At 46.5% G+C, this 139339-nt stretch overlaps 2 protein-coding genes across 4 annotated transcripts; both read right to left on the bottom strand.

Moving 5' to 3' along the window:
- Positions 1-11462: 11462 nt before the first annotated feature.
- On the bottom strand, positions 11463-94974 carry LOC129820684 (uncharacterized protein KIAA2012 homolog). Of its 3 annotated transcripts, none has more exons than XM_055877529.1 (24): positions 94025-94974; positions 93525-93815; positions 63241-63400; positions 62862-63044; positions 60610-60683; positions 55414-55463; positions 47303-47715; positions 47035-47171; positions 46682-46955; positions 43060-43305; positions 36314-36490; positions 35787-35936; positions 33921-33992; positions 31307-31458; positions 28497-28572; positions 28118-28409; positions 27296-27461; positions 20095-20395; positions 19361-19547; positions 18099-18279; positions 17546-17751; positions 13286-13458; positions 12209-12428; positions 11463-11792 (listed from the first exon to the last, which is right to left on the bottom strand). In XM_055877529.1, exons 1-24 carry the CDS (start codon positions 94127-94129, stop codon positions 11609-11611), a joined length of 4470 nt encoding a protein of 1489 aa, XP_055733504.1. In that variant the 5' UTR covers positions 94130-94974; the 3' UTR covers positions 11463-11608. The 3 variants fall into 3 exon arrangements, with proteins under 3 accessions (XP_055733504.1, XP_055733503.1, XP_055733505.1); XM_055877528.1 differs by having other exon boundaries at positions 27296-27464; XM_055877530.1 differs by lacking the exons at positions 17546-17751; positions 18099-18279 and having other exon boundaries at positions 27296-27464.
- A 33796-nt stretch (positions 94975-128770) lies between these two features.
- Positions 128771-129701, bottom strand: LOC129821508 (complement C1q-like protein 2). Its single transcript, XM_055879180.1, has one exon. It carries the CDS (start codon positions 129595-129597, stop codon positions 128929-128931), a length of 669 nt encoding a protein of 222 aa, XP_055735155.1. The 5' UTR covers positions 129598-129701; the 3' UTR covers positions 128771-128928.
- Between the last annotated feature and the right edge of the window lie 9638 nt (positions 129702-139339).

Genomic DNA, 139339 nt, shown 5'->3' on the forward strand with positions numbered 1-139339 from the left:
GGGCTTTTTACTTCCTGCATTTCAGCTGGGGCTTTTTACTTCCTGCATTTCAGCTAGGGCTTTTTACTTCCTGCATTTCAGCTGGGGCATTTGGCTTCCTCCATTTCAGCTGGGGCTTTTGGCTTCCTCCATTTCTGCTGGGGCTTTTGGCTTCCTCCATTTCAGCTGGAGCTTTTGGCTTCCTCCATTTCAGCTGGGTCTTTTTGCTTCCTCCATTTCAGCTGGAGCTTTTGGCTTCCTCCATTTCAGCTGGAGCTTTTTACTTCCTGCATTTCAGCTGGGGCTTTTTACTTCCTCCATTTCAGCTGGGGCTTTTGGCTTCCTCCATTTCAGCTGGGGCTTTTGGCTTCCTCCATTTCAGCTGGGGCTGTTTACTTCCTCCATTTCAGCTGGGGCTTTTTGCTTCCTCCATTTCAGCTGGGGCTTTTTGCTTCCTCCATTTCAGCTGGGGCTTTTTGCTTCCTCCATTTCAGCTGGAGCTTTTTACTTCCTGCATTTCAGCTGGGGCATTTGGCTTCCTCCATTTCAGCTGGGGCTTTTGGCTTCCTCCATTTCTGCTGGGGCTTTTGGCTTCCTCCATTTCAGCTGGAGCTTTTGGCTTCCTCCATTTCAGCTGGGTCTTTTTGCTTCCTCCATTTCAGCTGGAGCTTTTGGCTTCCTCCATTTCAGCTGGAGCTTTTTACTTCCTGCATTTCAGCTGGGGCTTTTTACTTCCTCCATTTCAGCTGGGGCTTTTGGCTTCCTCCATTTCAGCTGGGGCTTTTGGCTTCCTCCATTTCAGCTGGGGCTTTTTACTTCCTCCATTTCAGCTGGGGCTTTTTACTTCCTCCATTTCAGCTGGGGCTTTTTACTTCCTCCATTTCAGCTGGGGCTTTTTGCTTCCTCCATTTCAGCTGGGGCTTTTTACTTCCTCCATTTCAGCTGGGGCTTTTTGCTTCCTCCATTTCAGCTGGGGCTTTTTACTTCCTCCATTTCAGCTGGGGCTTTTTACTTCCTGCATTTCAGCTGGGGCTTTTTACTTCCTGCATTTCAGCTAGGGCTTTTTACTTCCTGCATTTCAGCTGGGGCATTTGGCTTCCTCCATTTCAGCTGGGGCTTTTGGCTTCCTCCATTTCTGCTGGGGCTTTTGGCTTCCTCCATTTCAGCTGGAGCTTTTGGCTTCCTCCATTTCAGCTGGGTCTTTTTGCTTCCTCCATTTCAGCTGGAGCTTTTGGCTTCCTCCATTTCAGCTGGAGCTTTTTACTTCCTGCATTTCAGCTGGGGCTTTTTACTTCCTCCATTTCAGCTGGGGCTTTTGGCTTCCTCCATTTCAGCTGGGGCTTTTGGCTTCCTCCATTTCAGCTGGGGCTTTTTACTTCCTCCATTTCAACTGGGGCTTTTGGCTTCCTCCATTTCAGCTGGGGCTTTTTACTTCCTGCATTTCAGCTGGGGCTTTTGGCTTCCTCCATTTCAGCTGGGGCTTTTTACTTCCTGCATTTCGGCTGGGGCTTTTTACTTCCTGCATTTCAGCTGGGGCTTTTGGCTTCCTCCATTTCAGCTGGGGCTTTTTATTTCCTGCATTTCAGCTGGGGCTTTTGGCTTCCTCCATTTCAGCTGGGGCTTTTGGCTTCCTCCATTTCAGCTGGAGCTTTTGGCTTCCTCCATTTCAGCTGGGGCTTTTGGCTTCCTGCAGTTCAGCTTCTGGTTCCTAAGAGAGTGATAGCACAAGACTTTAAAAGCAAAAAGAAACACATAACATAACAGTATTAATAATCTGTTAAAGTATGCATAACTATTTATGCAAAGCAAAACCAAAGTTGGATAACATGACAATTCCCATTCTCTCTTCGCCTGAATCTATGCCTTCGGGATACTTTTCTGCTGGGTTCCACAAAAATGAAGGCCCTAAAAAACCTCATCTTCCCCCATCCGGCCACAGGTTCCAAAAGGTGTTTCCAAGCCATGTCATTTTCACTTTGTTCCCGTTCTCCTTCCTCCTCCATTGCCACCTGATATACATGTGCGGTGGCCTTAATCAACATTACCTCATCTTGAGGTTACTCAGCACTGTATATACGTTTCAACATCAATGTCCTCAGAAAATGTGCGTACGGCCAAGTACATTACTAAGCTGCCTGCCATCCAGGACCTCTACACCAGGCGGTGTCAGAGGAAGGCCCTAAAAATTGTCAAAGACCCCAGCCACCCCAGTCATAGACTGTTCTCTCTACTACCGCATGGCAAACGGTACCGGAGTGCCAAGTCTAGGACAAAAAGGCTTCTCAACAGTTTTTACCCCCAAGCCATGATCTGTGAGCTGCTCTGACAGCTGGTGCTTAAAGTTAGTGAGGGAGATAAGAGTCTCCAGCTTCAGCCATTTTTGCAGTTCGTTCCAGTCATTGGCAGTAGAGAACTGGAAGGAAAGGCGGCCGAAGGAGGAATTGGCTTTGGGGATGACCAGTGAGAAATACCTGCTGGAGCGTGTGCTATGGGTAGGTGCTGCTATGGTGACCAGTGAGCTGAGATAAGGCAGAGCTTTACCTAGCAAAGACGTAAAGATGACCTGGAGCCAGTGGGTTTGGTGAAGAATATGAAGCGAGGGCCAGCCAACGAGAGCATACAGGTCGCAGTGGTGGGTAGTATATGGAGCTTTGGTGGCAAAACAGATGGCACTGTGATAGACTGCATCCAATTGATTGAGTAGAGTATTGGAGGCTATTTTGTAAATGACATCGCCGAAGTCAAGGATCGGTAGGATGGTCAGTTTTATGAGGGTATATTTGGCAGCATGAGTGAAGGATGCTTTGTTGCGAAATAGAAAGCCAATTCTAGATTTAATTTGGATTGGAGATGCTTAATGTGGGTCTGGAAGGAGAGTTTACAGTCTAACCAGATACCTAGGTATTTGTAGTTGTCCACATATTCTAAGTCAGAACCGTCCAGAGTAGTGATGCTGGTCGGGCGGGAGGGTGCGGGCGGTTGAAGAATTATTTTTCAGGTAGTGATATCCACTTCTTGAGAGTAGTTATGGTGCCTAATAATTTGGTCTTGTATTACCTTGTATTAGATACAAAACTAAAGTGTCTGCAAATATATTACTGGAGAATACGGGTGACCTAATGTCTTATACCGGTGTTACGCCTCACATGTCCCTGTTGTTGATAACACACGGTACTAATATGATTCACAGTTGTCTTCTTATTTCCACATAGTCACGGTTCCCCACCCCAATAGGGCATCAACCAACCTCTTTCCTTACTGCCAATACACACAAACCATGTTCACACAACCCTCCTAGGTATGCAGTGCTCGCAGCACCTAGTCCTACCGGTGGTATTTACAGGTGGCCTACTAAATAAACTCAGGCTTTTCTAGGTCTGTATCCTATCCAATTGTTCAGCCTACGATTATCATCTCTCCAAGATGTCAGAATGTGACGTGTGTAGGAACTGTACCTTGTTTCTGGTGCTGGCTCCTGTTTCACTGATTCGGACTCCGTAGTTCGACTGTAAATCGGGGTGAATTCTGCTCGCAGCGCCAAATGTAAAAAAAAACTCACGGACGATTATTAAAGCTCAAAAGAAGTTTATTCACCCAATGGGCAGATGAACAGACCAAAGACATGTTTCCACCAGAACAAGTATATATACCCCCATGTAGGTGAAGTTGCCTCGTTCCCTGTAAACATCTTTATGGCAGGAAGTTATTAAGTGACCTGACCTCCGCCCCCATTCCTCACTAATCCCCAGCTCTCAACCCTTATCAGTGACCTGACCTCCGCCCCCATTCCTCACTAATCCCCAGCTCTCAACCCTTATCAGTGACCACAACCATGTGATGGCCTTTCCTTTACATTCCAGGCCCCTGGCTCATATCCAACCTAACCCTAACCCTAACCCTGGCTCATATCCAACCTAACCCTAACCCTGGCTCATATCCAACCTAACCCTAACCCTAACCCTGGCTCATATCCAACCTAACCCTAACCCTAACCCTGGCTCATATCCAACCTAACCCTAACCCTAACCCTGGCTCATATCCAACCTAACCCTAACCCTGGCTCATATCCAACCTAACCCTAACCCTAACCCTGGCTCATATCCAACCTAACCCTAACCCTAACCCTGGCTCATATCCAACCTAACCCTAACCCTGGCTCATATCCAACCTAACCCTAACCCTAACCCTGGCTCATATCCAACCTAACCCTAACCCTGGCTCATATCCAACCTAACCCTAACCCTAACCCTGGCTCATATCCAACCTAACCCTAACCCTAACCCTGGCTCATATCCAACCTAACCCTAACCCTGGCTCATATCCAACCTAACCCTAACCCTGGCTCATATCCAACCTAACCCTAACCCTAACCCTGGCTCATATCCAACCTAACCCTAACCCTAACCCTGGCTCATATCCAACCTAACCCTAACCCTAACCCTGGCTCATATCCAACCTAACCCTAACCCTAACCCTGGCTCATATCCAACCTAACCCTAACCCTAACCCTGGCTCATATCCAACCATGTGATGGCCTTTCCTTTACATTCCAGGCCCCTGGCTCATATCCAACCTAACCCTAACCCTAACCCTGGCTCATATCCAACCTAACCCTAACCCTAACCCTGGCTCATATCCAACCTAACCCTAACCCTGGCTCATATCCAACCTAACCCTAACCCTAACCCTGGCTCATATCCAACCTAACCCTAACCCTAACCCTGGCTCATATCCAACCTAACCCTAACCCTAACCCTGGCTCATATCCAACCTAACCCTAACCCTAACCCTGGCTCATATCCAACCTAACCCTAACCCTAACCCTGGCTCATATCCAACCTAACCCTAACCCTAACCCTGGCTCATATCCAACCATGTGATGGCCTTTCCTTTACATTCCAGGCCCCTGGCTCATATCCAACCTAACCCTAACCCTAACCCTGGCTCATATCCAACCTAACCCTAACCCTAACCCTGGCTCATATCCAACCTAACCCTAACCCTAACCCTGGCTCATATCCAACCTAACCCTAACCCTAACCCTGGCTCATATCCAACCATGTGATGGCCTTTCCTTTACATTCCAGGCCCCTGGCTCATATCCAACCTAACCCTAACCCTAACCCTGGCTCATATCCAACCATGTGACTGCCTTTCCTTTACATTCCAGGCCCCTGGCTCATATCCAACCTAACCCTAACCCTAACCCTGGCTCATATCCAACCTAACCCTAACCCTAACCCTGGCTCATATCCAACCTAACCCTAACCCTAACCCTGGCTCATATCCAACCTAACCCTAACCCTAACCCTGGCTCATATCCAACCTAACCCTAACCCTAACCCTGGCTCATATCCAACCTAACCCTAACCCTAACCCTGGCTCATATCCAACCTAACCCTAACCCTAACCCTAACCCTAACCCTAACCCTAACCCTAACCCTAACCCTAACCCTGGCTCATATCCAACCTAACCCTAACCCTAACCCTGGCTCATATCCAACCTAACCCTAACCCTGGCTCATATCCAACCTAACCATAACCCTGGCTCATATCCAACCTAACCCTAACCCTGGCTCATATCCAACCTAACCCTAACCCTAACCCTGGCTCATATCCAACCTAACTCTAACCCTAACCCTGGCTCATATCCAACCTAACCCTAACCCTGGCTCATATCCAACCTAACCCTAACCCTAACCCTGGCTCATATCCAACCTAACCCTAACCCTAACCCTGGCTCATATCCAACCTAACCCTAACCCTGGCTCATATCCAACCTAACCCTAACCCTAACCCTGGCTCATATCCAACCTAACCCTAACCCTGGCTCATATCCAACCTAACCCTAACCCTAACCCTGGCTCATATCCAACCTAACCCTAACCCTGGCTCATATCCAACCTTACCCTAACCCTAACCCTGGCTCATATCCAACCTAACCCTAACCCTGGCTCATATCCAACCTAACCCTAACCCTGGCTCATATCCAACCTAACCCTAACCCTAACCCTGGCTCATATCCAACCTTACCCCACGATATACATTCCTCCTACAGATACCCATTAACTTCTGGTGTAGAAACCAGACTGTGGCCCTTCTCATTTCGATGGGATAATTAACACTATTTCAAGTTTTTAGATGTTAGAACCCATCAGCCTTGATGACAGCTTTGCACACTCTTGGCATTCTCTAAACCAGCTTCACGAGGTAGTCACCTGGAATGCTTTAAGGAGTTCCCACATATGCTGAGCACTTGTTGGCTGCTTTTCCTTCACTATGCGGTCCAACTTATCCCAAACCATCTCAATTGGGTTGAGGTCGGGTAATTGTGGAGGCCAGGTTATCTGATGCAGAACTTCATCACTCTCCTTCTTGGTCAAACAGCCCTTACACAGCCTGGAGGTGTGTTGGGTCATTGTCCTGTTGAAAAACAAATGATAGTCCCACTAAGCATAAACCAGATGGGATGGCGTATCGCTGCAGAATGCTGTGGTAGCCATGCTGGTTAAGTGTGCCTTGAATTCTAAATAAATCACTGACAGTGTCACCAGCAAAGCTCCCCCACACCATCACACCTCCTCCTCCATGCTTCACGGTTCACGGATTCACGGCTTCACGGATTCACGCACTCTCCTCTGAACAGTTGATGTTGAGATGTGTCTGTTACTTGAACTCTGTGAAGCATTTATTTGGGCTGCAATTTCCGAGGCTGGTAACTAATGACCTTATCCTCTGCAGCAGAGATAACTCTGGGTCTTCCTTTCCTGTGGCGGTCCTCATGAGAACCAGTTTCATCATATCCTCTGCAATAGAGGTAACTCTGGGTCTTCCTTTCCTGTGTCGGTCCTCATGAGAGCCAGTTTCATCATATCCTCTGCAATAGAGGTAACTCTGGGTCTTCCTTTCCTGTGGCGGTCCTCATGAGAGCTCAGGTGGAACACATTTAACCTTTCACATTTTTTCAATGTTGATTTGAATGTCACTGAGAAAACAGAAGGGTGTCAAATAATTTTTCCACAAAAAAAACGTTAAAAATTGAAAGGTAATCATGTTTTTTTTTACCCTTTAAACTCTTGGGAATTGGCCTATATGGAAAGGGCTAAATATAAATGTTTCTTACTGAAGAAATATGAAATAATATGCATAACCAGGGTTGGGCAGTAGCGGATTAGACAAAAAAGAAGTGTAATCTGTTAAATTACCAGCATTGTAATCAGATGAGATGATTACTTATATATATATATATACAGTGGGGCAAAAAAGTATTTAGTCAGCCACCAATTGTGCAAGTTCTCCCACTTAAAAAGATGAGAGAGGCCTGTAATTTTCATCATAGGTACACTTCAACTATGACAGACAAAATGAGAAAGAAAATCACATTGTAGGATTTTTAATGAATTTATTTGCAAATTATGGTAGAAAATAAGTATTTGGTCACCTACAAACAAGCAAGATTTCTGGCTCTCACAGACCTGTAACTTCTTCTTTAAGAGGCTCCTCTGTACTCCACTCGTTACCTGTATTAATGGCACCTGTTTGAACTTGTTATCAGTATAAAAGACACCTGTCCACAACCTCAAACAGTCACACTCCAAACTCCACTATGGCCAAGAACCGTGTGGTTCTTGGCTTGCTTGTATGACATTAGAGCAGGATTTATTATAATCCTCAATGTCTCATCTTTGAGAACACATTGAGTCCTCATTTATTTACAGTATTTCCCTCACGCAGACAACTGATGTGCAGAAGTTGCCCCATTAGGCAGGGATGGGGGCAGGGAGGATGGGGGCAGGGAGGATGGGGGCAGGGGGCAGGGAGGATGGGGGCAGGGAGGATGGGGGCAGGGGGCAGGGAGGATGGGGGCAGGGAGGATGGGGGCAGGGGGCAGGGAGGATGGGGGCAGGGGGCAGGGAGGATGGGGGCAGGGGGCAGGGAGGATGGGGGCAGGGGGCAGGGAGGATGGGGGCAGGGAGGATGGGGGCAGGGGGCAGGGAGGATGGGGGCAGGGGGCAGGGAGGATGGGGGCAGGGGGCAGGGAGGATGGGGGCAGGGGGCAGGGAGGATGGGGGCAGGGAGGATGGGGGCAGGGGGCAGGGAGGATGGGGGCAGGGAGGATGGGGGCAGGGAGGATGGGGGCAGGGAGGATGGGGGCAGGGGGCAGGGAGGATGGGGGCAGGGGGCAGGGAGGATGGGGGCAGGGGGCAGGGATGATGGGGGCAGGGGGCAGGGAGGATGGGGGCAGGGGGGATGGGGGCAGGGGGCAGGGAGGATGGGGGCAGGGAGGATGGGGGCAGGGAGGATGGGGGCAGGGGGCAGGGAGGATGGGGGCAGGGGGCAGGGAGGATGGGGGCAGGGGGCAGGGAGGATGGGGGCAGGGGGCAGGGAGGATGGGGGCAGGGAGGATGGGGGCAGGGGGCAGGGAGGATGGGGGCAGGGGGCAGGGAGGATGGGGGCAGGGGGCAGGGAGGATGGGGGCAGGGAGGATGGGGGCAGGGGGCAGGGAGGATGGGGGCAGGGAGGATGGGGGCAGGGGGCAGGGAGGATGGGGGCAGGGGGCAGGGAGGATGGGGGCAGGGAGGATGGGGGCAGGGGGCAGGGAGGATGGGGGCAGGGGGCAGGGAGGATGGGGGCAGGGAGGATGGGGGCAGGGAGGATGGGGGCAGGGAGGATGGGGGCAGGGAGGATGGGGGCAGGGGGCAGGGAGGATGGGGGCAGGGAGGATGGGGGCAGGGAGGATGGGGGCAGGGAGGAGGGGGGCATCTTCTTGTCACGCGTGGTGCTCAAGTTCAGAACGGCTGTCAGTCAAAACCCAAACTGTGAAGAACAGAACCAGACCTCTGGTGTCGTGTAGAGCGTGTTACTGTACAGCCAGACCTCTGGTGTCGTGTAGAGCGTGTTACTGTACAGCCAGACCTCTGATGTCGTGTAGAGCGTGTTACTGTACAGCCAGACCTCTGGTGTCGTGTAGAGCGTGTTACTGTACAGCCAGACCTCTGGTGTCGTGTAGAGCGTGTTACTGTACAGCCAGACCTCTGGTGTCGTGTAGAGCGTGTTACTGTACAGCCAGACCTCTGATGTCGTGTAGAGCGTGTTACTGTACAGCCAGACCTCTGGTGTCGTGTAGAGCGTGTTACTGTACAGCCAGACCTCTGGTGTCGTGTAGAGCGTGTTACTGTACAGCCAGACCTCTGGTGTCGTGTAGAGCGTGTTACTGTACAGCCAGACCTCTGGTGTCGTGTAGAGCGTGTTACTGTACAGCCAGACCTCTGGTGTCGTGTAGAGCGTGTTACTGTACAGCCAGACCTCTGGTGTCGTGTAGAGCGTGTTACTGTACAGCCAGACCTCTGGTGTCGTGTAGAGCGTGTTACTGTACAGCCAGACCTCTGGTGTCGTGTAGAGCGTGTTACTGTACAGCCAGACCTCTGGTGTCGTGTAGAGCGTGTTACTGTACAGCCAGACCTCTGGTGTCGTGTAGAGCGTGTTACTGTACAGCCAGACCTCTGGTGTCGTGTAGAGCGTGTTACTGTACAGCCAGACCTCTGGTGTCGTGTAGAGCGTGTTACTGTACAGCCAGACCTCTGGTGTCGTGTAGAGCGTGTTACTGTACAGCCAGACCTCTGGTGTCGTGTAGAGCGTGTTACTGTACAGCCAGACCTCTGGTGTCGTGTAGAGCGTGTTACTGTACAGCCAGACCTCTGGTGTCGTGTAGAGCGTGTTACTGTACAGCCACTACGTTCCAATTTTCTAAAACATTGTTGTAACATTTTTTTTTTTAAACAGATAAGTCAATTAAGAACACATTCTTATTTACAATGATGCCCTTTAGGTGCTTATTAGTGTGCAAATGTGCCATTTGTAACCTGTGTATGAGTGTGAAGAGTTATTTTACTGTGATATTATAACATGTATTAATAGTACATAGAGGAATGGTGATGTTCAGAGACTGAAGGACGTGACTGAAGGACGTGACTGAAGGGACGTGACTGAAGGGACGTGACTGAAGGGACGTGACTGAAGGACGTGACTGAAGGACGTGACTGAAGGACGTGACTGAAGGGACGTGACTGAAGGGACGTGACTGAAGGGACGTGACTGAAGGGACGTGACTGAAGGACGTGACTGAAGGGACGTGACTGAAGGGACGTGACTGAAGGGACGTGACTGAAGGACGTGACTGAAGGACGTGACTGAAGGACGTGACTGAAGGACGTGACTGAAGGACGTGACTGAAGGGACGTGACTGAAGGACGTGACTGAAGGGACGTGACTGAAGGACGTGACTGAAGGACGTGACTGAAGGGACGTGACTGAAGGACGTGACTGAAGGACGTGACTGAAGGACGTGACTGAAGGGACGTGACTGAAGGACGTGACTGAAGGGACGTGACTGAAGGACGTGACTGAAGGACGTGACTGAAGGGACGTGACTGAAGGACGTGACTGAAGGACGTGACTGAAGGGACGTGACTGAAGGACGTGACTGAAGGGACGTGACTGAAGGGACGTGACTGAAGGGACGTGACTGAAGGGACGTGACTGAAGGGACGTGACTGAAGGACGTGACTGAAGGGACGTGACTGAAGGGACGTGACTGAAGGGACGTGACTGAAGGACGTGACTGAAGGGACGTGACTGAAGGGACGTGACTGAAGGACGTGACTGAAGGACGTGACTGAAGGACGTGACTGAAGGGACGTGACTGAAGGACGTGACTGAAGGACGTGACTGAAGGGACGTGACTGAAGGGACGTGACTGAAGGGACGTGACTGAAGGGACGTGACTGAAGGACGTGACTGAAGGGACGTGACTGAAGGACGTGACTGAAGGACGTGACTGAAGGACGTGACTGAAGGGACGTGACTGAAGGACGTGACTGAAGGACGTGACTGAAGGACGTGACTGAAGGGACGTGACTGAAGGGACGTGACTGAAGAACGTGACTGAAGGGACGTGACTGAAGGACGTGACTGAAGGGACGTGACTGAAGGGACGTGACTGAAGGGACGTGACTGAAGGGACGTGACTGAAGGACGTGACTGAAGGACGTGACTGAAGGGACGTGACTGAAGGACGTGACTGAAGGGACGTGACTGAAGGGACGTGACTGAAGGGACGTGACTGAAGGACGTGACTGAAGTACGTGACTGAAGTACGTGACTGAAGGGACGTGACTGAAGGACGTGACTGAAGGGACGTGACTAAAGGGACGTGACTAAAGGACGTGACTGAAGGGATGTGACTGTGACTGAAGGGACGTGACTGAAGGGACGTGACTGAAGGACGTGACGTGACTGAAGGACGTGACGTGACATGAAGGGACGTGACGTGACATGAAGGGACGTGACTGAAGGACGTGACTGAAGGACGTGACTGAAGGGATGTGACTGATGGGACGTGACTGAAGGGACGTGACTGAAGGGACGTGACTGAAGGGACGTGACTGAGGGGACGTGGAAACTGAGAGGACGTGGACACTGAAGGGACGTGACTCAAGGACGCGACTGACTAGCATCCCATTTACAGCCCGACCTAAACTTACCCTTACCTTAACCTTAACCATAACCAGTTTGAAAATTCAACATTGGTTTGCTGGTCAGCCACATCCCCTAGTTTTCCCCTTAAAATCTAGGACATGTCTTTGGGTGAGTCTTCCTGTGCTGTGGGGTCCTCAGCCAGCCCCAGTAGTTGTATGAGCTGGAAGTAAGAGTAGACCCAAGCTCGAGAGATGTCCTGAGTCTGTCCCAGAGCCCCGGCCTCCGTCAGCAGGCCTCGTCGGAACTGCAGCTGCTGCTCTAGCATAGCCCTCTGCCTGTGGACGGGACAGAGGGAGGAAGAGATGGTAACACAAAAATATATACTTTTCTGCCTTGATTCATCACATCCTCTCGCCTCCTTCTCAAATCCCATTTTGGATGAGAAGGTCAGAGGTCCCGCCCCTGACCTTATTTTATGTTAGCCAGGCCTAGCACCCTGTTAGCCAGGCCTAGCACCCTGTTAGCCAGGCCTAGCACCCTGTTAGCCAGGCCTAGCACCCTGTTAGCCAGGCCTAGCACCCTGTTAGCCAGGCCTACCACCCTGTTAGCCAGGCCTAGCACCCTGTTAGCCAGGCCTAGCACCCTGTTAGCCAGGGTGCATGGGTCCTTTTTCAGGGAACTACTGGCATGCAAACGTCCCTTCTGCTGTAAAGGATTGGACATGGCAGCAACAATGAAGAGATTGAGATACCTGGCAAACAGTTCAGCTTGTAGTCGTGCCTCTTCTTCTGCCCACTGCGTTGCCGCCTCCTCTCTGCGTTTTCTCTCCTCCACTGCCTTCTTCCTCTCCTCTTCCTCCTCCTCCTGTTTCTGCAGGTACTCTCTCTTCTCATGGTCCTCCATCGCTGCCAGCCTCCTCCTCTCCTCTTCTTTACTCACCGCCTCCTCTAGTCGCTGCAGCTCCAGCTCAGCTGTAGTAGAGTGGAGGGGGCACACTTGTTATATTCAGGTCTGTGTGTGTGTTTGCAGGGCTGGCCCTAGCCTTTTGGGGGCCCTAAGCGAGATTTGGTTGGGGGGCCCCCTACCTCGTGGCAAAATGTTTTAGTGGCCCCCCTCTTGATGGCGGAGAGAACAATTATAGTTTTTAAGTTAATTTCCTGTAACTCGACATTATGCCATGGGGCAGATATCATTTTGCCATGGGGCAGAGATCATTTTGCCATGGGGCAGAGATCATTTTGCCATGGGGCAGAGATCATTTTGCCATGGGGCAGAGATCATTTTGCCATGGGGCAGAGATCATTTTGCCATGGGGCAGAGATCATTTTGCCATGGGGCAGATATCATTTTGCTATGGGGCAGATATCATTTTGCCATGGGGCAGATATCATTTTTTTAAAAGGTTTACAGCCAAATACCTGCAATTCTACACATTTTGCCAAGACTTATGCTGTGTTAATATGATATCTGAGTTAATGACTAAGAAAATCAATGGGGGCCCCCTGGTGGTAAGAGCCCCAGGGCACGTGCCCGGTCGGTATTCGACCATGATTATTACAAGTTTAGATAGCTGGCTAGACTAACTGTCAATCTAAAAATTGTTATCTGACATGGCTAAATTGAGTGAGTGTCAGTGAGTGACATAACAAGAAAAAAACTGCAGATGCACAACCAAATTTCGCCACAGCACCTGTTGTATTCTGCTGTTCTTACTATCAATAGTAAGTTGAGACCCCAACTGAGTTCCTAAGAAAAAGCCTAGCAGCCGGGGGCCCTAAGCAACCGCTCTTATACCTGGGACAGGCCTGGTGTGTGTGGAGTCATTCACCTGCCCTGCGTTCCTCCTCCTCCTGTCTGATCTTCTGAATCATCTCCAACTGTCGTCTCTTCTCCTCCTTCTTCCTCCACTCCCTCTCTTTCTCCGCCTGCTCCCTTCTTATCCTCTCAGTCTCTTTCTCCTCTAACCTTTGTCTCTCTTCCTCCTCAGCCAGCCTCCTCAGCCTGCAGGAAGAGATCATTACTATAAAAAAACATTTTACATTTATAGTCATCCAGAGCGACTTACAGGATCAAATAGGGTAAAGTGCCTTGCTCAAAGGCACATTGACAAATTTGTCAACAAGTCGGCTCGGGGATTCAAATCAGCAAACTTTCGGTTAGTGATCCAGTGCTCTTAACAGCTAGGCTACCTGCCCAGGCCCGGCGCCACGAGGGTGCAAAAAGGGGGCATTGCCCCTTAGTTGGAATATTGTCCTCCATCAGTTTTGTATCCCTATTCTGTCCGACAATCTACCTACTCCGTCATGCCCAGCCGATTTGTTGTGTATGCTTCATTCATGCAACTCCCTCGCACGCATCATATGTACATCATACACAATTTACCAGTTGAAAAAAAAAAGTGGGTTAATTTTCAAAGTTACGTTACTACCGGGAAAAAAGTTTCACTGTGCAGCTGGATGTAATTTAGTTCATGTTAACAGTTAGGTAGCTGGTGGATATTATAAAGTGGCTTCGCCAGGACACCACGCCAGGACGCAACGCCAGGACGCAACGCCAGGACACAACACCAGGACACAACAGCAGCGTCAGATTAACGCGGCGGGGAGAAGTCTGCCACAGAGGCCAAGGCCGCCGATGCTAATCACCTAGGCTGTCGAGCCCAGCAACAAAGGCACCAGCACAACCGTCTTGCAGTCTGGTGACATAGAAGGTAACCAACCCGAGGAGGGGCCTGCAGCCACCAAGATACCCAACCCGCCTGTACTGTGGGAGAAAACTGGCATTTTGTAGCGTGTGGTTTAAAGGCAGAAAGTGGCTGGAATATTCCTGCAAGGAAATACATGCACACGGACACCCCCGCTCCCGCACGGACACCCCCACACGGACACCCCCACACGGACACCCCCACACGGACACCCCCACACGGACACCCCCACACGGACACCCCCGCTCCCGCACGGACACCCCCACACGGACACCCCCGCTCCCGCACGGACACCCCCACACGGACACCCCCACACGGACACCCCCACACGGACACCCCCGCACGGACACCCCCACACGGACACCCCCGCTCCAAGCAAACGGCAAAGAGTAGTGAGTCGTAATCTGAAGGAATATGTGGTGAAACAACAATGGGCCAGGAAGAAGAGGATCATGAGAGGAAGTGCAAATGACTGTTTTTCAGCACTCTGGATGCTGTACTGGGAGAAAGGTCAGCACGATTTAACCAACCAAACAGCCAACTTGTTGAGGCCCTGTGTGCCTTGCACCTACAAAATGAAACCTTTATGGATATGGAAAAGGTGAAACCACTGTGGGACTTTGTGGAAGCTGAGTTTACTGTCGCACGCCAGTTTGTACAGACTGAAATCGCCCCGATCTGGAGAAGAAAAATGGACTAACGTTATGCAGAGCATTTTGGATAAATACTCCAAGCCTCTAACAGTTATGCCTGCTGTGATGATGGCAATTGACGCTGGGATTAACATTTTGGATAAATACTCCAGGCCTCTAACAGCTATGCCTGCTGTGATGATGGCAATTGACGCTGGGATTAACATTTGGAGCATCCACGGCAATTTTCAACATTGAAAAAAAATGTATTCAGTAAAAACTCAGACGGAGCCTGTTGCACAGGAGGAAAGCACAGCAGATTCAACTGGCATTTGGAGAGGGATCTTATAAGCAAGTTCCTTGGGGAACGAGAGACTGCTGAGGAGGTCCAACACAGCATCAAGGAGGCTTTGAATCTGGGTACGAACAGGCAGCCTGGCTGGGCTTGTATTATTTTGTTATTTTGCTTTTGGAAATTCGTGGCAAATGTCAGAAATAGTCGTAGACGTGATTTTTTAGTTTACTGCTTGACTTCTGTGATTGGATTGGACATGTTTAGTTTATAATTTAAATCGGATTGTTTTTAATGTCGTTTTATACGGTAGAAGAGGTGCTTTGCATTACGTGGATGAGGGTGGGCAGACCTTGGCCAATGGTTGAGTAACGACGCAGCTATAGTGTTGCCATAAAAAACTCGTTGATATGGAAAACTAATTTCTCCGTTGACATACGCAGCGTAGTACGGCACTCTTGTAGGAAGACAGCTTGGTAGCTGCATTGATAAGTCGTGGTAATGCATTGTACATGATTGTTTGCGTTCCGCGATTGGAAATGCATTCTATGGGCATGGGGAAGTGTTATTACAGTAATTAGCATCTGTTTTGCATTGACAGGTACTTGTGCATGTAGCTGTGTGGCGTTGTCATAACTTGTAATTTCTCGAGACGGTTATGAATCGTCCATGTTTGTAAAGCGGTGCAGTAGCCTGTATTCTTGCTGCAAGACAGCCGTGCAGTAGCTTGTATTCTTGCTGCAAGACAGCCGTGCAGTAGCCTGTATTCTTGCTGCAAGACAGCCGTGCAGTAGCCTGTATTCTTGCTGCAAGACAGCCGTGCAGTAGCCTGTATTCTTGCTGCAAGACAGCCGTGCAGTAGCCTGTATTCTTGCTGCAAGACAGCCGTGCAGTAGCCTGTATTCTTGCTGCAAGACAGCCGTGCAGTAGCCTGTATTCTTGCTGCAAGACAGCCGTGCAGTAGCCTGTATTCTTGCTGCAAGACAGCCGTGCAGTAGCCTGTATTCTTGCTGCAAGACAGCCGTGCAGTAGCCTGTATTCTTGCTGCAAGACAGCCGTGCAGTAGCTTGTATTCTTGCTGCAAGACAGCCGTGCAGTAGCTTGTATTCTTGCTGCAAGACAGCCGTGCAGTAGCTTGTATTCTTGCTGCAAGACAGCCGTCCAGTAGCCTGTATTCTTGCTGCAAGACAGCCGTGCAGTAGCTTGTATTCTTGCTGCAAGACAGCCGTGCAGTAGCTTGTATTCTTGCTGCAAGACAGCCGTCCAGTAGCCTGTATTCTTGCTGCAAGACAGCCGTGCAGTAGCTTGTATTCTTGCTGCAAGACAGCCGTGCAGTAGCTTGTATTCTTGCTGCAAGACAGCCGTGCAGTAGCCTGTATTCTTGCTGCAAGACAGCCGTGCAGTAGCTTGTATTCTTGCTGCAAGACAGCCGTGCAGTAGCTTGTATTCTTGCTGCAAGACAGCCGTGCAGTAGCTTGTATTCTTGCTGCAAGACAGCCGTCCAGTAGCCTGTATTCTTGCTGCAAGACAGCCGTGCAGTAGCTTGTATTCTTGCTGCAAGACAGCCGTGCAGTAGCTTGTATTCTTGCTGCAAGACAGCCGTCCAGTAGCCTGTATTCTTGCTGCAAGACAGCCGTGCAGTAGCTTGTATTCTTGCTGCAAGACAGCCGTGCAGTAGCTTGTATTCTTGCTGCAAGACAGCCGTGCAGTAGCCTGTATTCTTGCTGCAAGACAGCCGTGCAGTAGCTTGTATTCTTGCTGCAAGACAGCCATGCGTGGCTGCAAATACATTGTGTGTAATTGTACTATAGAGTATTAACAATCCTGTATTATCAGCAAGCGAATATAGTTGTGCCCCTTTAGTCATTTCTAATGCCCCCTTGCCAAGTTAATCCTGCCGCCGGGCCTGTTCCTGCCGCCTAGGTAGTCATTTTATTTTGGTCGGTACAGCCTTGATTCTCTTTTTCTGCGTCTCATTAATAGTGCCAGAAGTTTTCCCCGACCAAGTGACCAGGAAAAACTCTGGGTCCTCGACCAAGTGACCAGGAAAAGTTCTGGGTCCTCGACCAAGTGACCAGGATAAGTTCTGGGTCCTCGACCAAGTGACCAGGAAAAACTCTGGGTCATTCAAGTTGTTCCATATTTGAGGTAATTCATATCATATCCACTAGAGGGCGGTGCTGAGGCCCCATCACATATTTCAGAGGTAATTCATATCATATCCACTAGAGGGCGGTGCTGAGGCCCCATCACATATTTCAGAGGTAATTCATATCATATCCACTAGAGGGCGGTGCTGAGGCCCCATCACATATTTCAGAGGTAATTCATATCATATCCACTAGAGGGCGGTGCTGAGGCCCCATCACATATTTCAGAGGTAATTCATATCATATCCACTAGAGGGCGGTGCTGAGGCCCCATCACAGCCCATATTAGGGAGTTAGCTAGACAGTCTACCTGAGTTCCTCAGCTCTCTGATTCTGCTCCTCTTCCAGCTCCAGCCTCATGCACTCCTCTCTCTCCTCCCGCTCCTGCTGCCTCCTCCTCTCCTCCTCTCTCTCCTTCCTCTTCCTCTCCACCTCTAGTCGGCGACGCTCTGCCTTCTCAGCCAACACGTTCTTCTGTTGCTCCATATGGGCTGCAGCCTCTCCTCTGTTCTTGTCCTTATTACCCACAGATCATGGATAATGGAGTGAATTCAAGGGTAGCACCGACCAGGACTCAAACCCGGGTCCCTGCACCCATCAGTCCAACAACTTAACCGTTACGCCCAGAGGTCTGAACCTCTGGACGAAGTCGCTAGGTGTTGTACTGAGGTCACTAGTATATCAAAATAACATCGGGTCAAAACAATGGTGAGAATGTGTTTGTCCGAAGTGACGTCATATTCACTACATAGTGCACTACTTCTAACTAGAGCCCTTTGACCCTAGGGGCCCTAGTCAATAGTAGTGCACTATATAGTGAATAAGGGGCCATCTCCCATGCAGGCTATGTCCTCCATACTCACAGTACTGATGCTGTCTTCAGATATGACCAGGTTTAACGGTTGGGTTTCTGCTGTCATGACAACCGAGCAGGATGACAGTTGGTCATGAGAGGACCGTCGTTGTCCGCACGGTAAAACCTCGTCCTCACAGGAGTTAGATCTGTGTGAACTCTGACCTGACTGCCCATTGGATGAGGAGCTCCTGAAGACAAAAAGGGAATTCAGCAACTCTTGGAAGACGGTGGAAGTGTTTACAGAGCTGTGATTGGATAAAACCAACCCACCTGTTTACAAAGCTGTGATTGGATAAAACCAACCCACCTGTTTACAGAGCTGTGATTGGATAAAACCAACCCACCTGTTTACAGAGCTGTGATGGGATAAAACCAACCCACCTGTTTACAGAGCTGTGATTGGATAAAACCAACCCACCTGTTTACAGAGCTGTGATGGGATAAAACCAACCCACCTGTTTACAGAGCTGTGATTGGATAAAACCAACCCACCTGTTTACAGAGCTGTGAGGGGATAAAACCAACCCACCTGTTTACAGAGCTGTGATTGGATAAAACCAACCCACCTGTTTACAGAGCTGTGAGGGGATAAAACCAACCCACCTGTTTACAGAGCTGTGAGGGGATAAAACCAACCCACCTGTTTACAGAGCTGTGATTGGATAAAACCAACCCACCTGTTTACAGAGCTGTGATGGGATAAAACCAACCCACCTGTTTACAGAGCTGTGATTGGATAAAACCAACCCACCTGTTTACAGAGCTGTGAGGGGATAAAACCAACCCACCTGTTTACAGAGCTGTGAGGGGATAAAACCAACCCACCTGTTTACAGAGCTGTGATTGGATAAAACCAACCCACCTGTTTACAGAGCTGTGAGGGGATAAAACCAACCCACCTGTTTACAGAGCTGTGAGGGGATAAAACCAACCCACCTGTTTACAGAGCTGTGAGGGGATAAAACCAACCCACCTGTTTACAGAGCTGTGATTGGATAAAACCAACCCACCTGTTTACAGAGCTGTGAGGGGATAAAACCAACCCACCTGTTTACAGAGCTGTGAGGGGATAAAACCAACCCACCTGTTTACAGAGCTGTGATTGGATAAAACCAACCCACCTGTTTACAGAGCTGTGAGGGGATAAAACCAACCCACCTGTTTACAGAGCTGTGATTGGATAAAACCAACCCACCTGTTTACAGAGCTGTGAGGGGATAAAACCAACCCACCTGTTTACAGAGCTGTGAGGGGATAAAACCAACCCACCTGTTTACAGAGCTGTGAGGGGATTGGACGAGGTCCTCGTCATGTGTGTTGAGTGCAGCACTATCGTCCTCAGTGTCCTTGACGTCTCCATCAGAAGCAGACGGAGACGTCTCAGATAAGCCTTTGGTCTCTTTGGTCTTGTTCGTCCTCTCCACGATCTCCACGGCCACATGGCCTTTAGGTTTTCCTACAAGACAGGGAGGGAATCAGTGGAGATGGGTCTCGGACACCATGGGTACATCCCAAATGGAACCCTATTCCCTATGTAGTGCACTACTTTAGACCAGAGCCCTATGGCACCCTATTCCCTATATAGTGCACTACTTTAGACCAGAGACCTATGGAACCCTATTCCCTATATAGTGCACTACTTTACCCAGAGCCCTATAGAACCCTATTCCCTATATAGTGCACTACTTTAGACCAGAGCCCTATAGAACCCTATTCCCTATATAGTGCACTACTATAGACCAGAGACCTATGGAACCCTATTCCCTAAATAGTGCACTACTATAGACCAGAGCCTTATTCCCTATATAGTGCACTACTTTAGACTAGAGCCCTATGGAACCCTATTCCCTATATAGTGCACTACTTTAGACCAGAGCCATATTCCCTATATAGTGCACTACCTTTAACCAGGGCATATAGGGAATAGGGTGCTATTGGGGAGGTAAATCATATCAGATATCAGCTCCATTCAACAGGTCATCCTGACAGAGACAGAAACTCACCGACAACAAACTCAGCTTGACTTTTGACCCGGTCCTTTTTTCTCTTCCTCAAGACCTTCCCCGACTCCTTGGAGAGGACTTTCTGCTTCTGCTCCTCCTTGGAGAGGACTTCCTGCTTCTGCTCCTCCTTGGAGAGGACTTTCTGCTTCTGCTCCTCCTTGGAGAGGACTTCCTGCTTCTGCTCCTCCTTGGAGAGGACTTCCTGCTTCTGCTCCTCCTTGGAGAGGACTTCCTGCTTCTGCTCCTCCTTGGAGAGGACTTCCTGCTTCTGCTCCTGTCCTTCATTCACTTTTCTCTTTGTCTGGAAAACAGGCAACAATGAAGTTATTAAACTACAGTATTATGTGTTGGATACAGGCCAGGGGGGGGGGTATTAAACTACAGTATTATGTGTTGGATACAGGCCAGGGGGGGGGGGTATTAAACTACAGTATTATGTGTTGGATACAGGCCAGGGGGGGGGGGGGTATTAAACAACAGTATTATGTGTTGGATACAGGCCAGGGGGGGGGGGGGGGGGGGGTATTAAACTACAGTATTATGTGTTGGATACAGGCCAGGGGGGGGGGGGGGGGTATTAAACTACAGTATTATGTGTTGGATACAGGCCAGGGGGGGGGGGGGGGGGGGGTATTAAACTACAGTATTATGTGCTGGATACAGGCCAGGGGGGGGGGGGGGGGGTATTAAACTACAGTATTATGTGTTGGATACAGGCCAGGGGGGGGGGGGGGGGGTATTAAACTACAGTATTATGTGTTGGATACAGGCCAGGGAGGGGGGGGGGGGTATTAAACTACAGTATTATGTGTTGGATACAGGCCAGGGGGGGGGGGTTATTAAACTACAGTATTATGTGTTGGATACAGGCCAGGGAGGGGGGGGGGGGGTATTAAACTACAGTATTATGTGTTGGATACAGGCCAGGGGGGGGGGGGGTATTAAACTACAGTATTATGTGTTGGATACAGGCCAGGGGTGGGGGGGGTATTAAACTACAGTATTATGTGTTGGATACAGGCCAGGGGGGGTATTAAACTACAGTATTATGTGTTGGATACAGGCCAGGGGGGGGGGGGGGGTATTAAACTACAGTATTATGTGTTGGATACAGGCCAGGGGGGGGGGGGGGGTATTAAACTACAGTATTATGTGTTGGATACAGGCCAGGGGGGGGGGGGTATTAAACTACAGTATTATGTGTTGGATACAGGCCAGGGGGGGGGGGGAGTATTAAACTACAGTATTATGTGTTGGATACAGGCCAGGGGGGGGGGGGGGTATTAAACTACAGTATTATGTGTTGGATACGGGCCGGGGGGGGGGGGGGGGTATTAAACTACAGTATTATGTGTTGGATACAGGCCAGGGGGGGGGGGGGGGGGGTATTAAACTACAGTATTATGTGTTGGATACAGGCCAGGGGGGGGGGGGGGGGTATTAAACTACAGTATTATGTGTTGGATACAGGCCAGGGGGGGGGGGGGGGGGGTATTAAACTACAGTATTATGTGTTGGATACAGGCCAGGGGGGGGGGGGGGGGGTATTAAACTACAGTATTATGTGTTGGATACAGGCCGGGGGGGGGGGGGGGGGGGTATTAAACTACAGTATTATGTGTTGGATACAGGCCAGGGGGGGGGGGTATTAAACTACAGTATTATGTGTTGGATACAGGCCGGGGGGGGGGGGGTATTAAACTACAGTATTATGTGTTGGATACAGGCCGGGGGGGGGGGGGGGGGTATTAAACTACAGTATTATGGGTTCGGATACAGGCCAGGGGGGGGGGGGGGGGTATTAAACTACAGTATTATGTGTTGGGTACAGGCCAGGGGGGGGGGTATTAAACTACAGTATTATGTGTTGGATACAGGCCAGGGGGGGGGGGGGGAGTATTAAACTACAGTATTATGTGTTGGATACAGGCCAGGGGGGGGGGGGGGGGGGTATTAAACTACAGTATTATGTGTTGGATACAGGCCGGGGGGGGGGTATTAAACTACAGTATTATGTGTTGGATACAGGCCGGGGGGGGGGGGGGGTATTAAACTACAGTATTATGTGTTGGATACAGGCCGGGGGGGGGGGGGGGGGGGGTATTAAACTACAGTATTATGTGCTGGATACAGGCCAGGGGGGGGGGGGGGTATTAAACTACAGTATTATGTGTTGGATACAGGCCGGGGGGGGGGGGGGGGGGTATTAAACTACAGTATTATGTGTTGGATACAGGCCAGGGGGGGGGGGGGGGTATTAAACTACAGTATTATGTTTTGGATACAGGCCGGGGGGGGGGGGTGGGTATTAAACTACAGTATTATGTGTTGGATACAGGCCAGGGGGGGGGGGGGGCTATTAAACTACAGTATTATGTGTTGGATACAGGCCGGGGGGGGTATTAAACTACAGTATTATGTGTTGGATACAGGCCAGGGGGGGGGGGGGGGGTATTAAACTACAGTATTATGTGTTGGATACAGGCCAGGGGGGGGGGGGTATTAAACTACAGTATTATGTGTTGGATACAGGCCGGGGGGGGGGGGGGGGGTATTAAACTACAGTATTATGTGTTGGATACAGGCCAGGGGGGGGGGGGGTATTAAACTACAGTATTATGTGTTGGATACAGGCCGGGGGGGGGGGGGGGGTATTAAACTACAGTATTATGGGTTCGGATACAGGCCAGGGGGGGGGGGGGGTATTAAACTACAGTATTATGTGTTGGATACAGGCCAGGGGGGGGGGTATTAAACTATAGTATTATGTGTTGGATACAGGCCAGGGGGGGGGGGGGGTATTAAAATACAGTATTATGTGTTGGATACAGGCCAGGGGGGGGGTATTAAACTACAGTATTATGTGTTGGATACAGGCCAGGGGGGGGGGTATTAAACTACAGTATTATGTGTTGGATACAGGCCGGGGGGGGGGGGGGGTATTAAACTACAGTATTATGTGTTGGATACAGGCCAGGGGGGGGGGGGGGTATTAAACTACAGTATTATGTGTTGGATACAGGCCAGGGGGGGGGGGGTATTAAACTACAGTATTATGTGTTGGATACAGGCCAGGGGGGGGGGGTATTAAACTACAGTATTATGTGTTGGATACAGGCCAGGGGGGGGGGGGGTATTAAACTACAGTATTATGTGTTGGATACAGGCCAGGGGGGGGGGGGGGTTATTAAACTACAGTATTATGTGTTGGATACAGGCCAGGGGGGGGGGGGTATTAAACTACAGTATTATGTGTTGGATACAGGCCAGGGGGGGGGGGGGTTATTAAACTACAGTATTATGTGTTGGATACAGGCCAGGGGGGGGGGGGGGTATTAAACTACAGTATTATGTGTTGGATACAGGCCAGGGGGGGGGGGGGGTATTAAACTACAGTATTATGTGTTGGATACAGGCCAGGGGGGGGGGGGGGGGTATTAAACTACAGTATTATGTGTTGGATACAGGCCAGGGGGGGGGGGGGTATTAAACTACAGTATTATGTGTTGGATACAGGCCAGGGGGGGGGGGGGGGTATTAAACTACAGTATTATGTGTTGGATACAGGCCAGGGGGGGGGGGGGGGGGTATTAAACTACAGTATTATGTGTTGGATACAGGCCAGGGGGGGGGGGGGGTATTAAACTACAGTATTATGTTTTGGATACAGGCCGGGGGGGGGGGGGGGTATTAAACTACAGTATTATGTGTTGGATACAGGCCAGGGGGGGGGGGGGGGGTATTAAACTACAGTACTATGTGTTGGATACAGGCCAGGGGGGGGGGGGTATTAAACTACAGTATTATGTGTTGGATACAGGCCGGGGGGGGGGGGGGGGGGTATTAAACTACAGTATTGTGGGTTAGGATACAGGCCAGGGGGGGGGGGGGTATTAAACTACAGTATTATGTGTTGGATACAGGCCAGGGGGGGGGGGGGGGTATTAAACTACAGTATTATGTGTTGGATACAGGCCAGGGGGGGGGGGGGGGTATTAAACTACAGTATTATGTGTTGGATACAGGCCAGGGGGGGGGGGTATTAAACTATAGTATTATGTGTTGGATACAGGCCGGGGGGGGGGGGGGGGGGGGTATTAAACTACAGTATTATGGGTTCGGATACAGGCCAGGGGGGGGGGGGGGGTATTAAACTACAGTATTATGTGTTGGATACAGGCCAGGGGGGGGGGGGGGGGTATTAAACTACAGTATTATGTGTTGGATACAGGCCAGGGGGGGGGGGGGGGGTATTAAACTACAGTATTATGTGTTGGATACAGGCCAGGGGGGGGGGGTATTAAACTATAGTATTATGTGTTGGATACAGGCCAGGGGGGGGGGGGGGGGTATTAAACTACAGTACTATGTGTTGGATACAGGCCAGGGGGGGGGGGGGTATTAAACTACAGTATTATGTGTTGGATACAGGCCGGGGGGGGGGGGGGGGGGGGTATTAAACTACAGTATTATGGGTTCGGATACAGGCCAGGGGGGGGGGGGGGGGTATTAAACTACAGTATTATGTGTTGGATACAGGCCAGGGGGGGGGGGGGGGGGTATTAAACTACAGTATTATGTGTTGGATACAGGCCAGGGGGGGGGGGGGGGTATTAAACTACAGTATTATGTGTTGGATACAGGCCAGGGGGGGGGTATTAAACTACAGTATTATGTGTTGGATACAGGCCAGGGGGGGGGGTATTAAACAACAGTATTATGTGTTGGATACAGGCCAGGGGGGGGGGGGGTATTAAACTACAGTATTATGTGTTGGATACAGGCCAGGGGGGGGGGGTTATTAAAATACAGTATTATGTGTTGGATACAGGCCAGGGGGGGGGGGGGGGTATTAAACTACAGTATTATGTGTTGGATACAGGCCAGGGGGGGGGGGGGTTATTAAACTACAGTATTATGTGTTGGATACAGGCCAGGGGGGGGGGGGGGGTATTAAACTACAGTATTATGTGTTGGATACAGGCCAGGGGGGGGGGGGGGGGGTATTAAACTACAGTATTATGTGTTGGATACAGGCCAGGGGGGGGGGGGGGTTATTAAACTACAGTATTATGTGTTGGATACAGGCCAGGGGGGGGGGGGGGTTATTAAAATACAGTATTATGTGTTGGATACAGGCCAGGGGGGGTATTAAACTACAGCATTATGTGTTGGATACAGGCCAGGGGGGGGGGGGGGGGTATTAAACTACAGTATTATGTGTTGGGTACAGGCCAAGGGGGGGGGGGGGGGGTTATTAAACTACAGTATTATGTGTTGTGGCACCCTATTGGAATACCACTATATAGGGAATAGGGCTCTGGTCTATAGTAGTGCACTATATAGGGAATAGGGTTCTATAGGGCTCTGGTCTAAAGTAGTGCACTATATAGGGAATAGGGTTCTATAGGGCTCTGGTCTAAAGTAGTGCACTATATAGGGAATAGGGTTCTATAGGGCTCTGGTCTAAAGTAGTGCACTATATAGGGAATAGGGTTCTATAGGGCTCTGGTCTAAAGTAGTGCACTATATAGGGAATAGGGTTCTATAGGGCTCTGGTCTAAAGTAGTGCACTATATAGGGAATAGGGTTCTATAGGGCTCTGGTCTAAAGTAGTGCACTATATAGGGAATAGGGTTCTATAGGGCTCTGGTCTAAAGTAGTGCACTATATAGGGAATAGGGTTCTATAGGGCTCTGGTCTAAAGTAGTGCACTATATAGGGAATAGGGTTCTATAGGGCTCTGGTCTAAAGTAGTGCACTATATAGGGAATAGGGTTCTATAGGGCTCTGGTCTAAAGTAGTGCACTATATAGGGAATAGGGTGCCATAGGGCTCTGGTCTAAAGTAGTGCACTATGTAGGGAATAGGGTTCTATAGGGCTCTGGTCAATAGTAGTGCACTATATAGGGAATAGGGCCCTGGTCTAAAGTAGTGCACTATATAGGGAATAGGGCTCTGGTCAATAGTAGTGCACTATGTAGGGAATAGGGCCCATAGGGCTCTGGTCTAAAGTAGTGCACTATATAGGGAATAGGGCTCTGGTCTAAAGTAGTGCACTATTAGGGAATAGGGCTCTGGTCTAAAGTAGTGCACTATGTAGGGAATAGGGTTCCACTTGGGACAACACTGGGGCTCCACAAGGGTGCGTTCTCAGCCCTCTCCTGTACTCCCTGTTCACCAATGACTGCGTGGCCATGCACACCTCCAACTCAATCATCACGTTTGCAGACGTAGGCTTGATTACCAACAACGACGAGACGGCCTACAGGGAGGAGGTGAGGGCACTCGGAGTGTGGTGTCAGGAAAACCACCTCTCACTCAACGTCAACAAAACAAAGGAGATGATCGTGGACAAACTGAAATGGTCCACCCACACAGACAGTGTTATGAAAAAGGTGCAACAGAGCCTTTACAACCTCAGGAGGCTGAAGACATTTGACTTGTCACCTAAAACCCTCACAAACTTTTACAGATGCACAATCGAGAGCATCCTGTCGGGCTGTATCACCGCCTGGGTCGGCAACTGCACCACCCGCAACAGCAAGGCTCTCCAGAGGGTGGTGCGGTCTGCACAACGCATCACCGGGGGCAGGACACCTGCAGCACCCGATGTCACAGGAAGGCCAACAAGATCATCAAGGACAACAATCACCCGAGCCACTGCCTGTTCACCCCGCTATCATCCAGAAGGAGAGGTCAGTACAGGTGCATCAAACAGTTTCTATCTCAAGGCCATCAGACTGTTAAACAGCCACCACTAACTCAGAGAGGCTCCTGCCAACATACAGACTTGAAATAATTGGCCACTTTAATAAATGGATCACTAGTCACTTTAAATAATACCACCTTAATAATGTCTACATATCTTGCATTACTCATCTCATATGTATATACGGTATTCCCATACCATCTATTGCCTCTTAGTCTACACCGCTCTGACATTGCTCATCCATATATTAATATGTATATTCTTATTCCATCCGTTACTTAGATGTGTGTGTATTGGTTATATGTTGTGTAATTGTTAGATATTACTTGTTAGATATTACTGCACTGTTGGAGCTAGAAACACAAGCATTTCACTACACTCGCGATAACATCTGCTAACCATGTTTATCTAGGCAAGTCAGTTAAAAATAACAAATCCTTATTTACGTGTATGTGACCAATAACATTTGATTTGAACACCATAACGTACCGTTTTCTGTACAGTAGGAGAGTCCTGGGAATCCACCTCTTTATTCAATGTGTCCTCCAGCTTCTCTCTGCTGGTTTGTTCACCTGTTTCCTGTGTCTGTCCCTCCACCTGCTGTGGGTTCTGTTCATCTACTGTCACGTTGGTTTTCTTAAAATGGCCTCCTTTCCTGCTAAAAAGAGAGAAGAAGCAGGATAAAAGGTAACGATCGATAAAGATGGAGATACTAGAGGCAGGCACTGAAGAGAGGGGAGAGGAGGGTGAGATGGGGTGAACATGGGAGGGAAGGAGAGAGCAGGAGAAATGGGGTGGACGGGAGGGAGACTGAGGGAGGGAGAGACTGAGGGAGGGAGAGAGAAGGAGAGATGGGGTGGACGGGAGGGAGACTGAGGGAGGGAGAGACTGAGGGAGGGAGAGAGAAGGAGAGATGGGGTGGACGGGAGGGAGACTGAGGGAGGGAGAGAGAAGGAGAGATGGGGTGGACAGGGGAGGGAGAGAGCAGGGGAGACTGAGGGGGAGACAGTGGGAGAGGAAGGGGGTATGAGGGAGGGAGACTGATGGAAAGCTGAGATATATCAGAGAAGGAATGCAAACAGCAATTAGACAGGATATGAATGAGGACTAGAACCCTGTGGAGCTTTACACTGTGACCTCTGACCTATAACTGCTACGCAGGACCCTGTCAACCTGCAGCCCAGATAGTAGATCTGAAAGGACTCGATTACGGTCTGTCTGAGTCCCAAATGGGTCCTATGACTCCTGGTCAACAGCAGTGCACTATGTAGGGCGTAGGATCCCATTTGGGATACGGCCTCTTTCACTCACCCACTGGGTGTGAGGGGTCCCTCTGAGTGTTTGGGAGTTCTCTTCTGAGAGAGGTCCCGTGCTGTAGAGTGGCCTGTGGGGAGGGGCTGTGAAGATTTGTGGGGGCTGATGTTTTGGGTCTCTTCTTCTTCTGTGGTAGGTAAGGAGGATACCCCGCTCATCTGTGTACCTGGCTGATCCCGATTCTGGCTCCTCTTCCTTCTTGTAGACTTCTCCTCAGCTTCCTCCCTCCTCACCTCCTTTCCTTCCCGTGCCGCCTTCCCTTCCTCCTGTCTTGGAATCTCCACTGGTGCTACAAGCAGAGTGTGTACAGGTGAGGTCCTTGCAGATCCAGATACCGGCCTATCAGAAGGCTAACAGCCGCTGGGGTTTTCTTTACCTGTCCCACTGCGGAGGCTGTAGCTCACAGCCGTGTCTTTATGTCTTCCTCCTGGTCTCTGAGTGTCTGGGTGCAGCTGGCCAGGGGAGGGACACACCACAGGGTTAGACCAGACTACAACAGGCAGTAGACCAGACTCAGTGTATTAGATCAGTGTATTAGACCAGACTCAGTGTATTAGATCAGACTAAGTGTATTAGATCAGACTCAGTGTAGTAGATCAGTGTATTAGACCAGACTCAGTGTATTAGACCAGACTCAGTGTATTAGATCAGTGTATTAGACCAGACTAAGTGTATTAGATCAGTGTATTAGACCAGACTCAGTGTATTAGATCAGTGTATTAGACCAGACTCAGTGTATTAGACCAGACTCAGTGTATTAGATCAGACTCAGTGTATTAGACCAGACTCAGTGTATTATACCAGACTCAGTGTATTAGACCAGTGTATTAGACCAGACTAAGTGTAATAGATCAGTGTATTAGACCAGACTAAGTGTATTAGATCAGTGTATTAGATCAGACTAAGTGTATTAGACCAGACTAAGTGTATTCGATCAGTGTATTAGATCAGTGTATTAGATCAGTGTATTAGATCAGTGTATTAGACTAGACTAAGTGTATTAGACCAGACTAAGTGTATTCGATCAGTGTATTAGATCAGTGTATTAGATCAGTGTATTAGACCAGACTAAGTGTATTAGACCAGACTAAGTGTATTAGACCAGACTAAGTGTATTAGACCAGACTAAGTGTATTCGATCAGTGTATTAGATCAGACTCAGTGTATTAGACCAGTGTATTAGATCAGACTAAGTGTATTAGATCAGTGTATTAGATCAGACTCAGTGTATTAGATCAGTGTATTAGATCAGTGTATTAGATCAGTGTATTAGATCAGTGTATTAGATCAGTGTATTAGATCAGACTAAGTGTATTAGATCAGACTCAGTGTATTAGACCAGTGTATTAGACCAGTGTATTAGACCAGACTCAGTGTATTAGACCAGTGTATTAGACCAGTGTATTAGACCAGACTCAGTGTATTAGATCAGTGTATTAGACCAGTGTATTAGACCAGACTCAGTGTATTAGATCAGTGTATTAGACCAGTGTATTAGACCAGACTCAGTGTATTAGACCAGACTCAGTGTATTAGACTAGACTCAGTGTATTAGATCAGTGCATTAGACCAGACTCAGTGTATTAGATCAGTGTATTAGACCAGACTCAGTGTATTAGATCAGTGTATTAGACCAGACTCAGTGTATTAGACCAGACTCAGTGTATTAGACCAGACTCAGTGTATTAGACCAGACTCAGTGTATTAGACCAGACTAAGTGTATTAGACCAGACTAAGTGTATTCGATCAGTGTATTAGATCAGACTCAGTGTATTAGATCAGTGTATCAGACCAGTGTATTAGACCAGACTCAGTGTAGTAGACCAGACTCAGTGTATTAGACCAGACTCAGTGTATTAGACCAGACTCAGTGTATTAGACCAGACTCAGTGTATTAGACCAGACTCAGTGTATTAGATCAGTGTATTAGATCAGTGTATTAGACCAGACTCAGTGTATTAGACCAGACTCAGTGTATTAGACCAGACTCAGTGTAGTAGACCAGACTCAGTGTAGTAGACCAGACTCAGTGTATTAGATCAGTGTATTAGATCAGTGTATTAGACCAGACTCAGTGCATTAGACCAGACTCAATGTATTAGACCAGACTCAGTGTAGTAGATCAGTGTATTAGACCAGACTCCGTGTATTAGACCAGACTCAGTGTATTAGATCAGTGTATTAGACCAGTGTATTAGACCAGTGTATTAGACCAGACTCAGTGTAGTAGACCAGACTCAGTGTAGTAGACCAGACTCAGTGTATTAGATCAGTGTATTAGACCAGTGTATTAGACCAGTGTATTAGACCAGACTCAGTGTATTAGACCAGACTCAGTGTATTAGACCAGACTCAGCGTATTAGATCAGTGTATTAGATCAGTGTATTAGACCAGACTCAGTGTATTAGACCAGACTCAGTGTATTAGACCAGACTCAGTGTAGTAGACCAGACTCAGTGTAGTAGACCAGACTCAGTGTATTAGATCAGTGTATTAGATCAGTGTATTAGACCAGACTCAGTGCATTAGACCAGACTCAGTGTATTAGACCAGACTCAGTGTAGTAGATCAGTGTATTAGACCAGACTCCGTGTATTAGACCAGACTCAGTGTATTAGATCAGTGTATTAGACCAGTGTATTAGACCAGTGTATTAGACCAGACTCAGTGTAGTAGACCAGACTCAGTGTAGTAGACCAGACTCAGTGTATTAGATCAGTGTATTAGACCAGTGTATTAGACCAGTGTATTAGACCAGACTCAGTGTATTAGACTAGACTCAGTGTATTAGATCAGTGTATTAGATCAGTGTATTAGACCAGTGCGTTAGACCAGACTCAGTGTATTAGATCAGTGTATTAGATCAGTGTATTAGACCAGTGTATTAGACCAGACTCAGTGTATTAGATCAGTGTATTAGACCAGACTCAGTGTATTAGACCAGTGTATTAGACCAGACTCAGTGTATTAGATCAGTGTATTAGACCAGTGTAGTAGACCAGACTCAGTGTATTAGACCAGACTCAGTGTAGTAGACCAGACTCAGTGTATTAGATCAGTGTATTAGACCAGTGTAGTAGACCAGACTCAGTGTATTAGACCAGACTCAGTGTAGTAGACCAGACTCAGTGTATTAGACCAGACTCAGTGTAGTATAGTAAATGTAGTATCGGATGTTGCTCACCTGTTTCCCTGTACTTCTGTTGCTGGAAAACTCAGGTTCCTGTCTGTGTCTCTGGTCACCAGACAGGACAGTTTGTCCATCAGATCCCACCGCTTGGACTAATTCACATTGTTCCATGTTGGTTGGGGGTCCTTCTGGACGACTGGCTTCCCCTGGAAATGAAAAGCCATCAGATATCTATAATTGATCCACTTGTATATACGCTGTGGGTACGTCATGAAACCTAATCAAAACACCCACTACATACCCAGCCATCACCTGCATATTGAGACATGATGGTGGCTGGGTATGTCAATTTAAAACGGTCACCACCACTTCCATGTCGATAGAGAATAGTGTAATCCGTCTTTATGAAGAACTCCCAATCATATGGCTCTCTGAGACATTTGCATGCCATGTTTCCTCTTGAGTATGTCTCGACAGGTTCTAGTTAAACTCCCACATCTCCTGTTATCTCAGTGAGTGTACCAGGCACCGAAGGGGTTAGTTAGGGTTAGTCCTGTCAGCACCGGCCAAAAACAAAACCATCAACTGGCTTCTCCTAAACCTTGTATCGTGATTGGGAGAGAGAATTCCTCTTTGAAATATATATCCCATGACACTCTGGCCCACTCACCTCCTTGACCTCCCTGTGACCCCAACTGATTCCTAACCCCTGACCCCTGACCCACAGAGCAGACCAACAACAACACCTGGAGACAGGGAAACCACTAACCCACTACACTAAAGGGTAGAGTCATTCAACCCACTACACTAAAGGCCAGAGTCATTAAACCTACTACACTAAAGGCCAGAGTCATTCAACCCACTACACTAAAGGGCAGAGTCATTCAACCCACTACACTAAAGGGCAGAGTCATTCAACCCACTACACTAAAGGGCAGAGTCATTCAACCCACTACACTAAAGGGCAGAGTCATTCAACCCACTACACTAAAGGGCAGAGTCATTCAACCCACTACACTAAAGGGCAGAGTCATTAAACCCACTACACTAAAGGGCAGAGTCATTAAACCCACTACACTAAAGGCCAGAGTCATTAAACCCACTACACTAAAGGGCAGAGTCATTAAACCCACTACACTAAAGGGCAGAGTCATTCAACCCACTACACTAAAGGCCAGAGTCATTAAACCCACTACACTAAAGGGCAGAGTCATTAAACCCACTACACTAAAGGGCAGAGTCATTCAACCCACTACACTAAAGGGCAGAGTCATTAAACCCACTACACTAAAGGGCAGAGTCATTAAACCCACTACACTAAAGGGCAGAGTCATTCAACCCACTACACTAAAGGGCAGAGTCATTAAACCCACTACACTAAAGGGCAGAGTCATTCAACCCACTACACTAAAGGGCAGAGTCATTAAACCCACTACACTAAAGGCCAGAGTCATTCAACCCACTACACTAAAGGCCAGAGTCATTCAACCCACTACACTAAAGGGCAGAGTCATTAAACCCACTACACGAAAGGGCAGAGTCATTAAACCCACTACACTAAAGGGCATAGTCATTCAACCCACTACACTAAAGGCCAGAGTCATTAAACCCACTACACTAAAGGCCAGAGTCATTAAACCCACTACACTAAAGGGCAGAGTCATTCAACCCACTTGAGGTCTGGATTGAGGTCTGGGCTTTGACTTGGCCATTCCAAGACATTTAAATGTTTACCCTTAAACCAGTCGACTGTTGCTTTAGCAGTATGCTTAGGGTCATTGTCCTGCTGGAGGGTGAAACTCCGTCCCAGTCTCAAATCTCTGGAAGACTGAAACAGGTTTCCCTCAATAATTTCCCTGTATTTAGCACCATCCTTAAATTCTGACCAGTTTCCCAGTTCCTGCCGATGAAAAACATGGTGTTCTCGGGGTGATGAGAGGTGTTGGATTTGCGCCAGATATAGCGTTTTCCTTCAATCAATCAATCAATTTTAATTTATATAGCCCTTCGTACATCAGATAATATCTCGAAGTGCTGTACAGAAACCCAGCCTAAAACCCCAAACAGCTAGAATGCAGGTGTAGAAGCACGCAGGTGTAGAAGCTTGATGGCCAAAAAGCTACATTTTAGTTTCATCTGACCAGAGTAGCTTCTTCCATATGTTTGGGGAGTCTCCCATATGCCTTTTTGGAGAACACCAAACATGTTTGCTTATTTCTTTCTTTAAGCAAGTTTTTTCTGGCCACTCTTCCGTAAAGCCCAGCTCTGTGGAGTGTACAGTTTAGTGGTGCTATGGACAGATACTCCAATCTCCGCTGTGGAGCTTTGCAGCTCCTTCAGGGTTATTTTTTTCAGGGTTAGGGGTTAGGGTTAGGTACTGGCCTGTGGCTGTAGGCTGTGTTTGCATCAGTAGGACCCAGGGTTAGGGTTAAGGGTTAGGGGTTAGGGTTAGGTACTGACCTGTGGCTATAGGCTGTGTTTGCATCAGTAGGACCCAGGGTTAGGGGTTAAGGTTAGGTACTGACCTGTGGCTATAGGCTGTGTTTGCATCAGTAGGACCCAGGGTTAGGGTTAAGGGTTAGGGGTTAGGGTTAGGTACTGACCTGTGGCTATAGGCTGTGTTTGCATCAGTAGGACCCAGGGTTAGGGGTTAAGGTTAGGTACTGACCTGTGGCTATAGGCTGTGTTTGCATCAGTACGACCCAGGGTAGCTCCCCCTCGGAGGTTAGGACCTGGAGAGCTGTACAGGTGACATACACAGTGGAGAGGGTTAGGGTTAGGGGTTAGGGGTTAGGGTTAGGACCTGGAGAGCTGTACAGGTGACATACACAGTGGAGAGGGTTAGGGGTTAGGGGTTAGGGGTTAGGGTTAGGACCTGGAGAGCTGTACAGGTGACATATACAGTAGAGAGGGTTAGGGGTTAGGGGTTAGGGTTAGGGGTTAGGGGTTAGGACCTGGAGAGCTGTACGGGTGACATACACAGTGGAGAGGGTTAGGGGTTAGGGGTTAGGGTTAGCACCTGGAGAGCTGTACAGGTGACATATACAGTAGAGAGGGTTAGGGGTTAGGGGTTAGGGTTAGGGGTTAGGGGTTAGGACCTGGAGAGCTGTACAGGTGACATATACAGTAGAGAGGGTTAGGGGTTAGGGTTAGCACCTGGAGAGCTGTACAGGTGACATACACAGTGGAGAGGGTTAGGGGTTAGGGTTAGCACCTGGAGAGCTGTACAGGTGACATATACAGTAGAGAGGGTTAGGGGTTAGGGGTTAGGGTTAGCACCTGGAGAGCTGTACGGGTGACATACACAGTAGAGAGGGTTAGGGGTTAGGGGTTAGGGGTTAGGGTTAGCACCTGGAGAGCTGTACAGGTGACATATACAGTGGAGAGGGTTAGGGGTTAGCACCTGGAGAGCTGTACGGGTGACATACACAGTGGAGAGGGTTAGTGGTTAGGGGTTAGGACCTGGAGAGCTGTACGGGTGACATATACAGTGGAGAGGGTTAGGGGTTAGGGGTTAGGGGTTAGGGTTAGCACCTGGAGAGCTGTACAGGTGACATATACAGTGGAGAGGGTTAGGGGTTAGGGGTTAGGGGTTAGGACCTGTAGAGCTGTACAGGTGACATATACAGTGGAGAGGGTTAGGGGTTAGGGGTTAGGGGTTAGGGGTTAGGACCTGTAGAGCTGTACAGGTGACATATACAGTAGAGAGGGTTAGGGGTAGGGGTTAGGGGTTAGGGTTAGCACCTGGAGAGCTGTACAGGTGACATATACAGTGGAGAGGGTTAGGGGTTAGGGGTTAGGGTTAGCACCTGGAGAGCTGTACAGGTGACATATACAGTGGAGAGGGTTAGGGGTTAGGGGTTAGCACCTGGAGAGCTGTACGGGTGACATACACAGTGGAGAGGGTTAGGGGTTAGGGGTTAGGGGTTAGGGGTTAGGACCTGTAGAGCTGTACAGGTGACATATACAGTGGAGAGGGTTAGGGGTTAGGGGTTAGGGGTTAGGGGTTAGGGGTTAGGACCTGTAGAGCTGTACAGGTGACATATACAGTGGAGAGGGTTAGGGGTTAGGGGTTAGGGGTTAGGGGTTAGGACCTGGAGAGCTGTACAGGTGACATACACAGTGGAGAGGGTTAGGGGTTAGGGGTTAGGGTTAGGACCTGGAGAGCTGTACAGGTGACATACACAGTGGAGAGGGTTAGGGGTTAGGGGTTAGGGTTAGGACCTGGAGAGCTGTACAGGTGACATACACAGTGGAGAGGGTTAGGGTTAGGGGTTAGGGGTTAGGGGTTAGGGGTTAATACATACACAGTAGAGAGGGCAAAGTGAAGGTATGGGTGAGCTTACATTCAATCTGTTTCATTTGGAAGCAAACAAATATACTGATTTACCATGTAAATGTTAAGTCTAAACATTGAGACTAATCAGAATGTAAACCCCCCCCCACACACTGCTGTATGTATCCAACCCCCACCAACCTCCCTGTCGTTGGCTTGATGACCACAGTGTATCGTTAATAACCCCACATTGCATACCATGGTCTCGTGTGACCTGGTCCAGAGCAGAGGTAAGAGCAGGCTGGTCGGCAGACATATTAGTAGGTTCCCACGGGGACATCTGTATAACCTCACCATCAGGACCCAAGATCAAGGTGCCCAGAGATTTGCCTGTCTGCTGCTGCCACTCTGAAAACACAAAGAGGGTTGCGTCTGAAATAGCACCCTATTCACTATATTGTGCCCTACTTTTGACCAGGGCCCCATGGTACCCTATTCACTATATCGTGCACTACTTTGGACCAGAATATGGTGCAAATGGGCCCTGGTCAAAAGTAGTGGACTATATAGGGAATAGGGTACCAATGGGCCCTGGTCAAAAGTAGTGGACTATATAGGGAATAGGGTACCATGGGGCCCTGGTCAAAAGTAGTGCACTATATAGGGAATAGTGTGCCATTTGGAACACATGCAAACGTTGGTTTACCTAACTGAGCATCTAGAATGGCATTTTCAACATACCAGACATCTACTGAACACAGAGTCCTGTGATGTGGGCCGCTTACCTCTGAGCTCCAGGGGTAGGCTGCCTCTGACCATGGCCCTCCCAGCATCGGAGGGGTCCCAGAGGGCAACAGATCTGTCTTTGTAGATGGCCATGGAGCTCTGTTTGCCTGGGCCTCTCAGCCGACCAGCCAGGGGGGCAGCCAGGGGGGCAAATACAGCTAGGGGGACAGCGGCCTCTGGAGGAGGAAAGGAAAGTATCAGAATAGTGAAAGAAAGATGGATACCTGGTATGATGCCACAGAGCAGAACCCTATACTACGTAGCTGGTACCACAGAGCAGAGCATTATACTACGTAGCTGGTACCACAGAAGAGAGCCCTATACTACGTAGCTGGTACCACAGAGCAGAGCCCTGTACGAAGTAGCTATACCACAGAACCCTATACTACGTAGCTGGTACCACAGAGGAGAGCCCTATACCACGTAGCTGGTACCACAGAGCCCTATACTACGTAGCTGGTACCACAGAACAGAGCCCTATACTACGTAGCTGGTACCAAAGAGCAGAGCCCTGTACGAAGTAGCTATACCACAGAACCCTATACTACGTAGCTGGTACCACAGAACAGAGCCCTATACTACGTAGCTGGTACCACAGAGCCCTATACTACGTAGCTGGTACCACAGAGCCCTATACTACGTAGTTGGTACCACAGAGCCCTATACTACGTAGCTGGTACCACAGAGCAGAGCCCTATACTACGTAGCTGGTACCACAGAGCAGAACCCTATACTACGTAGCTGGTACCACAGAGCTCTATACTACGTAGCTGGTACCACAGAGCCCTATACTACGTAGCTGGTACCACAGAGCAGAGCCCTATACTACGTAGCTGGTACCACAGAGCCCTATACTACGTAGCTGGTACCACATAGCCCTATACTACGTAGCTGGTACAACACGAGCCCTATACTACGTAGCTGGTACCACAGAGCCCTATACTACGTAACTGGTACCACAGAGCTCTATACTACGTAGCTGGTACCACAGAGCAGAGCTCTATACTACGTAGCTGGTACCACAGAGCAGAGCCCTATACTACGTAGCTGGTACCACAGAGCAGAACCCTATACTACGTAGCTGGTACCACAGAGCTCTATACTACGTAGCTGGTACAACACGAGCCCTATTCTACGTAGCTGGTACCACAGAGCTCTATACTACGTAGCTGGTACCACAGAGCAGAGCCCTATACTACGTAGCTGGTACCACAGAGCAGAACCCTATACTACGTAGCTGGTACCACAGAGCCCTATACTACGAAGCTGGTACCACAGAGCCCTGTACTACGTAGCTGGTACCACAGAGCCCTATACTACGTAGTTGGTACCACAGAGCCCTATACTATGTAGCTGGTACCACAGAGCCCTATACTACGTAGCTGGTACCACAGAGCAGAGCCCTATACTACGTATCTGGTACCACAGAGCCCTATACTACGTAGCTGGTACCACAGAGCAGAGCCCTATACTACGTAGCTGGTACCACAGAGCCCTATACTACGTAGCTGGTACCACAGAGCAGAGCCCTGTACTACGTAGCTGGTAACACAGAGCAGAGCCCTATACTACGTAGCTGGTACCACAGAGCCCTATACTAAGTAGCTGGTACCACAGAGCCCTATACTACGTAGCTGGTACCACAAAGCAGAGGCCTATACTACGTAGCTGGTACCACAGAGCCCTATACTACGTAGCTGGTACCACAGATGCATATATTACGTAGCTGGTACCACAGAGCCCTGTACTACGTAGCTGGTACCACAGAGCCCTATACTACGTAGCTGGTACCCCAGAGCCCTATACTACGTAGCTGGTACCACAGAGCCCTGTACTACGTAGCTTGTACCACAGAGCCCTATACTATGTAGTTGGTACCATAGAACCCTATACTACGTAGCTGGTACCACAGAGCCATATACTACGTAGCTGGTACCACAGAGCCCTATACTACGTAGCTGGTACCACAGAGCATTATACTACGTAGCTGGTACCACAGAGCCCTATACTACGTAGCTGATACCACAGAACCCTATACTACGTAGCTGGTACCACAGAGCCCTATACTACGTAGCTGGTACCACAGAGCATTATACTACGTAGCTGGTACCACAGAGCCCTATACTACATAGCTGGTACCACACAGCCCTGTACTACGTAGCTGGTACCACAGAGCCCTATACTACGTAGCTGGTACCACAGAGCCCTATACTACGTAGCTGGTACCACAGAGCCCTATACTACGTAGCTGGTACCACAGAGCAGAGCCCTATACTACGTAGCTGGTACCACAGAGCAGAGCCCTATACTACGTAGCTGGTACCACAAAGCCCTATACTACGTAGCTGGTACCACAGAGCCCTATACTACGTAGCTGGTACCACAGAGCCCTATACTACGTAGCTGGTACCACAGAGCCCTATACTACGTAGCTGGTACCACAGAGCCCTATACTACGTAGCTGGTACCACAGAGCCCTATACTACATAGCTGGTACCACAGAGCCCTATACTACGTAGCTGGTACCACAGAGCTCTATACTACGTAGCTGGTACCACAGAGCCCTATACTACGTAGCTGGTACCACAGAGCCCTATACTACGTAGCTGGTACCACAGAGCCCTATACTACGTGGCTGGTACCAAAGAGCCCTATACTACGTAGCTGGTAGCACAGCGGCCTATACTACATAGCTGGTACCACAGAGCAGAGCCCTATACTACGTAGCTGGTACCACACAAGCCCTATACTACGTAGCTGGTACCACAGAGCCCTATTCTACGTAGCTGGTACCACAGAGCAGAGCCCTATACTACGTAGCTGGTACCACAGAGCCCTATACTACGTAGCTGGTACCACAGAGCCCTATACAACGTAGCTGGTACCACAGAGCCCTATACTACATAGCTGGTACCACAGAGCAGAGCCCTATACTACGTAGCTGGTACCACAGAGCCCTATACTACGTAGCTGGTACCACAGAGCCCTATTCTACGTAGCTGGTACCACAGAGCAGAGCCCTATACTACGTAGCTGGTACCACAGAGCTCTATACTACGTAGCTGGTACAACACGAGCCCTATTCTACGTAGCTGGTACCACAGAGCTCTATACTACGTAGCTGGTACCACAGAGCAGAGCCCTATACTACGTAGCTGGTACCACAGAGCAGAACCCTATACTACGTAGCTGGTACCACAGAGCCCTATACTACGTAGCTGGTACCACAGAGCCCTGTACTACGTAGCTGGTACCACAGAGCCCTATACTACGTAGTTGGTACCACAGAGCCCTATACTACGTAGCTGGTACCACAGAGCCCTATACTACGTAGCTGGTACCACAGAGCAGAGCCCTATACTACGTATCTGGTACCACAGAGCCCTATACTACGTAGCTGGTACCACAGAGCAGAGCCCTATACTACGTAGCTGGTACCACAGCGCCCTATACTACGTAGCTGGTACCACAGAGCAGAGCCCTGTACTACGTAGCTGGTAACACAGAGCAGAGCCCTATACTACGTAGCTGGTACCACAGAGCCCTATACTAAGTAGCTTGTACCACAGAGCCCTATACTACGTAGCTGGTACCACAAAGCAGAGCCCTATACTACGTAGCTGGTACCACAGAGCCCTATACTACGTAGCTGGTACCACAGATGCATATATTACGTAGCTGGTACCACAGAGCCCTGTACTACGTAGCTGGTACCACAGAGCCCTATCCTACGTAGCTGGTACCCCAGAGCCCTATACTACGTAGCTGGTACCACAGAGCCCTGTACTACGTAGCTTGTACCACAGAGCCCTATACTATGTAGTTGGTACCATAGAACCCTATACTACGTAGCTGGTACCACAGAGCCATATACTACGTAGCTGGTACCACAGAGCCCTATACTACGTAGCTGGTACCACAGAGCATTATACTACGTAGCTGGTACCACAGAGCCCTATACTACGTAGCTGATACCACAGAACCCTATACTACGTAGCTGGTACCACAGAGCCCTATACTACGTAGCTGGTACCACAGAGCATTATACTACGTAGCTGGTACCACAGAGCCCTATACTACATAGCTGGTACCACACAGCCCTGTACTACGTAGCTGGTACCACAGAGCCCTATACTACGTAGCTGGTACCACAGAGCCCTATACTACGTAGCTGGTACCACAGAGCCCTATACTACGAAGCTGGTACCACAGAGCAGAGCCCTATACTACGTAGCTGGTACCACAGAGCAGAGCCCTATACTACGTAGCTGGTACCACAAATCCCTATACTACGTAGCTGGTACCACAGAGCCCTATACTACGTAGCTGGTACCACAGAGCCCTATACTACGTAGCTGGTACCACAGAGCCCTATACTACGTAGCTGGTACCACAGAGCCCTATACTACGTAGCTGGTACCACAGAGCCCTATACTACGTAGCTGGTACCACAGAGCCCTATACTACGTAGCTGGTACCACAGAGCTCTATACTACGTAGCTGGTACCACAGAGCCCTATACTACGTAGCTGGTACCACAGAGCCCTATACTACGTAGCTGGTACCACAGAGCCCTATACTACGTGGCTGGTACCAAAGAGCCCTATACTACGTAGCTGGTAGCACAGCGGCCTATACTACATAGCTGGTACCACAGAGCAGAGCCCTATACTACGTAGCTGGTACCACACAAGCCCTATACTACGTAGCTGGTACCACAGAGCCCTATTCTACGTAGCTGGTACCACAGAGCAGAGCCCTATACTACGTAGCTGGTACCACAGAGCCCTATACTACGTAGCTGGTACCACAGAGCCCTATACAACGTAGCTGGTACCACAGAGCCCTATACTACATAGCTGGTACCACAGAGCAGAGCCCTATACTACGTAGCTGGTACCACAGAGCCCTATACTACGTAGCTGGTACCACAGAGCCCTATTCTACGTAGCTGGTACCACAGAGCAGAGCCCTATACTACGTAGCTGGTACCACAGAGCCCTATACTATGTAGCTGGTACCACAGAGCCCTATACTACGTAGCTGGTACCACAGAGCCCTATACTACGTAGCTGGTACCACAGAGCCCTATACTACGTAGCTGGTACCACAGAGCCCTATACTACGTAGCTGGTACCACATAGCCCTATACTACGTAGCTGGTACAACAGAGCCCTATACTACGTAGCTGGTACCACAGAGCCATATACTACGTAGCTTGTACCAGAGAGCCCTATACTACGTAGCTGGTACCACAGAGCCCTATACTACGTAGCTGGTGCCACAGAGCAGAGCCCTATACTACGTAGCTGGTACCACAGAGCCCTATACTACGTAGCTTGTACCACAGAACCCTATACTTCGTAGCTGGCATCACAGAGCCCTATACTACGTAGCTGGTACCACAGAGCCCTATACTACGTAGCTGGTACCACAGAGCCCTATACTACGTAGCTGGTACCACAGAGCCCTATACTACGTAGCTGGTACCACAGAGCCCTATACTACGTAGCTGGTACCACAGAGCCCTGTACTACGTAGCTGGTACCACAGAGCTCTATACTACGTAGCTGGTACCACAGAGCCCTATACTACGTAGCTGGTACCACAGAGCCCTATTTTACGTAGCTGGTACCACAGAGCCCTATACTACGTAGCTGGTACCAAAGAGCCCTATACTACGTAGCTGGTACCACAGCGGCCTATACTACATAGCTGGTACCACAGAGCAGAGCCCTATACTACGTAGCTGGTACCACACAAGCCCTATACTACGTAGCTGGTACCACAGAGCCCTATTCTACGTAGCTGGTACCACAGAGCAGAGCCCTATACTACGTAGCTGGTACCACAGAGCCCTATACTACATAGCTGGTACCACAGAGCAGAGCCCTATACTACGTAGCTGGTACCACAGAGCCCTATACTACGTAGCTGGTACCACAGAGCCCTATTCTACGTAGCTGGTACCACAGAGCAGAGCCCTATACTACGTAGCTGGTACCACAGAGCCCTATACTATGTAGCTAGTACCACAGAGCCCTATACTACGTAGCTGGTACCACAGAGCCATATACTACGTAGCTGGTACCACAGAGCCCTATACTACGTAGCTGGTACCACAGAGCCCTATACTGCGTAGCTGGTACCACATAGCCCTATACTACGTAGCTGGTACCACAGAGCCCTATACTACGTAGCTGGTACCACAGAGCCCTATACTACGTAGTTGGTACCACAGAGCCCTATACTACGTAGCTGGTACCACAGAGCCCTATACTACGTAGCTGGTACCACAGAGCCCTATACTACGTAGCCGGTACCACAGAGCCCTATACTACGTAGTTGGTACCACAGAGCCCTATACTACGTAGCTTGTACCACAGAGCCCTATACTACGTAGCTGGTACCACAGAGCCATATACTACGTAGCTTGTACCAGAGAGCCCTATACTACGTAGCTGGTACCACAGAGCCCTATACTACGTAGCTGGTGACACAGAGCAGAGCCCTATACTACGTAGCTGGTACCACAGAGCCCTATGCTACGTAGCTGGTACCACAGAGCCCTATACTACGTAGCTGGTACCACAGAGCCCTATACTATGTAGCTGGTACCACAGAGCCCCATACTACGTAGCTGGTACCACAGAGCCCTGTACTACGTAGCTGGTACCACAGATCTGGGCTATAGGAGGAGACTACAGATATGGGACCAGTATAATCCCCTCAGCCCAGTGAATACCTTCCCCAGGCTGTAATAGCGAGAGACCGTTCTGCTCAGGCCCGGTCTGCTTAGATCCTTTCTCAAGGAGACCTCCTCCTCCTCCTCCTCGTCCTCCTGCTCCTCCTCCTCCTCCTCCTCCTCCTCCTCCTCGTCCTCCTGCTCCTCCTCCTCGTCCTTCTCTTCTCGTGCTCTCTCTTTTGTGTCCCATCTCTCCACAGTGAGGCTCCCCTCTCTCCTCCTCTGATGGCTTGTAGTGGACACCAACTGAGAGACACAGAAGAGACCCAACAAGACAACAGGATGAAGATCGTTAGTGGAAAAGAAAATGTGTGTTTTAATGACTTACCTGGTGTCATGACGCTGGCCTGGGGGTAGGTTTATGACAGTCATAAATACCTCTCCCCCCTTTTTCCTCTCTCTACCCTACTGATTTGACTATTGAAAATCCCTTGGTTAACATAGAGATTCTGGGAACATCAGAAGGTGGGGGGAAATTAACCATATTTTTGTAATCCAACCAGTTGAACATATGCGTTGGTACTTGATGAATATGATGTCAGTTCGGTTGTCATCTGAGACATTCTCATCAATGATAGAATGACATAAATGGTACAGTGGAAAGTCTACACATTATAGTTATCAGATTCACATGGAATTTTTGTGCAATTTAAATGTTTGAATATGAAATTATTTGTGAGGGGATGAAATGTGATTTTAGCTTCTAAAATGTGAGAATTGGGTTTTAACCTCTAACGAGTCACAATCCCGGATCCGGGAACCCCCCCATCAAAAAAGCTGACTAGCATAGCCTAGCCTAACGCCACAGGGATATCATATAACATAATTTTCATGAAATCACAAGTCCAATACAGCAAATGAAAGATAAACATCTTGTGAATCCATTTCCGATTTTTAAAATGTTTTACAGCGAAAACACAATATGTATTTCTATTAGCTAACCACAATAGCAAAAGACTCAACCGCATATTTTCACAATCTTTCTACCGCATAGGTAGCTTGCACAAAACCGACCAAATAGAGATATAATTAGTCACTAACCAAGAAACAACTTCATCAGATGACAGTCTTATAACATGTTATACAATAAATCTATGTTTTGTTCAAAAATGTGCATATTTGAGGTATAAATCATAGTTTTACATTGCAGCTACCATCAATAATATCACCAAAGCAGCCAGAATAATTACAGAGAGCAACGTGAAATACCTAAATACTCATCATAAAACATTTATGAAAAATACATGGTGTACAGCAAATGAAAGATAAACATCTTGTGAATCCAGCCAATATTTCCGATTTTTTAAGTGTTTTACAGCGAAAACACAATATAGCATTATATTAGCTTACCACAATAGCCAAACACACAACCGCATTCATTCACCGCCAAGATAGCATTCGCAAAAACCAGCAAAAGATATCAAATTAATCACTAACCTTGACCAACTTCATCAGATGACAGTCTTATAACATCATGTTACACAATACATATATGTTTTGTTCGAAAATGTGCATATTTAGAGGTACAAATCTTGGTTTTACATTGTGAATACGTAGCCAAAATGCACAATATTGTCCGGAGATATTTTGAAAATGCACAAAAGCTCTTATTCGACCTCAGATCAAGCTAGACACCCCATTTCACCTCCCACTGCCTGTTGACATCTAGTGGAAGGCGTATGAAGTGCATGTATATCCATAGATTTCAGGAAATTGAATAGGACGGCACTGGAACAGAGCCTCGATTTCAGATTTTTCACTTCCTGTCAGGAAGTTTGCTGCAAAATGAGTTCTGTTTTACTCACAGATATAATTCAAACGGTTTTAGAAACTTGAGAGTGTTTTCTATCCAATAGTAATAATAATATGTATATTGTACGATCTAGAATAGAGTACGAGGCAGTTTAATTTGGGCACGATTTTTTCCAAAGTGGAAACAGCGCCCCCATATTGACAAGAAGTTTGAGTGAATTAGGCCCGACTCAGTGGCCCGCCCACGTGAAGAGACATTGGGTTATAAACTATGAAACACGCCCTCCTCTCCCTTCCTATATAAAGCCTTGACGACAATGTAACTTCCTGTTCCGGGCACATTAGGATGACGATCCGATGTCAGAAGGGTTCAGATAATAACTACAGAACGAAGCCAACCTCAGCGTGAGCTTTGGTTGCGAATGGTATGAACTTTGAACTCTTATTCGCTACAGAAGTGATACCTGTTAGCCGTTGAGTTAGCAACAGCAGCTGAAAGGGCTAGGAAAGAACAGACAGAGTATCCCGTCTACCACACAGCGACCTTACTACAACGTTGTCTGTAATCAAGGTATGATTCATTCCTTTATGACATCATTAGTATCAAGGTATGATTCATTCCTTTATGACATCATTAGTATCAAGGTATGATTCATTCCTTTATGACATCATTAGTATCAAGGTATGATTCATTCCTTTATGACATCATTAGTATCAAGGTATGATTCATTCCTTTATGACATCATTAGTATCAAGGTATGATTCATTCCTTTATGACATCATTAGTATCAAGGTATGATTCATTCCTTTATGACATCATTAGTATCAAGGTATGATTCATTCCTTTATGACATCATTAGTATCAAGGTATGATTCATTCCTTTATGACATCATTAGTATCAAGGTATGATTCATTCCTTTATGACATCATTAGTATCAAGGTATGATTCATTCCTTTATGACATCATTAGTATCAAGGTATGATTCATTCCTTTATGACATCATTAGTATCAAGGTATGATTCATTCCTTTATGACATCATTAGTATCAAGGTATGATTCATTCCTTTATGACATCATTAGTATCAAGGTATGATTCATTCCTTTATGACATCATTAGTATCAAGGTATGATTCATTCCTTTATGACATCATTAGTATCAAGGTATGATCCATTCCTTTATGACATCATTAGTATCAAGGTATGATTCATTCCTTTATGACATCATTAGTATCAAGGTATGATTCATTCTGTGTATTTGTTATTCTGTGTGATTAGTTAGGTATTTAGTAAATAAATAATTAAACCCAATTTTGTATTGCTGATTCAACTTGTTAGCCAGGGTTCGTGAAGATAACCAAGAATTTACAACTTTCAGATGAGACTGAAATAAGGTGACGATTAATATTGACTGCTATTGATGTAAAATATTATTAGGTCTTTAAGAGTTTATTCAGAAGATAACTGCTCTATAAATATTATTTTGTGGTGCCCCGACTTTCTAGTTAATTACATTTACATGATTAGCTCAATCAGGTAATATTAATTACAGAGAAATTACTTTATAGCCAAAGACACGACACCGGTTAAATAATACAATCAATAAGAATGTCCTAGTAGGTATTAGTTAGCATGTCAAATATTAAAATACACAGAGAAAATAAAGGGCTCATGGGGTGGCAGGTAGCCTAGTGGTTAGAGAGTTGGAATTGCAAGATCAAATCCCCGAGCTGACAAGGTTAAAAAAAAGTGTCGTTCTGCCCCTGAACAAGGCAGTTAACCCACTGTTCCTAGGCCGTCATTGAAAATAAGAATTTGTTCTTAACTGACTTGCCTAGTTAAATAAAGGTAAAACATTTTTTTTTAAATACCACAGGGAGTCTGCACCTCCTCCTCGTCTGTATGTTCAAGGGGTAATAGCACTGACAGCAGCAGCCTCCTGGGCCCTGGCTTCTCCGGGTGAGCTCTCTCTGGATGGGTACCCTCTGGATGGGCTCGGGGCTCTAGGAGGGTGTGGGCTGGATGAACAGGATAGGTCTGGGTCAACCTCTCTGGCTGGGTCTGGGCTGGATCCTCAGGGCTGACATACGCCTCATGTATGAGTGGCAGGAACTTCCCCCCCAGCCCACCTGGACTCCTTGGTTTCTGCCATTAGACGATTTAGAGTTATTATGTTGTAATTCTATGAAGCTCAAAGCTGGTGTCATTAGATTGCCTTACTTACCCTCCCACTACTGTCCTGGTCCCTGTCCTGGTCCAGACTGACCACTGAGCCAGAGAAAAGGGGAGGGAGATGAAATCTGGAGAAGCTGGGGTCCGAGGATGTGTTGTCCTTTTTTGTGTCTGCATTACCTTGTTTCACTGACCGAAGAAACAAAAAAGTAGAAATTTGACCCTGTGAAACACATGCACACTCACAATCCTTCTTCATTCTTCACAACTGAACTGAAGGATGTGAAGGAAGGTGAATAAGTGAAGGAAGGTGAACTCACGTGTCCGTCCCTGCTGGGCCCCACCCAGGTAACCACCATAGTAGTTGATGTGTGATAGCTGGCAGCTTCTCCAGGAGGAATCTACTGAGGCCGTCTTCAGAGGGCAGGGTCTCTCTCCTTTCGGTAGAGGCCAGGGCCTCTCTCCTCCCTGTAGAGGCCAGGGTCTCTCTCCTCTCTGTAGAGGCCAGGGCCTCTCTCCTCCCTGTAGAGGCCAGGGCCTCTCTCCTCCCTGTAGAGGCCAGGGTCTCTCTCCTCTCTGTAGAGGCCAGGGCCTCTCTCCTCTCTGTAGAGAGCAGGGTCTCTCTCCTCTCGGTAGAGGCCAGGGCCTCTCTCCTCTCTGTAGAAGGCAGGGTCTCTCTCCTCCTTGTAGAGGCCAGGATCTCTCTCCTCCAACCTCCTCACAGTCTTTCACACTAAATCATTATAATTTATTCAACTTCTGTAGCGCTTTTCATAACTCAAAGCAATATGTCATGCAAAAGGCAAAATATCATGAGTAGCCAAGCTATAGCTAACTATGCTGAACAAAAATATAAACACAACATTGTCAAGTCACAAGCTGAAATAAAAGATCCCAGAAATGTTCCATAGGCACAAAAAGCTGATTTCTCTAAAATGTTTCTCACAAATTTCTCCTTCGCCAGATAATAAATCCATCTAACAGGCATATCAAGAAGCTGATAAACAGCATGACCATTACACAGATGTACCTTGTGCTGGGGACAATAAAAGACCATGTCCAACAGAGCTGTTGACAGAGAATTGAATGTTCATTTCTCTACCGCTCCGGTACCGCTTGCCGTGCGGTAGCAGAGAGAACAGTCTATGACTTGGATGACTGAAGTCCTTGACAATTTTTGGGTCCTTCCTCTGACACCATCTAGCATATAGGTCCTGGATGGCAGGAAGCCTGGGCCCAGTACATGATGCCAGGAACCTTGGGTCCAGTACATGATGGCAGGAAGCTTGGCCCCAGTGATGTACTGGGCCGTTCACACTACCCTCTGTAGCGCCACTACCCTCTGTAGATGCCGAGCAGTTGCCAAACCAGGAGGTGATACAACCGGTCAGGATGCTCTCGATGGTACAGCTGTAGAACTTCTTGAGGATCTTGGGACCCATGCCAAATCTGTTCAGTTTTCTGAGGAGGAAAAGGTGTTGTCGTGCCCTCTTCACGGCTGTCTTGGTATGTTTGGACCATGATAGTCCGTTGGTGATGTGGACACCAAGGAACTTGAAACTCTCGACCTGCTCCACTGCAGCCCCGTCGATGAGAATGGGGGCCTGTTCGGCTCCTTTGTCTTGCTCACATTGAGGGAGAGGTTGTTGTCCTGGCACCCCACTGCCAGGTCTCTGACCTCCTCCCTATCGGTTGTCTCATCGTTGTCAGGTCTCTGACCTCCTCCCTATCGGTTGTCTCATCGTTGTCAGGTCTCTGACCTCCTCCCTATAGGCTGTCTCATCGTTGCCAGGTCTCTGATCTCCTCCCTATAGGCCGTCTCATCGTTGAGTGAGAGGTTGTTGTCCTGGCACCACACTGCCAGGTCTCTGACCTCCTCCCTATAGGCTGTCTCATCGTTTTCAGGTCTCTGACCTCCTCCCTATCGGTTGTTTCATCGTTGTCGGTGATCAGGCTGACCACTGTTGTGTCATCGGCACCTTAATGATGGTGTTGGAGTTGAGCTTGGCCACGCAGTCGTGGGTGAACAGGGAGTACAGGAGGGAACTGAGCACCCACCCCTGAGGGGCCCCAGTGTTGCGGATCAGCGTGGCAGATGTGTTGTTGCCTACCCTTACCACCTGGGGGCGTCCCGTCAGGAAGTCCAGGATCCAGTTGCAGAGGGAGGTGTTTAGTCCCAGGGTCCTTAGCTTAGTGATGAGCTTTGTGGGCACTATGGTGTTGAACGCTGAGCTGTAGTCAATGAACAGCATTCTCACATAGGTGTTCCTTTTGTCCAGGTGGGAAAGGGCAGTGTGGAGTGCAATTGAGATTTCATCATCTGTTGAGGTTGTATATGAATTGGAGTGGGTCTAGGGTTTCCGGCATGATGTTGTTGATGTGAGCCATGACCAGCCTTTCAAAGCACTTCATTGCTACTGACGTGAGTGCTACGGGGCGGGAATCATTTAGGCAGGTTACCTTCGCTTTTCTGGGGACAGTGGTCTGTTAGAAACATGCAGGTATTACAGACGCGGTCACAGAGAGGTTGAAAATGTCAGTGAAGACATGGCTTTGCGAATGTTGACCTGTTTACAGGTCTTGCTCACATCGGTTCCCAAGAGCGTGATCACACAGTCATCCGGAACAGCTGGGGCTCTCATGCATGCTTCAGTGTTTTTTGCCTCGAAGCCAGCATTAAAGGCATTTAGCTCGTCTGGTAGGCTCGTGTCACTGGGCAGCTCGCGGCTGGGTTTCCCTTTGTAGGCTGTAATAGTTTGCAAGCTCTGCCACATCCGACGAGCGTCACAGCCAGTGTAGTAGGATTCAATCTTAGTCCTGTATTGACTCTTTGCCTTTTTGATCGTTTGTCTGAGGGCATTGTGGGATTTCTTCTAAAGGTCTGGATTAGTGTCCCGATCCATGAAAGCAGCTCTAGCCTTTAGCTCGGTGCAGATGTTGCCTGTGTTCTATGGCTTCTGGTTAGGATATGTACGTATGGTCACTGTGGGGACGACGTCGTCGATGTACTTATTGATGAAGCCAGTGACAGAGGTGGTTTCCTCCTTATCACGAGGTATTCTACCTCAAGACTTCCTTAATACTAGACATCACGCACCAGCAGTCATTGAAAAATAGCCTTTCCAGACGTAGCTGCTCTGTCCTGCCGATGAACGGTAAACCAGCTCTATATATCCATGGCGTTGTTCAGATATGGCTTCTATATTGTGATCACCACATCCAATGGATTTGGATACTGTTTTAAAGCAAGTTTCTGCAGCATTAGTTAAGATGAGATGATTTAAGATGTTAATGATTTCATTCCTGTGCTGTTTGTAAATACCCTGGTAGGTTGACTGATAATGTACTAAATGATTTCATGAACCTTGTTTCTGTTAATGTACAGAAAGTTAATCTTCTCTCTTTATGTAGTGTTATCTCTCTTGTTGTGATGTGTGTTTGGTCCTATATTTATATTGTATTTATTTATTTATTTTAATCCCAGGCCCCTGTCCCTGCAGGAGGCCTTTTGCCTTTTGGTAGTTCGTCATTGTAAATAAAAAATGTGTTCTTAACTGACTTGCCTAGTTAAATAAAGGTTACATAAAATCTAAAATATTTGTAGCCCTTTTCTGGGATGCTTGCTTGTTTTCATTGCTTTACTGGAAAGCTTAGCAGAAGTAGACATGCTCATGTTATTGATGTTATTGCAGGCTGAGCTGCACACAGTGGTCTTCCTACTAGGACACAGCACCTCGGTGCTGACAGTATAACTCTGGTTCATAGGCACATGATTACTGCAGACAATAGCTGTAGGATTTACAGAGGCATTCAGGGCAGTAAGCGTGACATACAGTAAATTTGGCTACATACATTGTGTCTACCAATGCCCCTGGGATAATGTACAATTGCTGAAGCCTTCTCAAATCAAATCAAATGTTTTTATATAGCCCTTCTTAGATCAGCTGATATCTCAAAGTGCTGTACAGAAACCCAGCCTAAAACCCCAAACGGCAAGCAATGCAGGTGTAGAAGCACGGTGTCTGGGAAAAACTCCCTAGAAAGGCCAGAACCTAGGAAGAAACCTAGAGAGGAACCAGGCTATGAAGGGTGGCCAGTCTTCTTCTGGCTGTGCCGGGCGGAGATTATAAGATGTTAAAGATGTTAAAATGTTCATAAATGATGTTAAAATGTTAAGATGTTAAAATGTTCATAAATGACCAGCATGGTCAAATAATAATAATCACAGTAGTTGTCGAGGGTGCAACAGGTCAGCACCTCAGGAGTAAATGTCAGTTGGCTTTCCATAGCCGATCATTGACAACTCAGCGACACAATGGTAGGGATTAACTGAGCTGAGCTGGGTCATTGATAAGCAATTGTCTCAACGCAGCCTTATAATACTGTGAAAGGACCCAGGAACTGAATGGATTTGGGTGGATCCCATATTTTCTTATAGAACGAGCTTTACTTCCAGAAGGTATCAGAATTGTCAATAAATGTTACACCCACAGAGCTGAAATAGTCTGGTAGCCAGTTATGGAGGGCTAGAAGTCTGCTGAAACGTTCAATGCCACGAATTAGGGAGGGCAGAGGGACAGATATTATGGGGCATTTGTTGGTGTCAATCAGTTCTTTAAAATCCATCCTCAGCTGTTCTGAGCTGCCCTTCATAATGTAATTAAAATCCCACATGAACTATGATAGACTCAATTTCCTGATGCTGGTTTATAATGTTTGGGAGCAGCTTATTGATGTCCTGATGCAGGTTAATGTTTGGGAGCAGCTTATTGATGTCCTGATGCTGGTTAATGTTTGGGAGCAGCTTATTGATGTCCTGATGCTGGTTTATAATGTTTGGGAGCAGCTTATTGATCTCCTGATGCTGGTTTATAATGTTTGGGAGCAGCTTATTGATGTCCTGATGCTGGTTTATAATGTTTGGGAGCAGCTTAATGATGTCCTGATGCAGGTTAATGTTTGGGAGCAGCTTATTGATGTCCTGATGCTGGTTAATGTTTGGGAGCAGCTTATTGATGTCCTGATGCTGGTTAATATTTGGGAGCAGCTTATTGATGTCCTGATGCTGGTTTATAATGTTTGGGAGCAGCTTATTGATGTCCTGATGCTGGTTTATAATGTTTGGGAGCAGCTTATTGATGTCCTGATGCAGGTTAATGTTCGGGAGCAGCTTATTGATGTCCTGATGCTGGTTTATAATGTTTGGGAGCAGCTTATTGATGTCCTGATGCTGGTTTATAATGTTTGGGAGCAGCTTATTGATGTCCTGATGCAGGTTTATAATGTTTGGGAGCAGCTTATTGATGTCCTGATGCTGGTTTATAATGTTTGGGAGCAGCTTATTGATGTCCTGATGCAGGTTAATGTTTGGGAGCAGCTTATTGATGTCCTGATGCAGGTTAATAGTGTTTTGGAGCAGCTTATTGATGTCCTGATGCAGGTTAATGTTCGGGAGCAGCTTATTAATGTCCTGATGCAGGTTAATGTTTGGGAGCAGCTTATTGATGTCCTGATGCAGGTTAATAGTGTTTTGGAGCAGCTTATTGATGTCCTGATGCAGGTTAATGTTCGGGAGCAGCTTATTGATGTCCTGATGCAGGTTAATGTTTGGGAGGAGCTTATTGATGTCCTGATGCAGGTTAATGTTTGGGAGGAGCTTATTGATGTCCTGATGCAGGTTTATAATGTTTGGGAGCAGCTTATTGATGTCCTGATGCAGGTTAATGTTTGGGAGGAGCTTATTGATGTCCTGATGCAGGTTTATAATGTTTGGGAGCAGCTTATTGATGTCCTGATGCTGGTTTATAATGTTTGGGAGGAGCTTATTGATGTCCTGATGCAGGTTAATGTTTGGGAGGAGCTTATTGATGTCCTGATGCAGGTTTATAATGTTTGGGAGCAGCTTATTGATGTCCTGATGCTGGTTTATAATGTTTGGGAGGAGCTTATTGATGTCCTGATGCTGGTTTATAATGTTTGGGAGCATCTTATTGATGTCCTGATGCTGGTTTATAATGTTTGGGAGCAGCTTATTGATGTCCTGATGCAGGTTTATAATGTTTTGGAGCAGCTTATTGATGTCCTGATGCTGGTTTATAATGTTTGGGAGGAGCTTATTGATGTCCTGATGCAGGTTTATAATGTTTTGGAGCAGCTTATTGATGTCCTGATGCTGGTTTATAATGTTTGGGAGGAGCTTATTGATGTCCTGATGCTGGTTTATAATGTTTGGGAGCAGCTTATTGATGTCCTGATGCAGGTTTATAATGTTTTGGAGCAGCTTATTGATGTCCTGATGCAGGTTTATAATGTTTGGGAGCAGCTTATTAATGTCCTGATGCTGGTTAATGTTCGGGAGCAGCTTATTGATGTCCTGTACTCGTGCTCCTGGATAGCACAACGTTTTTACTCCAGAGACTGAGATTTCTCACCGTTGAACTGAACAATACAATGGCCGGAGAAGGGCATTGATAAATCCGGGCATTTCTACCCCTCACGCAATTCGGTGAACCACGAGAAGCAGGAAAGCATGCGCCCGCTGCATCTGGCGACACGTCCAGACCTCCCAGAGCAGGCAGTGCCCCGTCAGATCCAGAGAGAGGAGACAAACTCAACGACGAAGCCACTGTAGTTGTCAGCGTAGTTGGAGTCTGCACCGCCGTCGCGGACAGAGGCAGTCCTAGTAATGAAGGCACAGGTAGATCAGTCACTAGTGAAGTTATTCCTTATGTCAATCTACTACGAACCTCTCGGAGTCACTCCCGTCCACTTAGCGACAGGACCAGCTCTGATTGGAACATTCTTCTTTCTGTTCTCCATCCACTTCACTACAGGACGGAGGAGGAGAAGCAGACGGGGATTTTATTCAGATAGGGACGGATGACAAGGCAGGGAAACATCCATCAGGCCCGAGCGGCGTCCAGCCGTAGGAGTTAAGAAGCAGAAGATTCCAATGTGTGTTTTCCCCATAAGTTTGAACAGAATTGAGATGCGTTTGCTAAGCATAGCCAACTCCTTCCTGTAAACCTCCACTGCGTTGGATCTCCAGATTGTAAATACTGTTCCGGACAAGAGCGTAATAAACACAACGCTGGAAAAGTTTGTTAGTTATTCCAGGGGAAGCGGGCTCCATTGCAACCTAGCTAGCTAGCTACAGCTTGCTAGTTGGTAGCAGATGTTGACACAAACACTTATGAACAAAATAAATCAAACTAAGTAGAACAAAGTAAATCTTCGGAAACAAAATGCTGAAGCAACTCAGGTTGAGGAGCAGGAGTTATCCGAGTTTGTGACAGGAAATGATGCGGACAGGAAATGTGAGAGCACGGTGATTAGCTGGGCTTGGCTCCTAAGTGGGTGCACTTATGCCCGCTCATTTGAAATCCATAGATTAGAGCCTAATGTATTTTTCTCAATAGACTGATTTCCTTCTATGAACTATAACTCGTTAAAATCTTTGAAATTGTTGCATGTTGCGTTTTGTTCAGTATAAGTCGACCAATAGAGGCCAAGTGTTTGAGTGTCCAACTCATTCCACGGAAGGCCGAGTGTCTGCGGGTCTCCACTCCTCCCTTGTACTTGATTGATGAAATAAGGTCACTAATTAGTAAGGAACTCCCCTCACCTGGTTGTCTAGGTCACTAATTAGTAAGGAACTCCCCTCACCTGGTTGTCTAGGTCACTAATTAGTAAGGAACTCCCCTCACCTGGTTGTCTAGGTCACTAATTAGTAAGGAACACCCCTCACCTGGTTGTCTAGGTCACTAATTAGTAAGGAACTCCCCTCACCTGGTTGTCTAGGTCACTAATTAGTAAGGAACTCCCCTCACCTGGTTGTCTAGGTCACTAATTAGTAAGGAACTCCCCTCACCTGGTTGTCTAGGTCACTAATTAGTAAGGAACTCCCCTCACCTGGTTGTCTAGGTCACTAATTAGTAAGGAACTCCCCTCACCTGGTTGTCTAGGTCACTAATTAGTAAGGAACTCCCCTCACCTGGTTGTCTAGGTCACTAATTAGTAAGGAACTCCCCTCACCTGGTTGTCTAGGTCACTAATTAGTAAGGAACTCCCCTCACCTGGTTGTCTAGGTCACTAATTAGTAAGGAACTCCCCTCACCTGGTTGTCTAGGTCACTAATTAGTAAGGAACTCCCCTCACCTGGTTGTCTAGGTCACTAATTAGTAAGGAACTCCCCTCACCTGGTTGTCTAGGTCACTAATTAGTAAGGAACTCCCCTCACCTGGTTGTCTAGGTCACTAATTAGTAAGGAACTCCCCTCACCTGGTTGTCTAGGTCACTAATTAGTAAGGAACTCCCCTCACCTGGTTGTCTAGGGCTTAATTGAATGGAAAAACCAAAAACCCACAGACACGAGGCCCTCCATGGAAGAAGTTTGACAGCCCTGCTCTAGATGGTCAGGTAGATACTGTACCTGTCGTCAGGGTATATCAACACAGGACTCCCAACCTCCTGATGTGCAGCCTGGAATATACAAAAAAGATGATCAGATATGTTGAAATTGTTGAGACTAGTCCAGGGGGTGTCCTAGTACATCAAGCTGCCTCACGCTACAGGGCCGTTCTGGCTGCCTCACACTACAGAAACAGGAGATAGGCTCCTGCCCTATGGGCCGTTCTGGCTGCCTCACGCTACAGAAACAGGAGATAGGCTCCTGCCCTATGGGCCGTTCTGGCTGCCTCACGCTACAGAAACAGGAGATAGGCCCCTGCCCTATGGGCCTTCTGGCTGCCTCACGCTACAGAAACAGGAGATAGGCCCCTGCCCTATGGGCCTTCTGGCTGCCTCACGCTACAGAAACAGGAGATAGACTCCTGCCCTATGGGCCGTTCTGGCTGCCTCACGCTACAGAAACAGGAGATAGACTCCTGCCCTATGGGCCGTTCTGGCTGCCTCTCGCTACAGAAACAGGAGATAAGCTCCTGCCCTATGGGCCGTTCTGGCTGCCTCTCGCTACAGAAACAGGAGACAGGCTCCTGCCCTATGGGCCGTTCTGGCTGCCTCACGCTACAGAAACAGGAGATAGGCTCCTGCCCTATGGGCCGTTCTGGCTGCCTCACGCTACAGAAACAGGAGATAGGCTCCTGCCCTATGGGCCGTTCTGGCTGCCTCACGCTACAGAAACAGGTGACAGACTCCTGCCCTATGGGCCGTTCTGACTGCCTCTCGCTACAGAAACAGAAGACAGGCTCCTGCCCTATGGGCCGTTCTGGCTGCCTCACGCTACAGAAACAGGAGATAGGCTCCTGCCCTATGGGCCGTTCTGGCTACCTCTCGCTACAGAATCAGGAGATAAACTCCTGCCCTATGGGCCGTTCTGGCTACCTCACGCTACAGAAACAGGAGATAGACTCCTGCCCTATGGGCCGTTCTGGCGGCCTCACGCTACAGAAACAGGAGATAGGCCCCTGCCCTATGGGCCGTTCTGGCTGCCTCTCGCTACAGAAACAGGAGACAGGCTCCTGCCCTATGGGCCGTTCTGGCTGCCTCTCGCTACAGAAACAGGCCAGGCTCCTGCCCTATGGGCCGTTCTGGCTGCCTCACACTACAGAAACAGGACAGACTCCTGCCCTATGGGCCGTTCTGGCTGCCTCTCGCTACAGAAACAGGAGATAGACTCCTGCCCTATGGGCGGTTCTGGCTGCCTCATCCTACAGAATCAGGAGAGGCTCCTGCCCTATGGGCCGTTCTGGCTGCCTCTCGCTACAGAAACAGGAGATAGGCTCCTGCCCTATGGGCGGTTCTGGCTGCCTCACACTACAGAAACAGGAGATAAGCTCCTGCCCTATGGGCCGTTCTGGCTGCCTCTCGCTACAGAAACAGGAGATAGACTCCTGCCCTATGGGCCGTTCTGGCTGCCTCTCGCTACAGAAACAGGAGATAGACTCCTGCCCTATGGGCCGTTCTGGCTGCCTCTCGCTACAGAAACAGGAGATAGACTCCTGCCCTATGGGCCGTTCTGGCTGCCTCTCGCTACAGAAACAGGAGATAGACTCCTGCCCTATGGGCGGTTCTGGATGCCTCATCCTACAGAATCAGGAGAGGCCCCTGCCCTATGGGCCATTCTGGCTGCCTCTCGCTACAGAATCAGGAGATAAACTCCTGCCCTATGGGCCGTTCTGGCTGCCTCACGCTACAGAAACAGGAGATAGGCTCCTGCCCTATGGGCCGTTCTGGCTGCCTCACGCTACAGAAACAGGAGATAGGCTCCTGCCCTATGGGCCGTTCTGGCTGCCTCTCGCTACATAAACAGGAGATAGACTCCTGCCCTATGGGCCGTTCTGGCTGCCTCACGCTACAGAAACAGGAGATAGACTCCTGCCCTATGGGCCGTTCTGGCTGCATCTCGCTACAGAAACAGGAGATAGACTCCTGCCCTATGGGCCGTTCTGACTGCCTCACGCTACAGAAACAGGAGATAGGCCCCTGCCCTATGGGCCGTTCTGGCTGCCTCATCCTACAGAAACAGGAGATAGGCCCCTGCCCTATGGGCCGTTCTGGCTGCCTCACGCTACAGAAACAGGAGACAGGCCCCTGCCCTATGGGCCAATCTCGCGGCCTCACGCTACAGAAACAGGAGATAGGCCCCTGCCCTATGGGCCGTTCTGGCTGCCTCACGCTACAGAAACAGGAGATAGACTCCTGCCCTATGGGCCAATCTGGCGGCCTCACGCTATAGAAACAGGAGATAGACTCCTGCCCTATGGGCCGTTCTGGCTGCCTCACGCTACAGAAACAGGAGATAGACTCCTGCCCTATGGGCCGTTCTGGCTGCCTCACGCTACAGAAACAGGAGATAGGCTCCTGCCCTATGGGCCGTTCTGGCTGCCTCACGCTACAGAAACAGGAGATAGACTCCTGCCCTATGGGCCGTTCTGGCTGCCTCTCGCTACAGAAACAGGAGATAGACTCCTGCCCTATGGGCCGTTCTGGCTGCCTCTCGCTACAGAAACAGGAGATAGACTCCTGCCCTATGGGCCATTCTGGCTGCCTCACGCTACAGAAACACGAGATAGACTCCTAACCTATGGGCCGTTCTGGCTGCCTCTCGCTACAGAAACAGGAGATAGGCCCCTGCCCTATGGGCCGTTCTGGCTGCCTCACGCTACAGAAACAGGAGATAGACTCCTGCCCTATGGGCCGTTCTGGCTGCCTCACGCTACAGAAACAGGAGATAGACTCCTGCCCTATGGGCCGTTCTGGCTGCCTCACGCTACAGAAACAGGAGATAGACTCCTGCCCTATGGGCCGTTCTGGCTGCCTCACGCTACAGAAACAGGAGACATGCCCCTGCCCTATGGGCCGTTCTGGCTGCCTCTCGCTACAGAAACAGGAGATAGACTCCTGCCCTATGGGCCGTTCTGGCTGCCTCACGCTACAGAAACAGGAGATAGACTCCTGCCCTATGGGCCGTTCTGGCTGCCTCACGCTACAGAAACAGGAGATAGGCCCCTGCCCTATGGGCCGTTCTGGCTGCCTCACGCTACAGAAACAGGAGACATGCCCCTGCCTTATGGGCCGTTCTGGCTGCCTCACGCTACAGAAACAGGAGATAGGCTCCTGCCCTATGGGCCGTTCTGGCTACCTCACGCTACAGAAACAGGAGAGGCTCCTGCCCTATGGGCCGTTCTGGCTGCCTCACGCTACAGAAACAGGAGATAGACTCCTGCCCTATGGGCCGTTCTGGCGGCCTCTCGCTACAGAAACAGGAGATAGACTCCTGCCCTATGGGCCGTTCTGGCTGCCTCTCGCTACAGAAACAGGAGACAGGCTCCTGCCCTATGGGCCGTTTTGGCTGCCTCTCGCTACAGAAACAGGAGATAGACTCCTGCCCTATGGGCCGTTCTGGCTGCCTCTCACTACAGAAACAGGAGATAGACTCCTGCCCTATGGGCCGTTCTGGCTGCCTCTCGCTACAGAAACAGGAGATAGGCCCCTGCCCTATGGGCCGTTCTGGCTGCCTCACGCTACAGAAACAGGAGATAGACTCCTGCCCTATGGGCCGTTCTGGCTGCCTCACGCTACAGAAACAGGAGATAGGCCCCTGCCCTATGGGCCGTTCTGGCTGCCTCACGCTACAGAAACAGGAGATAGACTCCTGCCCTATGGGCCGTTCTGGCTGCCTCACGCTACAGAAACAGGAGACATGCCCCTGCCCTATGGGCCGTTCTGGCTGCCTCACGCTACAGAAACAGGAGATAGGCCCCTGCCCTATGGGCCGTTCTGGCTGCCTCACGCTACAGAAACAGGAGATAGACTCCTGCCCTATGGGCCGTTCTGGCTGCCTCTCGCTACAGAAACAGGAGATAGGCTCCTGCCCTATGGGCCGTTCTGGCTGCCTCACGCTACAGAATCAGGAGATAGACTCCTGCCCTATGGGCCGTTCTGGCGGCCTCTCGCTACAGAAACAGGAGATAGACTCCTGCCCTATGGGCCGTTCTGGCTGCCTCTCGCTACAGAAACAGGAGACAGGCTCCTGCCCTATGGGCCGTTCTGGCTGCCTCTCGCTACAGAAACAGGAGATAGACTCCTGCCCTATGGGCCGTTCTGGCTGCCTCTCGCTACAGAAACAGGAGATACACTCCTGCCCTATGGGCCGTTCTGGCTGCCTCTCGCTACAGAAACAGGAGATAGGCCCCTGCCCTATGGGCCGTTCTGGCTGCCTCACGCTACAGAAACAGGAGATAGACTCCTGCCCTATGGGCCGTTCTGGCTGCCTCACGCTACAGAAACAGGAGATAGGCCCCTGCCCTATGGGCCGTTCTGGCTGCCTCACGCTACAGAAACAGGAGATAGGCCCCTGCCCTATGGGCCGTTCTGGCTGCCTCACGCTACAGAAACAGGAGACATGCCCCTGCCCTATGGGCCGTTCTGGCTGCCTCACGCTACAGAAACAGGAGATAGACTCCTGCCCTATGGGCCGTTCTGGCTGCCTCTCGCTACAGAAACAGGAGATAGACTCCTGCCCTATGGGCCGTTCTGGCTGCCTCTCGCTACAGAAACAGGAGATAGACTCCTGCCCAATGGGCCGTTCTGGCTGCCTCACGCTACAGAAACAGGAGATAGGCTCCTGCCCTATGGGCCGTTCTGGCTGCCTCTCGCTACAGAAACAGGAGATAGACTCCTGCCCTATGGGCCGTTCTGGCTGCCTCTCGCTACAGAAACAGGAGTTAGACTCCTGCCCTATGGGCCGTTCTGGCTGCCTCTCGCTACAGAAACAGGAGATAGACTCCTGCCCTATGGGCCGTTCTGGCTGCCTCTCGCTACAGAAACAGGAGATAGACTCCTGCCCTATGGGCCGTTCTGGCTGCCTCACGCTACAGAAACAGGAGATAGACTCCTGCCCTATGGGCCGTTCTGGCTGCCTCTCGCTACAGAAACAGGAGATAGGCTCCTGCCCTATGGGCCGTTCTGGCTGCCTCACACTACAGAAACAGGAGATAGGCTCCTGCCCTATGGGCCGTTCTGGCTGCCTCTCGCTACAGAAACAGGAGATAGACTCCTGCCCTATGGGCCGTTCTAGCTCGGACATGGCTTACTTATAGTGAAACCAAACGCTTTTGACAAAATGGTATTCCGTCAGAAAAAGGCTATTCGTTTCTGTTATCACCTGTCCATGAGGTGGATCTCCAGGGAGCTGTCTTGTACTCTCTACCCGCCAAAGAGACTCCTGCTGCTCCAAACCTTTTAGAAACAACAATAACAACAATAAACAAACAACTAGATCATTTAAATGTTGACCCGTTGTTCTTGATTGATGGACAATACATGACGTAATAAATGGATGCTACCACCACTGATGGGTAACAGTTCAAAATAAGAGCGTTGCTCTGACATGGCGGTGTACACCAACCGCGTGACGTCTCCTGTGGTGTAAACAACAACGGATTAAAACAAGGTCACGAGCGTGTGGGCGCCATGGCCAGGGTTGTGGGTTCGATTCCCGGAGTCACCCATAGGTGAAATGTCACGTTCCTGACCTGTTTTTCCTTTTTCTTGTATTTATTTGGTTGGTCAGGGCGTGAGTTGGGGTGGGTTGTCCATGTGTTATTTTCTATGTTGGGATGTTTGTGTTCGGCCGGGTATGATTCTCAATCAGAGACAGCTGTCAATCGTTATCCCTGATTGAGAATCATACTTAGGCAGCCTGTGATTCACGTGTGTTTTTGTGGGTGGTTGTATCTCGTGTTGTGGTTGTAACCTTCCCCTGTTGTCACTCTCCTTCATTACTATCCCTAACCTTCCCCTGTTGTCCCTCTCTTTCAGCACTAACCTTCCCACTGTTGTCCCTCTCTTTCAGCACTAACCTTCCCACTGTTGTCCCTCTCCTTCAGTACTAACCTTCCCACTGTTGTCCCTCTCCTTCAGTACTAACCTTCCCACTGTTGTCACTCTCCTTCATTACTAACCTTCCCACTGGTGTCCCTGTCCTTCAGTACTAACCTTCCCCTGTTGTCCCTGTCCTTCAGTACTAACCTTCCCACTGGTGTCCCTCTCCTTCAGTACTAACCTTCCCCTGTCCCTCAGTACTAACCTTCCCCTGTTGTCCCTCTCCTTCAGTACTAACCTTCCCCTGTTGTCCCTCTCCTTCAGTACTAACCTTCCCCTGTTGTCCCTGTCCTTCAATACTAACCTTCCCCTGTTGTCCCTGTCCTTCAGTACTAACCTTCCCCTGTTGTCCCTGTCCTTCAGTACTAACCTTCCCACTGTTGTCCCTGTCCTTCAGTACTAACCTTCCCCTGTTGTCCCTGTCCCTCAGTACTAACCTTCCCACTGTTGTCCCTGTCCCTCAGTACTAACCTTCCCACTGTTGTCCCTGTCCCTCAGTACTAATCTTCCCACTGTTGTCCCTGTCCTTCAGTACTAACCTTCCCGCTGTTGTCCCTGTCCCTCAGTACTAACCTTCCCCTGTTGTCCCTGTCCCTCAGTACTAACCTTCCCCTGTTGTCCCTGTCCCTCAGTACTAACCTTCCCCTGTTGTCCCTGTCCCTCAGTACTAACCTTCCCACTGTTGTCCCTGTCCCTCAGTACTAACCTTCCCACTGTTGTCCCTGTCCCTCAGTACTAACCTTCCCACTGTTGTCCCTGTCCCTCAGTACTAATCTTCCCACTGTTGTCCCTGTCCTTCAGTACTAACCTTCCCGCTGTTGTCCCTGTCCCTCAGTACTAACCTTCCCCTGTTGTCCCTGTCCCTCAGTACTAACCTTCCCCTGTTGTCCCTGTCCCTCAGTACTAACCTTCCCCTGTTGTCCCTGTCCCTCAGTACTAACCTTCCCACTGTTGTCCCTGTCCCTCAGTACTAACCTTCCCACTGTTGTCCCTGTCCCTCAGTACTAACCTTCCCACTGTTGTCCCTGTCCCTCAGTACTAATCTTCCCACTGTTGTCCCTGTCCTTCAGTACTAACCTTCCCGCTGTTGTCCCTGTCCTTCAGTACTAACCTTCCCACTGCTGTCCATCTCCCTCATTACTAACCTTAACCCTAACCTAGTGGGAGTTTCCACCACAGAGCATTGGATTAGTGGAGTCATGGGCTAGTGGAAGTTTCCACCACAAAGCATTGGATTAGTGGAGGCATGGGCTAGTGGAAGTTCCCACCACAAAGCATTGGATTAGTGGAGGCATGGGCTAGTGGAAGTTCCCACCATAAAGCATTGGATTAGTGGAGGCATGGGCTAGTGGAAGTTTCCACCACAAAGCATTGGATTAGTGGAGGCATGGGCTAGTGGAAGTTCCCACCATGCTTGTTCCCTTCATTCACCACAATCCCTTTAAAATCAGTGAAGGGAAGTGACCAAGTACACACTTTTGGACGAAGGAGAGCTAATTGGCACAGTATGTTGGGTCAACATGCTGAGTTTACCTGATGCTGGATGAGACATGTCTCTTGTGTAGCAGATCACCTCTGGTATAGGTGGTAAAGGAACTTGAGGTTGCCTGTAGGGATTGTGGGATAGTGCCTGGCCAGACCTGGGGATGCAAAGGCCACCTGTAGCTGGAGTGGGGCATGGGGTCTTGACATGGCCCCTACACAGCTCTGGATCATCTGGTTAAACAGGGACAAGCGAAGGACAGGAAAAGTCTCTATTTCTCAGTGAAATACTCATAGAGACGCAGAGCCCGTCTTTGTTTCGGACTTTCATCTCAACTGCCATTATCGACAGAAGGTGGACGTACAGACACGTTTCATGTTCCCCTGTTATGCCTGTTACCTTTGACCTTTGGCCTGTCCTGCGTGTTACCTGTAAGCTGCTCCAGGTGGGTGGGCGCTACCTGGCGCTTCCAACCCTTGGTGGGGTGTCTGGGGTAGGAGGGCTTGATGGGAGGATAGTAGGTCTCATGACTGGAGGGGAGGGGGAGGACAGGCTGGTGGGTGTCTTTGCCTTCTTCTTCCTCACGAAGCTGAGGGAGAGACAGAGACGAACCAATTATTAATGAGAATCATAACAGATGCATCGTAACAAACACTACAACACCTTAGATAGATAGATTAGATCCCAGTGAAAGGAAAAGGGCTTTAGCAATATGTTTAGCCTGTCAGAGGTAAAAATGAACTACAGACAGGAAGCTGCTATATATGGGCGTGTCCTGAGAAAGACAGGAAGCTGCTATATATGGGCGTGTCCTGAGAAAGACAGGAAGCTGCTATACATGGGCGTGTCCTGAGAAAGACAGGAAGCTCCTATACATGGGCGTGTCCTGAGAAAGACAGGAAGCTGTTATACATGGGCGTGTCCTGAGAAAGACAGGAAGCTGTTATACATGGGCGTGTCCTGAGAAAGACAGGAAGCTGCTATACATGGGCGTGTCCTGAGAAAGACAGGAAGCTGCTATACATGGGCGTGTCCTGAGAAAGACAGGAAGCTGCTATACATGGGCGTGTCCTGAGAAAGACAGGAAGCTGCTATACATGGGCGTGTCCTGAGAAAGACAGGAAGCTGCTATACATGGGCGTGTCCTGAGAAAGACAGGAAGCTGCTATACATGGGCGTGTCCTGAGAAAGACAGGAAGCTGCTATACATGGGCGTGTCCTGAGAAAGACAGGAAGCTGCTATACATGGGTGTGTCCTGAGAAAGACAGGAAGCTGCTATACATGGGCGTGTCCTGAGAAAGACAGGAAGCTGCTATACATGGGCCTGTCCTGAGAAAGACAGGAAGCTGCTATACATGGGCGTGTCCTGAGAAAGACAGGAAGCTGCTATACATGGGCGTGTCCTGCCATGGTTAAAATATAGCTTGTTTCTGAACGGGTGTGTTATTCAAAACCTTTTCTCAATAGGGGGTGCTGTTTGATTTCACCTTTATTTAACCAGGTGGCCATTTGAGAACAAGTTCTCATTTACAACTCTAACCCTTTTCTAGCTGACCGTCAGCTACATACACACAGATATCTCTAAACCTGTCCCACTACGACCGTCAGCTACATACACACAGATATCTCTAAACCTGTCCCACTACGGCCGTCAGCTACACACAGATATCTCTAAACCTGTCCCACTACGACCGTCAGCTACACACAGATATCTCTAAACCTGTCCCACTACGACCGTCAGCTAGCTACACACAGATATCTCTAAACCTGTCCCACTACGACCGTCAGCTAGATACACACAGATATCTCTAAACCTGTCCCACTACGACCGTCAGCTAGCTACACACAGATATCTCTAAACCTGTCCCACTACGACCGTCAGCTACACACAGATATCTCTAAACCTGTCCCACTACGACCGTCAGCTACACACAGATATCTCTAAACCTGTCCCACTACGACCGTCAGATACACACAGATATCTCTAAACCTGTCCCACTACGGCCGTCAGCTACACACAGATATCTCTAAACCTGTCCCACTACGACCGTCAGCTAGCTACACACAGATATCTCTAAACCTGTCCCACTATGACCGTCAGCTACACACAGATATCTCTAAACCTGTCCAACTACGACCGTCAGCTATAGACACACAGATATCTCTAAACCTGTCCCACTACGACCGTCAGCTATAGACACACAGATATCTCTAAACCTGTCCCACTACGACCGTCAGCTAGATACACACAGATATCTCTAAACCTGTCCCACTATGACCGTCAGCTACACACAGATATCTCTAAACCTGTCCAACTACGACCGTCAGCTATAGACACACAGATATCTCTAAACCTGTCCCACTACGACCGTCAGCTAGATACTCACAGATATCTCTAAACCTGTCCCACTACGACCGTCAGCTAGATACACACAGATATCTCTAAACCTGTCCCACTACGACCGTCAGCTAGATACAGATATCTCTAAACCTGTCCCACTACGACCATCAGCTATATACACACAGATATCTCTAAACCTGTCCCACTACGACCATCAGCAAAACACACAGATATCTCTAAACCTGTCCCACTACGACCGCCAGCTAGCTACACACAGATATCTCTAAACCTGTCCCACTACGACCGTCAGCTACACACACAGATATCTCTAAACCTGTCCCACTACGACCGTCAGCTAGATACACACAGATATCTCTAAACCTGTCCCACTACGACCGTCAGCTAGATACAGATATCTCTAAACCTGTCCCACTATGACCGCCAGCTATATACACACAGATATCTCTAAACCTGTCCCACTACGACCGCCAGCTAGCTACACACAGATATCTCTAAACCTGTCCCACTACGACCGCCAGCTAGCTACACACAGATATCTCTAAACCTGTCCCACTACGACCGCCAGCTAGCTACACACAGATATCTCTAAACCTGTCCCACTACGACCGCCAGCTAGCTACACACAGATATCTCTAAACCTGTCCCACTACGACCGCCAGCTAGCTACACACAGATATCTCTAAACCTGTCCCACTACGACCGCCAGCTAGCTACACACAGATATCTCTAAACCTGTCCCACTACGACCGTCAGCTACACACAGATATCTCTAAACCTGTCCCACTATGACCGCCAGCTATATACACACAGATATCTCTAAACCTGTCCCACTACGACCGTCAGCTACACACAGATATCTCTAAACCTGTCCCACTACGACCGTCAGCTAGATACACACAGATATCTCTAAACCTGTCCCACTATGACCGGCAGCTAGATACACACAGATATCTCTAAACCTGTCCCACTATGACCGTCAGCTAGATACACACAGATATCTCTAAACCTGTCCCACTATGACCATCAGCTACACACACAGATATCTCTAAACCTGTCCTGCTACGACCCTCATTTACATACACAGATATCTCTAAACCTGTCCCACTACGACCGTCAGCTAGCTACACACAGATATCTCTAAACCTGTCCCACTACGACCGTCAGCTAGATACACACAGATATCTCTAAACCTGTCCCACTACGACCGTCAGCTAGCTACACACAGATATCTCTAAACCTGTCCCACTACGACCGTCAGCTACACACAGATATCTCTAAACCTGTCCCACTACGACCGTCAGCTACACACAGATATCTCTAAACCTGTCCCACTACGACCGTCAGATACACACAGATATCTCTAAACCTGTCCCACTACGGCCGTCAGCTACACACAGATATCTCTAAACCTGTCCCACTACGACCGTCAGCTAGCTACACACAGATATCTCTAAACCTGTCCCACTATGACCGTCAGCTACACACAGATATCTCTAAACCTGTCCAACTACGACCGTCAGCTATAGACACACAGATATCTCTAAACCTGTCCCACTACGACCGTCAGCTATAGACACACAGATATCTCTAAACCTGTCCCACTACGACCGTCAGCTAGATACACACAGATATCTCTAAACCTGTCCCACTATGACCGTCAGCTACACACAGATATCTCTAAACCTGTCCAACTACGACCGTCAGCTATAGACACACAGATATCTCTAAACCTGTCCCACTACGACCGTCAGCTAGATACACACAGATATCTCTAAACCTGTCCCACTACGACCGTCAGCTAGATACAGATATCTCTAAACCTGTCCCACTACGACCATCAGCTATATACACACAGATATCTCTAAACCTGTCCCACTACGACCATCAGCAAAACACACAGATATCTCTAAACCTGTCCCACTACGACCGCCAGCTAGCTACACACAGATATCTCTAAACCTGTCCCACTACGACCGTCAGCTACACACACAGATATCTCTAAACCTGTCCCACTACGACCGTCAGCTAGATACACACAGATATCTCTAAACCTGTCCCACTACGACCGTCAGCTAGATACAGATATCTCTAAACCTGTCCCACTATGACCGCCAGCTATATACACACAGATATCTCTAAACCTGTCCCACTACGACCGCCAGCTAGCTACACACAGATATCTCTAAACCTGTCCCACTACGACCGCCAGCTAGCTACACACAGATATCTCTAAACCTGTCCCACTACGACCGCCAGCTAGCTACACACAGATATCTCTAAACCTGTCCCACTACGACCGCCAGCTAGCTACACACAGATATCTCTAAACCTGTCCCACTACGACCGCCAGCTAGCTACACACAGATATCTCTAAACCTGTCCCACTACGACCGCCAGCTAGCTACACACAGATATCTCTAAACCTGTCCCACTACGACCGTCAGCTACACACAGATATCTCTAAACCTGTCCCACTATGACCGCCAGCTATATACACACAGATATCTCTAAACCTGTCCCACTACGACCGTCAGCTACACACAGATATCTCTAAACCTGTCCCACTACGACCGTCAGCTAGATACACACAGATATCTCTAAACCTGTCCCACTATGACCGGCAGCTAGATACACACAGATATCTCTAAACCTGTCCCACTATGACCGTCAGCTAGATACACACAGATATCTCTAAACCTGTCCCACTATGACCATCAGCTACACACACAGATATCTCTAAACCTGTCCTGCTACGACCCTCATTTACATACACAGATATCTCTAAACCTGTCCCACTACGACCGTCAGCTACACACACAGATATCTCTAAACCTGTCCCACTACGGCCGTCAGCTACATACACACAGATATCTCTAAACCTGTCCCACTACGACCGTCAGCTACACACACACAGATATCTCTAAACCTGTCCCACTACGACCGTCAGCAAAACACACAGATATCTCTAAACCTGTCCCGCTGCGACCGCCAGCTACACAGACACAGATATCTCTAAACCTGTCCCACTATGGCCGTCAGATACACACACACAGATATCTCTAAACCTGTCCCACTATGGCCGTCAGCTACATACACACAGATATCTCTAAACCTGTCCCACTACGACTGTCAGCTAGATACACACAGATATCTCTAAACCTGTCCCACTACGACCGTCAGCAAAACACACAGATATCTCTAAACCTGTCCCACTACGACTGTCAGCTAGATACACACAGATATCTCTAAACCTGTCCCACTACGATCGTCAGCTACATACACACAGATATCTCTAAACCTGTCCCACTACGACCATCAGCTAGATACACACAGATATCTCTAAACCTGTCCCACTACGACGTCAGCAAAACACACAGATATCTCTAAACCTGTCCCACTACGACCGTCAGCTACATACACACAGATATCTCTAAATAGGTCCCACTACGACCGTCAGCTACACACAGATATCACTAAACCTGTCCCACTACGACCGTCAGCTAGATACACACAGATATCTCTAAACCTGTCCCGCTACGACCGTCAGCTACACACAGATATCACTAAACCTGTCCCACTACGACCGTCAGCTAGATACACACAGATATCTCTAAACCTGTCCCGCTACGACCGTCAGCTACACACACATAGATATCTCTAAACCTGTCCCGCTACGACCGTCAGCTAGATACACACAGATATCTCTAAATCTGTCCCACTACGACCATCAGCTACACACAGATATCACTAAGCCTGTCCCACTACGACCGTCAGCTAGATACACACAGATATCTCTAAACCTGTCCCGCTACGACCGTCAGCTACACACACACAGATATCTCTAAACCTGTCCCGCTACGACCGTCAGCTACACACACACAGATATCTCTAAACCTGTCCCACTACGACCGTCAGCTACACACACACAGATATCTCTAAACCTGTCCCACTACGACCGTCAGCTAGATACACACAGATATCTCTAAATCTGTCCCACTACGACCATCAGCTACACACAGATATCTCTAAACCTGTCCCACTACGACCGTCAGCTAGATACACACAGATATCTCTAAATCTGTCCCACTACGACCATCAGCTACACACAGATATCTCTAAACCTGTCCCACTACGACCGTCAGCTAGCTACACACAGATATCGCTAAACCTGTCCCACTACGACCGACAGCTAGATATACACAGATATCTCTAAACCTGTCCCACTACGACCGTCAGCTACACACACAGATATCTCTAAACCTGTCCCACTACGACCATCAGCTACATACACACAGATATCTCTAAACCTGTCCCACTACGACCGTCAGCTACACACACACAGATATCTCTAAACCTGTCCCACTACGGCCGTCAGATACACACACACAGATATCTCTAAACCTGTCCCACTACGACCGTCAGCAAAACACACAGATATCTCTAAACCTGTCCCGCTGCGACCGCCAGCTACACAGACACAGATATCTCTAAACCTGTCCCACTATGGCCGTCAGATACACACACACAGATATCTCTAAACCTGTCCCACTATGGCCGTCAGCTACATACACACAGATATCTCTAAACCTGTCCCACTACGACTGTCAGCTAGATACACACAGATATCTCTAAACCTGTCCCACTACGACCGTCAGCAAAACACACAGATATCTCTAAACCTGTCCCACTACGACTGTCAGCTAGATACACACAGATATCTCTAAACCTGTCCCACTACGATCGTCAGCTACATACACACAGATATCTCTAAACCTGTCCCACTACGACCATCAGCTAGATACACACAGATATCTCTAAACCTGTCCCACTACGACCGTCAGCAAAACACACAGATATCTCTAAACCTGTCCCACTACGACCGTCAGCTACATACACACAGATATCTCTAAATAGGTCCCACTACGACCGTCAGCTACACACAGATATCACTAAACCTGTCCCACTACGACCGTCAGCTAGATACACACAGATATCTCTAAACCTGTCCCGCTACGACCGTCAGCTACACACAGATATCACTAAACCTGTCCCACTACGACCGTCAGCTAGATACACACAGATATCTCTAAACCTGTCCCGCTACGACCGTCAGCTACACACACATAGATATCTCTAAACCTGTCCCGCTACGACCGTCAGCTAGATACACACAGATATCTCTAAATCTGTCCCACTACGACCATCAGCTACACACAGATATCACTAAACCTGTCCCACTACGACCGTCAGCTAGATACACACAGATATCTCTAAACCTGTCCCGCTACGACCGTAAGCTACACACACACAGATATCTCTAAACCTGTCCCGCTACGACCGTCAGCTACACACACACAGATATCTCTAAACCTGTCCCGCTACGACCGTCAGCTAGATACACACAGATATCTCTAAACCTGTCCCACTACGACCGTCAGCTAGATACACACAGATATCTCTAAATCTGTCCCACTACGACCATCAGCTACACACAGATATGTCTAAACCTGTCCCACTACGACCGTCAGCTAGAAACACACAGATATCGCTAAACCTGTCCCACTACGACCGACAGCTAGATACACACAGATATCTCTAAACCTGTCCCACTACGACCGTCAGCTACACACACAGATATCTCTAAACCTGTCCCACTACGACCATCAGCTACATACACACAGATATCTCTAAACCTGTCCCACTACGACCGTCAGCTACACACACACAGATATCTCTAAACCTGTCCCACTACGGCCGTCAGATACACACACACAGATATCTCTAAACCTGTCCCACTACGACCGTCAGCAAAACACACAGATATCTCTAAACCTGTCCCGCTGCGACCGCCAGCTACACAGACACAGATATCTCTAAACCTGTCCCACTATGGCCGTCAGATACACACACACAGATATCTCTAAACCTGTCCCACTATGGCCGTCAGCTACATACACACAGATATCTCTAAACCTGTCCCACTACGACTGTCAGCTAGATACACACAGATATCTCTAAACCTGTCCCACTACGACCGTCAGCAAAACACACAGATATCTCTAAACATGTCCCACTACGACTGTCAGCTAGATACACACAGATATCTCTAAACCTGTCCCACTACGATCGTCAGCTACATACACACATATATCTCTAAACCTGTCCCACTACGACCATCTGCTAGATACACACAGATATCTCTAAACCTGTCCCACTACGACCGTCAGCAAAACACACAGATATCTCTAAACCTGTCCCACTACGACCGTCAGCTACATACACACAGATATCTCTGAATAGGTCCCACTACGACCGTCAGCTACACACAGATATCACTAAACCTGTCCCACTACGACCGTCAGCTAGATACACACAGATATCTCTAAACCTGTCCCGCTACGACCGTCAGCTACACACACACAGATATCTCTAAACCTGTCCCGCTACGACCGTCAGCTAGATACACACAGATATCTCTAAATCTGTCCCACTACGACCATCAGCTACACGCAGATATCACTAAACCTGTCCCACTACGACCGTCAGCTAGATACACACAGATATCTCTAAACCTGTCCCGCTACGACCGTCAGCTACACACACACAGATATCTCTAAACCTGTCCCGCTACGACCGTCAGCTACACACACACAGATATCTCTAAACCTGTCCCGCTACGACCGTCAGCTACACACACACAGATATCTCTAAACCTGTCCCACTACGACCGTCAGCTAGATACACACAGATATCTCTAAATCTGTCCCACTACGACCATCAGCTACACACAGATATCTCTAAACCTGTCCCACTACGACCGTCAGCTAGATACACACAGATATCGCTAAACCTGTCCCGCTACGACCGTCAGCTAGATACACACAGATATCTCTAAATCTGTCCCACTACGACCATCAGCTACACACAGATATCTCTAAACCTGTCCCACTACGACCGTCAGCTAGATACACACAGATATCGCTAAACCTGTCCCACTACGACCGACAGCTAGATACACACAGATATCTCTAAACCTGTCCCACTACGACCGTCAGCTACACACACAGATATCTCTAAACCTGTCCAACTACGACCATCAGCTACATACACACAGATATCTCTAAACCTGTCCCACTACGACCGTCAGCTACACACACACAGATATCTCTAAACCTGTCCCACTACGGCCGTCAGATACACACACACAGATATCTCTAAACCTGTCCCACTACGACCGTCAGCAAAACACACAGATATCTCTAAACCTGTCCCGCTGCGACCGCCAGCTACACAGACACAGATATCTCTAAACCTGTCCCACTATGACCATCAGCTACATACACACAGATATCTCTAAACCTGTCCTGCTACGACCGTCATTTACATACACATATAACTCTAAACCTGTCCCACTACGACCGTCAGCTAGATACACACAGATATCTCTAAACCTGTCCCACTATGACCGTCAGCTAGATACACACAGATATCTCTAAACCTGTCCCACTATGACCGTCAGCTACACACAGATATCTCTAAACCTGTCCCACTACGACCGTCAGCAAGATACACACAGATATCTCTAAACCTGTCCCACTACGACCGTCAGCTACACAAACAGATATCTCTAAACCTGTCCTGCTACGACCGTCATTTACATACACAGATAACTCTAAACCTGTCCCACTATGACCGTCAGCTACACACAGATATCTCTAAACCTGTCCCACTACGACCGTCAGCAAGATACACACAGATATCTCTAAACCTGTCAAACTACGACCGTCAGCTATATACACACAGATATCTCTAAACCTGTCCCACTACGACAGTCAGCTACATACACACAGATATCTCTAAACCTGTCCCACTACGACCGTCAGCTAGATACACACAGATATCTCTAAACCTGTCCCACTATGACCGTCAGCTAGATACACACAGATATCTCTAAACCTGTCCCACGATGACCGTCAGCTACACACAGATATCTCTAAACCTGTCCCACTACGACCGTCAGCAAGATACACACAGATATCTCTAAACCTGTCAAACTACGACCGTCAGCTATATACACACAGATATCTCTAAACCTGTCCCACTACGACAGTCAGCTACATACACACAGATATCTCTAAACCTGTCCCACTACGACCGTCAGCTAGATACACACAGATATCTCTAAACCTGTCCCACTACGACTGTCAGCTAGATACACACAGATATCTCTAAATCTGTCCCACTACGACCATAAGCTACACACAGATATCACTAAACCTGTCCCACTACGACCGTCAGCTAGATACACACAGATATCTCTAAACCTGTCCCGCTACGACCGTCAGCTACACACACATAGATATCTCTAAACCTGTCCCGCTACGACCGTCAGCTAGATACACACAGATATCTCTAAATCTGTCCCACTACGACCATCAGCTACACACAGATATCACTAAACCTGTCCCACTACGACCGTCAGCTAGATACACACAGATATCTCTAAACCTGTCCCGCTACGACCGTCAGCTACACACACACAGATATCTCTAAACCTGTTCCGCTACGACCGTCAGCTACACACACAGATATCTCTAAACCTGTCCCGCTACGACCGTCAGCTAGATACACACAGATATCTCTAAACCTGTCCCACTACGACCGTCAGCTACATACACACAGATATCTCTAAACCTGTCCCGCTACGACCGTCAGCTAGATACACACAGATATCTCTAAATCTGTCCCACTACGACCATCAGCTACACACAGATATCACTAAACCTGTCCCACTACGACCGTCAGCTAGATACACACAGATATCTCTAAACCTGTCCCGCTACGACCGTCAGCTACACACACACAGATATCTCTAAACCTGTCCCGCTACGACCGTCAGCTACACACACACAGATATCTCTAAACCTGTCCCGCTACGACCGTCAGCTAGATACACACAGATATCTCTAAACCTGTCCCACTACGACCGTCAGCTAGATACACACAGATATCTCTAAATCTGTCCCACTACGACCATCAGCTACACACAGATATCTCTAAACCTGTCCCACTACGACCGTCAGCTAGATACACACAGATATCGCTAAACCTGTCCCGCTACGACCGTCAGCTAGATACACACAGATATCTCTAAACCTGTCCCACTACGACCGTCAGCTAGATACACACAGATATCTCTAAATCTGTCCCACTACGACCATCAGCTACACACAGATATCTCTAAACCTGTCCCACTACGACCGTCAGCTAGATACACACAGATATCGCTAAACCTGTCCCACTACGGCCGACAGCTAGATACACACAGATATCTCTAAACCTGTCCCACTACGACCGTCAGCTACACACACAGATATCTCTAAACCTGTCCCACTACGACCATCAGCTACATACACACAGATATCTCTAAACCTGTCCCACTACGACCGTCAGCTACACACACACAGATATCTCTAAACCTGTCCCACTACGGCCGTCAGATACACACACACAGATATCTCTAAACCTGTCCCACTACGACCGTCAGCAAAACACACAGATATCTCTAAACCTGTCCCGCTGCGACCGCCAGCTACACAGACACAGATATCTCTAAACCTGTCCCACTATGGCCGTCAGATACACACACACAGATATCTCTAAACCTGTCCCACTATGGCCGTCAGCTACATACACACAGATATCTCTAAACCTGTCCCACTACGACTGTCAGCTAGATACACACAGATATCTCTAAACCTGTCCCACTACGACCGTCAGCAAAACACACAGATATCTCTAAACCTGTCCCACTACGACTGTCAGCTAGATACACACAGATATCTCTAAACCTGTCCCACTACGATCGTCAGCTACATACACACAGATATCTCTAAACCTGTCCCACTACGACCATCAGCTAGATACACACAGATATCTCTAAACCTGTCCCACTACGACCGTCAGCAAAACACACAGATATCTCTAAACCTGTCCCACTACGACCGTCAGCTACATACACACAGATATCTCTAAATAGGTCCCACTACGACCGTCAGCTACACACAGATATCACTAAACCTGTCCCACTACGACCGTCAGCTAGATACACACAGATATCTCTAAACCTGTCCCGCTACGACACTCAGCTACACACAGATATCACTAAACCTGTCCCACTACGACCGTCAGCTAGATACACACAGATATCTCTAAACCTGTCCCGCTACGACCGTCAGCTACACACACATAGATATCTCTAAACCTGTCCCGCTACGACCGTCAGCTAGATACACACAGATATCTCTAAATCTGTCCCACTACGACCATCAGCTACACACAGATATCACTAAACCTGTCCCACTACGACCGTCAGCTAGATACACACAGATATCTCTAAACCTGTCCCGCTACGACCGTCAGCTACACACACACAGATATCTCTAAACCTGTCCCGCTACGACCGTCAGCTACACACACACAGATATCTCTAAACCTGTCCCGCTACGACCGTCAGCTAGATACACACAGATATCTCTAAACCTGTCCCACTACGACAGTCAGCTAGATACACACAGATATCTCTAAATCTGTCCCACTACGACCATCAGCTACACACAGTTATCTCTAAACCTGTCCCACTACGACCGTCAGCTAGAAACACACAGATATCGCTAAACCTGTCCCACTATGACCGACAGCTAGATACACACAGATATCTCTAAACCTGTCCCACTACGACCGTCAGCTACACACACAGATATCTCTAAACCTGTCCCACTACGACCATCAGCTACATACACACAGATATCTCTAAACCTGTCCCACTACGACCGTCAGCTACACACACACAGATATCTCTAAACCTGTCCCACTACGGCCGTCAGATACACACACACAGATATCTCTAAACCTGTCCCACTACGACCGTCAGCAAAACACACAGATATCTCTAAACCTGTCCCGCTGCGACCGCCAGCTACACAGACACAGATATCTCTAAACCTGTCCCACTATGGCCGTCAGATACACACACACAGATATCTCTAAACCTGTCCCACTATGGCCGTCAGCTACATACACACAGATATCTCTAAACCTGTCCCACTACGACTGTCAGCTAGATACACACAGATATCTCTAAACCTGTCCCACTACGACCGTCAGCAAAACACACAGATATCTCTAAACATGTCCCACTACGACTGTCAGCTAGATACACACAGATATCTCTAAACCTGTCCCACTACGATCGTCAGCTACATACACACATATATCTCTAAACCTGTCCCACTACGACCATCTGCTAGATACACACAGATATCTCTAAACCTGTCCCACTACGACCGTCAGCAAAACACACAGATATCTCTAAACCTGTCCCACTACGACCGTCAGCTACATACACACAGATATCTCTAAATAGGTCCCACTACGACCGTCAGCTACACACAGATATCACTAAACCTGTCCCACTACGACCGTCAGCTAGATACACACAGATATCTCTAAACCTGTCCCGCTACGACCGTCAGCTACACACACACAGATATCTCTAAACCTGTCCCGCTACGACCGTCAGCTAGATACACACAGATATCTCTAAATCTGTCCCACTACGACCATCAGCTACACACAGATATCACTAAACCTGTCCCACTACGACCGTCAGCTAGATACACACAGATATCTCTAAACCTGTCCCGCTACGACCGTCAGCTACACACACACAGATATCTCTAAACCTGTCCCGCTACGACCGTCAGCTACACACACACAGATATCTCTAAACCTGTCCCACTACGACCGTCAGCTAGAAACACACACAGATATCTCTAAACCTGTCCCACTACGACCGTCAGCTAGATACACACACAGATATCTCTAAACCTGTCCCACTACGACCGTCAGCTACACACACAGATATCTCTAAACCTGTCCCACTACGACCGCCAGCTACACACACAGATATCTTTAAACCTGTCCCACTACGACCGTCAGCTATAAACACACAGATATCTCTAAACCTGTCCCACTACGACCGTCAGCTACACACACAGATATCTTTAAACCTGTCCCACTATGACCGTCAGCTACATACACACAGATATCTCTAAACCTGTCCCGCTACGACCATCAGCTAGATACACACAGATATCTCTAAACCTGTCCCACTACGACCGCCAGCTAGATACACACAGATATCTCTAAACCTGTCCCACTACGACCGTCAGCTACACACACACAGATATCTCTAAACCTGTCCCACTACGACCGTCAGCTATATACACACAGATATCTCTAAACCTGTCCCACTACGACCGTCAGCTAGACACACAGATATCTCTAAACCTGTCCCACTATGACTGTCAGCTAGACACACAGATATCTCTAAACCTGTCCCACTATGACAGTCAGCTACATACACACAGATATCTCTAAACCTGTCCCACTACGGCCGTCAGATACACACACACAGATATCTCTAAACCTGTCCCACTACGACCGTCAGCAAAACACACAGATATCTCTAAACCTGTCCCACTACGACCGTCAGCTACATACACACAGATATCTCTAAACCTGTCCCACTACGACCGTCAGCTACACACAGATATCTCTAAACCTGTCCCACTACGACCGTCAGCTAGATACACACAGATATCTCTAAACCTGTCCCGCTACGACCGTCAGCTACACACACACAGATATCTCTAAACCTGTCCCGCTACGACCGTCAGCTACACACACACAGATATCTCTAAACCTGTCCCACTACGACCGTCAGCTAGAAACACACACAGATATCTCTAAACCTGTCCCACTACGACCGTCAGCTAGATACACACACAGATATCTCTAAACCTGTCCCACTACGACCGTCAGCTACACACACAGATATCTCTAAACCTGTCCCACTACGACCGCCAGCTACACACACAGATATCTTTAAACCTGTCCCACTACGACCGTCAGCTATAAACACACAGATATCTCTAAACCTGTCCCACTACGACCGTCAGCTACACACACAGATATCTTTAAACCTGTCCCACTATGACCGTCAGCTACATACACACAGATATCTCTAAACCTGTCCCGCTACGACCATCAGCTAGATACACACAGATATCTCTAAACCTGTCCCACTACGACCGCCAGCTAGATACACACAGATATCTCTAAACCTGTCCCACTACGACCGTCAGCTACACACACACAGATATCTCTAAACCTGTCCCACTACGACCGTCAGCTATATACACACAGATATCTCTAAACCTGTCCCACTACGACCGTCAGCTAGACACACAGATATCTCTAAACCTGTCCCACTATGACTGTCAGCTAGACACACAGATATCTCTAAACCTGTCCCACTATGACAGTCAGCTACATACACACAGATATCTCTAAACCTGTCCCACTACGGCCGTCAGATACACACACACAGATATCTCTAAACCTGTCCCACTACGACCGTCAGCAAAACACACAGATATCTCTAAACCTGTCCCACTACGACCGTCAGCTACATACACACAGATATCTCTAAACCTGTCCCACTACGACCGTCAGCTACACACAGATATCTCTAAACCTGTCCCACTACGACCGTCAGCTAGATACACACAGATATCTCTAAACCTGTCCCGCTACGACCGTCAGCTACACACACATAGATATCTCTAAACCTGTCCCGCTACGACCGTCAGCTAGATACACACAGATATCTCTAAATCTGTCCCACTACGACCATCAGCTACACACAGATATCACTAAACCTGTCCCACTACGACCGTCAGCTAGATACACACAGATATCTCTAAACCTGTCCCGCTACGACCGTCAGCTACACACACACAGATATCTCTAAACCTGTCCCGCTACGACCGTCAGCTACACACACACAGATATCTCTAAACCTGTCCCGCTACGACCGTCAGCTAGATACACACAGATATCTCTAAACCTGTCCCACTACGACCGTCAGCTAGATACACACAGATATCTCTAAATCTGTCCCACTACGACCATCAGCTACACACAGATATCTCTAAACCTGTCCCACTACGACCGTCAGCTAGAAACACACAGATATCGCTAAACCTGTGCCACTACGACCGACAGCTAGATACACACAGATATCTCTAAACCTGTCCCACTACGACCGTCAGCTACACACACAGATATCTCTAAACCTGTCCCACTACGACCATCAGCTACATACACACAGATATCTCTAAACCTGTCCCACTACGACCGTCAGCTACACACACACAGATATCTCTAAACCTGTCCCACTACGGCCGTCAGATACACACACACAGATATCTCTAAACCTGTCCCACTACGACCGTCAGCAAAACACACAGATATCTCTAAACCTGTCCCGCTGCGACCGCCAGCTACACAGACACAGATATCTCTAAACCTGTCCCACTATGGCCGTCAGATACACACACACAGATATCTCTAAACCTGTCCCACTATGGCCGTCAGCTACATACACACAGATATCTCTAAACCTGTCCCACTACGACTGTCAGCTAGATACACACAGATATCTCTAAACCTGTCCCACTACGACCGTCAGCAAAACACACAGATATCTCTAAACATGTCCCACTACGACTGTCAGCTAGATACACACAGATATCTCTAAACCTGTCCCACTACGATCGTCAGCTACATACACACATATATCTCTAAACCTGTCCCACTACGACCATCTGCTAGATACACACAGATATCTCTAAACCTGTCCCACTACGACCGTCAGCAAAACACACAGATATCTCTAAACCTGTCCCACTACGACCGTCAGCTACATACACACAGATATCTCTAAATAGGTCCCACTACGACCGTCAGCTACACACAGATATCACTAAACCTGTCCCACTACGACCGTCAGCTAGATACACACAGATATCTCTAAACCTGTCCCGCTACGACCGTCAGCTACACACACACAGATATCTCTAAACCTGTCCCGCTACGACCGACAGCTAGATACACACAGATATCTCTAAATCTGTCCCACTACGACCATCAGCTACACACAGATATCACTAAACCTGTCCCACTACGACCGTCAGCTAGATACACACAGATATCTCTAAACCTGTCCCGCTACGACCGTCAGCTACACACACACAGATATCTCTAAACCTGTCCCGCTACGACCGTCAGCTACACACACACAGATATCTCTAAACCTGTCCCACTACGACCGTCAGCTAGAAACACACACAGATATCTCTAAACCTGTCCCACTACGACCGTCAGCTAGATACACACACAGATATCTCTAAACCTGTCCCACTACGACCGTCAGCTACACACACAGATATCTCTAAACCTGTCCCACTACGACCGACAGCTAGATACACACAGATATCTCTAAACCTGTCCCACTACGACCGTCAGCTACACACACAGATATCTCTAAACCTGTCCCACTACGACCATCAGCTACATACACACAGATATCTCTAAACCTGTCCCACTACGACCGTCAGCTACACACACACAGATATCTCTAAACCTGTCCCACTACGGCCGTCAGATACACACACACAGATATCTCTAAACCTGTCCCACTACGACCGTCAGCAAAACACACAGATATCTCTAAACCTGTCCCGCTGCGACCGCCAGCTACACAGACACAGATATCTCTAAACCTGTCCCACTATGGCCGTCAGATACACACACACAGATATCTCTAAACCTGTCCCACTATGGCCGTCAGCTACATACACACAGATATCTCTAAACCTGTCCCACTACGACTGTCAGCTAGATACACACAGATATCTCTAAACCTGTCCCACTACGACCGTCAGCAAAACACACAGATATCTCTAAACATGTCCCACTACGACTGTCAGCTAGATACACACAGATATCTCTAAACCTGTCCCACTACGATCGTCAGCTACATACACACATATATCTCTAAACCTGTCCCACTACGACCATCTGCTAGATACACACAGATATCTCTAAACCTGTCCCACTACGACCGTCAGCAAAACACACAGATATCTCTAAACCTGTCCCACTACGACCGTCAGCTACATACACACAGATATCTCTAAATAGGTCCCACTACGACCGTCAGCTACACACAGATATCACTAAACCTGTCCCACTACGACCGTCAGCTAAATACACACAGATATCTCTAAACCTGTCCCGCTACGACCGTCAGCTACACACACACAGATATCTCTAAACCTGTCCCGCTACGACCGTCAGCTAGATACACACAGATATCTCTAAATCTGTCCCACTACGACCATCAGCTACACACAGATATCACTAAACCTGTCCCACTACGACCGTCAGCTAGATACACACAGATATCTCTAAACCTGTCCCGCTACGACCGTCAGCTACACACACACAGATATCTCTAAACCTGTCCCGCTACGACCGTCAGCTACACACACACAGATATCTCTAAACCTGTCCCACTACGACCGTCAGCTAGAAACACACACAGATATCTCTAAACCTGTCCCACTACGACCGTCAGCTAGATACACACACAGATATCTCTAAACCTGTCCCACTACGACCGTCAGCTACACACACAGATATCTCTAAACCTGTCCCACTACGACCGCCAGCTACACACACAGATATCTTTAAACCTGTCCCACTACGACCGTCAGCTATAAACACACAGATATCTCTAAACCTGTCCCACTACGACCGTCAGCTACACACACAGATATCTTTAAACCTGTCCCACTATGACCGTCAGCTACATACACACAGATATCTCTAAACCTGTCCCGCTACGACCATCAGCTACACACACACAGATATCTCTAAACCTGTCCCACTACGACCATCAGCTAGATACACACAGATATCTCTAAACCTGTCCCACTACGACCGCCAGCTAGATACACACAGATATCTCTAAACCTGTCCCACTACGACCGTCAGCTACACACACACAGATATCTCTAAACCTGTCCCACTACGACCGTCAGCTATATACACACAGATATCTCTAAACCTGTCCCATTACGACCGTCAGCTAGACACACAGATATCTCTAAACCTGTCCCACTATGACTGTCAGCTAGACACAAAGATATCTCTAAACCTGTCCCACTATGACAGTCAGCTACATACACACAGATATCTCTAAACCTGTCCCACTACGGCCGTCAGATACACACACACAGATATCTCTAAACCTGTCCCACTACGACCGTCAGCAAAACACACAGATATCTCTAAACCTGTCCCACTACGACCGTCAGCTAGATACACACAGATATCTCTAAACCTGTCCCGCTACGACCGTCAGCTACACACACATAGATATCTCTAAACCTGTCCCGCTACGACCGTCAGCTAGATACACACAGATATCTCTAAATCTGTCCCACTACGACCATCAGCTACACACAGATATCACTAAACCTGTCCCACTACGACCGTCAGCTAGATACACACAGATATCTCTAAACCTGTCCCGCTACGACCGTCAGCTACACACACACAGATATCTCTAAACCTGTCCCGCTACGACCGTCAGCTACACACACACAGATATCTCTAAACCTGTCCCGCTACGACCGTCAGCTAGATACACACAGATATCTCTAAACCTGTCCCACTACGACCGTCAGCTAGATACACACAGATATCTCTAAATCTGTCCCACTACGACCATCAGCTACACACAGATATCTCTAAACCTGTCCCACTACGACCGTCAGCTAGAAACACACAGATATCGCTAAACCTGTCCCACTACGACCGACAGCTAGATACACACAGATATCTCTAAACCTGTCCCACTACGACCGTCAGCTACACACACAGATATCTCTAAACCTGTCCCACTACGACCATCAGCTACATACACACAGATATCTCTAAACCTGTCCCACTACGACCGTCAGCTACACACACACAGATATCTCTAAACCTGTCCCACTACGGCCGTCAGATACACACACACAGATATCTCTAAACCTGTCCCACTACGACCGTCAGCAAAACACACAGATATCTCTAAACCTGTCCCGCTGCGACCGCCAGCTACACAGACACAGATATCTCTAAACCTGTCCCACTATGGCCGTCAGATACACACACACAGATATCTCTAAACCTGTCCCACTATGGTCGTCAGCTACATACACACAGATATCTCTAAACCTGTCCCACTACGACTGTCAGCTAGATACACACAGATATCTCTAAACCTGTCCCACTACGACCGTCAGCAAAACACAAGGATATCTCTAAACATGTCCCACTACGACTGTCAGCTAGATACACACAGATATCTCTAAACCTGTCCCACTACGATCGTCAGCTACATACACACATATATCTCTAAACCTGTCCCACTACGACCATCTGCTAGATACACACAGATATCTCTAAACCTGTCCCACTACGACCGTCAGCAAAACACACAGATATCTCTAAACCTGTCCCACTACGACCGTCAGCTACATACACACAGATATCTCTAAATAGGTCCCACTACGACCGTCAGCTACACACAGATATCACTAAACCTGTCCCACTACGACCGTCAGCTAGATACACACAGATATCTCTAAACCTGTCCCGCTACGACCGTCAGCTACACACACACAGATATCTCTAAACCTGTCCCGCTACGACCGTCAGCTAGATACACACAGATATCTCTAAATCTGTCCCACTACGACCATCAGCTACACACAGATATCACTAAACCTGTCCCACTACGACCGTCAGCTAGATACACACAGATATCTCTAAACCTGTCCCGCTACGACCGTCAGCTACACACACACAGATATCTCTAAACCTGTCCCGCTACGACCGTCAGCTACACACACACAGATATCTCTAAACCTGTCCCACTACGACCGTCAGCTAGAAACACACACAGATATCTCTAAACCTGTCCCACTACGACCGTCAGCTAGATACACACACAGATATCTCTAAACCTGTCCCACTACGACCGTCAGCTACACACACACAGATATCTCTAAACCTGTCCCACTACGGCCGTCAGATACACACACACAGATATCTCTAAACCTGTCCCACTACGACCGTCAGCAAAACACACAGATATCTCTAAACCTGTCCCGCTGCGACCGCCAGCTACACAGACACAGATATCTCTAAACCTGTCCCACTATGGCCGTCAGATACACACACACAGATATCTCTAAACCTGTCCCACTATGGTCGTCAGCTACATACACACAGATATCTCTAAACCTGTCCCACTACGACTGTCAGCTAGATACACACAGATATCTCTAAACCTGTCCCACTACGACCGTCAGCAAAACACAAGGATATCTCTAAACATGTCCCACTACGACTGTCAGCTAGATACACACAGATATCTCTAAACCTGTCCCACTACGATCGTCAGCTACATACACACATATATCTCTAAACCTGTCCCACTACGACCATCTGCTAGATACACACAGATATCTCTAAACCTGTCCCACTACGACCGTCAGCAAAACACACAGATATCTCTAAACCTGTCCCACTACGACCGTCAGCTACATACACACAGATATCTCTAAATAGGTCCCACTACGACCGTCAGCTACACACAGATATCACTAAACCTGTCCCACTACGACCGTCAGCTAGATACACACAGATATCTCTAAACCTGTCCCGCTACGACCGTCAGCTACACACACACAGATATCTCTAAACCTGTCCCGCTACGACCGTCAGCTAGATACACACAGATATCTCTAAATCTGTCCCACTACGACCATCAGCTACACACAGATATCACTAAACCTGTCCCACTACGACCGTCAGCTAGATACACACAGATATCTCTAAACCTGTCCCGCTACGACCGTCAGCTACACACACACAGATATCTCTAAACCTGTCCCGCTACGACCGTCAGCTACACACACACAGATATCTCTAAACCTGTCCCACTACGACCGTCAGCTAGAAACACACACAGATATCTCTAAACCTGTCCCACTACGACCGTCAGCTAGATACACACACAGATATCTCTAAACCTGTCCCACTACGACCGTCAGCTACACACACAGATATCTCTAAACCTGTCCCACTACGACCGCCAGCTACACACACAGATATCTTTAAACCTGTCCCACTACGACCGTCAGCTATAAACACACAGATATCTCTAAACCTGTCCCACTACGACCGTCAGCTACACACACAGATATCTTTAAACCTGTCCCACTATGACCGTCAGCTACATACACACAGATATCTCTAAACCTGTCCCGCTACGACCATCAGCTACACACACACAGATATCTCTAAACCTGTCCCACTACGACCATCAGCTAGATACACACAGATATCTCTAAACCTGTCCCACTACGACCGCCAGCTAGATACACACAGATATCTCTAAACCTGTCCCACTACGACCGTCAGCTACACACACACAGATATCTCTAAACCTGTCCCACTACGACCGTCAGCTACATACACACAGATATCTCTAAACCTGTCCCACTACGACCGTCAGCTAGACACACAGATATCTCTAAACCTGTCCCACTATGACTGTCAGCTAGACACACAGATATCTTTAAACCTGTCCCACTATGACCGTCAGCTACATACACACAGATATCTCTAAACCTGTCCCGCTACGACCATCAGCTACACACACACAGATATCTCTAAACCTGTCCCACTACGACCATCAGCTAGATACACACAGATATCTCTAAACCTGTCCCACTACGACCGCCAGCTAGATACACACAGATATCTCTAAACCTGTCCCACTACGACCGTCAGCTATAAACACACAGATATCTCTAAACCTGTCCCACTACGACCGTCAGCTACACACACAGATATCTTTAAACCTGTCCCACTATGACCGTCAGCTACATACACACAGATATCTCTAAACCTGTCCCGCTACGACCATCAGCTACACACACACAGATATCTCTAAACCTGTCCCACTACGACCATCAGCTAGATACACACAGATATCTCTAAACCTGTCCCACTACGACCGCCAGCTAGATACACACAGATATCTCTAAACCTGTCCCACTACGACCGTCAGCTACACACACACAGATATCTCTAAACCTGTCCCACTACGACCGTCAGCTACATACACACAGATATCTCTAAACCTGTCCCACTACGGCCGTCAGATACACACACACAGATATCTCTAAACCTGTCCCACTACGACCGTCAGCAAAACACACAGATATCTCTAAACCTGTCCCACTACGACCGTCAGCTACATACACACAGATATCTCTAAACCTGTCCCACTACGACCGTCAGCTACACACAGATATCTCTAAACCTGTCCCACTACGACCGTCAGCTACACACAGATATCTCTAAACCTGTCCCACTACGACCGTCAGCTACACACAGATATCTCTAAACCTGTCCCACTACGACCGTCAGCTACATACACACAGATATCTCTAAACCTGTCCCACTACGACCGTCAGCTAGATACACACAGATATCTTGAAACCTGTCCCACTACGACCGTCAGCTAGATACACACAGATATCTCTAAACCTGTCCCACTACGACCGTCAGCTACACACACAGATATCTCTAAATAGGTCCCACTATGACCGTCAGCTACATACACACAGATATCTCTAAACCTGTCCCACTACGACCGTCAGCTACATACACACAGATATCTCTAAACCTGTCCCACTATGACCGTCAGCTAGATACACACAGATATCTCTAAACCTGTCCCGCTACGACCGTCAGCTACACACAGATATCTCTAAACCTGTCCCACTATGACCATCAGCTACACACACAGATATCTCTAAACCTGTCCCACTACGACCGTCAGCTACATACACACACAGATATCTCTAAACCTGTCCCACTACGACCGTCAGCTAGATACACACAGATATCTCTAAACCTGTCCCTCTATGACCGTCAGCTAGATACACACACAGATATCTCTAAACCTGTCCCACTACGACCGTCAGCTAGATACACACACAGATATCTCTAAACCTGTCCCACTACGACCGTCAGCTAGATACACACACAGATATCTCTAAACCTGTCCCACTACGACCGTCAGCTAGAGACACACAGATATCTCTAAACCTGTCCCACTACGACCGTCAGCTATATACACACAGATATCTCTAAACCTGTCCCGCTACGACTGTCATCTACACACACAGATATCTCTAAACCTGTCCCACTACGACCGTCAGCTAGATACACACAGATATCTCTAAACCTGTCCCACTACGACCGTCAGCTAGATACACACAGATATCTCTAAACCTGTCCCATTACGACCGTCAGCTACACACACACACAGATATCTCTAAACCTGTCCCACTATGACCATCAGCTACACACACAGATATCTCTAAACCTGTCCCATTACGACCGTCAGCTACACACACATATCACTAAACCTGTCCCACTACGACCGTCAGCTATAAACACACAGATATCTCTAAACCTGTCCCACTATGACCGTCAGCTACACACACAGATATCTTTAAACCTGTCCCACTATGACCGTCAGCTACATACACACAGATATCTCTAAACCTGTCCCGCTACGACCATCAGCTACACACACACAGATATCTCTAAACCTGTCCCACTACGACCATCAGCTAGATACACACAGATATCTCTAAACCTGTCCCACTACGACCGCCAGCTAGATACACACAGATATCTCTAAACCTGTCCCACTACGACCGTCAGCTACACACACACAGATATCTCTAAACCTGTCCCACTACGACCGTCAGCTACATACACACAGATATCTCTAAACCTGTCCCACTACGACCGTCAGCTAGACACACAGATATCTCTAAACCTGTCCCACTATGACTGTCAGCTAGACACACAGATATCTTTAAACCTGTCCCACTATGACCGTCAGCTACATACACACAGATATCTCTAAACCTGTCCCGCTACGACCATCAGCTACACACACACAGATATCTCTAAACCTGTCCCACTACGACCATCAGCTAGATACACACAGATATCTCTAAACCTGTCCCACTACGACCGCCAGCTAGATACACACAGATATCTCTAAACCTGTCCCACTACGACCGTCAGCTATAAACACACAGATATCTCTAAACCTGTCCCACTACGACCGTCAGCTACACACACAGATATCTTTAAACCTGTCCCACTATGACCGTCAGCTACATACACACAGATATCTCTAAACCTGTCCCGCTACGACCATCAGCTACACACACACAGATATCTCTAAACCTGTCCCACTACGACCATCAGCTAGATACACACAGATATCTCTAAACCTGTCCCACTACGACCGCCAGCTAGATACACACAGATATCTCTAAACCTGTCCCACTACGACCGTCAGCTACACACACACAGATATCTCTAAACCTGTCCCACTACGACCGTCAGCTACATACACACAGATATCTCTAAACCTGTCCCACTACGGCCGTCAGATACACACACACAGATATCTCTAAACCTGTCCCACTACGACCGTCAGCAAAACACACAGATATCTCTAAACCTGTCCCACTACGACCGTCAGCTACATACACACAGATATCTCTAAACCTGTCCCACTACGACCGTCAGCTACACACAGATATCTCTAAACCTGTCCCACTACGACCGTCAGCTACACACAGATATCTCTAAACCTGTCCCACTACGACCGTCAGCTACACACAGATATCTCTAAACCTGTCCCACTACGACCGTCAGCTACATACACACAGATATCTCTAAACCTGTCCCACTACGACCGTCAGCTAGATACACACAGATATCTTGAAACCTGTCCCACTACGACCGTCAGCTAGATACACACAGATATCTCTAAACCTGTCCCACTACGACCGTCAGCTACACACACAGATATCTCTAAATAGGTCCCACTATGACCGTCAGCTACATACACACAGATATCTCTAAACCTGTCCCACTACGACCGTCAGCTACATACACACAGATATCTCTAAACCTGTCCCACTATGACCGTCAGCTAGATACACACAGATATCTCTAAACCTGTCCCGCTACGACCGTCAGCTACACACAGATATCTCTAAACCTGTCCCACTATGACCATCAGCTACACACACAGATATCTCTAAACCTGTCCCACTACGACCGTCAGCTACATACACACACAGATATCTCTAAACCTGTCCCACTACGACCGTCAGCTAGATACACACAGATATCTCTAAACCTGTCCCTCTACGACCGTCAGCTAGATACACACACAGATATCTCTAAACCTGTCCCACTACGACCGTCAGCTAGATACACACACAGATATCTCTAAACCTGTCCCACTACGACCGTCAGCTAGATACACACACAGATATCTCTAAACCTGTCCCACTACGACCGTCAGCTAGAGACACACAGATATCTCTAAACCTGTCCCACTACGACCGTCAGCTATATACACACAGATATCTCTAAACCTGTCCCGCTACGACTGTCATCTACACACACAGATATCTCTAAACCTGTCCCACTACGACCGTCAGCTAGATACACACAGATATCTCTAAACCTGTCCCACTACGACCGTCAGCTAGATACACACAGATATCTCTAAACCTGTCCCATTACGACCGTCAGCTACACACACACACAGATATCTCTAAACCTGTCCCACTATGACCATCAGCTACACACACAGATATCTCTAAACCTGTCCCATTACGACCGTCAGCTACACACACATATCACTAAACCTGTCCCATTACGACCGTCAGGTACACACACATATCTCTAAACCTGTCCCACTATGACCGTCAGCTAGATACACACACAGATATCTCTAAACCTGTCCCACTACGACCGTCAGCTACACACACACAGACAGAGAGAGAGAGAGAGAGACAGAGAGAGAGAGAGAGAGAGAGAGAGAGAGAGAGAGACAGAGAGAGAGAGAGAGAGAGAGAGAGAGAGAGACAGAGACAGAGAGAGAGAGAGAGAGAGAGACAGAGACAGAGACAGAGAGACAGAGAGAGAGAGAGAGACAGAGAGAGAGAGAGAGACAGAGTGAGAGAGAGAAAGACAGAGAGAGAGAGAGAGAGAGAGAGAGAGAGAGAGAGAGAGAGAGACAGAGACAGAGAGAGAGACAGAGAGAGAGAGAGAGACAGATAATGCATGACTGTATTATTTTACCAGGCCCAGGTATTGCACTATGTAAAGAATAGTGAGCCATTTGCGATTGTAAGACATGAATGAGAAATGGGTTAAACACTGGTCAGTATGACAATGGGACTATGGTTGAACTCTGTCTGGTTCCTTATGAGAAGAGCTCAGTGGAGATGATGGGTTAAACACTGGTCAGTATGACAATGGGACTATGGTTGAACTCTGTCTGGTTCCTTATGAGAAGAGCTCAGTGGAGATGATGGGTTAAACACTGGTCAGTATGACAATGGGACTATGGTTGAACTCTGTCTGGTTCCTTATGAGAAGAGCTCAGTGGAGATGATGGGTTAAACACTGGTCAGTATGACAATGGGACTATGGTTGAACTCTGTCTGGTTCCTTATGAGAAGAGCTCAGTGGAGATGATGGGTTAAACACTGGTCAGTATGACAATGGGACTATGGTTGAACTCTGTCTGGTTCCTTATGAGAAGAGCTCAGTGGAGATGATGGGTTAAACACTGGTCAGTATGACAATGGGACTATGGTTGAACTCTGTCTGGTTCCTTATGAGAAGAGCTCAGTGGAGATGATGGGTTAAACACTGGTCAGTATGACAATGGGACTATGGTTGAACTCTGTCTGGTTCCTTATGAGAAGAGCTCAGTGGAGATGATGGGTTAAACACTGGTCAGTATGACAATGGGACTATGGTTGAACTCTGTCTGGTTCCTCATGAGAAGAGCTCAGTGGAGATGATGGGTTAAACACTGGTCAGTATGACAATGGGACTATGGTTGAACTCTGTCTGGTTCCTTATGAGAAGAGCTCAGTGGAGATGATGGGTTAAACACTGGTCAGTATGACAATGGGACTATGGTTGAACTCTGTCTGGTTCCTTATGAGAAGAGCTCAGTGGAGATGATGGGTTAAACACTGGTCAGTATGACAATGGGACTATGGTTGAACTCTGTCTGGTTCCTTATGAGAAGAGCTCAGTGGAGATGATGGGTTAAACACTGGTCAGTATGACAATGGGACTATGGTTGAACTCTGTCTGGTTCCTTATGAGAAGAGCTCAGTGGAGATGATGGGTTAAACACTGGTCAGTATGACAATGGGACTATGGTTGAACTCTGTCTGGTTCCTTATGAGAAGAGCTCAGTGGAGATGATGGGTTAAACACTGGTCAGTATGACAATGGGACTATGGTTGAACTCTGTCTGGTTCCTTATGAGAAGAGCTCAGTGGAGATGATGGGTTAAACACTGGTCAGTATGACAATGGGACTATGGTTGAACTCTGTCTGGTTCCTTATGAGAAGAGCTCAGTGGAGATGATGGGTTAAACACTGGTCAGTATGACAATGGGACTATGGTTGAACTCTGTCTGGTTCCTTATGAGAAGAGCTCAGTGGAGATGATGGGTTAAACACTGGTCAGTATGACAATGGGACTATGGTTGAACTCTGTCTGGTTCCTCATGAGAAGAGCTCAGTGGAGATGATGGGTTAAACACTGGTCAGTATGACAATGGGACTATGGTTGAACTCTGTCTGGTTCCTTATGAGAAGAGCTCAGTGGAGATGATGGGTTAAACACTGGTCAGTATGACAATGGGACTATGGCTGAACTCTGTCTGGTTCCTTATGAGAAGAGCTCAGTGGAGATGATGGGTTAAACACTGGTCAGTATGACAATGGGACTATGGTTGAACTCTGTCTGGTTCCTTATGAGAAGAGCTCAGTGGAGATGATGGGTTAAACACTGGTCAGTATGACAATGGGACTATGGTTGAACTCTGTCTGGTTCCTTATGAGAAGAGCTCAGTGGAGATGATGGGTTAAACACTGGTCAGTATGACAATGGGACTATGGTTGAACTCTGTCTGGTTCCTTATGAGAAGAGCTCAGTGGAGATGATGGGTTAAACACTGGTCAGTATGACAATGGGACTATGGTTGAACTCTGTCTGGTTCCTTATGAGAAGAGCTCAGTGGAGATGATGGGTTAAACACTGGTCAGTATGACAATGGGACTATGGTTGAACTCTGTCTGGTTCCTTATGAGAAGAGCTCAGTGGAGATGATGGGTTAAACACTGGTCAGTATGACAATGGGACTATGGTTGAACTCTGTCTGGTTCCTTATGAGAAGAGCTCAGTGGAGATGATGGGTTAAACACTGGTCAGTATGACAATGGGACTATGGTTGAACTCTGTCTGGTTCCTTATGAGAAGAGCTCAGTGGAGATGATGGGTTAAACACTGGTCAGTATGACAATGGGACTATGGTTGAACTCTGTCTGGTTCCTTATGAGAAGAGCTCAGTGGAAATGATGGGTTAAACACTGGTCAGTATGACAATGGGACTATGGTTGAACTCTGTCTGGTTCCTTATGAGAAGAGCTCAGTGGAGATGATGGGTTAAACACTGGTCAGTATGACAATGGGACTATGGTTGAACTCTGTCTGGTTCCTTATGAGAAGAGCTCAGTGGAGATGATGGGTTAAACACTGGTCAGTATGACAATGGGACTATGGTTGAACTCTGTCTGGTTCCTTATGAGAAGAGCTCAGTGGAAATGAGAACCTCTTTATGTGTGAGTTCCAAAAATAATTCCGTTTGAATTGATGAAGGACAACGTGAAACGAAATGATCCAAGCCAGCACAGAACGTTTCTGGTTGGCCCTACAGTGGGAATCAGGCACCAGACGTCTCCTATTGGCTGAGCTCTACCTGGCTTGTTGCCCCAAACTTTTCCTATTGGCTGAGCTCTACCTGCTTGTTGCCGCAAACTCTTCCTATTGGCTGAGCTCTACCTGGCTTGTTGCCCCAAACTCTTCCTATTGGCTGAGCTCTACCTGCTTGTTGCCGCAAACTCTTCCTATTGGCTGAGCTCTACCTGGCTTGTTGCCCCAAACTCTTCCTATTGGCTGAGCTCTACCTGCTTGTTGCCCCAAACTCTTCCTATTGGCTGAGCTCTACCTGGCTTGTTGCCCCAAACTCTTCCTATTGGCTGAGCTCTACCTGCTTGTTGCCCCAAACTCTTCCTATCGGCTGAGCTCTACCTGGCTTGTTGCCCCAAACTCTTCCTATTGGCTGAGCTCTACCTGCTTGTTGCCCCAAACTCTTCCTATCGGCTGAGCTCTACCTGCTTTTTCCCATAAGCCAGTATGGCTCCCGTCAGGTCCCGCAGAGTGTTCAGCTGGAGCTCCACTTCCTGTCTGGAATGTTGGGAGACCTGCCTCTTCCTGATTTCCTCTGACCCCGAGGGGCACGATGACAGAAACGATGACGTCATGGCCATTTCCTGGTAGTACAGGAAGAGAGGTCCCTGTCTCGTGCTGTAGGTTTTAGGAAGCCCTGTCTCCACGCCGCCCAGCAGACGGCCACTCTTAGATAAGCGGAGCAGTGAGGGCTGAGACTTCCAATCGTAGTAGTCCTACGTAGAAATTAAAACATGTGTATTGTCAACCTTTTATCATAACTACCACATTTTTTCTCCATTTCATTGTTATTTGAGTCTTCAATCAAATTCATCAAAACACTTTAAAGGGTAACACTTTAATTAAAGCCTGTAGATATAATGCTTTATAACGTGCTGTAACTTGCTTTCTGACTGAATCAAGTGTAAAAGGACTTGACATTTACCTTAGGTTCGAAGTAGACTTCCAGGCGTCCATCTTGACTGCCCAGCTGTGACTGGACAACATGACCGCAGCCTCGACTCAGTAGCGATAGAGCAATATCCTTCATGACTAAAATCCTGCTGCTTCTTAAAACACTAAGGAATAACAGTTAGATACTGTCCTCTCAGACAAATCCTGCTCCAGATACTGTCCTCTCAGACAAGTCCTGCTCCAGATACTGTCCTCTCAGACAAGTCCTGCTCCAGACACTGTCCTCTCAGACAAGACCTGCTCCAGATACTGTCCTCTCAGACAAATCCTGCTCCAGACACTGTCCTCTCAGAAACAAGTCCTGCTCCAGACACTGTCCTCTCAGACAAATCCTGCTCCAGACACTGTCCTCTCAGACAAGTCCTGCTCCAGACACTGTCCTCTCAGAAACAAGTCCTGCTCCAGACACTGTCCTCTCAGAAACAAGTCCTGCTCCAGATACTGTCCTCTAAGACAAGTCCTGCTCCAGACACTGTCCTCTCAGACAAATCCTGCTCCAGACACTGTCCTCTCAGACAAGTCCTGCTCCAGACACTGTCCTCTCAGACAAATCCTGCTCCAGACACTGTCCTCTCAGAAACAAGTCCTGCTCCAGATACTGTCCTCTAAGACAAGTCCTGCTCCAGACACTGTCCTCTCAGAAACAAGTCCTGCTCTTTTGTAGAAGAAAGATCCTCAGGAGAGCAGTTTCATTCCCTGTCTCTATAAAACAAACAAAGACGTGTGTAATTTTACTAAAAATAACACTAAATCACACATTTCAAAGCATAAAAACTTAAAGGAAAAGTCTCTCTTACAGGAGCTTTGTACCATTCCACCATGGCAGTAAAATAGAACTGACTGAATTTGTTAACTGGTGAATGTGAGTCGTCAAAAGCGAATAGCCTCTCTGCCCCTCTGTGTCTGTCCGTAATGCTTGTGTTTGCAGAGTTGCTGTTGCTAAGTGTTGCTAGGTTCTCTAAAGTTTCTCTCTGTACAGGCAGAGCTCAACCACTGAGTTGCTGTTGCCATGGTTGCAACTTATTACCCCCTCCCTTCCTGTCTGTCCAACAGCCCTCACCACCTTCACCCATCCTCAAACAGTAAACACAACAAAGGAGAGACCCAGGCATCTCAAATGGAACCCTATTCCCTAGATAGTGCACTACTTGAAGCTCTGGTCATAAGTAGTGCACTATAGAGAAAAGGGGGCCATTTTGGATCTTGGTTCACGACAGGCAGATTAAGCTGACCCTCAACACGGGGGCCCCAAAGGAATGTGTATTTAGTCCTATTTAACCCACGACTGAGGCCGAGCATGAACTCCGACACCATGATCCAAGTTTGCTGACAACACGACGGTGCTGCAGTGGAACGGGTCCGAGAGCTTCAAGTTCCTACGGTGTCCAGATCACTAAGGATTTAAAATGGTCCACACACATGCTCACAGTCATGAAGAAAGCACGACAGCGCCTCTTCCCCCTCAGGAGGATGACAAATTTTGGCATGGGCCTTCAAATCCTCAAAAAGTTCTACAGCTGCACCATTGAGAGCATCTTGACTGGCTGCATCACCGCCTGGTATGGCAACTGCACTGCCCTCCATCGCATGGCGCTACAGAGGATGGTGTGGAAGTTGTGATGATGAAATAATATATTGCTACAATAATAACAAAGCTTATAAAGCAATAGAATGGTAAGTCTGACCAGACTAGATTATATCCATAGAATGGTAAATCTGACCAGTCTAGATTATATCAATAGAATGGTAAGTCTGACCAGTCTAGATTATATCAATAGAATGGTAAATCTGACCAGTCTAGATTATATCAATAGAATGGTAAATCTGACCAGACTAGATTATATCAATAGAATGGTAAATCTGACCAGTCTAGATTATATCAATAGAATGGTAAATCTGACCAGTCTAGATTATATCAATAGAATGGTAAATCTGACCAGACTAGATTATATCAATAGAATGGTAAATCTGACCAGTCTAGATTATATCAATAGAATGGTAAATCTGACCAGACTAGATTATATCAATAGAATGGTAAATCTGACCAGTCTAGATTATATCAATAGAATGGTAAATCTGACCAGTCTAGATTATATCAATAGAATGGTAAGTCTGACCAGTCTAGATTATATCAATAGAATGGTAAATCTGACCAGTCTAGATTATATCAATAGAATGGTAAATCTGACCAGACTAGATTATATCAATAGAATGGTAAATCTGACCAGACTAGATTATATCAATAGAATGGTAAATCTGACCAGACTAGATTATGTCAATAGAATGGTAAATCTGACCAGTCTAGATTATATCAATAGAATGGTAAATCTGACCAGACTAGATTATATCAATAGAATGGTAAATCTGAACAGACTAGATTATATCAATAGAATGGTAAATCTGACCAGTCTAGATTATATCAATAGAATGGTAAATCTGACCAGTCTAGATTATATCAATAGAATGGTGAGTCCGACCAGTCTAGATTATATCAATAGAATGGTAAATCTGACCAGTCTAGATTATATCAATAGAATGGTAAATCCGACCAGACTAGATTATATCAATAGAATGGTAAATCTGACCAGACTAGATTATATCAATAGAATGGTAAATCTGACCAGACTAGATTATGTCAATAGAATGGTAAATCTGACCAGTCTAGATTATATCAATAGAATGGTAAATCTGACCAGACTAGATTATATCAATAGAATGGTAAGTCTGACCAGACTAGATTATATCAATAGAATGGTAAATCTGACCAGTCTAGATTATGTCAATAGAATGGTAAGTCTGACCAGTCGAGATTATATCAATAGAATGGTAAGTCTGACCAGTCTAGATTATATCAATAGAATGGTAAATCTGACCAGTCTAGATTATATCAATAGAATGGTAAATCTGACCAGTCTAGATTATATCAATAGAATGGTAAATCTGACCAGACTAGATTATATCAATAGAATGGTAAATCTAACCAGTCTAGATTATATCAATAGAATGGTAAATCTGACCAGTCTAGATTATATCAATAGAATGGTCAATCTGACCAGACTAGATTATATCAATAGAATGGTAAATCTGACCAGGCTAGATTATATCAATAGAATGGCAAATCTGACCAGTCTAGATTATATCAATAGAATGGTAAGTCTGACCAGTCTAGATTATATCAATAGAATGGTAAATCTGACCAGACTAGATTATATCAATAGAATGGTAAATCTTACCAGACTAGATTATATCAATAGAATGGTAAATCTGACCAGACTAGATTATATCAATAGAATGGTAAATCTGACCAGACTAGATTATATCAATAGAATGGTAAATTTGACCAGACTAGATTATATCAATAGAATGGTAAATCTGACCAGACTAGATTATATCAATAGAATGGTAAATCTGACCAGACTAGATTATATCAATAGAATGGTAAATCTGACCAGTCTAGATTATATCAATAGAATGGTAAATCTGACCAGACTAGATTATATCAATAGAATGGTAAGTCTGACCAGTCTAGATTATATCAATAGAATGGTAAGTCTGACCAGACTAGATTATATCAATAGAATGGTAAATCTGACCAGACTAGATAATATCAATAGAATGGTAAATCTGACCAGACTAGATTATATCAATAGAATGGTAAATCTGACCAGACTAGATTATATCAATAGAATGGTAAATCTGACCAGTCTAGATTATATCAATAGAATGGTAAGTCTGACCAGACTAGATTATATCAATAGAATGGTAAATCTGACCAGACTAGATTATATCAATGGAATGGTAAATCTGACCAGACTAGATTATATCAATAGAATGGTAAGTCTGACCAGTCTAGATTATATCAATAGAATGGTAAGTCTGACCAGTCTAGATTATATCAATAGAATGGTAAATCTGACCAGTCTAGATTATATCAATAGAATGGTAAATCTGACCAGACTAGATTATATCAATAGAATGGTAAATCTGACCAGTCTAGATTATATCAATAGAATGGTAAATCTGACCAGTCTAGATTATATCAATAGAATGGTAAATCTGACCAGACTAGATTATATCAATAGAATGGTAAATCCGACCAGTCTAGATTATATCAATAGAATGGTTAATCTGACCAGACTAGATTATATCAATAGAATGGTAAATCTGACCAGTCTAGATTATATCAATAGAATGGTAAATCTGACCAGTCTAGATTATATCAATAGAATGGTAAATCTGACCAGACTAGATTATATCAATAGAATGGTAAGTCTGACCATTCTAGATTATATCAATAGAATGGTAAATCTGACCAGACTAGATTATATCAATAGAATGGTAAATCTGACCAGTCTAGATTATATCAATAGAATGGTAAATCTGACCAGACTAGATTATATCAATAGAATGGTGAATCTGACCAGACTAGATTATATCAATAGAATGGTAAATCTGACCAGTCTAGATTATATCAATAGAATGGTAAATCTGACCAGTCTAGATTATATCAATAGAATGGTAAATCTGACCAGACTAGATTATGTCAATAGAATGGTAAGTCTGACCAGTCGAGATTATATCAATAGAATGGTAAATCTGACCAGTCTAGATTATATCAATAGAATGGTAAATCTGACCAGTCTAGATTATATCAATAGAATGGTAAGTCTGACCAGTCTAGATTATATCAATAGAATGGTAAATCTGACCAGACTAGATTATATCAATAGAATGGTAAATCTGACCAGTCTAGATTATATCAATAGAATGGTAAATCTGACCAGTCTAGATTATATCAATAGAATGGTCAATCTGACCAGACTAGATTATATCAATAGAACGGTAAATCTGACCAGACTAGATAATATCAATAGAATGGTAAATCTGACCAGACTAGATTATATCAATAGAACGGTAAATCTGACCAGACTAGATTATATCAATAGAATGGTAAATCTGACCAGTCTAGATTATATCAATAGAACGGTAAGTCTGACCAGACTAGATTATATCAATAGAATGGTAAATCTGACCAGACTAGATTATATCAATGGAATGGTAAATCTGACCAGACTAGATTATATCAATAGAATGGTAAATCTGACCAGTCTAGATTATATCAATAGAATGGTAAATCTGACCAGTCTAGATTATATCAATACAATGGTAAATCTGACCAGACTAGATTATATCAATAGAATGGTAAATCTGACCAGACTAGATTATATCAATAGAATGGTAAATCTGACCAGTCTAGATTATATCAATAGAATGGTAAATCTGACCAGACTAGATTATATCAATAGAATGGTAAATCTGACCAGTCTAGATTATATCAATAGAATGGTAAATCTGACCAGTCTAGATTATATCAATAGAATGGTAAGTCTGACCAGTCTAGATTATATCAATAGAATGGTAAATCTGACCAGTCTAGATTATATCAATAGAATGGTAAATCTGACCAGTCTAGATTATATCAATAGAATGGTAAATCTGACCAGACTAGATTATATCAATAGAATGGTAAATCTGACCAGACTAGATTATATCAATAGAATGGTAAATCTGACCAGTCTAGATTATATCAATAGAATGGTAAATCTGACCAGTCTAGATTATATCAATAGAATGGTAAATCTGACCAGACTAGATTATGTCAATACAATGGTAAATCTGACCTGACTAGATTATATCAATAGAATGGTAAATCTGACCAGACTAGATTATATCAATAGAATGGTAAATCTGACCAGACTAGATTATATCAATAGAATGGTAAATCTGACCAGTCTAGATTATATCAATAGAATGGTAAATCTGACCAGACTAGATTATATCAATAGAATGGTAAGTCTGACCAGTCTAGATTATATCAATAGAATGGTAAGTCTGACCAGACTAGATTATATCAATAGAATGGTAAATCTGACCAGACTAGATAATATCAATAGAATGGTAAATCAGACCAGACTAGATTATATCAATAGAATGGTAAATCTGACCAGACTAGATTATATCAATAGAATGGTAAATCTGACCAGTCTAGATTATATCAATAGAATGGTAAGTCTGACCAGACTAGATTATATCAATAGAATGGTAAATCTGACCAGACTAGATTATATCAATGGAATGGTAAATCTGACCAGACTAGATTATATCAATAGAATGGTAAGTCTGACCAGTCTAGATTATATCAATAGAATGGTAAGTCTGACCAGACTAGATTATGTCAATAGAATGGTAAATCTGACCAGTCTAGATTATATCAATAGAATGGTAAATCTGACCAGACTAGATTATATCAATAGAATGGTAAATCTGAACAGACTAGATTATATCAATAGAATGGTAAATCTGACCAGTCTAGATTATATCAATAGAATGGTAAATCTGACCAGTCTAGATTATATCAATAGAATGGTGAGTCCGACCAGTCTAGATTATATCAATAGAATGGTAAATCTGACCAGTCTAGATTATATCAATAGAATGGTAAATCCGACCAGACTAGATTATATCAATAGAATGGTAAATCTGACCAGACTAGATTATATCAATAGAATGGTAAATCTGACCAGACTAGATTATATCAATAGAATGGTAAATCTGACCAGACTAGATTATGTCAATAGAATGGTAAATCTGACCAGTCTAGATTATATCAATAGAATGGTAAATCTGACCAGACTAGATTATATCAATAGAATGGTAAGTCTGACCAGACTAGATTATATCAATAGAATGGTAAATCTGACCAGTCTAGATTATGTCAATAGAATGGTAAGTCTGACCAGTCGAGATTATATCAATAGAATGGTAAGTCTGACCAGTCTAGATTATATCAATAGAATGGTAAATCTGACCAGTCTAGATTATATCAATAGAATGGTAAGTCTGACCAGTCTAGATTATATCAATAGAATGGTAAATCTGACCAGACTAGATTATATCAATAGAATGGTAAATCTGACCAGTCTAGATTATATCAATAGAATGGTAAATCTGACCAGTCTAGATTATATCAATAGAATGGTCAATCTGACCAGACTAGATTATATCAATAGAATGGTAAATCTGACCAGGCTAGATTATATCAATAGAATGGTAAATCTGACCAGTCTAGATTATATCAATAGAATGGTAAGTCTGACCAGTCTAGATTATATCAATAGAATGGTAAATCTGACCAGACTAGATTATATCAATAGAATGGTAAATCTTACCAGACTAGATTATATCAATAGAATGGTAAATCTGACCAGACTAGATTATATCAATAGAATGGTAAATCTGACCAGACTAGATTATATCAATAGAATGGTAAATTTGACCAGACTAGATTATATCAATAGAATGGTAAATCTGACCAGACTAGATTATATCAATAGAATGGTAAATCTGAACAGACTAGATTATATCAATAGAATGGTAAATCTGACCAGTCTAGATTATATCAATAGAATGGTAAATCTGACCAGTCTAGATTATATCAATAGAATGGTGAGTCCGACCAGTCTAGATTATATCAATAGAATGGTAAATCTGACCAGTCTAGATTATATCAATAGAATGGTAAATCCGACCAGACTAGATTATATCAATAGAATGGTAAATCTGACCAGACTAGATTATATCAATAGAATGGTAAATCTGACCAGACTAGATTATATCAATAGAATGGTAAATCTGACCAGACTAGATTATGTCAATAAAATGGTAAATCTGACCAGTCTAGATTATATCAATAGAATGGTAAATCTGACCAGACTAGATTATATCAATAGAATGGTAAGTCTGACCAGACTAGATTATATCAATAGAATGGTAAATCTGACCAGTCTAGATTATGTCAATAGAATGGTAAGTCTGACCAGTCGAGATTATATCAATAGAATGGTAAGTCTGACCAGTCTAGATTATATCAATAGAATGGTAAATCTGACCAGTCTAGATTATATCAATAGAATGGTAAGTCTGACCAGTCTAGATTATATCAATAGAATGGTAAATCTGACCAGACTAGATTATATCAATAGAATGGTAAATCTGACCAGTCTAGATTATATCAATAGAATGGTAAATCTGACCAGTCTAGATTATATCAATAGAATGGTCAATCTGACCAGACTAGATTATATCAATAGAATGGTAAATCTGACCAGGCTAGATTATATCAATAGAATGGTAAATCTGACCAGTCTAGATTATATCAATAGAATGGTAAGTCTGACCAGTCTAGATTATATCAATAGAATGGTAAATCTGACCAGACTAGATTATATCAATAGAATGGTAAATCTTACCAGACTAGATTATATCAATAGAATGGTAAATCTGACCAGACTAGATTATATCAATAGAATGGTAAATCTGACCAGACTAGATTATATCAATAGAATGGTAAATTTGACCAGACTAGATTATATCAATAGAATGGTAAATCTGACCAGACTAGATTATATCAATAGAATGGTAAATCTGACCAGACTAGATTATATCAATAGAATGGTAAATCTGACCAGTCTAGATTATCTCAATAGAATGGTAAATCTGACCAGACTAGATTATATCAATAGAATGGTAAGTCTGACCAGTCTAGATTATATCAATAGAATGGTAAGTCTGACCAGACTAGATTATATCAATAGAATGGTAAATCTGACCAGACTAGATAATATCAATAGAATGGTAAATCTGACCAGACTAGATTATATCAATAGAATGGTAAATATGACCAGACTAGATTATATCAATAGAATGGTAAATCTGACCAGTCTAGATTATATCAATAGAATGGTAAGTCTGACCAGACTAGATTATATCAATAGAATGGTAAATCTGACCAGACTAGATTATATCAATGGAATGGTAAATCTGACCAGACTAGATTATATCAATAGAATGGTAAGTCTGACCAGTCTAGATTATATCAATAGAATGGTAAGTCTGACCAGTCTAGATTATATCAATAGAATGGTAAATCTGACCAGTCTAGATTATATCAATAGAATGGTAAATCTGACCAGACTAGATTATATCAATAGAATGGTAAATCTGACCAGTCTAGATTATATCAATAGAATGGTAAATCTGACCAGTCTAGATTATATCAATAGAATGGTAAATCTGACCAGACTAGATTATATCAATAGAATGGTAAATCCGACCAGTCTAGATTATATCAATAGAATGGTTAATCTGACCAGACTAGATTATATCAATAGAATGGTAAATCTGACCAGTCTAGATTATATCAATAGAATGGTAAATCTGACCAGTCTAGATTATATCAATAGAATGGTAAATCTGACCAGACTAGATTATATCAATAGAATGGTAAGTCTGACCATTCTAGATTATATCAATAGAATGGTAAATCTGACCAGACTAGATTATATCAATAGAATGGTAAATCTGACCAGTCTAGATTATATCAATAGAATGGTAAATCTGACCAGACTAGATTATATCAATAGAATGGTAAATCTGACCAGACTAGATTATATCAATAGAATGGTAAATCTGACCAGACTAGATTATATCAATAGAATGGTAAATCTGACCAGTCTAGATTATATCAATAGAATGGTAAATCTGACCAGTCTAGATTATGTCAATAGAATGGTAAGTCTGACCAGTCGAGATTATATCAATAGAATGGTAAATCTGACCAGTCTAGATTATATCAATAGAATGGTAAATCTGACCAGTCTAGATTATATCAATAGAATGGTAAATCTGACCAGTCTAGATTATATCAATAGAATGGTAAATCTGACCAGACTAGATTATATCAATAGAATGGTAAATCTGACCAGTCTAGATTATATCAATAGAATGGTAAATCTGACCAGTCTAGATTATATCAATAGAATGGTCAATCTGACCAGACTAGATTATATCAATAGAACGGTAAATCTGACCAGACTAGATAATATCAATAGAATGGTAAATCTGACCAGACTAGATTATATCAATAGAACGGTAAATCTGACCAGACTAGATTATATCAATAGAATGGTAAATCTGACCAGTCTAGATTATATCAATAGAATGGTAAGTCTGACCAGACTAGATTATATCAATAGAATGGTAAATCTGACCAGACTAGATTATATCAATGGAATGGTAAATCTGACCAGACTAGATTATATCAATAGAATGGTAAATCTGACCAGTCTAGATTATATCAATAGAATGGTAAATCTGACCAGTCTAGATTATATCAATAGAATGGTAAATCTGACCAGACTAGATTATATCAATAGAATGGTAAATCTGACCAGACTAGATTATATCAATAGAATGGTAAATCTGACCAGTCTAGATTATATCAATAGAATGGTAAATCTGACCAGACTAGATTATATCAATAGAATGGTAAATCTGACCAGTCTAGATTATATCAATAGAATGGTAAATCTGACCAGTCTAGATTATATCAATAGAATGGTAAGTCTGACCAGTCTAGATTATATCAATAGAATGGTAAATCTGACCAGTCTAGATTATATCAATAGAATGGTAAATCTGACCAGACTAGATTATATCAATAGAATGGTAAATCTGACCAGACTAGATTATATCAATAGAATGGTAAATCTGACCAGTCTAGATTATATCAATAGAATGGTAAATCTGACCAGTCTAGATTATATCAATAGAATGGTAAATCTGACCAGACTAGATTATGTCAATACAATGGTAAATCTGACCAGACTAGATTATATCAATAGAATGGTAAATCTGACCAGACTAGATTATATCAATAGAATGGTAAATCTGACCAGACTAGATTATATCAATAGAATGGTAAATCTGACCAGTCTAGATTATATCAATAGAATGGTAAATCTGACCAGACTAGATTATATCAATAGAATGGTAAGTCTGACCAGTCTAGATTATATCAATAGAATGGTAAGTCTGACCAGACTAGATTATATCAATAGAATGGTAAATCTGACCAGACTAGATAATATCAATAGAATGGTAAATCAGACCAGACTAGATTATATCAATAGAATGGTAAATCTGACCAGACTAGATTATATCAATAGAATGGTAAATCTGACCAGTCTAGATTATATCAATAGAATGGTAAATCTGACCAGACTAGATTATATCAATAGAATGGTAAATCTGACCAGACTAGATTATATCAATGGAATGGTAAATCTGACCAGACTAGATTATATCAATAGAATGGTAATTCTGACCAGTCTAGATTATATCAATAGAATGGTAAGTCTGACCAGTCTAGATTATATCAATAGAATGGTAAATCTGACCAGTCTAGATTATATCAATAGAATGGTAAATCTGACCAGACTAGATTATATCAATAGAATGGTAAATCTGACCAGTCTAGATTATATCAATAGAATGGTAAATCTGACCAGTCTAGATTATATCAATAGAATGGTAAATCTGACCAGACTAGATTATATCAATAGAATGGTAAATCCGACCAGTCTAGATTATATCAATAGAATGGTTAATCTGACCAGACTAGATTATATCAATAGAATGGTAAATCCGACCAGTCTAGATTATATCAATAGAATGGTAAATCTGACCAGTCTAGATTATATCAATAGAATGGTAAATCTGACCAGACTAGATTATATCAATAGAATGGTAAGTCTGACCAGTCTAGATTATATCAATAGAATGGTAAATCTGACCAGACTAGATTATATCAATAGAATGGTAAATCTGACCAGTCTAGATTATATCAATAGAATGGTAAATCTGACCAGACTAGATTATATCAATAGAATGGTAAATCTGACCAGACTAGATTATATCAATAGAATGGTAAATCTGACCAGTCTAGATTATATCAATAGAATGGTAAATCTGACCAGTCTAGATTATATCAATAGAATGGTAAGTCTGACCAGACTAGATTATATCAATAGAATGGTAAATCTGACCAGACTAGATTATATCAATGGAATGGTAAATCTGACCAGACTAGATTATATCAATAGAATGGTAAGTCTGACCAGTCTAGATTATATCAATAGAATGGTAAGTCTGACCAGTCTAGATTATATCAATAGAATGGTAAATCTGACCAGTCTAGATTATATCAATAGAATGGTAAATCTGACCAGACTAGATTATATCAATAGAATGGTAAATCTGACCAGTCTAGATTATATCAATAGAATGGTAAATCTGACCAGTCTAGATTATATCAATAGAATGGTAAATCTGACCAGACTAGATTATATCAATAGAATGGTAAATCCGACCAGTCTAGATTATATCAATAGAATGGTTAATCTGACCAGACTAGATTATATCAATAGAATGGTTAATCCGACCAGTCTAGATTATATCAATAGAATGGTAAGTCTGACCAGACTAGATTATATCAATAGAATGGTAAGTCTGACCAGTCTAGATTATATCAATAGAATGGTAAATCTGACCAGACTAGATTATATCAATAGAATGGTAAATCTGACCAGTCTAGATTATATCAATAGAATGGTAAATCTGACCAGACTAGATTATATCAATAGAATGGTAAATCTGACCAGACTAGATTATATCAATAGAATGGTAAATCTGACCAGTCTAGATTATATCAATAGAATGGTAAATCTGACCAGTCTAGATTATGTCAATAGAATGGTAAATCTGACCAGACTAGATTATGTCAATAGAATGGTAAGTCTGACCAGTCGAGATTATATCAATAGAATGGTAAATCTGACCAGTCTAGATTATATCAATAGAATGGTAAATCTAACCAGTCTAGATTATATCAATAGAATGGTAAGTCTGACCAGTCTAGATTATATCAATAGAATGGTAAATTTGACCAGACTAGATTATATCAATAGAATGGTAAATCTGACCAGACTAGATTATATCTATAGAATGGTAAATCTGACCAGACTAGATTATATCAATAGAATGGTAAATCTGACCAGTCTAGATTATATCAATAGAATGGTAAATCTGACCAGACTAGATTATATCAATAGAATGGTAAGTCTGACCAGTCTAGATTATATCAATAGAATGGTAAGTCTGACCAGACTAGATTATATCAATAGAATGGTAAATCTGACCAGACTAGATAATATCAATAGAATGGTAAATCTGACCAGACTAGATTATATCAATAGAATGGTAAATCTGACCAGACTAGATTATATCAATAGAATGGTAAATCTGACCAGTCTAGATTATATCAATAGAATGGTAAGTCTGACCAGACTAGATTATATCAATAGAATGGTAAATCTGACCAGACTAGATTATATCAATGGAATGGTAAATCTGACCAGACTAGATTATATCAATAGAATGGTAAATCTGACCAGTCTAGATTATATCAATAGAATTGTAAATCTGACCAGACTAGATTATATCAATAGAATGGTAAATCTGACCAGTCTAGATTATATCAATAGAATGGTAAATCTGACCAGTCTAGATTATATCCATAGAATGGTAAATCTGACCAGTCTAGATTATATCAATAGAATGGTAAGTCTGACCAGTCTAGATTATATCAATAGAATGGTAAATCTGACCAGTCTAGATTATATCAATAGAATGGTAAATCTGTCCAGACTAGATTATATCAATAGAATGGTAAATCTGACCAGTCTAGATTATATCAATAGAATGGTAAATCTGTCCAGACTAGATTATATCAATAGAATGGTAAATCTGACCAGACTAGATTATATCAATGGAATGGTAAATCTGACCAGACTAGATTATATCAATAGAATGGTAAATCTGACCAGTCTAGATTATATCAATAGAATTGTAAATCTGACCAGACTAGATTATATCAATAGAATGGTAAATCTGACCAGTCTAGATTATATCAATAGAATGGTAAATCTGACCAGTCTAGATTATATCCATAGAATGGTAAATCTGACCAGTCTAGATTATATCAATAGAATGGTAAATCTGACCAGTCTAGATTATATCAATAGAATGGTAAATCTGACCAGTCTAGATTATATCAATAGAATGGTAAATCTGACCAGACTAGATTATATCAATAGAATGGTAAATCTGACCAGTCTAGATTATATCAATAGAATGGTAAATCTGACCAGTCTAGATTATATCAATAGAATGGTAAATCTGACCAGACTAGATTATATCAATAGAATGGTAAATCCGACCAGTCTAGATTATATCAATAGAATGGTAAATCTGACCAGACTAGATTATATCAATAGAATGGTAAATCTGACCAGTCTAGATTATATCAATAGAATGGTAAATCTGACCAGTCTAGATTATATCAATAGAATGGTAAATCTGACCAGACTAGATTATATCAATAGAATGGTAAATTTGACCAGTCTAGATTATATCAATAGAATGGTAAATCTGACCAGACTAGATTATATCAATAGAATGGTAAATCTGACCAGTCTAGATTATATCAATAGAATGGTAAATCTGACCAGACTAGATTATATCAATAGAATGGTAAATCTGACCAGACTAGATTATATCAATAGAATGGTAAATCTGACCAGTCTAGATTATATCAATAGAATGGTAAATCTGACCAGACTAGATTATGTCAATAGAATGGTAAGTCTGACCAGTCGAGATTATATCAATAGAATGGTAAGTCTGACCAGTCTAGATTATATCAATAGAATGGTAAATCTGACCAGTCTAGATTATATCAATAGAATGGTAAGTCTGACCAGTCTAGATTATATCAATAGAATGGTAAATCTGACCAGACTAGATTATATCAATAGAATGGTAAATCTGACCAGTCTAGATTATATCAATAGAATGGTAAGTCTGACCAGTCTAGATTATATCAATAGAATGGTCAATCTGACCAGACTAGATTATATCAATAGAACGGTAAATCTGACCAGACTAGATAATATCAATAGAATGGTAAATCTGACCAGACTAGATTATATCAATAGAACGGTAAATCTGACCAGACTAGATTATATCAATAGAATGGTAAATCTGACCAGTCTAGATTATATCAATGGAATGGTAAGTCTGACCAGACTAGATTATATCAATAGAATGGTAAATCTGACCAGACTAGATTATATCAATGGAATGGTAAATCTGACCAGACTAGATTATATCAATAGAATGGTAAATCTGACCAGTCTAGATTATATCAATAGAATTGTAAATCTGACCAGACTAGATTATATCAATAGAATGGTAAATCTGACCAGTCTAGATTATATCAATAGAATGGTAAATCTGACCAGTCTAGATTATATCAATAGAATGGTAAATCTGACCAGTCTAGATTATATCAATAGAATGGTAAATCTGACCAGTCTAGATTATATCAATAGAATGGTAAATCTGACCAGTCTAGATTATATCAATAGAATGGTAAATCTGACCAGTCTAGATTATATCAATAGAATGGTAAATCTGACCAGACTAGATTATATCAATAGAATGGTAAATCTGACCAGACTAGATTATATCAATAGAATGGTAAGTCTGACCATACTAGATTATATCAATAGAATGGTAAATCTGACCAGTCTAGATTATATCAATAGAATGGTAAATCTGACCAGACTAGATTATATCAATAGAATGGTAAATCTGACCAGTCTAGATTATATCAATAGAATGGTAAATCTGACCAGACTAGATTATATCAATAGAATGGTAAATCTGACCAGTCTAGATTATATCAATAGAATGGTAAATCTGACCAGTCTAGATTATATCAATAGAATGGTAAATCTGACCAGACTAGATTATATCAATAGAATGGTAAATCTGACCAGTCTAGATTATATCAATAGAATGGTAAATCTGACCAGACTAGAGTATATCAATAGAATGGTAAATCTGACCAGTCTAGATTATATCAATAGAATGGTAAATCTGACCAGTCTAGATTATATCAATAGAATGGTAAATCTGACCAGTCTAGATTATATCAATAGAATGTTAAATCTGACCAGACTAGATTATATCAATAGAATGGTAAATCTGACTAGACTAGATTATATCAATAGAATGGTAAATCTGACCAGTCTAGATTATATCAATAGAATGGTAAATCTGACCAGACTAGATTATATCAATAGAATGGTAAATCTGACCAGTCTAGATTATATAAATAGAATGGTAAATCTGACCAGACTAGATTATATCAATAGAATGGTAAATCTGACCAGTCTAGATTATATCAATAGAATGGTAAATCTGACCAGTCTAGATTACATCAATAGAATGGTCAATCTGACCAGACTAGATTATATCAATAGAATGGTAAATCTGACCAGTCTAGATTACCTCAATTGAATGGTAAATCTGACCAGACTAGATTATATCAATAGAATGGTAAATCTGACCAGTCTAGATTATATCAATAGAATGGTAAATCTGACCAGACTAGATTATATCAATAGAATGGTAAATCTGACCAGTCTAGATTATATCAATAGAATGGTAAGTCTGACCAGACTAGATTATATCAATAGAATGGTAAATCTGACCAGTCTAGATTATATCAATAGAATGGCAAATCTGACCAGACTAGATTATATCAATAGAATGGTAAATCTGACCAGTCTAGATTATATCAATCAAACAGGGTTTATTAAAAATACACACTTACAAACAAATATGTTTCAGTTGATTCAGTTTTTAAATTTTGTGATATGAAACTTTTAAATTGCATGAATTAGAAAATATCTACTTTGGTCAACCCAAAATTCTGTGATGGAAATAAATGTTTTTCCTACTGTATAATCTGGGTGAATTAGCTCTAATATTACATTTATATTTGTTCCCGACTCTATGCATACTTCCAGGACTCTACACACACTCATACTGACTCTATGCATACTTCCAGGACCCCCCCCCCCCACACACACACACACTTTTCCTTGTCAATGTAACAGTTTAACTTTAGTCCGTCCCCTCTTCCCGGGCGCGAACCAGGGACCCTCTGCACACATCAACAACAGTCACCCACGAAGCATCGTTAACCATCGCTCCACAAAGTCCGCGGTCCTTGCAGAGCAAGGGGAACCACTACTTGAAGGTCTCAGAGCGAGTGACGTCACCGATTGAAATGCTATTAGCGCGCACCGCTAACTAGCTAGCCATTTCACACCGGTTACACTCACCCCCAGCATCAAGGTCTCAGAGCAAGGGGAACCACTACTTCAAGGTCTCAGAGCAAGGGGAACCACTACTTCAAGGTCTCAGAGCGCGCACCACCGCTAACTAGCTAGCCATTTCACATCCGTTACATCAGCTCGGGGATTCGAACCACTAGGCTACTTCTATCACTCCAGTATTCCTGTCCCTGTATATAACTACTGACCCTGGAACTGTCCCTGTATATAGCTACTGACCCTGGAACTGACCCTGTATATAACTACTGACCCTGTATATAACTACTGACCCTGTATATAGCTACTGACCCTGGAACTGACCCTGTATATAACTACTGACCCTGGAACTGACCATGTATATAACTACTGACCCTGGAACTGACCCTGTATATAGCTACTGACCCTGGAACTGTCCCTGTATATAGCTACTGACCCTGGAACTGACCCTGTATATAGCTACTGACCCTGGAACTGACCCTGTATATAACTACTGACCCTGGAACTGACCCTGTATATAACAACTGACCCTGTATATAGCTACTGACCCTGGAACTGGCCCTGTATATAACTACTGACCCTGTATATAGCTACTGACACTAGAACTGTCCCTGTATATAGATACTGAACCTGTATATAGCTACTGACCCTGGAACTGACCCTGTATATAACTACTGACCCTGGAACTGACCCTGTATATAACTACTGACCCTGGAACTGACCCTGTTTATAACTACTGACCCTGTATATAACTACTGACCCTGGAACTGACCCTGTATATAACTACTGACCCTGGAACTGACCCTGTATATAGCTACTGACCCTGGAACTGACCCTGTATATAACTACTGACCCTGGAACTGACCCTGTATATAACTACTGACCCTGGAACTGACCCTGTATATAGCTACTGACCCTGGAACTGTCCCTGTATATAGCTACTGTCCCTGTATATAGCTACTGACCCTGGAACTGACCCTGTATATAGCTACTGACCGTGGAACTGTCCCTGTATATAGCTACTGACCCTGTATATAGCTACTGACCCTGGAACTGTCCCTGTATATAGCTACTGTCCCTGCATATAGCTACTGACCCTGGAACTGACCCTGTATATAGCTACTGTCCCTGTATATAGCTACTGACCCTGTATATAGCTACTGACCCTGGAACTGACCCTGTATATAGCTACTGTCCCTGTATATAGCTACTGACCCTGGAACTGTCCCTGTATATAGCTACTGTCCCTGTATATAGCTACTGACCCTGTATGTAGCTACTGTCCCTGTATATAACTACTGACCCTGTAACTGACCCTGTATATAACTACTGACCCTGGAACTGACCCTGTATATAGCTACTGACCCTGGAACTGTCCCTGTATATAGCTACTGACCCTGTATATAGCTACTGTCCCTGTATATAACTACTGACCCTGGAACTGTCCCTGTATATAGCTACTGACCCTGGAACTGTCCCTGTATATAGCTACTGACCCTGTATATAGCTACTGATCCTGTATATAACTACTGACCCTGGAACTGTCCCTGTATATAGCTACTGACCCTGGAACTGACCCTGTATATAACTACTGACCCTGTATATAACTACTAACCCTGTATATAGCTACTGACCCTGGAACTGTCCCTGTATATAGCTACTGACCCTGGAACTGACCCTGTATATATCTACTGACCCTGGATCTGTCCCTGTATATAACTACTGACCCTGGATCTGTCCCTGTATATAACTACTGACCCTGGAACTGACCCTGTATATAACTACTGACCCTGGAACTGTCCCTGTATATAACTACTGACCCTGTATATAGATAATGACCCTGGAACTGACCCTGTATATAACTATTGACCCTGTATATAACTACTGACCCTGTATATATCTACTGACCCTGGAACTGTCCCTGTATATAGCTACTGACCCTGTATATATCTACTGACCCTGGAACTGTCCCTGTATATAGCTACTGACCCTGGAACTGACCCTGTATATAGCTACTGACCCTGGAACTGTCCCTGTATATAACTACTGACCCTGTATATAACTACTGACCCTGGAACTGTCCCTGTATATAACTACTGTCCCTAGAACTGTCCCTGTATATAACTACTGACCCTGGAACTGTCCCTGTATATAACTACTGACCCTGGATCTGTCCCTGTATATAACTACTGACCCTGGAACTGTCCCTGTATATAACTACTGACCCTGGAACTGTCCCTGTATATAACTACTGACCCTGGAACTGTCCCTGTATATAACTACTGACCCTGGAACTGTCCCTGTATATAACTACTGACCCGGTATATAGATACTGACCCTGTATATAGCTACTGACCCTGGAACTGTCCCTGTATATAGCTACTGACCCTGGAACTGTCCCTGTATATAGCTACTGACCCTGGAACTGTCCCTGTATATAGCTACTGACCCTGGAACTGTCCCTGTATATAGCTACTGACCCTGGAACTGTTCCTGTATATAGCTACTGACCCTGTATATAGCTACTGACCCTGTATATAGCTACTGACCCTGGAAATGTTCCTGTATATAGCTACTGACCCTGTATATAGCTACTGACCCTGTATATAGCTACTGACCCTGTATATAGCTACTGACCCTGTATATAGCTACTGACCCTGTATATAACTACTGACCCTGGAACTGTCCCTGTATATAGCTACTGACCCTGTATACTGCTACTGACCCTGTATATAACTACTGACCCTGGAACTGTCCCTGTATATAACTACTGACCCTGTATATAGATACTGACCCTGTATATAACTACTGACCCTGGAACTGTCCCTGTATATAGCTACTGACCCTGGAACTGTCCCTGTATATAGCTACTGACCCTGGAACTGACCCTGTATATAGCTACTGACCCTGGAACTGACCCTGGAACTGTGCCTGTATATAGCTACTGACCCTGGAACTGACCCTGTATATAGCTACTGACCCTGGAACTGATCCTGTATATAACTACTGTCCCTGGAACTGTCCCTGTATATAACTACTGACCCTGGAACTGACCCTGTATATAACTACTGTCCCTGGAACTGTCCCTGTATATAACTACTGACCCTGGAACTGTCCCTGTATATAACTACTGACCCTGGAACTGACCCTGTATATAGCTACTGACCCTGTATATAGCTACTGACCCTGTATATAACTACTGACCCTGTATATAGCTACTGACCCTGGAACTGACCCTGTATATAACTACTGACCCTGGAACTGACCCTGTATTTAGCTACTGACCCTGCATATAACTACTGACCCTGGAACTGACCCTGTATATAACTACTGACCCTGGAACTGACCCTGTATATAGCTACTGACCCTGGAACTGACCCTGTATATAGCTACTGACCCTGGAACTGTCCCTGTATATAGATACTGACCCTGTATATAACTACTGACCCTGGAACTGACCCTGTATATAACTACTGACCCTGGAACTGACCCTGTATATAGCTACTGACCCTGGAACTGTCCCTGTATATAGATACTGACCCTGTATATAACTACTGACCCTGGAACTGACCCTGTATATAACTACTGACCCTGGAACTGACCCTGTATATAACTACTGACCCTGGAACTGACCCTGTATATAGTTACTGACCCTGAAACTGACCCTGTATATAACTACTGACCCTGGAACTGTCCCTGTATATAACTACTGACCCTGTATATAGCTACTGACCCTGGAACTGACCCTGTATATAACTACTGACCCTGGAACTGTCCCTGTATATAGATACTGACCCTGTATATAGCTACTGACCCTGTATATAGATGCTGACCCTGTATATAGATACTGACCCTGTATATAGCTACTGACCCTGGAACTGTCCCTGTATATAACTACTGACCCTGTATATAGCTACTGACCCTGGAACTGACCCTGTATATAACTACTGACCCTGTATATAGCTACTGACCCTGGAACTGACCCTGTATATAGCTACTGACCCTGGAACTGACCCTGTATATAACTACTGACCCTGTATATAGATACTGACCCTTTATATAGCTACTGACCCTGGAACTGACCCTGTATATAACTACTGACCCTGGAACTGACCCTGTATATAACTACTGACCCTGGAACTGACCCGGTATATAGATACTGACCCTGGAACTGTCCCTGTATATAACTACTGACCCTGTATATAACTACTGTCCGTGTATATAACTACTGACCCTGTATATAACTACTGACCCTGGAACTGACCCTGTATATAGCTACTGACCCTGTATATAGCTACTGATCCTGTATATATCTACTGACCCTGGAACTGTCCCGGTATATAACTTACTTACTTTCTTGTGTTCTTTCTATTTCTCAGTCCTGTCATCCTGTCAGTCCTGTCATCCTGTCAGTCCTCTCAGTCCTGTCAGTCCTGTCAGTCCTCTCAGTCCTGTCAGTCCTGTCAGTCCTCTCAGTCCTGTCAGTCCTCTCAGTCCTCTCAGTCCTGTCAGTCCTCTCAGTCCTGTCAGTCCTCTCAGTCCTCTCAGTCCTGTCAGTCCTCTCAGTCCTCTCAGTCCTGTCAGTCCTCTCAGTCCTCTCAGTCCTCTCAGTCCTCTCAGTCCTGTCAGTCCTGTCAGTCCTGTTAGTTCAGCATGCCAGAGGCATTTCAGTTATTTATCCCTTTTGCCCGTGTCAGTTAACATGTTAACATGTTAGTTTCTACCTTTTTGTATCCCCCCCCCCCCCCCCCCAATAATAAATACCCCACAACAGTGTGTCTGTGTTAATAAACCCCCCCCCCCCCGGTGTGGACCCCTGCTTCATCTCATTTCATCTGCGTTCTTATCGAAGCGCCATCGGTGGCTCTGAACTCTGAACCAGTCGAACCCTCCTTACACAGTCCACCGTTTCTATGACTACTGCCTTGTTGGGGGAAACCTGTTTTAAAGAAAGGCCTTTCACTGTGGTTGCACGTGACAATGTGTCATTTCCAGCCTCCTGTCACTGTGGACTAACAATAGTTACAGGGTTTAGTAAAGCACCTGCCAAACGACATCCTATTCCCTGTATAGTGCACTACTTTAGACCAGGGGCCATAGGATATAGGGTGCACTACTTTAGACCAGGGGCCATAGGATATAGGGTGCACTACTTTAGACCAGGGGCCATAGGAAATAGGGTGCACTACTTTAGACCAGGGGCCATAGGAAATAGGGTGCACTACTTTAGACCAGGGGCCATAGGATATAGGGTGCACTACTTTAGACCAGGGGCCATAGGAAATAGGGTGCACTACTTTAGACCAGGGGCCATAGGAAATAGGGTGCACTACTTTAGACCAGGGGCCATAGGATATAGGGTGCACTACTTTAGACCAGGGGCCATAGGAAATAGGGTGCACTACTTTAGACCAGGGGCCATAGGAAATAGGGTGCACTACTTTAGACCAGGGGCCATAGGAAATAGGGTGCACTACTTTAGACCAGGGGCCATAGGAAATAGGGTGCACTACTTTAGACCAGGGGCCATAGGAAATAGGGTGCACTACTTTAGACCAGGGGCCATAGGAAATAGGGTGCACTACTTTAGACCAGGGCCCATAGGGAATAGGGTGCATGTCTTTTGACCAGGGGCCATAGGAAATAGGGTGCACTACTTTAGACCAGGGGCCATAGGAAATAGGGTGCACTACTTTAGACCAGGGGCCATAGGAAATAGGGTGCACTACTTTAGACCAGGGGCCATAGGAAATAGGGTGCACTACTTTAGACCAGGGGCCATAGGAAATAGGGTGCACTACTTTAGACCAGGGGCCATAGGAAATAGGGTGTCATTTGGGAGGCGGACAAAGAGTCTGTTATTAACCCTTAGAAGTGTCAGAACAGGAGGGAGCATGTGATGCCCATCTACTGGTTTGAAAACTAATCTAGCCTACGTACTTCTCCCCCCCCCCCTCCCCACACTGGAGTAACTAATCTAGCCTACGTACTTCTCCCCCCCCCCCCCCCCCACACTGGAGTAACTAATCTAGCCTACGTACTTCTCCCCCCCCCCACACTGGAGTAACTAATCTAGCCTACGTACTTCTCCCCCCCCCACACTGGAGTAACTAATCTAGCCTACGTACTTCTCCCCCCCCCCCCCCCCCCACACTGGAGTAACTAATCTAGCCTACGTACTTCTCCCCCCCCCCCCACACTGGAGTAACTAATCTAGCCTACGTACTTCTCCCCCCCCCACACTGGAGTAACTAATCTAGCCTACGTACCTTCCCCCCCCCCCCCCCCACTGGCGTAACTAATCTAGCCTATGTACTTCTCCCCCCCCCCCCACACTGGAGTAACTAATCTAGCCTACGTACTTCTCCCCCCCCCCCCCCGCACTGGAGTAACTAATCTAGCCTCCTCCCCCCCCCCCCCACACTGGAGTAACTAATCTAGCCTACGTACTTCTCCCCCCCCCCCCCCCACACTGGAGTAACTAATCTAGCCTACGTACTTCTCCCCCCCCCCCCCACACTGGAGTAACTAATCTAGCCTACGTACTTCTCCCCCCCCCCCCCCCACACTGGAGTAACTAATCTAGCCTACATACTCCCCCCCCCCCCCCACACTGGAGTACCTAATCTAGCCTACGTACTCCCCCCCCCCCCACACTGGAGTAACTAATCTAGCCTACGTACTTCTCCCCCCCACACTGGAGTAACTAATCTAGCCTACGTACTCCCCCCCCACACTGAAGTAACTAATCTAGCCTACGTACTTCTCCCCCCCCCCCAAACTGGAGTAACTAATCTAGCCTACGTACTTCCCCCCCCCCCCCACACTGGAGTAACTAATCTAGCCTACGTACTTCCCCCCCCCCCCCCCCACACTGAAGTAACTAATCTAGCCTACGTACTTCCGCCCCCCCCCCCCACACTGGAGTAACTAATCTAGCCTACGTACTTCCCCCCCCCCCCACACACACTGGAGTAACTAATCTAGTCTACGTACTTCTCCCCCCCCCCCCACACTGGAGTAACTAATCTAGCCTACGTATTTCTCCCCCCCCCCCCCCCACTGGAGTAACTAATCTAGCCTACGTACTTCTCCCCCCCCCCCACACTGGAGTAACTAATCTAGCCTACGTACTTCTCCCCCCCCCCCCCACACTGGAGTAACTAATCTAGCCTACGTACTCCCCCCTCCCCCCACACTGGAGTAACTAATCTAGCCTACGTACTCCCCCCCCCACACTGGAGTAACTAATCTAGCCTACGTACCCCCCCCCCCCCACACTGGAGTAACTAATCTAGCCTACGTACTTCTCCCCCCCCCCCCACACTGGAGTAACTAATCTAGCCTACGTACTTCTCCCCCCCCCACACTGGAGTAACTAATCTAGCCTACGTACTCCCCCCCCCCCCCCCCACACTGGAGTAACTAATCTAGCCTACGTACTTCTCCCCCCCCCCCCACTGGAGTAACTAATCTAGCCTACGTACTTCTCCCCCCCCCCCACTGGAGTAACTAATCTAGCCTACGTACTTCTCCCCCCCCCCCCACTGGAGTAACTAATCTAGCCTACGTACTTCTCCCCCCCCCACACTGGAGTAACTAATCTAGCCTACGTACTTCTCCCCCCCCCCCCCCCCCACACTGGAGTAACTAATCTAGCCTACGTACTTCTCCCCCCCCCCCCCACACTGGAGTAACTAATCTAGCCTACGTACTTCTCCCCCCCCCCACACTGGAGTAACTAATCTAGCCTACGTACCTTCCCCCCCCCCCCCCCCACTGGCGTAACTAATCTAGCCTATGTACTTCTCCCCCCCCCCCCACACTGGAGTAACTAATCTAGCCTACGTACTTCTCCCCCCCCCCCCCCCGCACTGGAGTAACTAATCTAGCCTCCTCCCCCCCCCCCCACACTGGAGTAACTAATCTAGCCTACGTACTTCTCCCCCCCCCCCCCCACACTGGAGTAACTAATCTAGCCTACGTACTTCTCCCCCCCCCCCCCCACACTGGAGTAACTAATCTAGCCTACGTACTTCTCCCCCCCCCCCCCCACACTGGAGTAACTAATCTAGCCTACATACTCCCCCCCCCCCCCACACTGGAGTACCTAATCTAGCCTACGTACTCCCCCCCCCCCACACTGGAGTAACTAATCTAGCCTACGTACTTCTCCCCCCCACACTGGAGTAACTAATCTAGCCTACGTACTCCCCCCCCACACTGAAGTAACTAATCTAGCCTACGTACTTCTCACCCCCCCCCAAACTGGAGTAACTAATCTAGCCTACGTACTTCCCCCCCCCCCCCCACACTGGAGTAACTAATCTAGCCTACGTACTCCCCCCCCCCCCCCCCCCACACTGAAGTAACTAATCTAGCCTACGTACTTCCGCCCCCCCCCCCACACTGGAGTAACTAATCTAGCCTACGTACTTCCCCCCCCCCCCCACACACACTGGAGTAACTAATCTAGTCTACGTACTTCTCCCCCCCCCCCCCACACTGGAGTAACTAATCTAGCCTACGTATTTCTCCCCCCCCCCCCCCCACTGGAGTAACTAATCTAGCCTACGTACTTCTCCCCCCCCCCACACTGGAGTAACTAATCTAGCCTACGTACTTCTCCCCCCCCCCCCACACTGGAGTAACTAATCTAGCCTACGTACTCCCCCCTCCCCCCACACTGGAGTAACTAATCTAGCCTACGTACTCCCCCCCCCACACTGGAGTAACTAATCTAGCCTACGTACCCCCCCCCCCCACACTGGAGTAACTAATCTAGCCTACGTACTTCTCCCCCCCCCCCCACACTGGAGTAACTAATCTAGCCTACGTACTTCTCCCCCCCCCCACACTGGAGTAACTAATCTAGCCTACGTACTCCCCCCCCCCCCCCCACACTGGAGTAACTAATCTAGCCTACGTACTTCTCCCCCCCCCCACTGGAGTAACTAATCTAGCCTACGTACTTCTCCCCCCCCCCCCACTGGAGTAACTAATCTAGCCTACGTACTTCTCCCCCCCCCCCACTGGAGTAACTAATCTAGCCTACGTACTTCTCCCCCCCCCCCCACACACTGGAGTAACTAATCTAGCCTACGTACTCCCCCCCCCCACACTGGAGTAACTAATCTAGCCTACGTACTTCTCCCCCCCCCCCCCCACACTGGAGTAACTAATCTAGCCTCCTCCCCCCCCCCCCCCCACACTGGAGTAACTAATCTAGCCTCCTCCCCCCCCCCCCCCCCCACACTGGAGTAACTAATCTAGCCTACGTACTTCTCCCCCCCCCCACACTGGAGTAACTAATCTAGCCTACGTACTCCCCCCCCCCCCCCCCCACACTGGAGTAACTAATCTAGCCTACGTACTTCCCCCCCCCCCCCCCACACTGGAGTAACTAATCTAGCCTACGTACTTCTCCCCCCCCCCCACACTGGAGTAACTAATCTAGCCTACGTACTCCCCCCCCCCCCCCACACTGGAGTAACTAATCTAGCCTACGTACTTCTCCCCCCCCCCCCACACTGGAGTAACTAATCTAGCCTATGTACTTCTTCCCCCCCCCACACTAGAGTAACTAATCTAGCCTACGTACTTCTTCCCCCCCCCCCACACTGGAGTAACTAATCTAGCCTATGTACTTCTTCCCCCCCCCACACTAGAGTAACTAATCTAGCCTACGTACTTCTTCCCCCCCCCCCACACTCGAGTAACTAATCTAGCCTACGTACTTCTCCCCCCCCCCCCACACTGGAGTAACTAATCTAGCCTACGTACTTCCCCCCCCCCCCCCACACACACTGGAGTAACTAATCTAGCCTACGTACTCCCCCCCCCCCCCACACTGGAGTAACTAATCTAGCCTACGTACTTCTCCACCCCCCCCACACTGGAGTAACTAATCTAGCCTCCTCCCCCCCCCCCCCCACACTGGAGTAACTAATCTAGCCTCCTCCCCCCCCCCCCCCCACACTGGAGTAACTAATCTAGCCTACGTACTTCTCCCCCCCCCCCACACTGGAGTAACTAATCTAGCCTACGTACTCCCCCCCCCCCCCCCCCCACACTGGAGTAACTAATCTAGCCTACGTACTTCCCCCCCCCCCCCCACACTGGAGTAACTAATCTAGCCTACGTACTTCTCCCCCCCCCCACACTGGAGTAACTAATCTAGCCTACGTACTCCCCCCCCCCCCCCCCCACACTGGAGTAACTAATCTAGCCTACGTACTTCTCCCCCCCCCCCACACTGGAGTAACTAATCTAGCCTATGTACTTCTTCCCCCCCCCACACTAGAGTAACTAATCTAGCCTACGTACTTCTTCCCCCCCCCCACACTGGAGTAACTAATCTAGCCTATGTACTTCTTCCCCCCCCCACACTAGAGTAACTAATCTAGCCTACGTACTTCTTCCCCCCCCCCCACACTCGAGTAACTAATCTAGCCTACGTACTTCTTCCCCCCCCCCCACACTCGAGTAACTAATCTAGTCTACGTACTTCTCCCCCCCCCCCACACTGGAGTAACTAATCTAGCCTACGTACTTCTCCCCCCCCCCCCCACACTAGAGTAACTAATCTAGCCTATGTACTTCTTCCCCCCCCACACTAGAGTAACTAATCTAGCCTACGTACTTCTCCCCCCCCCCCACACTGGAGTAACTAATCTAGCCTACGTACTCCCCCCCCCCCCCCCCACACTGGAGTAACTAATCTAGCCTACGTACTTCTCCCCCCCCCCCACACTGGAGTAACTAATCTAGCCTATGTACTTCTTCCCCCCCCCCACACTAGAGTAACTAATCTAGCCTACGTACTTCTCCCCCCCCCCCACACTGGAGTAACTAATCTAGCCTACGTACTCCCCCTCCCCCCACACTGGAGTAATTAATCCAGCCTACGTACTCCCCCCCCCCCCCCCCCCCCCCCCACACTGGAGTAACTAATCTAGCCTACGTACTCCCCCCCCCCCCCCCCCCCACACTGGAGTAACTAATCTAGCCTACGTACTCCCCCCCCCACACTGGAGTAACTAATCTAGCCTACCTACTTCTCCCCCCCCCCCCCCCCCCACTGGAGTAACTAATCTAGCCTACGTACCCCCCCCCCCACTCGAGTAACTAATCTAGCCTACGTACTTCTCCCCCCCTCCCCCCCACACTGGAGTAACTAATCCAGCCTACGTACTCCCCCCCCCCCCCACACTGGAGTAACTAATCTAGCCTACGTACTCCCCCCCCCCCCCCACAGTGGAGTAACTAATCTAGCCTACGTACCCCCCCCCCCACTGGAGTAACTAATCTAGCCTACGTACTTCCCCCCCCCCCCCCCCCACTTGAGTAACTAATCTAGCCTACGTACTTCCCCCCTCCCCCCCCACACTGGAGTAACTAATCTAGCCTACGTACTTCTCCCCCCCCCCCCCCACTGGAGTAACTAATCTAGCCCACGTACCCCCCCCCCCCACACTGGAGTAACTAATCTAGCCTACGTACCCCCCCCCCCACACTGGAGTAACTAATCTAGCCTACGTACCCCCCCCCCCCCCCACACTGGAGTAACTAATCTAGCCTACGTACCCCCCCCCCCCCCCCCCCCCACACTGGAGTAACTAATCTAGCCTACGTACCCCCCCCCCCCCCCACACTGGAGTAACTAATCTAGCCTCCTTACCCCCCCCCCCCCCCCCCCCCACACTGGAGTAACTAATCTAGCCTACGTACCCCCCCCCCCCACACTGGAGTAACTAATCTAGCCTACGTACCCCCCCCCCCCACACACCTACGTCCCCCCCCCCCCCCCACACTGGAGTAACTAATCTAGCCTACGTACCCCCCCCCCCCCCACACTGGAGTAACTAATCTAGCCTACGTAACCCCCCCCCCCCCCCCCCCCACACACTGGAGTAACTAATCTAGCCTACGTACTTCCCCCCCCCCCCCCACTGGAGTAACTAATCTAGCCTACGTACTTCTCCCCCCCTCCCCCCCACACTGGAGTAACTAATCCAGCCTACGTACTCCCCCCCCCACACTGGAGTAACTAATCTAGCCTACGTACTCCCCCCCCCCCACAGTGGAGTAACTAATCTAGCCTACGTACCCCCCCCCCCCTACTGGAGTAACTAATCTAGCCTACGTACTTCCCCCCCCCCCCCCACTTGAGTAACTAATCTAGCCTACGTACTTCCCCCCTCCCCCCCCACACTGGAGTAACTAATCTAGCCTACGTACTTCTCCCCCCCCCCCACTGGAGTAACTAATCTAGCCCACGTACCCCCCCCCCCCCCCCACACTGGAGTAACTAATCTAGCCTACGTACCCCCCCCCCCCCACACTGGAGTAACTAATCTGGCCTACGTACCCCCCCCCACACTGGAGTAACTAATCTAGCCTACGTACCCCCCCCCCCCCCACACTGGAGTAACTAATCTAGCCTACGTACCCCCCCCCCCCCCCCCACACACTGGAGTAACTAATCTAGCCTACGTACTTCTCCCCCCCCCCCACTGGAGTAACTAATCTAGCCTACGTACCCCCCCCCCCCCCCCCCCCCCCCCCCCACACTGGAGTAACTAATCTAGCCTACGTACCCCCCCCCCCCCCACACTGGAGTAACTAATCTAGCCTACGTACCCCCCCCCCCCCCCACACTGGAGTAACTAATCTAGCCTACGTACCCCCCCCCCACACTGGAGTAACTAATCTAGCCTACGTACCCCCCCCCCCCCCCTCCCCACACTGGAGTAACTAATCTAGCCTACGTACCCCCCCCCCCCCCCACACACTGGAGTAACTAATCTAGCCTACGTACCCCCCCCCCCCCCCCACACACTGGAGTAACTAATCCAGCCTACGTACCCCCCCCCCCCCCCCCCACACTCGAGTAAAGGCCATTCCACACTTCAACCGTTTTACTTTAAGGTTTGTTGAACTATAAGCAAATGTGTTACCAAGCAACCTGTCGGACGTCATAAGGGAAAACATACAAATATGGAGGATTTGGGTTAAAGGTCAAAAGACTCAGCCCATCTATAGAGTCCCACAGTGGAGGTGTCATAATACCCATAAAACCTAGCAGTCAAACAGGGAAATGGTTCCAAAGGTTTTTCCACCATTCATTTTTCATCTAGGGGATTGTAGAAACACTTACGGGCTGAGTTTCGTGTAGGCTTACCCTTTCGTGACGTCTTGATAACCATGTAAATCCCTCTGGGCAAGGTGACGTTTATCAATACATTTGTCTCTATTTAGTCTGATTTCAAAAATGCAAATTCTTATCAAAGTAGACATCATAAAAAACTACAAATCCCTGCAAGCTCCTGCACGTAATCTCTAGCTGACACCTTTACTAACAGGTATATCAATTTAAAACTTGCACAAGACAGTTCACATAATTGTCAATTTAAAGAAATGTAGTCAATTTATTCATTAGAAAATGTAGCTAACATTAGATAGTTAATCCAGAGATTCTTACCTTTTGTCTCGATTCGACAGTCTGGTCCAGAGCATCATGGGATTTGTAGTTCTTAGCAGCAAATTAGCATTTCATTTTTTTGGGGGGTGGGTGAATACATGTGAATGTATTGATAAAAGTCACCTTGTCCAAGAGAGATTTACACAGTTATCAAGACGTCACGCCAGGGTAAGCCTACACGAAACTCAGCCTTTATTTTTAAGTGTTTCTGGAGTGCAAATCGCATCAAATTTTTTGTCTCAGTAGCTGACAAAGGGACTGGAGAATAACATAATTGTGACCATAACAAACTTTTTATTTTATACCTGACCTGTCAGGTTGAATCTGTTTTAATTATTACTCTATTAGCTACTGGCCCATTTATTACCAAGGTCAGATCTCACGGTCAACGCGCCAAAACACCGATAGGTGGCGCCAAAGTATCAGCCGACAGATATGCAGCCGAGATGAAAAATATCAGAAGACAGATATTGATCGAAGTGAGAAGTATCAGAAGACAGATATTGATCGAGGTGAGAAGTACTTTAAGACAGATATTGATCGAGGTGAAAAATCAATGTTGATTAAAACCAAATGGAGCAGTCAGAGAAAATAAGATGGAAAGGTCAAGCACCCCAGATGAAAGGTCAAACACACCCCAGATGAAAGGTCAAGTACACCCCAGATGAAAGGTCAAACACACCCCAGATGAAAGGTCAAGTACACCCCAGATGGAAGGTCAATCACACATCAGGTGAAAGGTCAAACACACCCCAGATGAAAGGTCAAGCACACCCCAGATGAAAGGTCAAGTACACCCCAGATGAAAGGTCAAGTACACCCCAGATGAAAGGTCAAGCACACCCCAGATGAAAGGTCAATCACACCCCAGATGAAAGGTCAAACACACCCCAGATGAAAGGTCAAACACACCCCAGATGAAAGGTCAAACACACCCAGATGAAAGGTCAAACACACCCCAGATGAAAGGTCAAACACACCCCAGGTGAAAGGTCAAGCACACCCCAGGTGAAAGGTCAAACACACCCCAGATGAAAGGTCAAACACACCCCAGATGAAAGGTCAAACACACCCCAGATGAAAGGTCAAACACACCCCAGGTGAAAGGTCAAGCACACCCCAGGTGAAAGGTCAAACACACCCCAGATGAAAGGTCAAACACACCCCAGATGAAAGGTCAAACACACCCCAGATGAAAGGTCAAACACACCCCAGGTGAAAGGTCAAACACACCCCAGGTGAAAGGTCAAACACACCCCAGATGAAAGGTCAAGCACACCCCAGGTGAAAGGTCAAACACACCCCAGATGAAAGGTCAAACACACCCCAGATGAAAGGTCAAGCACACCCCCAGATGAAAGGTCAAGTACACCCCAGATGAAAGGTCAAACACACCCCAGATGAAAGGTCAAACACACCCCAGATGAAAGGTCAAACACACCCCAGGTGAAAGGTCAAACACACCCCAGATGAAAGGTCAAGTACACCCCAGATGAAAGGTCAAGTACACCCCAGGTGAAAGGTCAAACACACCCCAGGTGACAGGTCAAACACACCCCAGATGTATCTACAGTCGTGGCCAAAAGTTTTGAGAATGACACAAATATTAATTTTCACAAAGTTTTCTGCTTCAAAGTCTTTAGATATTTTTGTCAGATGTTACTATGGAATACTGAAGTATAATTACAAGCATTTCATAAGTGTCAAAGGCTTTTATTGACAATTACATGAAGTTGATGCAAAGAGTCAATATTTGCAGTGTTGACCCTTCTTTTTCAAGACCTCTGCAATCCGCCCTGGCATGCTGTCAATTAACTTCTGAGTCACATCCTGACTGATGGCAGCCCATTCTTGCATAATCAATGCTTGGAGTTTGTCATAATTTGTGGGTTTTTGTTTGTCCACCCGCCTCTTGAGGATTGACCACAAGTTCTCAATGGGATTAAGGTCTGGGGAGTTTCCTGGCCATGGACCCAAAATATCGATGTTTTGTTACCTGGCCACTTAGTTATCACTTTTGCCTTATGGCAACCACCATACCACCATACTACCCTAACCACCATACTACCCTAACCACCATACTACCCTAACCACCATACTACCCTAACCACCATACTACCCTAACCACCATACTACCCTAACCACCATACCACCATACTACCCTAACCACCATACTACCCTAACCACCATACTACCACACTACCATACCACCATACTACCCTAACCACCATACCACCATACTACCCTAACCACCATACCACCATACTACCCTAACCACCATACTACCCTAACCACCATACCACCATACTACCCTAACCACCATACTACCCTAACCACCATACTACCATACTACCCTAACCACCATACCACCATACTACCCTAACCACCATACCACCATACTACCCTAACCACCATACCACCATACTACCCTAACCACCATACCACCATACTACCCTAACCACCATACCACCATACTACCCTAACCACCATACTACCCTAACCACCATACCACCATACTACCCTAACCACCATACCACCATACTACCCTAACTACCATACTACCCTAACTACCATACTACCCTAACCACCATACTACCCTAACCACCATACCACCATACTACCCTAACCACCATACCACCATACTACCCTAACCACCATACCACCATACCACCAGACTACCCTAACCACCATACTACCATACTACCCTAACCACCATACTACCCTAACCACCATACTACCATACTACCCTAACCACCATACTACCCTAACCACCATACTACCCTAACCACCATACCACCATACTACCCTAACCACCATACTACCATACTACCCTAACCACCATACTACCCTAACCACCATATTACCATACTACCCTAACCACCATACTAGCTTGTGTAAGTACACTCATTTAAGTCCGCAACTGGTTCCATGACCATCCCAGGTTTACACTTCTCTATCTCCCACCATATTCACCGTTTCTCAACCCCATTGAGGAGTTATTGTCAGCATGGCGGAAGCTGTGTGATTCCAAACCCCATGAACGTGTGGCCCTTCTCCAGGCCATGGAGGAGGCCTGTGGTGACATTCCAGCAGAGTCCTGTCAGGGGGGGGGGGATGCGTCATACCAGAAGATATTTCCCCCGCTGTCGGGCCAAGGAGAATATCGCCTGTGATGTTGATGAAAATCTGTGGCCGGAACAAAACAACAGACAACAGAAATGAAGTATTTGTTTCTGGACTTATGATGTTGATTTGCCTGTATTTTGACAGTTTCCTTATCTATTGTGTTCAATTGATCTTACGTACAATACAGCAGTACAAATAGGCATATTTTTCTTCATTTGATTATGCAACATTTACTGTATGTCTGCATTTTTACAGTATGTGTGCTTACAGTATGCTGTTTGACATCTATTGAGTCATATTGAAACATAGAACTTACATTTGTGCATTTGTGTTCCTTTCTTGTTTAAGTACTGTCGTGGAAAATTGTTTTAGAAATATGACATATATATTACACTAGCTCCCACAGTACACACAAACAAAATACAACAACATTTTAATCTTTACACTGAAATAGTAGTGTTTTGAAATAGTAGTGTTTTGAATATGTCACATTAGCGTGATCTCGTGTGTCACTAAGTTAGATTCATTTGACGTGTCTCATTTGTTTGCAGAGTTTCATTTTGAGCAGAGAGTACATGATTTTAATAGCTGTGTTTCATTTTTGCGAGACATCTGTGGGGTTTTGGGTAAATTGCCTAACTGGTTTGGGGATTTGTGTTTATAGTTTAGAGAACCTGAAATGTAGTTTCATCCAACGTGTGTTAATTAATTAATTGTGAAAAACTGGAATCAGGCAATAAATTCTTTCCTTCTCTTTTTTTTAAAGACTTTATTTGCTTTTTAACAATGGTGTTTTGTCTCGGTGTTGAACACGAGTGTAACAACACACAGTCATCACATCAGAAACAAAAGAAGATAGGAGATGCTGTCACACAAGCTACAAAGTAAAGGACAGCGCTAGCCTACCGATGTATTTTACCAACACTGTCAGCCTGAAAACATCAAAAAGGATATATAGACTACACAATGATGAATACGATGGTTATATTGAATACATTATGATGGATATATAGATTACATCAGGAATTAGGATACAGGAGTTACAGTACGTGAGAAAGATTAGCTGTTCACAATAATAATATCATCAACAGTAGAAAGCAGAGGACAAACGCTACCAATGTATCGTCACACTTGTTTGAGCAGGAACCCATTGAAGGTGGTGTGGTTTACAGAGTCCCACACGTGAGTGTTAGCCATTAGGCGTATGAAGACCTGGTCCCCCACCTCCAGCTGTAGAGTGACTGCATTAGCCCCGTTGTCAGCTCCATCACTGCTACACTGGTGATCAGAGGAACTGATCATGCGCTGTCCATTCTTGAACAAGGAGATGTATTTAACCTGACTTCCTCCGGCATGGTAGAAGAAACTGAAGTAGTAGACCCCTGCAATAGGGGCAGCAAATACCCCTGTACTTGGATTGTAGGCACCGCCGATGTTAGTGATGACCTCTTTGTAGATCAGGGTAGTGTCATGGTCGATTGGCCCGGTGTGCCCATTCCCGCCCAGGGCAGCCGAAAAGATCACCTTCCTTCTCTCGTTATTTTTCAGTTCCTCAAGTTGATTCTCGCTAACTTTCAGCTGGGTTTCCATGACTCCCACTTTTTCCACCGTGGTTCGCAGTTTCTCCTGCATGACACCGAAGTCTTTCAGCAGCTTGCACAAGTCAGGGTAGCAGGAGCCTTGTGATGTCTGGCATTCTTTATCTTCATTTTCAGTCTTTTTGGTCTCTTCTTGAGCCGCAGACAGCCAGCAGCAGCAGCACAGGGAAACCAACAGAAATGCAGTAGTATTCATTTCTCCCTGTATTCAGGAACCTGTGTTGATTCTGGAGTTTTATCTTCCTATTTTTATACAGCTAGGATGTAGATCCTATTTCAGACACTCCTTTGTACATTCCATTTATTTCGCAATTCTTTATGGCTAGTGTTGCGAAATTTGAGAATTTTTTGGGACAGTGTTTGTCTCCAGCACATGGAGTAGCCAATCGCCGAAGTAAGAGAAAAATAAATATTTAACCAGTCTTCTCTTGAGATTAAAGTATTTTGCTGCAAAATATGAATTTCCACAATTACGTTTGTTCTTCAAATTATGTATTTTATTAAAACAGAATAATTCAGTAAATAGCCTTAAAAAGAAACTTGAAAAGAATTTGTATGTAAAGTTCCTAACTAATTGTGTGATGGGCACTTTTTTCAAATGACAAAATGAGATCTATTTCACACATATTTTCCTAGGAGGGAGTCAGGTCAGGGCTTATAGCGCTGAACGATGCTGTAACGGGTGTCGTCGGTGGAAGAAGGTGAGGACCAAGGTGCAGCGTGGTTAGTGTTCATGATATTTAATAATAATCCAAAACTGAACACTGAATAACAAAACAACAAAGAAACATCCGAAACAGTTCTGTCTGGTGCAGACACACAAAGACTGAAAATAACCACCCACAAAACCCAGGTGAAAAAGGCTACCTAAGTATGATTCTCAATCAGAGACAACTAACGACACCTGCCTCTGATTGAGAATCATTTTTATTTATTTATTTATTTAACCTTTATTTAACCAGGTAGGCAAATTGAGAACACGTTCTCATTTACAATTGCGACCTGGCCAAGATAAAGCAAAGCAGGCCAAAGGCAAAAAGGCAAAAACCAACATAGAAAACCAAAACATAGAATACCCACCCAACTCACGCCCTGACCATACTAAAACAAAGAAAATACAAAAGAACTATGGTCAGAAACTTATGACAGCTTCTGTTGTATTGATGGGGGTGTATATCTATAGTCCTGCTTTGTGGCATTTCTCCAAGGCTCTGTTTTATACTGATACTATAAATTTGTGTGGGTGGAGATAAGGTTGTCTATGTCCCATCACGCCATTGGACGTCTTTCTGAAAGACTACAACCTGTGTTGGGCAGTGCTTCCTGCTCTGGCCCCTCCTCCAAGGTGGGCTTTTTTGAAAAGGAGGCGGACATTAACACGGAACCCAAACCGGCTGCGTGCGTGCGCCATCGTGCGCCATCGTGCGCCATCGTGCGCCATCGTGCGCCATCGTGGGCCATCGTGCGCCATCGTGCGCCATCGTGCGCCATCGTGCGCCATCGTGCGCCATCGTGCGCCATCGTGCGCCATCGTGCGCCATCGTGGGCCATCGTGCGCCATCGTGCGCCATCGTGCGCCATCGTGCGCCATCGTGCGCCATCGTGCACCATCGTGCATACATTTATTTTGTCCCCCTACACCAAACGCGATCACGACACGCAGGTTAAAATATCAAAACAAACTCTGAACCAATGACATTAATTTGGGGACAGGTCGAAAAGCATTTTACATTTATAGCAATTTAGCTAGCTAGCTTGCACTTGCTAGCTAATTTGTCCTGTTTAGCATTCTTGCTGTTGCTAGCTAATTTGTCCTGGGATTTAAACATTGAGTTGTTATTTTACCTGAAATGCACAAGGTCCTCTACTCCACCAATTAATCCACACATAAAACGGTCAACCGAATCGTTTCTAGACATCTCTCCTCCTTCCAGGCTTTTTCTTCTTTGGACTTTATATTGCGATTGGCAACTTTCATAAATTAGGTGCATTACTGCCACCGACCTCGTCCGTCTTTCAGTCACCCACATGGGTTTAACCAATGAGGAGATGGCACGTGGGTACCTGCTTCTATAAACCAATGAGGAGATGGGAGAGGCAGGACTTGAAGCGCGATCTGCGTCACAAATAGAACTGACTTCTATTTTAGCGCTTGGCAACGCAGACGCTCGTTGGCGCGCGCAGGCAGTGTGGGTGCAATAATTGAATAATATATAACATTTATTTTGCAACTCTCACGCATACGACGCCAGCGGTGTAGTCAGCCTGTTACAACAATCCTTTGGGCAAAACTGAAAGAACTGACCAGACGCAATGGCTTCAAGTGATTCCTCTCATCAACATGAATTCAATGTTGGCACATCTATTAGCTCAATGGTGACATTTAATCATACATGTTCCAACCAGAATATAGCCAGCTAGACAGGCCTCCGCAGCCAGACAGGCCTCCGCAGCCAGACAGGCCTCCCCAGCCAGACAGGCCTCCCCAGCAAGACAGGCCTCCCCAGCCAGACAGGCCTCCCCAGCTAGACAGGCATGTCTCCCCTGGCAGGACTCCCAAGCCAGACAGGCCTCCCCAGCTAGACAGGCCTCCCCAGCCAGACAAGCCTCCCCAGCTAGACAAGCCTCCCCAGCCAGACAGACCTCCCAGCTAGACAAGCCTCCCCAGCTAGACAAGCAGCCCCAGCCAGACAGGCCTCCCCAGCTAGACAAGCCTCCCCAGCCAGACAAGCTTCCCCAGCCAGACAGGCCTCCCCAGCCAGACAAGCTTCCCCAGCCAGACAAGCCTCCCCAGCCAGACAAGCCTCCCCAGCTAGACAAGCCTCCCCAGCCAGACAAGCTTCCCCAGCCAGACAGGCCTCCCCAGCTAGATGGGCCTCCCCAGCCAGACGGGCCTCCCCAGCTAGACAAGCAGCCCCAGCCAGACAGGCCTCCCCAGCTAGACAAGCCTCCCCAGCCAGACAAGCTTCCCCAGCCAGACAAGCCTCCCCAGCTAGACAAGCCTCCCCAGCCAGACAAGCTTCCCCAGCCAGACAGGCCTCCCCAGCTAGATGGGCCTCCCCAGCCAGACGGGCCTCCCCAGCTAGACAAGCATGTCTCCCCTGGCAGGCCTCCCAAGCCAGACAAGCCTCCCCGGCCAGACAGGCCTCCCCAGCCAGACAGGCCTCCCCAGCTATTTTTATTTATTTTTATTTAACCTTTATTTAACCAGGTGGCCAGTTGAGAAGAAGTTCTCATTTACAACGACAACCTGGTCAAGATAGAGCAAAGCAGTGTGACACAAACAACACAGAGTTACACATGGGATAAACAAACTTACAGTCAATAACATGATATAAAAGTCTATATACAGTGTGTGTAAATGTAGTAAGAGTAGGGAGGTAAGGCAATAAATAGACCGTAGTGGTGAAATAATTACAATTTAGCAATTAAACACTGGAATGGTAGATGTGCAGAAGATGAATGTGCAAGTAGAGATACTGGGGTGCAAAGGAGCAAAATAAACAAAAAACAATATGGGGATGAGGTAGTTGGGTGGGCTATTTACAGATAGGCTATGTACAGGTGCAACGATCGGTAAGCTGCTCTAACAGCTGATGCTTAAAGTTAGTGAGGGATTTTTGCAATTCATTCCAGTCATTGGCAGCAGAGAACTGGAAGGAAAGGCGGCCAAAGGAGGAATTGGCTTTGGGGATGACCAGTGAGATATACCTGTTGGAGCGCGTGCTACAGGTGGGTGCTGCTATGGTGACCAGTGAGCTGGATTACATCTTCAACTAAGGGCAACCATGGCATCCGTGACAGGGAGAAGCGTCCACCAATGATGTATACGGGAAAGATATTTTCAGGTATTACACGTTTCTAATTATGACAGAAAGTATACTGTTAGCTAGCTAGCTAACATTAACTGGTTGGCTCGCTAGCTAATGTTACGTGTATGATCTTATTATTCGTATCTCAGAGTCATTTGCTTTGCTAGTTAGCCTAATGTTAGCTAGCTAACATTGAACCTGGTTGGTTAGATACCTGCATATTCATGCAGCGTAGTAACGTCATGAATTGGGATTATGGTTCATTGTTTACCTAGCTAGCTAGCTACCTGTCTTAATATGCAAGTAACCATTTAATGTCACTGCGACAACTGTTGCTAGACATAGCTGGTAAATTCGCTCTGGCTATCTACTCCGGTGTCAGAGCACTCTCGTCTGAGTGTGCCAGAGAGCAGACTAACCCGTTGAATATGGCCCGTCAGTAAACGTTGGCTAAAAAGTGTAAATTGTTGCCAGCAGCACAGTTGCAGTCACCAACGCTCTGGATAACATGAAACAGCCTAACCAGCTCTGCTAGGGCGAGTAAAATGGTCAGAGTGAGCTGTTCTCTCATTAGTGTCTAGAAGTAGCTAGCAAGCTAGCCAACGTTAGCCAGTTAGCTTGGGTGCTTGACTGCTGTTGTGAGGACAGAACACTCGGATCAACCCTTAAGGAGACCGAAAGCTTAAGAGGGTGTAGACAAAGAGGAGCTTTCCAGTAGGTACCAAAACATTCAAAGGCCATTTTTTTTTAATCAACTATCGAAGCAAAATTACTTTCCCATTGTTCCTCAAATGCAATGTATGATATACTATTTTGTAGCTCTGTGTCTCTGATTTTATATATATAAAAAACACAATTTCAAATTTTGCCACATAAGCCCGAATCAAGGCAGTTGGTCACATATGCTGAGCACTTGTTGGCTTCTTTTCCATCACGGTGCAGTCCAACTCATCCCAAACCAGCTCAATTGTGTTGAGGTCGGGTGATTGAGGAGGCAAGGTCATCTGATGCAGCACTCCATCACTCTCCTTCTTGGTCAAATAGCCCTTACACAGCCTGAGGGTGTGTTTTGGGTCATTTTCCTGTTGAAAAACAAACACTAGGTGCAAACCAGATGGGATGGCGTATCGTTGCAGAATGCTGTGGTAGCCATGCTGGCTAAGTGTGCCTGAAAGTGTCTTCACTGACATTTTCAACCTCTCCCTGACCGAGTCTGTAATACCTACATGATTCAAGCATACCACCATATCCCCTGTGCCCAAGGAAGCGAAGAACACTAAGGTAACTTGCCTAAATGATTACCGCCTGTAGCACTCATGTCGGTATTCATGAGTGCTTTGAAAGGCTGGTCATGGCTCACATCAACAACATCATGCCGGATACCCTAGACCCACTCCAATTCGCATACCGCCCCAACAGATCCAAAGATGCAATCTCTATTGCACTCCACACTGCCCTTTCCCACATGGACGAAAGGAACACCTATGTGAGAATGCTATTCATTGACTACATCTCAGCGTTCAACACCATAGTGCCCACAAAGCTCATCACTAAGCTAAGGACCCTGGGACTAAACACCTCCCTCTGCAACTGGATCCTGGACTTCCTGACGGGCCGCCCCCAGGTGGTAAGGGTAGGTAACAACACATCTGCCACGCTGATCCTCAACACTGGAGCTCCTCAGGGGTGTGTGCTCAGTCCCCTCCTGTTATCCCTGTTCACCCACGACTGCGTGGCCAAACACGACTCCAACACCATCATTAAGTTTGCTGATGACACAACAGTGGTAGGCCTGATCACCGACAATGATGATACAGCCTATGTGATGATACAGCCTAGACTTAGGAAGATGTCAAACCACCCTCAGACTTAGGAAGATGTCAAACCACCCTCAGACTTAGGAAGGTTAAACCACCCTCAGACTTAGGAAGATGTCAATCCACCCTCAGACTTAGGAAGGTTAAAACCACCCTCAGACTTAGGAAGATGTCAAACCACCCTCAGACTTAGGAAGATGTCAATCCACCCTCAGACTTAGGAAGGTTAAAACCACCCTCAGACTTAGGAAGATGTCAAACCACCCTCAGTCTTAGGAAGATGTCAAACCACCCTCAGACTCAGGAAGGTCAAACCACCCTCAGACTCAGGAAGGTTAAACCACCCTCAGACTCAGGAAGGTCAAACCACCCTCAGACTCAGGAAGGTTAAACCACCCTCAGACTCAGAAAGGTTAAAACCACCCTCAGAGTTAGGAATGTTAAAACCACCCTCAGACTTAGGAAGATGTCAAACCACCCTCAGACTCAGGAAGATGTCAAACGTTCCTTTTCATTCTCTGAATTGTATTTGCTGATGGAAAGTCTGTTATGACTGAGTATACTTTTTGAAAGAATGTCGTAGGTGGGGGTAATTGTTATTACCGAAAAATAAATACAAATACTTTGACAGGATAGGCAGGGTGACATGTATTATTGAGTGCAGACTGTACATGTCTTGTGTGAGCACTTTGATACAGAAACGTTGTCCTCTCGTGTCGGTGGTCGGTCTAGGGGTCAACACAGTCCTCTCTGGACTACACATGTCCCCCAACAGGTTGGTCTAGGGGTCAACACAGTCCTCTCTGAACTACACATGTCCCCAACAGGTTGGTCTAGGGGTCAACACAGTCCTCTCTGAACTACACATGTCCCCAACAGGTTGGTCTAGGGGTCAACACAGTCCTCTCTGGACTACACATGTCCCCAACAGGTTGGTCTAGGGGTCAACACAGTCCTCTCTGGACTACACATGTCCCCCAACAGGTTGGTCTAGGGGTCAACACAGTCCTCTCTGGACTACACATGTCCCCAACAGGTTGGTCTAGGGGTCAACACAGTCCTCTCTGGACTACACATGTCCCCCAACAGGTTGGTCTAGGGGTCAACACAGTCCTCTCTGGACTACACATGTCCCCCAACAGGTTGGTCTAGGGGTCAACACAGTCCTCTCTGGACTACACATGTCCCCCAACAGGTTGGTCTAGGGGTCAACACAGTCCTCTCTGGACTACACATGTCCCCCAACAGGTTGGTCTAGGGGTCAACACAGTCCTCTCTGGACTACACATGTCCCCCAACAGGTTGGTCTAGGGGTCAACACAGTCCTCTCTGGACTACACATGTCCCCAACAGGTTGGTCTAGGGGTCAACACAGTCCTCTCTGGACTACACATGTCCCCCAACAGGTTGGTCTAGGGGTCAACACAGTCCTCTCTGGACTACACATGTCCCCCAACAGGTTGGTCTAGGGGTCAACACAGTCCTCTCTGGACTACACATGTCCCCAACAGGTTGGTCTAGGGGTCAACACAGTCCTCTCTGGACTACACATGTCCCCCAACAGGTTGGTCTAGGGGTCAACACAGTCCTCTCTGGACTACACATGTCCCCAACAGGTTGGTCTAGGGGTCAACACAGTCCTCTCTGGACTACACATGTCCCCAACAGGTTGGTCTAGGGGTCAACACAGTCCTCTCTGGACTACACATGTCCCCAACAGGTTGGTCTAGGGGTCAACACAGTCCTCTCTGGACTACACATGTCCCCAACAGGTTGATCTAGGGGTCAACACATTCCTCTCTGGACTACACATGTCCCCAACAGGTTGGTCTAGGGGTTAACACAGTCCTCTCTGGACTACACATGTCCCCAACAGGTTGGTCTAGGGGTCAACACAGTCCTCTCTGGACTACACATGTCCCCAACAGGTTGGTCTAGGGGTCAACACAGTCCTCTCTGGACTACACATGTCCCCCAACAGGTTGGTCTAGGGGTCAACACAGTCCTCTCTGGACTACACATGTCCCCCAACAGGTTGGTCTAGGGGTCAACACAGTCCTCTCTGGACTACACATGTCCCCCAACAGGTTGGTCTAGGGGTCAACACAGTCCTCTCTGGACTACACATGTCCCCCAACAGGTTGGTCTAGGGGTCAACACAGTCCTCTCTGGACTACACATGTCCCCCAACAGGTTGGTCTAGGGGTCAACACAGTCCTCTCTGGACTACACATGTCCCCAACAGGTTGGTCTAGGGGTCAACACAGTCCTCTCTGGACTACACATGTCCCCCAACAGGTTGGTCTAGGGGTCAACACAGTCCTCTCTGGACTACACATGTCCCCCAACAGGTTGGTCTAGGGGTCAACACAGTCCTCTCTGGACTACACATGTCCCCAACAGGTTGGTCTAGGGGTCAACACAGTCCTCTCTGGACTACACATGTCCCCCAACAGGTTGGTCTAGGGGTCAACACAGTCCTCTCTGGACTACACATGTCCCCAACAGGTTGGTCTAAGGGTCAACACAGTCCTCTCTGGACTACACATGTCCCCAACAGGTTGGTCTAGGGGTCAACACAGTCCTCTCTGGACTACACATGTCCCCAACAGGTTGGTCTAGGGGTCAACACAGTCCTCTCTGCTGCTGTTACTGTCTATTATCTATCCTTTACCCCTACCTACAGTATACTGCTGTTACTGTCTATTATCTATCCTTTACCCCTACCTAGAGTATACTGCTGTTACTGTCTATTATCTATCCTTTACCCCTACCTACAGTATACTGCTGTTACTGTCTATTATCTATCCTTTACCCCTACCTACAGTATACTGCTGTTACTGTCTATTATCTATCCTTTACCCCTACCTACAGTATACTGCTGTTACTGTCTATTATCTATCCTTTACCCCTACCTACAGTATACTGCTGTTACTGTCTATTATCTATCCTTTACCCCTACCTACAGTATACTGCTGTTACTGTCTATTATCTATCCTTTACCCCTACCTACAGTATACTGCTGTTACTGTCTATTATCTATCCTTTACCCCTACCTACAGTATACTGCTGTTACTGGCTATTATCTATCCTTTACCCCTACCTACAGTATACTACCTGTTACTGTCTATTATCTATCCTTTACCCCTACCTACAGTATACTGCTGTTACTGTCTATTATCTATCCTTTACCCCTACCTACAGTATACTGCTGTTACTGTCTATTATCTATCCTTTACCCCTACCTACAGTATACTGCTGTTACTGTCTATTATCTATCCTTTACCCCTACCTACAGTATACTGCTGTTACTGTCTATTATCTATCCTTTACCCCTACCTACAGTATACTGCTGTTACTGTCTATTATCTATCCTTTACCCCTACCTACAGTATTCTGCTGTTACTGTCTATTATCTATCCTTTACCCCTACCTACAGTATACTGCTGTTACTGTCTATTATCTATCCTTTACCCCTACCTACAGTATACTGCTGTTACTGTCTATTATCTATCCTTTACCCCTACCTACAGTATACTGCTGTTACTGTCTATTATCTATCCTTTACCCCTACCTACAGTATACTGCTGTTACTGTCTATTATCTATCCTTTACCCCTACCTACAGGATACTGCTGTTACTGTCTATTATCTATCCTTTACCCCTACCTACAGTATACTGCTGTTACTGTCTATTATCTATCCTTTACCCCTTCCTACAGTATACTGCTGTTACTGTCTATTATCTATCCTTTACCCCTACCTACAGTATACTGCTGTTACTGTCTATTATCTATCCTTTACCCCTACCTACAGTATACTGCTGTTACTGTCTATTATCTATCCTTTACCCCTACCTACAGTATTCTGCTGTTACTGTCTATTATCTATCCTTTACCCCTACCTACAGTATACTGCTGTTACTGTCTATTATCTATCCTGTTGTCTAGTCACTTTACCCCTACCTACAGTATACTGCTGTTACTGTCTATTATCTATCCTTTACCCCTACCTACAGTATACTGCTGTTACTGTCTATTATCTATCCTTTACCCCTACCTACAGTATACTGCTGTTACTGTCTATTATCTATCCTTTACCCCTACCTACAGTATACTGCTGTTACTGTCTATTATCTATCCTTTACCCCTACCTACAGTATACTGCTGTTACTGGCTATTATCTATCCTTTACCCCTACCTACAGTATACTGCTGTTACTGTCTATTATCTATCCTTTACCCCTACCTACAGTATACTGCTGTTACTGTCTATTATCTATCCTTTACCCCTACCTACAGTATACTGCTG

The sequence above is a fragment of the Salvelinus fontinalis genome, chromosome 23 (assembly GCF_029448725.1).
Source record: "Salvelinus fontinalis isolate EN_2023a chromosome 23, ASM2944872v1, whole genome shotgun sequence".
NCBI classification, from domain to species: Eukaryota; Metazoa; Chordata; class Actinopteri; order Salmoniformes; family Salmonidae; genus Salvelinus; species Salvelinus fontinalis.

What these genes read in the sequence shown, in the direction of transcription:
- LOC129820684 (XM_055877528.1), bottom strand. Translation starts at nt 94,129, where the DNA reads ATGAAGGATATTGCTCTATCGCTACTGAGTCGAGGCTGCGGTCATGTT. An exon ending in AACACAGCCTATAGCCACAG is followed by an intron (nt 31,459 to 33,920) that starts GTCAGTACCTAA and finishes TTTCATTTCCAG; the next exon opens with GGGAAGCCAGTCGTCCAGAA. An exon ending in CTCCTACTGTACAGAAAACG is followed by an intron (nt 20,396 to 27,295) that starts GTACGTTATGGT and finishes CCTGTTTTCCAG; the next exon opens with ACAAAGAGAAAAGTGAATGA.
- LOC129821508 (XM_055879180.1), bottom strand. Translation starts at nt 129,597, where the DNA reads ATGAATACTACTGCATTTCTGTTGGTTTCCCTGTGCTGCTGCTGCTGG.